The following is a 144,179-nucleotide window of genomic DNA, read 5'->3' as shown; positions in this document are numbered from 1 at the left end:
GGTATGGTTTGTGAAATTTCATACCAGACCGACGCCCAACCCAAGTTCTAATTAAGATCCTTAAATTTTCAATGTAAAAATGATAAAAAAATATTATTTTACCGGATACGATTCGGGTCTGATTCATGTAATCCTTATAAAATCTGGGTATTGTTTCTCTTATGGTGGGTCCGATTGGACACGGGTTCAGATCTGATACCATCATCTCAAATCAGGTTTGGGTCTGGTTCTACCTGTGTCTGAACCAAATCCGACCGTTGACACCCCTAGTTATAACCATACCCACAGCAAAAGTCCCTTTCAAAATTGCTGCTAAGAATAAAATGGCCCCTCAGGAATTGCACTATCGAGCTGGAAATCCTAGGTCAAAGCTGTATTGAAGTTGATTTCAGCACATCAATTGTCCTGTCCATTTTGTTTGCTAAAAATCTCTCCTTACAATCTCTCCTTACATCATGATTTTTACTTAGTTTTTAGTTCCTCCTCCCTCTCTAGTTTTTTTTTTACCAAGCAAATACTTTGTATAAGAACCATATTTGCCACAGTGTTTATAGGTACAAATGCTTTTTTTTTTAGTTTGGTGTTTGTTTTTTATGAAACTAACCTCATAGATGGGAATCAGCTCTTAGAACAGGCTTGAAAAGACGATGGCCTACACTGTACAATACTTTTTAAAAAATACAATCAAAAGGTCTATCCCCATTATTTTGGACATGTTGAATTCATGTGTACGATCCGATTGAATTCATTTGTACTTATAAATGATTGTAATATATATATATATATATATATATATATATATATATATATATATATATATATATATATATATATATATATGGAGTAATGTGAAAGTTGTAGATCGTCGGACCTTTTAGAAAGCATACTTGCATGTGTTTAACTGAACAAGAAAAACATTTAAACCAATATATGTTTTCTACTAAATAAAGTATAGATATCCCATATACACATTTAGATTAAGTAAAAAACAAATGTAAATATGTTTTTAAAGGGATCTGAGACAATCTGTGAGATAAATTATTTGAAACTTACATATTATTCTATCTGAGAGACACTACAAGAAACTTGTGGATTAGCGACGACCTAAATTCATCGTTAATCCATCCCTAATCCGTCGCTAAACAGTTTAACGACGAATTAGCGACGGAAAACTTTTATCGCGATTTTTTCGACGCTAAGTAGTGCAAGAACTTATCCGCCGCTAATTTGCGACAGATTAGCGACGGATATGATCCATCGTGAGTCCTTCGCTATTTTAAATTTGCGATGGATAATATCCGTCGCTAATCCGTCGTTAAATTTTCAAAAAAAAATTAAAAAAAAATTGCTCGCTGCCAGCGCGTTCTCCGGCAAGGAGCAATTTTTTTTGCACAGAACCGGCGCGTTCCGGCAGGCTGCGACTCCACACTGATCCGGGGGGAGCTCATCTTCAAGTTCCAGGTCTGCCACGAGAACCAGCCAAAGAGCTTCACGACGGGGGCACGTTCCGGGCGGAGCTCCTCTTCAAGTTCCAGGTCTGCCATGAGAACCAGTGGAAGAGCTTCACGGCGGGGGCGCTCAGCTTCAGTTGCGACTCCGCGCGGATCTTCGCGAGCCGCAGGGGAAGAAGCAACGAGTACGACATCTTCGCGACTCTGGCAGGCTCTTCGCGACTCCGCGCGGATCTTCGCGACTCCGCGAGGATCTTCGCGACTCCGGCAGGCTCCAGTGGCTCCCCAACAGCAGCCTCCTCTTGGTCGCCACTCTCTTCGACTCCGGCAGGCTCCGGTGGCTCCCCAACAGTAGCCTCCTCTTTGTCGCCCCCTTGACGTCTCGGCTCCGGCGAAGCCACGGCGGCTCCATCTGCGACTTCTCCATAGGTGGGGATCGACCCTTTGTGCGCGTCGTCAAGTGGGGATGGTTTAAATCGAACGGGAGGGGAAAACAAAATGGAGGAAAATTTTTGAACAGAGGGAGGGAAAATTTCGCGCCTCAGGTGGGACGAAAATTTCGCTACTTAGCGACGAATTAGGGACGGAAAAATTCTCTCGCTAATTCTGTCGCTAATTAGCCTTTTTGTAGTGTTTTTGGCAACGAAAAAATGTTGTCGCTAATCCCTCGCTAATTAGCGACGGAGATATTTCCGTCGCGAATTTTGCAAATATTTCAAACGTTAGCGACAAATAGTTTTCACTCGCTAATCCGTCGCAAATTGACGATGGAAAAAATCCGTCGCAAATTGGCAACGGAAAAAATCCGTCGCAAATTTCCGTCGCTAAGTAGCATTTTTCTTGTAGTGAGAGGGAAGGTGGTAGATGCTAGCAAATTTTCTAGATAACCGCTGTACTAACCAAGATTTTGAAGGGTTTTTTCATGTTTTTCTTAAATATGACTGTTCAGATGCATTCTACATGCTTGATTTTATAGGAATGGAATATTGGATCACCTGATTCCGAGATACGTGTATAGATTTTTATAAGGTTTAAAAAAATTGATTGTTTTTAAAGATTTTCTTAAATATTCAAGGCTGTTTTAGTCCATTGTCCTGCCATTGATAGTTTGTAATCACCGGTAGCGACCACTAAAGGGTATTTTTTTGCCCAACTTATTAGTGGCGGTTCTAATGCACCCAGATTAATGTTGGGAACGAGTTCAACTGCACATTCAACGATTAGGGGTCGGGCACGGTATGGGATGAGAGTAATATCAAACCCCAAATCGTTGGATGTGCGGTCGATCTGAGTATATTAGGTCCATCACTAATAAGCTAGGCAGAAAAATACCTTAAGCGCCGCTAAAAGGTATTTTCCCCTTTAACGCATGCCTGCCACTGGTCACTTGCAATCAACGGCGAGCGCACATCCAAGTAACAGTGGATGAAAACCTTGTCCACTTTTACTCTCATCCTATATATATATATATATATATATATATATATATAAGAGAGAGAGAATCACTAGAAATATGAGAACTAATGGTGAACCGTTATTTTCATAGATTTTTTTGTCCTTATCTCTTGAATCTAACAGTACGGATAAATATGATGTTTTTAAGGTTTTAAAATCAATGACTCATAATCTTCCTAAATATTCCAGCATTCAAAAATAACATTTTTTTTACCTAAAATAATTTATCCAATGGTTGATTCCTAGCAAATTCTCCACATGGTGGCTGGATTTGCAAAAAACAATATTGGAAATGACCATACATTTAGTTTTAGTAATTTAGTTTTCATATTCTAGTTACTATATATATATATATATATATATATATATATATATATATATATATATATATATATATATATATATATATATATATATATATATATCATTTCATGGGCAGTTCAAGTAAGATGTTTTCCTGGGTAAATAAGTCATAATAAAAGTAGTCTCAGATCACCAAAAATGGTTTATGACAATCCATATCAAAGTGGTGGACAGAACTGTACTATACATAGACACGTGTTCAGCAAAAGGTAATCCGTAGGGTATTTAGGATTCTAGGGTCCCCTCAGTTGCAGCGGTGGACAGGACAGTCATGTTCTGGTGAAGGCCCATGTTTAACGTGTTGGATCATTGGAAGGTGCGCAAAAGACAAATCACACGATGGACACAACTAGAACCTCAATGGTGGGAAATATTCTCTCTCTCTCTCTCTCTCTCTATATATATATATATATATATATATATATAGCTTGATACTTAATTTTAGTTTGGTAAAAGATCAAAGTCTTTTTAACTAGGGATGTAAATGGTTTGGATTGGGGTTGGATTTAGGCATTAATTACCAAGTCCAATTCAGATGAAAAAACATAAAACCAACCCTTGATCTCACTAACTTAAAACATGGTATTTACATATAATCAGGTCAGTTTTTTGGTTGGATTCGGGTTGGGGTTTGAATGCAAAACTTAATATCAATAGATCCATATTTGGCTACCAAACCTGCTTAAAAGGAATTTCGATCGAGTATCGGGTGGTTGCACCTGAACCATTTACACCCTTATTTTTAACCTTAGAAGGTAATAACATATTTGAAAAATGCCACAAGGCCACAATGTTAAGTGTAATGACCTCAAATTGACCCTCGAGGAATGCAGATTTTTTTTAAACATTATAAAAAATATCTCAAGGACCTCAGAAATATTACAAATTTAATATACACAATCCCACAATAATTTCAGACAGAGACTAAAATCAAGTCATGAACTAAAAATGAATTTATTTAAATTAAGTTCCACAAAAACAAAAACTCTGGAATACGTTAGAACCCTAACCACCAAATCATAACCCTCAATCCCTCCATTAAGTAGAAAGTAGAAAGAAAGGTTCTTGGCCTTTGGTTCGGAGATTTCTTCGCCTGATCGCCGTCTGGAGCTGAGAGATCAGAACAATTTTTTCATCTTCTCTTTTTCCTTCTCCATCTCTTTCTTCTTCTTCTTCTTATTTCTCTCTTTCTTCCTTCTTTTCTTCCCTCTTCATCTTCTTTCACGGGTTTTTACTTTCAAGCAACTGTCATGTGACCATTCGACACACTTCCCGTGACCACTAGATGACTATCTTTTTTTATTGTCCCGGTCGGATGGCTAAGTTACTTTTAGCCATTCCATGTGGGGTACACACCAGTATTGCCCATGACCTAGTTTAGTTGTCCAAGCGCAGATTTTTTGTATCCAGGTTCAGTCATTCGTTCAGGTTTAGTTGTCTAACCAATTACAGTTTCCCTCATCTAGGACATCTTCGTCCCTTCTATTCTAACTGCGTGTGTTCCGCAGCTTATTTTTGTGAATTTTACCCATAATGAAAAAAGAGAAAAAAATTTGAAAAACCACAAATGGGGGCTTCAAATGATCTCTGCTAATAAAATGTAAATAAACTTTATTCCCAAAAGAATGAAATCTATACATGAGTCAAAAGAAAAGAATGAAATCTATACATGAGTCAAAAGAGGAACAAAAAAAAATAAATAAAACTAGTCTTCTTCCCGTGGTGCCTTCAGGATGAATGCTACACAAATATCTGATCACAAAGAATCATAAGCTGCAGTGATCATCTGATGGGTCCTGCAAACAAGGGCATCATGTCATTCCAGGAGCCACGAATGAACCTCATGTACAAATTTCATTGACTGCCAAAAGCGAACTCTATGAAAGGTCATTCAATCGCCTCACTGTGCAGAATATCCTGTCGGGCAGAAAATTGGCGAACGCAGCGACCTGAAAAATAAACTTCCTTAAAAAAAGGATCAGGAAGTACCAAGGGACGGTGGATCACCACAGACACAGTGTAATGGCCCAATATGTCCCATGCCACTGAATCAGTGGACAAGGGCTCCAGAAATCCTCTATAATAGCAAAGTGAGTCAGCCAACATGGTCCAGAATCAGACGATATCGGGTATCTACAGGGTCCGAGCAAAGAGTGGCAGAAGGTAGTTCACATCAAACATGCTCAAAGAACTGTAGTTGGATCAAAAGCTTAAAACCGATGAATTTTGGGCTAGAAATGGCAGAGAGAGCCGAATATTTGCTTATACCTCAGTAAGTTGCCTCTAGAACAGGGGAGTTAGCTACATCTCATGTTCGGGGGTCCCAAAGAGCACCATGTATTTAAGCATGTGCGTCTCGTATCCCCATGTTTGTCAGCATTAATTAGCGTTGGAGTTTGATGAGATTGCAAAGACTTAAGTACCCTCTCCTCCATTGGTGCAAAAAAAAATGACGATTCTTGAAAAAGAGTGGTTGTAAAGACTTAAGTGCCCCGAAGATGATTATTTAAGACTCAGTCTCTGCACTGTAGGATTATCCGAGAAAGAAATCTCCCCTGTAGGAGGCCATGAACATCAACCCTCTCATTCTCTCTCTCCCTTCTATTTCTGCTTCTATGCACATCCAGCAGAAGATCCTACATTGCTCCATCAAGCACCGACTGACCTGCACATTGACTGTTGTGGAGCCTGATTCAGAGTTTTTACCCTTACAGGAGGAGGGTTTGGGGGCTCATCCCAGTGTGGGTAGCATCATTCAACTAAATGAGTTGTAGATCAGGATTCAGAGTTTTTACCCTTACAGGAGAGGGGTCTGGGAGCTCCTCCCAGCGTGGGTAGCATCATTCAACTTGAAGAGTTGTGGAGTCTGATTTAGAGTTTTTACCCTTACAGAAAGGGGGGTTTGAGGGTTCCTCTCAGCGTGGGTAGCATCATTCAACTTGAAGAGTTATGGAGTCTGATCCAGAGTTTTTACTCTTACAGAAGGGGGGTCTGAGGGCTCCTCCCAACGTGGGTAGCATCATTCAACTTGATGAGTTGTGGAGCTTGATTTAGAGTTTTTGCCCTTATAGGAGGAGGGTTTGGGGGCTCCTCCCAACGTGGATAGCATCGTTCAACTTGATTCGTTGTAGAGCCTGATTCAGAGTTTTTGCACCAATGGAGGAGAGGATACTTAAGCCTAATTCACTCTCTCTCTCCCTTCTATTTCTGCTTCTATGCACATCCAGCAGAAGATCCTACATTGCTCCATCAAGCACCGACTGACCTGCACATTGACTGTTGTGAAGCCTGATTCATAGTTTTTACCCTTACAGGAGGAGGGTTTGGGGGCTCATCCCAGCGTGGGTAGCATCATTTAACTAATTGAGTTGTAGATCCTGATTCAGAGCTTTTACCCTTACAGGAGAGGGGTCTGGGGGCTCCTCCTAACGTGGGTAGCATCATTCAACTTGAAGAGTTGTGGAGTCTGATTTAGAGTTTTTACCCTTACAGAAAGGGGGGTCTGAGGGCTTATCTCAGCGTGGGTAGCATCATTCAACTTGATGAGTTGTGGAGCTTGATTTAGAGTTTTTGCCCTTATAGAAGGAGGGTTTGGGGGCTCCTCCCAGCGTGAGTAGCATCGTTCAACTTGATTTGTTGTGGAGCCTGATTTAGAGTTTTTGCCCTTATATGAGGGGGGTTCAGGGGCTCCCCCCCGGCACGGGTCCTGGGTGTCATGGTCAAAAAATGCACAGGGTGTCGTGGTGAGAAAGACATATGTTTGTTCCAAGCAAGGTTGGAAGAAAACAATGAAAAATCCAACATGGAGCATGCCAAAATCAAGATGTGGATGTCAAGCGAGAATGGTGTTGTGCAACTCAAATAACACAAAATAATAAGGGTCTGTTTTTTAGTTAAAATAGGGAATAAAATGACAATAGAAATCGCTTAAAATTTACAAGAATAAACTAGACTCAATAACGAAGACACCACTTTTTACGAATTTGGAATATGATCTCCGGTTAGGGAGATATGACCCTGACAAGTTGGTCCTAATTCGGGTAGCGATTTACATCGATTTGCTTACTGAATAACACTATAAATCACTATAGCGATTTTCGAAAGACACTACAAATCGCTATAGTAAGATCCAAAAACACTATAAATCGCTATAACGATTTGCAGAAGACACTACAAATCGCTGTTGAAAAGTCGGATAACACTATAAATCGTTGTGGGGCTCGTTGGAGACCCAAAAATACTACAAATCGTTGTAGGAAAGCCCGATAACACTACAAATCGCTGTTGGAAGGCCCAAAAAAAATTGTAGTATTGTTGGATCTGCGTCGGGGGGGACCCCTCGGACCCCCCTCCTGTAAGGGCAAAAACTCTAAATCAGGCTCCACAACGAATCAAGTTGAATGATGCTACACACGCTGGGAGGAGCCTATGACCCCCCTTCTGTAAGGGTAAAAACTCTGAATCAGACTCCATAACTCTTCAAGTTGAACGATGCTACAGTTAGTGTGTAGGTCAGTCGGTGTTTGATGGAACAATGTAGGATCGTCTGTTGGATGTGCACAGAAGTAGAGAGAGAAGGGAGAGAGAGTGAGAGGGTTGATGTTCATGGCCTTCTCCAGGGAGAACTCTTTGCCTCCCTTGATTTCTTCTCTAGAGAGAGAGAGAGAGGGTTTTACAGTGTTTTACTGAGAAAGAAGAAGAAGACTTTGAAGAGTCAACATCATCCTCGACTTTCTGGATGGGCATGTTTGTCTTTTTTTTGAACGGAGAAAGAAGAAGAAGACTTTGAAGAGTCAACATCATCCTCAACTTTCTGGATGGAGGACATGTTTGTCCTTTTTTTGAACAGAGAAAGAAGGAGAAGACTTTAAAGAGTCAACATCATCCTCGACTTTCTGAATGGAGGACATGTTTGTCCTTTTTTTGAACGGAGAAAGAAGAAGAAGACTTTGAAGAGCCAACATCATCCTCGACTTTCTGAATGGGGGACATGTTTGTCCTTTTTTTGAACTGTTTGTTTTTTCTTTTTTGAATGAAGGGCATTTTTGTCATTTTCTCAAACCATCACTTTATGAGAAGAATAGCAAGAAAGGGTACTTAAGTCTTTGCAACAACACCAGAGTCCGATGCAAAGTTATGTCAACATACACGGGAATACGAGCCCCATGTGCTTGTATACGTGGTGCTCATTCAAAGCCTCGAACACAGACGTGGGATTCAGTGAATCATCCGAGGGGAACATACACCACCCTTTCAGAGGCTCAAGAACAATATGAGGGTGCCGATTGTTCGTGTCCCAAGAAAGATGGATCAAATCTCAGTCTGCATCTCTGAGCATAGAAGATAACAATTTTTTAGTATTCATGGTATCCTGGCTCACTATGAAGCTATCTACAGGGTGTTCAGAAGGAGAATGAACCAACCCCAGCAGGCGAATTGTCTCATCAAGGGTGATGGCCATCTCCCCAAATTGAAGACAAAAAGCCAGGAAAAGAGGAATCAACAAAAACATCAAAAAGATTCTTACCAATTGCCCATGGCAGATATGGTGACGTGCATGAGCGTAATGGGGATTGAATGAAAAGACATTGCTCTTCTGAAGGGCGGCAATGGTTGCAGATGAGTCCATTGCAGAAACTGGGGCACCAAAGAGGCTACACAGGAAGCAGAAGACACAAGATTCAGGGTCATACAGGAAAAAGCTGAACGAACAGAACTTTTTATGAAAAAAAGAGGCACAGTTCTGTTGGGGGTCAAATTCTCCAAAATCCTGGTCTAGATGGCTAAACCAGTTTAGCCATTTGAGCAAAAAACATTCACCACCATTTTTGGCAAAAAATGGATCACATTCCTTTTGCCGAAAGTCACATGAGTAAATCCTCTGAGGATGCTGCCATCTTGCCAAACTGACATGTTTTCCAAAACTGGCCCAACCTCGTTCCTTGTTCAGAGAGATCATAAATGGTCTTTGCAGTCTAGTTTTCTCCATTTTTGAAATGTTGGCTCAACCTCGTTCCGTGAGACCAAAACAATCTCCACGACCCAATAGTTTTCAAAATTGGTTGAGGTTGTTTATGTCTTTGTCATAAATCGAGTTACTAATGACAAAATGGGGTACCGAATTTTTTCTAAGATGCTCAAAATACTAACATTTTTGGAAGAATCAAGTTGCAGGATTGAATTTCAGAAAAAGAACAACACGAGAAAACCCAAAAAAGTCACTCCTTGTCCCTTCGAAACACCTTAGATGGCTATCTCAGTTCAGTCATCCAACTTATCTAACATTTGCCTTGTCCCTTCTGGATGACTATCTCAATTATGTCGTGCGACCCTGGGCGACTACTCCAGTCCAGTTTATCAGATATTTGGTTTATCCTATCTCTAAAGAATGACCAAACCTGTTTAGTCATCCATCACAAGACAAACAAACCAGTTTAGTCGTACAATCAATTCGAGCAAAAGAGACACATTTGCCTCATCTCCAACTACTTTTGCATATTTTTGAGAGAATATTCTCTCTCGGATAAACTTTCTTTCGAAGAGGACTCATCCCAGTTAACCTCATATCTTATCCAAGATGAATAAAATCCATTTGGACCTGATCCAAACCCAAAAAGTCTCATGATTCTGATCTGCTCTGAATGCCTACATATAGAGACTCGCTCCTATGATCAACGATCCGAAATGGAGACGTTTGAGCGCTGAAACGATAGAGAATGAACACGATCTTTGCCATTCCCTTTCTCTATAAATATTCTACCTGTGTGGGACTATTGTCGGAACCATCATAAGAAGCTACCATATCCTAAAGGAGGTGCCATCGAACGAAGGAAAAAGAACTTAAAGCTAAACAAACTTCTCTATCCAAAAAAGGTACTTCCTAGTTTGGTTTATTTATATTTGTTCAGTCTTTACTAGCTTTGAATAGATACATACACATATTCTTTTGTTTTATTTGCATAACTCGGTCGTGCAATTCGTGCTACAAGTTCAAAAAACATGTCTTGGCTTTACCTTCCCTCTGAAGAAGGATGTCAGAGATTTGAACGACGTTCCCACATCTTTTAAAAAAAGTTTTTAACGATTAAAGGTGTAATAAGCAAAAAAAAAATTGGATCGGGTCGGATCCAGTTTTGGACCCGACCCGGATCCAAAGGGGGGACAGGCGGTCGGGCACCCCGACCGTCTCTCCCGTGCCTCTTAAGGTTGAGGGAAGGGAGGTGAGGGAGGTTCACGAACCCCCCCTCCTCACTGTCTCTCTCCCTCACCGCCTCTCGATCTCTCTCGTCTCTGCACCCTCTGGAGGCCCCTGTCGACCCGACGTCAACGCCGCCGCCACCTGCGACAGCCTCCGATGCCGACGCTGCCGCCGTCGACGACCACCAGGTACGCCCCCTTTTCCTCGCAGTCTCTTCTCTCTCCCTCACCTCTCTCTGTGGCCACGGGAGGGGTCGAATCCCCTCCTGTGCCCCCTTTTAGCAGGGGAGGGGCACAACACCCCTCCCTGCTCTCCGTTACGGCAGAGGAGGGGCTCGGCCCCCTCCTCTCTGCTGCTCTTCGTTACGGTAGAGGAGGGGTTCGGCCCCCTACTCTTTGCTGCTCTCCGTTAAGGCAGGGGAGGGGCCGAGCCCCTCCTCCCTGTCTTATGTTACGGCAGAGGAGGGGTTCGGCCCCCTCCTCTCTATGCCCTCTGTCAAGGCAGGGGAGGGGCCGAGCCCCTCCTCCCTGTCTCCTGTTACGGCAGAGGAGGGGCTCGGCCCCCTCCTCTCTGTCCCCTCTGTCATGGCAAGGGAGGGGCCGAGCCCCTCCTCCTTGCTCCCTTTTAGGCAGGGGAGGGGCTGAGCCCCCTCCTTGCTCTCTGTTATGGCAGGGGAGGGGCTGAGCCCCCTCCCTGCCCTTTCGTTTGATAGGGGAGGGGCTGAGCCCCCTCCTTGCTCCCTTTTAGGCAGGGGAGGGGCTGAGCCCCCTCCTTGCTCTCTGTTATGGCAGGGGAGGGGTTGAGCCCCCTCCCTGCCCTTTCGTTCGGCAGGGGACGGGCTGAGTCCCCTCCCTGCTTCATGATACGGTAGGGGAGGGGCTGAGCCCCCTCCCTGCTTTTTGTTTTGACAGGAGAGGGGGTTGCGCCCCTCTCTGCTCTTTGTTACGGCAAGGGAGGGGGTCGAGTCCTCCCTGTGCCTCTTTTCTCGTTAGGCAATGGCATCACCCATGCCTTCGCTGTTTTTTGGGAGGCTGGGGCAAGCCCCCTTGCCTCGCTTTTCATTAGCATCGGGCGGGCCTCCGTTCATTATTAAAAGGCAACGTGTGGCCTCCTGCTTCCCCCTTAGTGGCTCGCAGGGAAGGGCCTCGCTTCCTTGCTCTCTTGGCTGGCAGGGCGAAGCCTCCCTCGTTGTCTTCTTTGGGCAAGGGTGCGACCCCCTGCCTCCCCGTTGTTCGCTGACAGCATGTCAGTAGGGGCTCGTGGCCCTGCCCCTGCTTCTTGCGCTTATAGCAGGTGCACATGTGCACAATGCCCCTGCCTTTGCTTCTCTTACGTCAGGACGGTGATAGTGCCCCTGACTTTCTATTTTGGTATTAGCTTGCTAAGATTATTACTTTTGCAGCTCGTACGACGGATCCTGCTCTCGCTCCGCGACCCGAGCCGCCAATCGCGTACATCCGCGGATGACAGCAAGCTTGCAACTCTCAAAGGTAGGGGAAGATTGCACAGAAGACTTGGACAACTGAATTGAGTTCAATTAACTAAAAAGGATAATTAAATAAATATATGTGCATATATATATCATATATATTTATACGAGTACACATTTAACTCAAGGACGCAGTTTCGCGATCCTTGTCCTTTACCTTGCCGTTGCGCATCGCGCACAGGTTTTGTGTTGCACTCCTGTTTACAGTTCCTTTACTTTGCCGTTGTGCATCGTGCAAAGGTTCTGCATTGCACTCCTGCTTACAGTCTTTACTTGCCGTCGCGCGTTGTGCGAGGGTTTCCGTTGCACTTCTGCTTACCGCCTTTACTTTGCCATTGCGCCTAGGCTCTTGCTTTTGCATATGTGTTGGTATTGCCTTGCTTTTGCAGATGACGTGCAGGTTCTTGCTCTTTGCGTATGCCTTAAAGGCATCCTCGTGGAGGATGCAAGAGACATCTATCACTCACTCTTGCGACAAGAGTTCAGTTGAGAGCTGGCGATACATCCTCGTCTAAGGAGAGTGATACCTCGCAAGGATCCTGGCTCTTCGTGCGTGCAGTCCTGCAGAGTCGACTTGAGGTTTCAGGGAGCTGCGCAAAAGCATCAAAGACTGCTTCAAATCGAAGCATTTGAAAGGATGTGATTGGCTGGTTCTGCTCGCCTTTTTGGCATATCTCGGGTGATCCCGAATTGGAGGTTCAAGCGAACTTCTTAGCGGGTGTTCTGTTGAGAGACCCGTATCCCGTCTATCGAGGCCGGTATCGAGTCATGCGAGACATGTAGATACCTCGATAGCGGATGTGATTCGAGATAATCACATGCATCATGTTGGCACAAGGTACTCTGTTTCAAAAGATAAAGGAAAGTTGATAAACTTTACATCTTTGTGAAACACTCCTGTTGAGGCTTCTATTGAGGAGCTATACCCCCTTCATCCTAGAGTACTTGTAGTCATGCACGACACGTCTAGTACTGCGATGATCGGATGAGACAGTTGTGCGACCTCGAACAACGCTAAATGCAAAATGCTGTAATCACATAAATGGCCTCACATTCGCCTTCACAGGCAAGATGCTCGAGTGGTTTAAATACCACAGCATAGAATGGGTCGTTAGTTAAGCAACCCCTAATGCACCCATTCGCTTCTGGTTGTCTGTCAAGGGAGAGGACAGATCGGTACAAAAACTCCAATGGACAGGTTGTTAACAACCACCCCACGGGCAAAGATCTGGCCTCCCCAGTCATTGGAGTTAGGGGATAGGGGCTACACAAGTTAGCTCAACACTTTTGCAGAAGTTGGATGCATCTGTGGCACTGCTTTTCAGCCTCTAGGGAATCCTCTCTCGGCTAATGTCGTCCCCTTTGGAGCGGACTCAACTAGCTATTCGGGTTATCAAAAATACATAGAATAACAGACGCCCGAACTAGTCTCAGTTGTTTCTATGTTTTGCCTGCGCGTACCCGCAGGCCAGTAATTATCAAAACATAAGGTTTGTTCACACTGGTCATGGGTCGTGAGATTCACTTGCACTACGGATTCGCTTGCACTACTAATTCGCTTGCTTGCTCGATAGTTCAGTATGCTACTCGTTGAACTGTGCACGCCTGTCAAGGCATTACTCTAGTTGGTTAAACTGCGTACGCAGTTCTTTGCGGAGTAATAAGGAGTTTCTCATGCTAGTCAAATGCTTATAATAATAGCATTATACCAGTTGCTACATATTAGCATGTGACTTGCTTTATCCCTTGGTCGAACTGTTTGGTGCTTATTATAGCGTAACACTTGTTGGCTTGCATCTCTTATGATTGATGTAATTGCATACAGCTCGTAATCTACGAACTGGTGGCAACTAGGATTGATGTGGCCGCTTGTCTTATAAGCTGCTTACATATTGTGATATAATTGTTGTTGTATGATTGCTTATGAATGGCTTGTGATGTAATGATTTATACCTTACGATTAATTTAATTACTTGTTCATGGACTGAGCCATTTTATGGTAATTATATGTTTTACGAGCATTGTTATGAGTGCTTGTCTTATTCAGTTGTTTTGTTTGGCTGACGGGTAGAGTTAGTTACCCTTCGCCCATAGAATCAACTGAATTGCCATATCTGCGCGTTCTCATGTGTCGTTTACACATGCTTTGAGGGCCTATTTGAGGATTGCAATATTCCTTGGGGCAATCATACGATGCGTAGGATTATATGCTTCTGCGCGGAGTGATACAATGCATATTGTTGATATACATGCTTGTGCCCATATTGTGGCTACTGACCTCGAGAGCAGTCAACTGTTCGGAGCAGTCGATTGTATAGATGCGTGTATCACCGAGTAGGGTGTCTGACGAGCACCTGATCTCCAAAGGATTATCTGCGAGGGCGTGTATGATCAAGACCAGGTACCCGGCTAGAGTGGTAGATTCTTTGTGAGGATGTACACTGTCCACGAACGGGTAGCCGCAAGGACGGTGAACTCCTGTGAGGAAGTGTATGGTCCAAGATCAGGTATACCATCTAGGGTGGAATTCCTTGTGAGGTTATACATTTCCCAGACCAGGTGATCCGGCGTTGATCTTGTTGTTTGTATTAGTAGCTATCGACCCCAAGAGCGGTCTTTTGTGTTGATGCGTGTATCGCAATGATTTTCATTTGATATGGCATATGTTGGGGATCAGTTTCCCAAAGGTTTCGCTGTGAGGTTATACATTTCCCAGATCGAGTGACCCGTCTAGAGTGGGAGATCTCTATGAGAATGTACACTGTCCACGAACGGGTAGCTGCAAAGACGGTGAACTCCTGTGAGGAAGTGTAGGGTCCAAGATCAGGTATACCCTCTAGGGCGGTAATTCCTTGTCCGGTCGTATATCTCTCGGACCGAACGATCCGACGTGGATCTTGTGTTTTCGCTTACCATAAAAAGTTATGGTTAGCTGTGACGATTTTCTGAGATTGTTTGTGATAGCCAACTATGAATTCATAGTTTCAGCTTTCTGTTTTAGCATGATTACGTGCATGACTCAGATGTGAGAATCAGATCGTTAGTGATTTGAGTTAGTGATCATGTTTTGGACCTTCTACAGATGGGTGAGCTTCTCTGAGAAAGTATGACACCTTAGTGCGTCATAACCGGTGACGGTTAGCCGCGTAAGACTTTGAGAGATGAGGATAGATTAAGGTTGTTCAGGACAATGCGTTTGTTAGAAATAGTGAGCGACAAACGATGTCCTGATGGTGATTAGATGCAGAGACCTCGTTCTAGGAACGAGGACAAGCTTGTTGCGTAGTAGTTCTCAACTTACGATCAAATGGATCGTATGCTGCGTTGGCCAGTTGCACTGCTTACTTGCTTTGAACTGCTTACTTGCGTTGAACTGCTTACTATTTGCACTACTTACGCATTTGCACTGCTTACTCGCTTGCACTACTTACTCGCTCGCAGGCCTTATTCGCTTGTACTGCTTACGTGTTTGCACTATTCACCTGCTTGCATTGCTTACCTGTTTAACTGCATATCTGCTTTAAACTGCATAGCCTACTGAATTAAATGTACTTAATTTAGTTCCTTGTAGTCTCTCTTGTGCACCTACTAGTTTTTCGCGAAACTAACCCATTCTATGGGTACAGGTGTTTATTAGGTACACTATGGGCGATGGCGCGATTGCAAGATGACTTCAAGACATCTTATTCCTGCTCTTAGCTCGCGTCCTGGACGCTTGGGGTTCGTATCGGATTTCCCTTAGGATATCTGAATCTTGTCAGTTTTGGTTCTTTTAGCTAACGTGCCCAAAGTTGTCAGCTTGCCTTATGATTTATCAAAGACAAATCTTCCGCTGATTTCATAAACAAACTCTGAAAGAAAGAGATATTTCTAGTCTCTTGCCTGTTTTTCTGAAAAGGGTTCGCAAGTTGAAATTTGGGGCGTTACAAAAGGTAAGTCTTAAAAAAATTTTATCAACAGTTTTTGGTGATCATGATGGGACGCTGTAGTTTTTTTCAAATTTCATAGTTAGAATTGTATTTTTATTTTTTTATTTTTGTTTTCTATATGTCCGGACGGCTAAACTAGGTTTGGTCATCTCTTATTTAGCCGTCTGCAGGCTCTGCAATTCCCAGAGTTTGCCTTCTAATTTTTTTGTATCTCTTTTTGCTTGTTGCAGGTTAAGTCGTCTTTGCCTCCGGCCTCTGTTTTTTTTAGGCTTAGTCGTCCGTGCCATAGAAACTTTCAGGTTTTGGAGCCATCTTCTATGATTTTTTCTCACAGGCCGTAATGAATCTATGTATTAAATATTTATTTAAATTTCATAAATATGTAATCTAATATACATAAGTTTTTTAGCCATAACCATGCAACAAATTTAGATAAATAAAATCAACAAGATAGTGCAGTTTAATACAGAATTTCAATCACGACAAAAATCATATTTCAACTTTCAGAGGTCGTATTTTTTAATTTGAACTCGAACAGTTCCAAATTTTCTTCTAAGACTTTCTCAATGAGTCTAAAATGCCAATCTAAAATTTGAAATTTTTTGTTATACCATTTGGGTGTACGATAAAGTTCGTGAAAAGTAACTAGGCTTTTGAAAACAAGACAACATATTATTTACACAAAAAAACATGTATAATCAATATTTTCTATAAAATAAAGCACATAAGCATGATTTTCATGGTTTGATTCATCATAATATGATCAATATCAGTTTTGACATGCATCAACATAATGATGCATACAAATTAATATAATACATGAAAACAAATATGAAACACACCAAAAATAATTTTATTCAAAACAAGCACTCATAAATCAAAATACGCATTATAAATATATATCAGATCTAACATAATGAACAAATCACAACCTGATATATATATATATATATATATATATATATATATATATATATATATGGAGAAAATTGAGACAGTGACTCCTCAGTTTTCTACTATGAACTTGATCAAATTTGGATCCAGTTGGACCAAACCAGAACCAGATCAAGTTTGGATTCAGTTACCAAGTCTATATCTAATTATCAGGACCAAACCAGAATGAGTCAGATTTGGGTTAAGTTCGGACCCAAACCCAAACTGGATCATTTTGATTCCATTTTGTACCAAACCTAAAATGAATTGAGTCTGGTTTAGTCATACTGAATCTGGATCCAGGGTGTAAAATAAAGACTGAATCTCTATCCAGTGAGGAATCCATACTAGAAAAGATTGGATTTGGATCTAGTATATGAAAACAGAGATTGAATCTATGTCCAGCTTGGGATCCATATTGGATTAGGTTTGGATCTAGATCCAGAACTGAATCAAGAAGGTCCAGTTTGGAATAAACTTAGACCAAGCTAAGTCTGGGTTAGGTTTAATGTGAGGTTATGACTGAACCAAGCCCAGGATGAGTTTGGGTTAGGTTTAGTGAAATGTTAGGTTTAGTTTGGGACTGAGCACAGATCAGGCTGGGTCTAGGTAGGCTCAATGAAATTCAGAATTATCGAAAAGAAGAAAAATAGTATGAGAAGGGGAGGTTAGGATTTAAACCCTCAACCTCTCATATGAAGGAAACTACCCCTTACTAGTAGACCAACCTGGCCTAATTGGTCAAAGAGAACAAATAAAATGTATATATACTTGAGTTGGGTATATATATAGGATTCAAATAGGGGTCGGATTTGACCCAAAATTTGAGAATCATATCATAAGGGATGGTTGGATCCCTCATGAATCCTAATATCCAGATCTAGACCCATTTGAGAGGTAAAAAGATTGTTTTACCCATTTAGTAAATCAAGCATAACTCTTCACCCCAATATCAGTTTTGGATGATTTTTGGACCTCTTAACTTTTCTTCTCGAGAGAGACCCATTGGTATGAGGTACGATGACAAACTATGTGAGTTTGAGATCAGAGTTTGACAAAGTGTCTTAGGAGTATTTTCATAATTTTATACAAACATGGACCTTAATGATATTTTTAGTGATTATTGGGAGTTTTTGCTCATTTTATATCAGGGTTTATAGAAAGAGTAAGGTTGTTCTTTAAGTTGAGATTTGGGCAATTCAAAGTAAATAAACATTTGCAAATAACTCCCTAGATAAATAAAATACATGTTTGTTCATAAATGCATCTTGTTTTGTGATTCCATGTGTTATAAATATGCTAATTATTTTATGTTATGAATAAATCAACGAAATTGTATGCTTAAGAATCTATGTTTTTAGTATCTTCAATAAGATGTATAAGGATTATGACACATATTACATATTATTTTCAGTACATGATCATGTCACGTAAATGTTAATATATGATAAGACTCATATCGTGAATGTGCTTGTGGTGAAAATAAGAATAATATTTTTGATATATATAATATGTTGCAGAAAGGAATGCTTGGCATTGTGAAAGGAAAGTAGAGTTCCAAGGATCTCAGAAAAATGATTTATTCTCAGAATATCAAACTTATACCTTGGGAGGGTATTGTAAGTGTTGTGTCGTGATAAATTGATAATATGCCTTTTTGATGGATTGTTATCTCTAGAACTAAGGTGTGTATTTGTGATTACATGCTGAACATTAGTTAGTGAACATGCATTTGATATTGTATAATATACTAATGCTAGAAAATGAAAGAAAATGAATAATGCATCTAGGGTAACAACACAGAGAATAATAAATAACTTTATTATGAATGACATGGTCTAGGGCTTTGTTTGATGTATGTGTACTTTGTTTGTGTCTGGAATTTTTTATAAATTCCTGGATAACCTTCAAGGGTTAAAATCATTGCCTATTAGATACATATAGGATATAGTATAAACTATAAACCTTGGGGGCAGGTATAGCCTCTCGGACTCTTCGATTAGCTATCGACAAATATTTTGGGCTCTCCGGCTTGCAACCTATGTGCAAAGCTGTAGCGATGAAAAGTCCATAGTCTAGGCTGATTTGGATTATGTTGTTGTGAGAGGTTAATATGACTGACCAATACTGTAAACTCTAAAATTGTTTGCATGGGTTGCTACACCCCAGGAGGCTATTTTTGAAATAGTTGATTAGTGTAAAGTACGACATTGAGAATGTTTACTTTGAGAATGAGGAAAGAAGAATGAAAAAGGAGGTTTAAATATATAAAAAAACATGTGTGCTTAGTCAGAGAACTAAAATAAGAACAAAAGCTTAGAGCACACTATAGTTGTAACGGTCATGTCTTATATTTGTAAATGCAATCTTATTGAGTTTTAGACTCACCTCCGTTTGGTTACAACTGTATGATCAGTAAGTGTTGCTGTGAGAAGGACTTGACTTGTGGACTCATACTCAACTGTTAGTGACCTGAAGTACTTCATTTTATTTACGCATTTCTTTTTAGCATGTATTTAACTTTTGATAAACTCGGATGGTCAATATATAATAATGAATTAATGTTTCAACAATGATATTGAAACCTTGCTATATAAAAAGTAATTTATGACATTGTTTTCGAGGTTGTTTGGCAATTTTTCTCTAAGAATTAACGTCCACGAACATGAGCTCGAAAACCCCCAGTTCTTGTAGTTACAATCTTCTCTCATTTTGTAGTCACCATGTCAAGTGACAAAGAATACCAACCTGCCCAACAAAGCAAGAAGAAAGGGTCGTCTAGCTCCTCCTCGAGTGACTTCTCAAAACCCTAAGCTCCCTCCAGTCTCTCTCATTGTGGTTCGTTCACGACGGAGAATTCTCTTGAAGGTCGACTAATATGAACCCTAAATTTTAGAAAAAGTGTTGCTATATTGTCCATCCTATAGATTAAATTGCCAAAATTTCATGATTAAGGAACAAACCATTTTTTTAAGGCGATATCTTCCACTTAGACTGTTAATTATGAATAATCTACCTTTAAAATGACAAGGTATGTACGCCATCCATTAAGGAGGTTCTTTCCTAGAAAGGGTTTAAATTGTCGACAGGAGCCTGTACCATACTTTTTTTCCTACAAAGGAAACCCCTCACCTAAAATTGGGTCACTTAATGGGCCCCCACCTCCCTGTGAGGTAAAACTCTAGGTTAAGGAGATGGCCACCCAGCCTTACGTGCCCCAACCATAATATACTATTTTTAATGCTTTGTGGAATTTTTCAAGTTATACTACATTTTTTTAATCCTGCTTCTTGTTACAACAGTGTTCCAAACTACATAACCAACATGATCTTTGTTGGAATACAACTTTTTGAAACAGAGATATGCTTCTATAAATAACAAGTTTTCTCTAGGTTGTTAATGTTGTGGGTGGTCCATTTCTGAGAACCTTAGTTAAACAAGGTTGCAGAGAAAAACAATATATACTTTTCAAAGTATTTGCATTTCAAGTCGTCCTGTAGCAAGATGTGATTAGGGGTGGCAAAATCTGACACAACCCGCCAAGCTGCTTCTTAGGCGGGTTTGGGCTTAGCTTATATGGGTTTGTGTCATAAACGGGCTGACCCGCCTAACCCGTTTATTAAACGGGTCGGGTTCGTGTTAAGGGTATGCCAACCCGACTGACCCGTTTAATAAACGGGTTAGGCAGGCAGGTCAACCAGTTTACCCGAACCCGACCCATCAACCCACCCGCCAACCCGCTCGCTAACCTGCCTGCTAACACGAACCCGACCCGCCAACCCGTTTACCTGACCCAACCCGTTTATTAAACGGGTTAACCGTTTCGTGTCAGGTTACCCATTTAATAAATGGGTCAGGTTCGTGTTGAGGTTTGCTGACCCGTCAACCCGTGTGATCATCGCAAAATTTTTTCTCTCGGTTTCTTTCTCTTCTTTTTGTTTCCTTCCTAACCTCTATTTTCCCTTTTTGAAGGGAAAATAAAAGATAGAAAAAGAAGCGAGAAGAGAAAAGAAAATAAGAGAGAGAGAAACTTTTTTGCGAAGGTCTCACTTGACCTTAATTTTGAAAAGATTTTGAAAGATTACTCACCTCCGTTTTGAAATATTTGCGAGAAAATTGGAAGATGGGATTTGTTTGTCGGTACGAGGTTCGACCATTCCTGGCGCCTTTACCAGAGGTAATCGAACCAAGGATCGAATTTATGCCTTTTGCTTTGCTAAATATTATCTAAGAATCTATTTTAAGTCTAAGAATGCACAAAGAATCATGCTTGTGTAAATGCAAAAGATGTATGCTCTTTAAGAAGAATCTTTTTTTAGAATTTTTGGGTTTATCCAAGTAGTTTTTAAAGATACTTGGAAAAATGGTTCAAAGGGTCAAAAAATTGATCTAGAAAAGTTGGATTTTGAATATAAACTCAAAGTTTAAAATAAACTTGAGTTTTGAGAAAGATAACTTGAAATCCTGAAGTTGGAATCATATCTGAGATCAAAGACTTGAAAAATTAGCTTTAGGCTTTTTTTTGAAGAAGGAAGATTCAAGGTTGAAGATAAAAATTGAAATAGAATTTTGAAGATGAGAATGGAATTTGAAATGGAGATTGAATTTGGAAATGGGATTGAATTTGGAATATGGATTTAAGAAATCCAAATGGAATTTGAAAATATAATTGGATTTAAGTAGTCTAGATGGGATCTGAAAACGGAATTGGATTTGAAACCTAGAACCCAAGATGAAGTTGAATCTGGAATCTGGAATCCTAAATGGAATTGGATCCGAAGTCTAGAACCCAGTATGAAATTAGAAAATGGATCTGGATTTTGGAAATCTAGATGAAATTTGAAGATGGATCTGGAAATTTCGAAATTCAGATAAGATCCAAACATGAGTCTGGGCTTTGGAAATGTAGATGGGATTTGGATTTTGGGAACCCAGATATAACTTGAAATTGGTTTTCAAGAAATCCTAGATCAATTTTTAAAATTTTGGGAAAAAGGATAGAGAATGAAAACTTGATTTTCAAACTTGAATTTTGAAATCAGGAGATGAATCTGGAAATTTCAAAGTTGAATTGAACTTTGAATTTGGATTTGAATTTGAAAATTGAAGTGAATTTGAAAATTCAAAATCAAATTGGACTTTGAAATTGAATTTTGAATCTTGAAATGAGATAGAATTGAGAACATGAATTTGAATTTTATAAATAAGAATTGATTTGAGAAATGAAGAAGGTATTTTGAAGAATTATCTCAAAATCACTTAGATTTTGAAAAAGAATTTTGAGAATATGATGTAATTCTATCATAAATGATGAATGAATTAAAAGAATTTGGATTTGGATTTTGAAAAGCATATTTCATTCTTTAAATGAATTTAAATAAGATTGAAGATATAATACATTTATGACTATGGTCATAAAATGTATTATATAACAATCATATTTAAATTCAAGTGAAGAATAAAACACATTTTTTGTGCCTTTATAGAGTTTAAAATGAAATTAACTCTCAATATATCCTGACCATGGCCATCGATATATATTTTAAGTTAATTTTAAGTTAAACTCTAATAAAGGAAGAAAAGTATTTAGAAAAATATGATGATTTTAAAAAAAAAAAGATCTAGTGTGGATCAATATTATTCCTTAAAAGATAAAGATCTTAAGCATTGTCCACATTTTGACTATGGCCATCAATGTGGGTCATTTGCTTAGGATCAAATACCTCTTATTAGAATGGTGCACGAGTCATTCGTGTTTCCATTTGTGAATTTTTACAATGAAAGAGAAAAATGATATGAAACAAGCATTTTTATGATATTTACAATACTCATTTATTCTATCTAAAGGCTGGAAATATAATATTCTCATTAATGATATAGCTATTACATTATGGAAATGGATTCTGAAAAGATGAGAAATATCTAACTTAAGAAAGGAAGATCTAAATTCTTCATATATCCTGCAAAAACAGAGTTAGCATGAGCAATACAAGAGAATGTCATATTAAATAACTAACATGCATGTATATATATATAAGAGCTAAATGAGAGTATGTACATCTATAATGCAAGGGTGACATCCTAAGTTTTTATGAAAAATTGAATGTGACAACGCATGTATAATATACTAGATTGATGGGAAAGTGTATGTACAACACCTAGATGTCATGCATTGGCTAATTAGGAGAATGCATAGGTAATATTTTGAACTGATGAGGATGCAAGACCTAAGACCCATTGCATGAATTGGGTGTACATACATATAGTTGTCTAAATATGATGCCCACATTGATGGAGGGACGTATGCTATGTAAATGTGGGCTGAAGAAGGTAGCAGTGGTAGATGGAAGGGCTAGCATGTAATGGACAGTGGCTGGAATGTAGGGAAGGTTGTGAAAAGATGGGGTTTTGCAACAAGTGATATAATCAATGATAAAGAAAGTGTAACAGTGAAGAATTCAACAAATGTAAGGTGTTGTATAACATTTAATGGCAAATGTGAAGGTGATGACATACTACTAGAGGTGTTATAGAGGGGGTGGATGCTTGTGGTAGATAGTAAAGGTTAGTGAAGATAGAATGAGTTGGGGTGCTACTGGAGACGTGCACAGGGGAACATGTTGCAAACATTATGGATACATTGTTGTGAGTGCATAGATGGACCATACGTAGGGAAGGCATGTGGCATTCTCTATAATGTTGGGATGAATGATATATTTAACAGAAAAATGCAAGGACGTGTACTGTGATGGTGGAGTGTTGGGAGTAGGTTGGGGGACTGATGGAGACATACAGATGGAACAGGATGTTACACGATATGCAGAAAACTATACTGGGATAGTACAGCAAAAAGAAAAAGGTTATATGCAGATAAAAAGGTGTGAATGCTAGAAGTAGTGAGAGGGTAGATAGCAGTGTTGTGAATGAAGTATTACAGTGGAGAATGGGTGTGATGAATGTGAAGATAACCTAAGTGAATGGGATAAAGTCTGTGATTGTAACATGGTGGTTGGAAGGTCGAGTAATATCAATGTAAGTGAAGCCATGCTGGCAGTGGTGTGAAGGTTGAATTGGTAGGGTGTGAGGTGCAACTGATGAAAATGTGAGAGTGCTCGGATGAGAAGAGGGACAAGTATTGTGATATCTATGCACAAGTGAAAGTATTGGTGTAATAAAGTGATACAGAGGATGTTGTAGGTAAAGGGAGTGAAGTAAGAAGGTGAGTGAGGTGTTGGAAGTAGCCGAGTTTGAGTGAAAGGATGTACTATTTTGGCAGGTAAAGACTGAACCCTACCTTTCCATAAAAGTTCAATTTTGACTAGGAAATGGAGAACATAGTGAAGTGTTTATAAAATGCAAACTTTGAATTTTTCGACTTTGGTTTTGTTAGCATATGAGATGAATATCAATTGCAGAGTTGGAGTCGCATAGTAAAATCCCACATCAGCACTGGTGTTAACTGTAAGCAACCTTCCTTTCTGATGTAAAAATCATTTCAGGGTATTGGACTGTATCTTTTCCAGCACCTTTGCCCAAAATCTCTTTAATATCTTCATGACTTGAATCTGGGATCTTCACCATAAGCATCACTTGCATTTGCAACATGGAGGTTGGCTTTTCTGTCATTAAGTAACTCATGATATACACCATTTTGAGGCCTTGAATTGTCTCTGATGACAAGTCTAACTCGGTTATGATTGAAACTAGTATTTGCAGAAGAACTAGGAACAAAGTAATGAAATGAGGTACCACAAACAACGAGGAATGTAATGAAATGGGAAAGAGATCTTTACAGGAAATCGAAGGAGGATGGAGGTGATCGCTTACCTCTAGCTGCATGGGGAGATCGATCGCCTTTGGATTGCTTGAAGCTTCAGAGTGGAGTTTCCTTTCAGGAAAAATGAAGAGGAAGAAGTCTGGGAAAAAGGAAGAAAATTATATGCGTAGAAGGGTGGAAGGGTGAATGCGATGATGGAGAAGAGGCTTGGATGCTTCTTCTTATAGGCAAAAAGGGAAGGATCGAGAGGGATCTGAAGAGCTCGAGGGAGAGAGAGAGAGAGAGAGAGAGCGGGAGGTCTCTGCGGCTTCCCTCGCAACGGAAGGCCGTTAGGATTTCTCAAAAGAAATCCTTTAAATTTTGGTAATTTTCAAGAAGGTGGCTCTTCTTTTACGAAATTTTTCAGAAACAACCTTTTTCTTTTTCTTTTTCTTTCTTTTATATTTTTAAAAGAGAAATTTAAGAAAAATACGAGGACAATCATGAAGAAATTTTAAGAAAATAGGAGATCCAAAATGAGGTTTTAAAAGGTTTTTGTAAAATATTTATTTTGGAATATTTAAGATTTTCTGAAAATGAGGTTTTTTGAGAAAAGTGAGGTTAATTTTGGAAATCGAGTTTCAAAAATGGATCTGGGTTCAGGAATTTTGATAAAACATTAGAATTCAGATCTCAAATTGAGATCGGACCCTGAATTGAGAAAAACCTTTGAGAAAATATAAAGAAACTGATTTTTTTTATTTTTTGAAGAATAGGAGATCCGAGATCAGAATTGGATCTGAATATCTGATTTGGAACAAAGATTGGGTCAGATAGGGAAATTGAATATGGATTCCAGTGAATCCGAGAAATGAATAGAAATTTTGATTAAAAATTAACCCGATTATTCAGAAGATGGGCCTAAGGGCAAAAGGAAATTTTTTTGAAAATCTAAGGCGTTCACAATCCGCCGACACGACCCGCCAACCCGACCCGATTGCCACCCCTAGATGTGATACAACACTGAAACTTTTGGCACCTTTATCATGTGTACCCTAAATCTGACAAATGATCCTTATGACAGTTGTGAGTAGGGCCACAGAACACATGTAACATGACAAAGTCAAGGTATCATAGGATTCTGGACAACTTGGGACACCAAAACAAGGGACGGTGACACATTGTCTTCTATTCTTTGCTGTCACTTGATCTATTGGGTTCTATGCAAGGAGCTCTGGCCGTACTGAAGGCAACTTCATGATTGCAATGTATGAGGTGCAAGAGAATGCCTTTCCTATTAAGTCGTTGATACTTTACAGTAAAGAACAAAGTTGGATGGGACTGCACCAAGGGCATAGGAAACACCATTATCGGTGAAGGGCAGGTTTCTATCTTGAATTATTATTTTTTTTTTTAGCTTTGCTTGCCAGATTTTTTAGGGCGCCCATGTGCAGACTCAGGGTGGACCAAGTTGTACCCAGGCCCAGTCCAATGCGTGGGACCCTTTGCCACTAGGGATGGTAAACGAGCCGAACAAGCGAAGAGCTTGGCTTGTTCTGCTCCGTACGAGCTCAAGCCTATGCCAAGTTTGAGCCGACTCGATCACTGCAAGCACGGGCTGAGCCTGAGCTAGCTCATTTGAAGGAATTACCAACTGGGGGCTTCTCTTGTCTGGTAGGAGCAGTTAGTGTAGGTCACCTTGTGTTGGGACGTTGCAGGTTCAAAACCCAATGGTATAGTTGTATAACTGGTAGGGGTCTGCCTAACCCCAGTTTGCCTTTCAAAAAAAAGAATTGTAAGGAAGGGCAAAGGGGAAAATTGAACTTTGAGAATTGTACAAATGATCTAACATAGGCTCATTGTATGATTGTATCCAACCTCCATCCTTCTTGGGGACTAGTTTAGTTTTTAAAGGATCAGGTTCGGATGGATTGGAGGAAGATATTTCTCCTGTCTTAATGTTAGATCATTACCTGATCTCAATTGGATCTCATAGTTGTGTTCAACATGGTGTATTTATTAGGAATTGCTTATTGGATCAAGTGGTTTTGATGCAAAAACATGAGATTTTCCAAGTTTCTTTCTTTCTCTCTCAAGCAATGAATACTGGCAGTCACCCGACATGGTTTCATGGATACCCCTGTGTGCAGGTACACATGGTTGGGCAAAGAGTTGTGCCTCAAATATCGCGCTCTCGACAAGATCACATTAATGATTAAACATTGACCTGGATTGGGTTTACCCGGTCCTAACCCATACCAAACCCTATAGGGTCCAGGTAGGGTGATAAATAAGAAGATCCGATTAAGAACTGGGTTCAGACCCAAAGGTCCGATTCATACATGGAGCCAGGTATAGTTTGTGAAATTTTATAGCCAACCCGAGTTCCAATTAAGACCCCCAATTTTTCAATGTAAAAATGATAAAAATTTATTATTTTACTGGGTCCAGTTCATGTAGTTCTTATCAGTACCGGGTATGGTTTCTCTTATGACAAGTCCAATTAGACCCAGATCCAGACCCAATACCATTCTCGAAAATTGGGGTCAGGTCTGGTTCCACCTGGGTCCGAACCAAACCCAATGCGTTGACACCCCTACTCACAGCCATGCTAGAGATTACAGTACCATTGAGTGCACCACATACAATCCATATATATTGTTATTTATCTTTGCCAATATCCGCTTATAGTTCTGAATTTACTGCCTTGTTGATTTGGGACACCAACCACACCGTCTCCTTTGCAGTCATTTGCAAAATCCATTGGTGTGGAGATGAAGGTGAAGGAACCCTCAAGGTAAACTTCCCTTGTCTTTTCCCCAGGAAGATGGCCTAATTAGAAGGTGATAAGGATGCACTCATGCGACCCGTCTCTTTCCTCTTTACTCCAATAACGCTCGTTGCTTCACTCTGTCCTCAAGTGAAGAGTGAGATCGGGTTAGGACGTCGCCTAGGGATGGCAGTGGGGTGGGGCGGGGCGGGAGACAAGGTCTCCACCCCCGCCCCGCCTCAAGATTTTATCCTCCACCCCCGCCTTCATCCCCGTTTCATGTCCTCCATCCCTGGCTTAAATGGGGATGAGGCGGGGCGGGGAAAAGTGGTCGGGGCAGGGATCATGCCGGGGACGGGGAAAAGTGCACGTCCATCCCCGCCTTCACCCCCGGACAGGGATGGATTTTAACCTTCATCCCCGCCTCCATCCCCGTTTCATACCCTTCATCCCCAGTCCAAACGGGGCGAGGTGGGGCGGGGCTCCGCTTCCCCCCGTCCACTGCCATCCCTAACGTCGCCATTCCAGCCTTGGGACCATTGTATCCAACCGGACATTTATTGTGTCAAAAACGATGATGGGAAAACTTCTTATAGACTGTTTACTCTTTGAATAGCAAGCAGAGAGATGTTGTAGCAAAGATAATTGGGAGTTTTATTTTTATTTTTTCATGAGAAACGGTAAAACAACCCATGTAGATTTAGTCATGTCATGTTTATGATCGCTGTTCATATGGCGTAAACCCCTTAGCTATAAAGAGACACCTATCCCGATAATGTAAACCCATGACACACAACTAGGGATGACAGTGAACCGGGGCGGGGGCATGGGTGGGGGATCGGGTCTCCACCCCCATTTCATGTCCTCCATCCCCGGTCCAAACAGGGGCAAGGCGGGGTAGAGCCTCGTTTCCCCTTGGTCTATAGTCATCCCTTAAAGGATTGGGGATGGGGCGGGGCTAGGCAGGGATTGAGACGGGGGCGGGGTGGGGCGGGAAAAAGCTTAAGTTCATCACTGCACGGGGATAGATTTTAACCTTCATCCCCGCCTCCATCCCCGCTTCATGCCCTTCATCCCCCGATTATGATTAGGGATGGCAGTGGGGCGGGGGACAAGGTTTCCACCCCCGCCCCGCCTCAAAATTTTATCCTCCACCCCCGCCTCCATCCCCGTTTCATACCCTTCATCCCCGGTCCAAACGGGGCGAGACGGGGCGGGGCCCGCTTTCCCCCCGTCCACTGCCATCCCTAATTATGATGCAGAAAGAATAAGAATAAAAATAAAAAAAAAACAATGACAACTGGAGACATCCATAAAACGTTAAAACGTGTACAAATGGCTCTTTGTGAGCCGTCCATACTGGACACCTCCCATGGATAGGAGGTCGGTGAAGCACATTCAAAGGGACCCGCATCCCACGCATGGTGATTTGGATGCCATTCATCTCGAGATGAACGGTATTTCAGGCAGGGTATCCCTGACCGTAAGACAGACAGGGGTGCCTCCGAGTCCCTGACCTGACCTTGTCTGTAACAATTGGACACATTATAAGCATATATGCATGTAGTACAAATCAACATAACTTGTTAGAAGCACCACAGGCCAGGGTACAAAAATAACCAGCCGTGGCATTCACCATCCCAAGGTATCCAAGGAGTGCAGTGCAGCCGAAAGGCCCTTGATATGCTAACGACACCAACCTTCTTTGAGGACAAAACCCTGAGGTTCACTCTCTGCACCTCATGGCCCACCCTCACCAACCAAGACCCCCACATCATCCCTGGCCCCACACACTTGAAGTTCATTGGCTCTTTTGTCCATGCACATCCATTCTCTCCCTGGGCCCACCATGCCATTACACCCACATGCAGGGGCTGCTTGCTGATCAAACCCAAGCGTCCCGTCTGTCCAATGGGACAACTGAATGAGAAGCCTCGCCAACCACGCCACTACTTAGCCTCTTCATTCTGTCTCCCTTGCATTGTACATCCTCCCATGTGCATTTTCCTACACCAGGATGCTTTGCCATGAAGACATCATCTCGGACAAGAACGGCATTGGTCGGTCCGGGCATCGCCAACCCCAATTTTTCAGCATGGCCAAACAGCCTGACTGTAAGAGACTCCAGAGCTTGGAGGCACCACAGCCATCTCACTCCACAAATGGACTGGATCTCAGCAGCTGCATAACATCGGTTCCTCGAACATAAACAAGCATATGTATATGAACCATTTCAGACAATTCTGCTCAAGAAGATTACACAGATATGTTTTATAATCCATCTGGACAGATTATTTAAATTAATCAAGGGGCCTGGTTTAAACATTGATTTTAGAGGGATCCACAACTCATGCTGCTTTTGGCATGATCCAGAGTTGTCGAGTAGAGATCAAGGATGAACTCCCAAGCTGTTTATACTTGGAAATTTAGAGTAATTAACCTTGCTTGCAATCAAAATCAATTAGGGATCAAACAGATACCATGGCACCACCTCACAGTTTCCACTGCAAGATGCAGGATATCAAGTCAACAAGATGCTTACAATCAAGCCAATGGGGCAAAGTATTAAGCATTGTTTTTTTTTTTCTTATAAATAAGAAGCCAATTTGTAAAACTATTGTCAAAACTTGAGATATGTTCACCTGCACCACAAATGAAGAAATGCTGAGTAGCCCAAATAGTTGAAATATCAAAGTGATTTAGAATGAAGAGCCATACTGGGCAGAACGCACTCATAAGTAAAATCAGAAATATAATGTCCATTTTCCTCAATCACAGGCATCAACTCTCTGAGCTCTGTCAAGTCACAACGACTGCCAATAGATATGACAAAACTAACTAAATCAATATGGATGGATTCGTAATAAAATTGCACAAATGTACTTGTATGTGAACATGTGCCTTCCAGCGCATCACGAGCCCATGAAATGCTTACTACTCGTGAATATGGGCCTACAAATTGACACGAAAGCTTATGAGGAATTGAGTACCTAATAAACCCTTACAAGTTTGACGAGACAGTAGGCACATGATATGCGAATGTAAAGTAGACAAGACAGTGAAATAATTTGTTGACTGCACCCACCTTAAAGGAGAAAAACAAAACAAAATTTTGTTGTCCAAAGATTCAAATCAAGGATTAGCCGCCAGTGTCAGAAGAGGATCACATTTGTCTGATGCACTGATGCTAGAAATTTGAAAGACAGTAAGAAAATGCATCATAGTTGAATGTTAAGAGGATCATACATTATGTATTAAAAATATATTTACACATTGAAAACAAATGATAAGCACCAGGCTTATTGCTTATTGTGTGTGTCAATTCAAACTTATAAAATAACATGAACACAGAAATAAAGTACTTTTATCCACATATATATTGTTGAAAGTATGAACGCAACAGCTTAGGAAAGGGACCAGGTGCAAGAGCAGCAGGGTAACCTGTTAAAGAAGTTTTGCTGCCGGAGGGCATTCCTCCTCTTCTTCAGTGCAAAGAAAAACCGTTTAAAGAAAGAGGAACTTACACAAGAAGCAAGCAGGTAACAGAGAGAAATCCTAGATAAGGGGAGCGTCTGACAGACACCCATCAGTCTAAGACATAGACCAAAATAATGCCAACTTGAATTGACAGAAGAGACACAAATATTGCTTCTTTCCACCTAAAGATTCCACAATCATTTCTAGCCAAGCTGTCCATCAGGCAGATGATGTTAATTCCATGGGAAATTGTCTCCGTCTAATACCATCTTTTGCATTTACATCTCGTCCATCTAATCAAAATTTTCAAAACAAGATCTCCACTAATGGCAAACCCCTAATGCGAGCTAAGAGAGGCTACCAAACGAGAGAAAATGTGCAAACATGGACAATTCTGCATGAGACAACAAACATATCAACTAAAACTGCTCCAATTTGGAGTTAAGTAGACAAAAGCGCTAGCTGGCACCCATCCCCTAAAAGGCCTAGGCTGCACTTTGATGGGACTAATTGGCCTGGTCGACACTAAAAAAAATAAAGATTACAATAGAAAATATATATTCAACACAATTTATGAAGCTCAACAACTGAAACTTAAAAAAAAATAATTCATGAACAAAGATAAACAATTAAAACATAAATACATTTCTTAAATTCAAATTCATCTAAACAAATATTTGTTTAGCCATGTCGCCTACAGCCCAACAAAAAATAAAATATAAAAAACAAAAAAAATAAGGGAAATACTAAAAATTTAACTATTTTAAAATACATGATTATAATGTTTTAAACATTATAAAAAACCAAATGTAAATTACCAACCATGGTTCCCCATCCACCCACCTAGGGGCCCCTAGGGGGTAGGTTTGTGCCTAGGTAGCCTATGCGGAAACCTAAGCGGGATTTTCACTACATAGATTTGGAGATGTTAATGGGAAGTGATTACGAGAAGAGACCAACGTAAAAAATTTCATTCCCGGGGATGGTTTGAAACACTTTCTTAAAAGAACAGGGCCACTTCGGCTCCAGCAAAGATGCTTAGCAACAAGGCTTGACAAAGAGGTCACCTAAGAATATAGTGCATTACATCATGAAAGACAACATAACCATCAGGCTGACGCCATCAGTTCTCATTCTCTAACCATCGTTCTATGTATCTGTCAAATATGATCCACCTTTGTTTTGCAACAGAATAACACTCTTCTGTTATGTCCCTAGCACGTGTAATGTAGCCACTAACACTGACGATCAGTGGCTCCCAAGAGCAAAAGAGTTCATCCAAAGAGAATATCTACTGCACCTGAAGAGATAAAAATGCCTAGATGGAAGAGGACAACCACATGCTTGCAAATATATCAGAGAATAGGATATCCACTACTTTAGCTTAATGTTGCTAACATTCAGCTAACTTATTCCTTTTATGTGCTGTGAACACGTATTTAGTTTTTCGAGGTCCGCCATGTCCAATATCAACACCTGTGTCAGTATCCAAGTAACATAGCTGTAAACAAAGATCATGGTGACCATTAGTAACAAAAAGGAATCTTTATCATGGCTTCAACCCCAACTCATACCTCTTGAAAATGCGATTTTTTTTTAAAGAGTTGCGGAAATCTTCCCAGGGATCTGGGATCCTTACAGTTTCAATTTCAGCTAGATAACCACACACCACAAGCGAACTTACATTTATCATCGACAACCAAAACAACCAAACTTTTTATTAATGAATCAATAGAAGTTTCATACTCAAGTCAAGAGTGAAATAACAACTGCAGAAAAATAAAAAGAGCTAAAAGAAACAAAAAGTAAATTCACTCTATCCGTAGGTGAAGCAGTCTAAAGCAAGTGTGACCCTCGTATACTCTCAGAAATTAGTCAACTTCATTGATCATTTGCGGCTGCGAAAAACCATAGAAGTAGGGTGTTAAAACCGAAATCTTGAGCACAGGTACTTCTAATGAAACAAGTGAGCTAAAGAATACAGATAAGACTTCATGCAATAATTTAGAGAAATGCAATGATGACAATTACATAATTCAATTTAAGCATTCATGCAACAGGAAATAATTTCTAAGCATGAAGAATCATTTAAGCAATAGCAGAGATCATAATTTAAGTAAGCAAGACATTAGAAATTAAACATCATGCATCTACCAGCATGTAACAATTAAGAGAACAGGTAAAATATGCATGTTCTAATGCTTAGCAGAAATATACATGATTTATGTGCAATGCATGAACATTTTATTATCTTTCATTAAAGTTTCTCTTTCCATATGCATGCCTTATTAAATACATACAATTTAAGTTTCTTTTTTTAGTTACTGTTGTCCGCGGACACACCAAACAGGTAAAATCTCCGAGGTGAAGTTAGGTTCCCAGGGTAGCTTAACACACAATTGTTATTTTATTACTGGGTTCCAAACTTAGCCCTCGACCGATATCAGGAAACAACACCATCCATCAGAACATTGGAAAACAACATCCAATGTCGGGGACATAATGAAAAACAACATCCACTGGCACCACTTTCTTGGTAAACCAAAACAACAACAGTTGTGTCAAACACACCACCCCCAGGCAAAATGGCGGACTCTTCCTAAAATCATGGTCAGAAGAAGAACCTTAATATCGGGTTCAGGGGCAACAACAATGCACACAGAGTTTTTGTATCTTTACGGTTTCTCCAGACCGTAACATCCAAGATTTTCACACAAAAGAAGAGACATCCAAGAAACATAAATTACATTGATCTTTACTTTCTTTTTATCTTGTTATTAACTCATCTCTTTTACATTTGCAAATCAACATACAAAATTAATAACATAAGTTTGTAATCAATATGCAATCATAAGCTCGCAAATCAGCATGCGTAGCTCTTCACGGTCTACCACCCATGGCAACAATAAAACATCATAATTAAAACCATAATATAAATGTGATTTTTATGATGCATTTAAACAATTAAAGAAAGAACAACCAAAGCTCAAAGCTCTCCAAGCCTGTGATGATTCATTTAGACCATCGATGCATCATATGCAAAAACCATAATAATCTGCAATGTATGCAATGAGATCAACACACTTCCAAATGCATATTTATATATGTCAATTTAACCATGTGCATGATATTTCACATTCATATGCATGTGTTCACCATTCATGTGCATGTGCCTTTACAAAATCATTCCACATACATGCATTCACTCATGAATCATCTCAATTGGGACAAGTGAACAACTCATGCATTTATGTACATGTGAAACACACATCAATACATGTATGCACATGCATTGGAAACAAACTTCATATAGTATAATGCTTAAGCACGTCACATCAAGTCAAAGCATATAAATAATCCTAAATCTTGACATGTCTCGAGAACCAAAATACATGCACGCCACACCTTCTTAAAATTTATATGCATATTCAGAAATCCAAACATGTATCATGTGTATGCCACAAAAATATTCGTAAGCATGTCTTTGTTCAATTTGGATGCATACTCAAGTCAAATGTGTACTTTTATTTATGAACCAGTTCCAATTAAAATATGTGAACACACACGCCATGAGGTACGTACAAAAAAAAATCAATTTTATAAGCATCGATCAAGTCATTCAAACTATATCCAGCATGAACCCAATTTAAGAACAAAAAATGCATATTAAGGTATATATATATATATATAAACATAAATCTTCATAAAAAAAATAGAAATAAATCTCGATCATAACCCAATATGAGTCTATTTTTATATAAAAACCCCATACACAGATATTTTTTTATGTGTAAAGAACTGAAAACACCCATATAAAAGAGGACCTATGAATCCTCATCCATGTAATCTAGAGTGAACACATAGAATCACTCTTTAACCATAGATTTGCACAAAATATTGCATGGAAATCGAATCGATATTCAATTTCTCACATGATTCAAAATAAAGAACCCGTACCTCAGAATCGATGCTTTGGACGGGTGGGATCCGTCGTGTGAACTTAGGGTTTTGAACTTGCAACATCCCAATACACGGTGACGTGCACTAACAGCTCCTACCAACAAGCGAAGCCCCCCCATTGGTGGTTCTACCAAAGAGGGGAAAAGTCAATACTTAAACAATTAAATATGCAAATCATGGTACAAGCAGCTCATGTTCAACTGCCTTTTATCATAGGCAACATGAAACATTCCTTGAATAGGATGGGCAGACCCTGGTCAAAACAAGGGAGTCTGCCCAAAAAGGTCTGGATAGACTTGTTTGCACCCCTAGAGCAAAGCATGTGAAAGGGCTGAGGTGCATAAACTCATCACACCCCTCCCAATAAGTAGTTTGTGGCCCCCGCAACAATAGTATTTTAGCCAACTGTGTGAGGCCTAACAACATACAATGTATATTAAATAAATTACACAGGATATGCGCATGATACAAAGGCAATTACTGTAACAGAATTATAAATCTCATTCAATCAAAGTTATAGACTAAAATATACATGTAACATACAACCACTACCAACTTACAGGTTTACATTCGAGCCTACACAAAATTTGATGTATTGAGGTGAGACACCCATCAATATGTGTGTGCCAGTGTGAACTTTTAAGAGAACAAACAAAATACAAATTCAGACTTTTAGCAATTCTGGTGTAACGAGACAGTAGAAGAATGTAACGTGTACAATCGAGTTTTTTTAGTAAAGTATGACTGATTACGAGTTGAAATCTAAAAGCATTCACGTATACTAAATTCATTTTTTTTATATATAGATATATGTATATACATATACATATATCGTGGTAGTCGTGAATCTAAAACCACACCCCTTACAAAACCTCCTTTTTATTACACAAATACCCCATAGCGTATATGGATTTTCACAGTAGCCGAAATCGAAAGGTACTCCCCCCTGTAATCGAAAAACTGAAAACCCCCACATCGGTGATTTGGGATTTTTCAGTAGCATCAGCCCCAAGATAAAATCCGAGGCACAGACACCCAGTTTGGGCTTCCCTAGTAGTCTAAACCCCCAAATCAACCGATTTAGGGTTTCGGACAACCCACACCCCACACGAGCCTCATGCTATACTCGAAAGGAAAGGTACAAGGTTCCTACCTGTCTGGTGAGATGGAGGAAGAGGCTGCCACAGTGGGAGGTCGCCGGCTCCGGTGATGGTGATGATGGCTGCCATCGTGAAGGGTTCGAGAGGGAGGGAGAAAAGATGGGAGAGACAAAGAGAAGGAGAACGAGGAGAGGAGAGTGGGAGAAAAGAGAGATTTGGGGGGGCTTTTTGTAGGAGGGCGGCCCCTGAAAAGGAAGGGTTGTTACCCCTCTCCCCGGCGGTTGCGCAATCCCACCCCCCATCGCTACCTCCTGTGTTAGGGTTCTGAGAGAACCCTAACACCCATCCTTATCGGGCAGCGGCCTTTAACATAATTTTTGTTTTATAAAACCAGAAAATGGGGCACGGACCGGGTCTGGGTCCTAGACCCGCGAGCCGGTCGCGGTCTGATGCTTATTAGGGTCTGAAATTTGGTCTCACGACCATTTTTGCGATGTGGATCCACAAGTTGGGTCCAAATGGATCCAACCGTGGATCCCTTACATATTTTCATTAATTTTATTTATTTATTATCTGAATTTATATATATATATATATATATATATATATTACAATATACAACAACAACTACGCCTTCATCCCAAAACAATTGGGGTCGGCAATATGAACCAACAAAGAAAATCATTTTGGGTCTTCCACATGAATCCTTCTCCTCCATTCATTTCTATCCAATGCCATGTCCTCGGTGAGGTTCAAAGCATTCATATCATTTCCTATCACCTCCATCCATGTCTTCCTAGGCCTACCCCGACCTCTTTTAACTAATATATTTTCTCATTTCTCCATCCTTCTAGCTGGAGCATCATTAGGCCTTCGTCGAATATGTCCAAACCACCGTAAACGATTCTCTCTCATCTTATTTTCAATGGGTGCAACGCCTACCTTCTTACGTATCTCCTTGTTCCGAATCTTATCTTTTATTGTATTTCCACATCCATCTCAGCATACGCATGTCAGCTACACTCATTATTACAATATATATGATATTATTTACACATGAATCCTGGATCCGGAGTATGGATCCCGGGCCCATTTATGTATTATTTTCAATAATTCTCACTTAAATAAATAGATAAATTAAGGTTATTACATCTATATATATATATATTACGATATTAAATATATATATATATAAAGACCCCTTGATGGGTCCTGGATCTGAAACTTGGATCCTAGGCCCAAATCCCATAATTTACTTGATTTATATATAAAACTCTTAAATAGATAAAAGAAATTGCGGTTATTAAAGCTTCACCATGACTTATCAGTTGTAATAGGAAATAACATAGCATGACGGTCCATACATTGGATAGTTTAGGTTGCTACTCAATAGAAGTGATCAATTAAATTATTTTGGACAGAAGAGGTAATAGGAAATAACATAGCATGTTATGGGCTTTCTTTTTGTTCACTTGCTTTGAATAATATATTATGACTATTTGGTTTGCATAGCAGGCTTCCCTTTATTTGGCAAATAGGGTGTGGTAACACAGGTGTAGACCTGGAGATTCAGAGCAAAAATAAGAGCTCAACTGCCAAAGAAGAGACTCTTCAGTCAGCGACTTTGGTGGCAGAATGGAAGGAAGCAGCAGGGGATGCATACACCAAAGGGTAATGGAGCACCCTAATTTTCTCTCATTGATTCTGCATTATTAAGAGAATGCATGTGCATCTCCATCACATGTAACACGCACGCACGCACACGCGATAGCATGAAAACGAAACAAATGAAAAACAAGTCCACTAAACTGTAAAAGAAGGGGACAGAATGCTTCTGGCATACAGAATCTTAGGAACTGTACATTGAATATTGATAAAAATGCATATACCCGCAATTTCTCATAGATGAAAGGTACTAATCTAATACAAACTATCAAATGAAGGACCAGATGGTTTAGAATGATAAGCAACATCAAGTTTCTTAAGGATATCCAACAACTTCCTAGATGAAAGTAAAATACTCAGTACCTCCACAGAGTAGAATTTTTTATAAGGTTAAGGAAATCATGAAATCTTTCACCTGACTACAATAAAGAACATCCACAACATCGCATTCCTGATTAAGATGATTCTTAGCCAATCTGTATCAGGAGGGATTCTAGATGGCCTTCTAACAATTTGCTAGTTAAATCAATGCATAATTGACATTCCCCACTAGCATGAAGCGTCATGGTTGCGAACAAGACATTTACCAATTCTTCAATTACTCACAAGAATAAGATAGAAACCAGTATTAGTGTTTCTCGTACGTTACACCAAGCTTATGAGATGATGTAATTTATTTTCCCCCAAAAAAAAAACTGCATCCAACTGCCTGCTTTAGTGATCCTTAGCTGTTATAGTAAGCATCTAAAAATAAGCCACTATTTCCGCTTCTGTGAGATTCTAATCACCTACTTCACTTAGATATTGCATTCTAGTATTGAGAAAAGAAGTTATGATCATCCATATCATAAACTTAGTTTCTAAGATAACGAGCCATATATATCCTTCATTCTGAACTTTATGAAGAAACCACTTTCTAAAGTAATGAATATTGTCATATTGAAACCTGTGATGAGAGGGACACTTTTATCCAAGCTGTTGTGAGCTAGTCTAGTCATGGGGTTTGATCAACAGATCTTGTATATGTGGAAACCATATAAGGGTATTCAAGATATTTTGTATGTGCATTCTTCAAAAACAATGGAAATGTGAGCGGCCAACTAGAGTAACCCCATTTTCCCTTCATTCCAACATCTTCACTTCTCCACTCTTTTCTCTTCTTTATCTCTTCAAGTCTCCACGCTTTCTTGCCTAAAACCACTTAAACTCATCAAGAAATCATTATACAGGCTTTTCCACACCATTTCAGAAAATATGTTATTTGTCGAATGCTTTCAAAGGAGTGCTACTATTTAATGGACATGAGCCACGTAAGTTTTTTTTGCTATTATTTTTTTTTTCAGAAATAAAACAGCTAAATCTGCAGGAATATTTTTTACATTAAGATTTTTTTTTACTAAAATTAGAAAGATGCCATTAAAATGGTCAAAACAGATCAGCACCTTCCAATACCATTTGAATTTGAATTAATCAAAATGGTAGAAGTCATGTCGTTTAAAAGAAAAGATTATAAACACAATGATTTTTTTTATCCCCTCTTATGCTTTTCTATACTGGATGAATAAAGAGGATATCTCTTCCGCAAGTTGTCATATCAATGCAATGAAAAATTCAAATGACAAGGTGGTGTGAGCCAAGTACGAGGAGTGAGGACAACCTGAATGGGTTCGTCCCGATGATGTAGTTGTTTTCCCGAGGGATATGGGTCATCTCATTTCAGGTGGGCCACAATAATATGAAAACTTGGTTATTCAAAGTGGTCCGGTTGACACATGCTCATTTGAGCATGAAGGTGGAAAGATCATAATAGGACCCTCTATAGACCTACTCATTTCATCGTCCACACCACAGCATAGCCTAGCAAACCCACCTCTTATGATTTTAGCTAGGCCCATATTGTTGAGTTTTTCATAATTGTTCATAGTTTCCTAGGTCTAACTTCATTTCATCATAAAGTTTTTTGTCATTCATCACATTGATTGCATCAAAGAAACATGTTTTCAATGGACACTAGAATTGAGTGGATTATTTTAACTGTTGAAGTTTAAATTGGGTGCTACCTTTGTTTTAGCACCTGTTAATCTTGATTTGATTATATGTTTGAATTCTCATTTAATGTTTGTAACAGAAAGTAGTATAACATGTTTATATTATAATATGTACTTTTTGTATTGTTGGCATAGCAACAAGAAGCTTGTAAGGTAAAAGCTCCCAATTGAAGGTGCGCTTCGATGGTTAAGTGGCTGAAACCATGGGAAAATACCAACATAAGGCAGAGATGAATACCTTGATCTGAATGTCACCACCACGTCAACATGAAGACAACCTAATGTTGGGAAATGATAGGCAGCCATGAATCGACAAAAAACAAAATAAATGGAAAGAAGAAAAAGAAGAAATCAAACCACACAAGGAACAAAGATATTGGTTCGGCAAGAATTGCCTATGACTACGGCAGCTTATTCGATTATGAGAAATGTTTTACAAAGGAGGGTGGATGACCCTCTCTAAATAAAGGAAGCCAAAAAGTGTTACAAGACTGGACTCTTGTAGTCTAACCCTATAAGTGTAGTTTGGATATTACAGAGACTCTTGTAATCAGACCCTACAAGGTAAAATTATAAAACTACTTTCTAAAAAAATTAAGCTTAAATATAGGATTCATATCGAAGTAGGGAAGAGGCTCCACACTCTTCCAACACCTACCGCATCTGGACCTCAATATCTTCCACACTGTTCACCTTTTCGTACATCCACAAATAGAAAGCTTCGGCAATGTTCCTAATAGAACTTTCCATAGGGAAAAAAACGAAAATATCTCAGTATGTACCGATACAAAGGTCGTTGCAGCAAGTTCCATGGATCTAAATGATGATTGTGCCTTGAAACTTCATCTGAGTTTCAAAACTTCAACCTTGATTCGGTTGCATCATTAGAGGTTACCTGAGACGTCATCGTCCTGGAAGCGGTCGATTCAGCTGAGCTGAAAAGGGCGATTTCTCGGAGGGGGAAGACGTCGAAGCCAAAGATTTTGCAGATGAGGACGGGGAAAGCTACGCAGAAGAAGGGGGCGGGATTGGTCTGGGAAGTGGCTGAGGAGGAAGGAACGGCCGGCGGAGATGGAGGCCAAGACGTCGGCGAGCGATGAGGGATGAGAGACGGTGGGCATTGTGGAGAGAGTCCATGGCCGGGGGAATGGGAAAAGGCGGTGTTGCAGGGGAATTAGGGTCTCTCTCTCTCGGTATTGAAGTTCAAATTTAACGGCTAGGTTTTGGCGCCAATACTGGTAGGCGGGAGCCACCGACCATCCTAGCTTTTTTTTTTTTTTTTACGAGGAGCATCAAAGACTTTCTACCAGTCATGATTAAGATCACTGTCTTGGCAGCATAAAATTCAGTGGGTGGGCTTACCCCTTACCCCAGAAATTAGACACATGAAGGGGTGGTGCTCATGAGATTTGAACCTAGACTGCATGCCTACTAGCATAGGCCTCATCCCCCAAACCCATTTGGGGCTCCTAGCTCTTTTTAAAATGAAAGTTTATGGGTAGGTTTAAGCTAGGGCAAATCATGGTTTATAAACAAAAACCCTATTTCCCGCACAGCTTGCTAAAAATCTCAAACATGAGAATTGTGAGCCATTTTGGGGCCTACAATTTTTTGAGAAATAAATTTCCCACATGCAGAAGATAATAACTCAAGTAGGGGTGGGCAATCAGACAGCCCAATGGGCCAAGCGGACCCGGTCAGCAATGGGCCATGATTTTAGGCCCCGGCCCGTTAGGCACTAGGCCGAAACCCCACCCATTATATATGTGGGCCGGGCTCGGACTGGCCCGTGGGCTACTGGGCTCGGATCAGCCTGCGGGCTACTGGGCCTGAGTTATTTATTAATTTTTTAATAATATTAAAATTTTAAAAATTAAATATTACATAGTAACTTGGATAGTTATTATTATTTACTTTATCAGTTGCATGGGAACTTGTTATTCTCATTAACCCATAAATTCAGTCAAGCATTTATGCATTTTAAGATTGAGCCAGGCTGAGTTGGACCCAGCCTTCTTCACATTGGCCCGTTGGGCCAATGGGCCGAGCCATGAGCTTATCTTCAAACCCGAGCTCGTTAAGAACTGGGTCATTGATCGGGCCGGCCTGGTCAATGGCCTGTCGAGCATTGCGTTAGCATGCCGGGTCAGTCCATTAGCAGGCCCGGCCGGCCAAATGCTCACCCCTAAACTCAAGGCACCATTGGAAGGCTTAGTTTTGTATTGTACTCTTTCATATTTTTCATATTAGATGTGTGTTTAAAATGTGATAATCACAAATTTTGTCACGAACTTGATGCAAATACGTTTAAAATGTGATATGGCAAAAGAAACACTTATTCTGAAAATATTGTGTTTTAACACATTCAGCTCATGTCTAAATTGCTTGGTGCAGTTTTATACTATTTGCATATAACTTTATTGTATTTTTATATTGTTTATTAGCCCATTCTGGAGTATTTTAAAAAAAAAAATCCTTTTTATATCTCATGCATGATGCATCCATCCCCCAAAATGCCCTCCATCAGCAACCACCTTTTTCATCCCATAACCATCAATTGAAATAATCGAGAGCTTCCTCACTCAATTGTCGTAAATGCTCTCAGAGTTTGCTTTTAATATCCAAACTCTTTCAACAAACGAGCAAGGAGTCGTCCGTAGATCTCCAACATATATCGGATCAATTATTGTTTGCCTGTAGTGATGAAAACCCTTTCAAGATCTGATCAACTGAGCGGTTGGATAGGGTCTGGAAGTTTCATAATTAAATCAGAAAGATTTTGATAATGGCCTGTTTTTTTTTTCTATGTGCAAAAGTCGAAACTAATTGGGGTAAACCGCTAATTGCATCCGAATCACTGTCACAAATATTGCCAATTTTTCGAAAATCTCTTGATCTTATCACGAGATTTTCAAAAACTAAAATAATCCCAGGAAAAAGATTGTCATTTTCAAAACAACTTTTTTTTTTGGACTTTCAAAATATCACCTGCATTGAAAACGTCTGGTGGTGCAATTGCCCCCCCACCCCGCTTTATGCACTTGAGCAAGAAGCATTTTTCCCACACACACCCTTTATAAATATAATTGCACCCCCATATCCATATCATCACCCATCCTAAACCCTGTCTCACACTCTCCCTCCCTCCCTTTCTCCACCTAGTTTACAAAGCTGGGGTGTTCTTCATCTCCATTCATGGGTTTGCTTCTCATTTGCATGCTCATAACCACCTCCATTGGTTTCTCTAATGGATCAGGAGACATTGCCATCTACTCGGGTCAGAGCGGTGTCGGTGGTCATTTCTATTAGAATCAATATCAGTATCATGATGTAAATCAGATTACAATACATGTAATACAATTGATACAAATCGTAACAGGGTTCAAGCATGTCATATTCGATTTTAAATCAAAATCCAAACGAAAATAGCAAATTAAACAGTGCATATAACAGAATAAGAATAACAACAAAATCATGTTAATATTATGTAATAGGCTAAGGTGTATAAAAATACTTTCCTTAGAGAAGATTCGCTCCCACATACGGTGCAAAAAGGGTCAAGCGTCCTTCTCCCAGGATACAATAGCCTCGACGATCTGGATTGGTGCATTCCGATGGTAGACCACCCTTTGAAGACAACCTACTGCTGCAAAACTCTCATTTTCGGAAAACACTCACACGACAGCAAGAGAGAGCAGGACAGGAAGAGAGAGAAAAACAAAAACTCGAGAGTCACTTGTGTTTGTATCTTTGTAACTGCAACCCTCTAACCATGTTTTATAACCCCTGAACGGGTACTAAAATGTGGAAGAGATCTGTTACTATTTACGAAGTAACGTGACCCGTCAACGGAATGATCCGTTATCCAAGCCCGAGCCCCACTCGGCACGGTGCGGCGGGCAGGCACGTGCGCGTGTGTGTGGTAGCCATCACATCCCTTTGTTCTTTGGAACAAGTGATAGAATCTCCATGTAGGTTATAAACCCCATAACCTTTTTGAGATTCTTCAATATGAGACTATTCCACATCATCTAAGTCCAAAAGAACTCCATAAATAAGTGGTCCTCAAATTGCTTTCTTCTTTGAATTAATATGCTCTCCTCTTCTTACATCCAATATTCTCTCACAAATTCAAAGAATGAAAACAGGAGAAAACAAAGATGCAAAATGGAGTAATCTACAGCAAGACATATCATGCTTTCAGTAATGGTACCTTCCGATTTAAACCGCTACCTTAGTTGGCTAACTTTACCCCCACAGCAACGAAGTGAACTAAAGTCTTAAACTTGAACCTTTGGTATAAGAGTATCCATTAGCAACAACATGATAAAGGTTTTGATTGTAATCTTTAGGAGCAGTGTGTTAAGGCCATGCGCCTGAATCCTGTTTCATGAGTGACTTCAAGAATAACCCAATTTCTTAAACTGCGACCACACAGTCACACTCACATAGGTGGGCTTCTCCAGAGATGCACTGCTAACATCTCGCCAAAAAGGCTTTAAACTCATTCAGAGTTTTCACTCTTTCTTTATTGGCAGCTGCAACACATTTTCAGAGTAATCGGGGGAAAAGACACAGATACATTGTATCACATTAAGAAGGTGTTATTCAGTTCACCCTACAGCTTGTTATTACTTCATTGAACCTACTTTGTGGGATCTCCACTCAGATAGGTTGGGTTGCCACTATAGATGAACTACTGATGGGTTTCATTCTCATCCCCTATATGGATTTCAAGACTAATGACTTATCTAGTCCTTTCGTTAATGGATCAGTTGTGTTCTCTTTGGATCCAACATAGTCCACAATAACTACTAACTGAGACATCAATTCTCTTACAGATTTTATTCTGACTTGGATGTGTCTTCTTAGTTTTTTATTATATTTTATGCTTTTGATCTTTATAATTGTGGTCATATTGTCACAATGCACAGATATTGCAGGAGTTGGTTTGCTCATTAAAGGAAGTTTCTCAAGAAGTCTCTTTATTCATTCAGCTTTCATTCCTGTAATATCTAAAGCACAGAACTCAGCCTCAAAAGTAGACTCTGATAAGATGATCTGCTTTACTGATCTCCTGGCGACTGCGCCGCCACCCAAGGTAAATATATATCATATTACGCCATAACTCACAGAGTTCATGGTTATCCAGCTTGCATCACTATATCTCTCAAGAATGGTAGGGAATCTCTTCTAATGCAAACTCAAAGAAATAGTTTTTTTCAAGTACTATATCCAATGAGTGCGATTTAGACAACTTGTGTATCTACTTAATTTTGTCACAGAGAACAAAATATCTGGTTTTGTGCAATTTACAAGATACATTAAACTTTCAATAATCTGGAAATACCTTAATTGAGACACGGGAACACTAGTCATATTCTTATAAAAAGGAGTAGAAAGGTTATATAGAGTTGCTATAGATCTTCCTTTGTCATAGCGAAATTTCTCAAGTACTTTCTCAACAAAGTGAAATTGAGAAATAGTTATTCCATCAGTTGAACGAATCAACTTTAAACATAAGATCACATTTGCAATTCTCATATTGGAACCAAACAATATAATATCATCTACATAAAGGCATAAAATGATACATGCATCACTTTTAACTTTGCAATAAACACATTTATCAAATTTATTGACAACAAAGTCAAATGATAAAATAATTTTATCAAATTTCTCATGTCATTGCTTAGGAGCTTGTTTCAGCCCATATAATGACTTAACAAGTATACAAACTTTATTTTCATTACCAAAAGTCACGAAACCTTCAAATTGATCCATATAAATCTTTTCTTCAAGATCACCATGCAAAAAAATAGTCTTTACGTCCATTTGATGGACTGAGAGATCATAAATGAAGGCTAGTGCAATACGCACCCTAATTATTGTCATCCAAGTAACCGTAGATATGCGGAAATGCATGGGGTTCCATGCATTTCCGCAAGGCCAACTGCAGCAACACAAACACGAGATCGTGAACAGAGGACCTCGTTTTCAACACCCCCCCCCCCTTTCTGCTGAAACACTTCTTGTGGAGGGGGTGGTCAGACTTGAGTTCCGCATAAGAGCAACTCCACAGCAGGTGGTACCATGGAGCTTTGTTTTGCACCACACAAACGTGCCCTCAAGGATTTCAAAGCCTCTTAGGCACGTTTGCGTTCCATAGAAAGGGGCTCCGCGAAGGCTAATGTGTGGAGCCTCTCTCTCTCTCTACGGAAACGAGGTCCAAACACCCCCCACCCACACCCGGCGGACTTCTTTTCCGCCCAAAAGGGGGGCTCCCGTGAAACATGGGGCTCTTTCCTCGTGGAAAGAGACTCCCGTGTTTCAACGATAGTTTGTGGGGCCCACGGAAGCGCATGGGGGCACCAAGCGTTTCGACAGATCCCTCGATTTTCTGTGGCACGCTAACGTGCCTTTAGCAACTTACAAAAGCTTAAAATTTCCATGTACATATACCACTAGAAAAGTCGTTAAAACTTATTTACAGAAGAAATAAGACTGAGCCAATTCGAATTGATTACGTAACTTCTCCCAAAAGAAACATGATCAATAACTTTTTTTTTCGAATGAAATATACAAGTGACCTCCCGTTAATTTAGACCAGCCTTTCTTAAAGCGGCAACTGTTGACATTGCATAGTCACTTCGTCATGTCAGAAGCCCATATAAAAAAGGCGATTGGAGCCTATAACAATTTACATTTTTTTGCATTGCATATCAAATAAAGGAATTCATCACAGTTCCTTCGAACACATCAAAACCAAGTCTGATGAATGTTATGTATAGAGAGGCTGAAAGAAGAGCGTCTTCCTCTGGCGAGGTACCGTTTGAAGCCAAGGAAGCAGCATGAAATCCTGTGAACCTGAAAGAGTAAAAAAATGAAGATAATATACAAATAAGCCCAACACAGATAACATATTACCATCAATAAGAAAGAACCTCAAAGCTACAGATCAACATTTTAGCACCTTCAAACCAGAGACCACAAGGCTCTGCTCATCAGGTAGGGACGATTTGTAAATGTCACCAAGTTGACAGGATGTCATTAGTTCGAAACCCACGGGTGGAGGGTGTACTCGCCGGTGGGCAGGGGGGACCTCAAAGGTTTTACCAACCAGAGGCCAGCCAATGTGAGGTCGGTGATTGGGGGGGCTGTTCCCCTTGGATTACCAAAAAAAAGTCAGTATCTGTACTCGACTCGTACTTGACTCTATCAAAATTTACATGATTTCGGAAGAGCAAACCTCAGGAACACGCCAAGTCAAAATCTATCTATTCAAAAGTGGTACGTGGTGAGCCCCTAAAAAGACTAGTCGGGGACTTAGCGAGAGTAGGCAGACTAGTCAGTACCCCAATTAAAAAATAAAAAAAATACACAAAATATGTAAACAGACTTGCTAAAATTAATAGCATGTATACAACATAAAATCAATCAATAATAAGCAATAGACAAAAAATAACATGTGGAACACTGTAAAGCGATGTGAATAATTGAATAAACAAACCATACAACTAACAATGTGAATATATTATGTTACTAACAGAAAATTTCATGTTTTTCAGAAACACAATATGTCATGCCTTAATCAAAATCTAGAATCATGTTTTTAACAAAACATGTACTCAGAGAACCATGATATATAAAAACAAAAAAAAAACAAAATATAGACATATGCCTACACAAAATTCATAAAATGCCATAACAGAATCATGTTTTTACAGTTTTACCTAAACATGCATTCAGATTTCAGAGAAACATGATCTATAAAAACAGAAAATTCAGAAATATAGTTATATATTAACACAAAAATTCTTTATATAGACGAGGAAAAAAAGAAGAAAATAAGAAAAGGGGGCAGAAAACGAGAGACGAGAAAAAAAGAATAGGAAAAAAAAGAAGAAAAGTGGGCAGAAGAGGGGAGATGGGAGAAAAAAAGAAGATGAAGAAGACAGAAGAAAAGGGGGCAGAAGATGGGAAACGGAGAAAAAAAAGAAGGGGTGAGTCGGGTGGTAGGTGAGGAAAAGAACAAGAGGAAGAAGAAGAAGAAGGAGAAGGGGTGAGCCGAGAGAGAGAGAAAGAGAGGTGTACCTGGCACCAGAGAGAGAGGATGGTGGCCGGTGTCACCTCCTCCGCCCTTGGCATGCACGCGCACGCAAGAGAGAGAGAGAGAGAGTAAAATGTGAAAAAGTAAAAGGGCGGTTTTTAATACATTTACTACATAAGTCATAATACAGAAAAATGTTTTTTACAAGACCATAATTTTTTTTAAGAACCAACATTTAACTTGACGTGCAAACTGCTTGCATAATGCACTGTTGTACCAATATAATGACAAACTTAAGTTTGCATGTTTGTCAACCTTAGGACATTGACAAGAGGTTTCCACGAAACTGGCTGGTGGAAATGAGAAACTCCAATGACAGACAGTAAAGCAAATGCAAAGAAATCCTCTCGTGAAAGAGGAACAAGCAGGTTAGAAGTGGGGACCTATCCACAGATGTTGATAGCCAAACTAGAGAACTTTCTTGGCCATAGACATTAACAGCTAAAAACAAATGCAAAGGATGCACACATGCTCATAACGTAAAACACTTTATAGAGAATTTGTTATAGAACCAGACGATCTGAAGGCACAGTGGTGAAGCAAAGGTACTGATGCATCAGCTACATGCGAGACAGAGATTTACAGGGAGAGAGAACAGGGCATGACTGTCTGTGGAACTGGGCATGAATGTCATGCAAACTTGGCAGCACTAGAAATGGTCCCCATGACATAAGGCTCTGGTTACCTCCTGCCTCAAGCTGGCTGCAGTATTCTTATTGACAATTCCACTACTTGACTAGAGACAATTTGTAGTTCTGCTTTCAATAAGAAAATCATCTCATTGTACAAGTCAATCCGTCATACAAGTCTAACACCTTGGCTTTGAGCACAACATATATTACAATAATCATACCATACTTAGGTATATGCCACAGTCAAGGCATCAATTGGAACAGTATTGTTACACCAATCTAATTACATTAGAACTGGCAAATGAGAAGAATACCCCTTATACAAATTTTTTTATGGAGATTTGATATTCTTCAGAACAAATAATGCAAAACTTTAAAAGATACAATAAAAGGGAAGAACCACACAACAGTTTACATCTAATGAGAAAGTCATATAGGTGTACAAAGTAAATAAAATTGTTTAAGCATCATTTGTATGCAAAGTTTTACACATATTGGCTTCATATTTTGTAAGAGTGCTCAAAATATTCAACCATGATCACAATTACCAGCCACAAAAAATTGAAAAAGAAACCTATTGACAAGGATTACCTCTTAATCATCAGTTGGCCTTTCCCATATCAAAGTCAATTGTGTAGTCATACTCAATGGTTGGGATCACAGAAGCCACAAACTTTAGAAATAAGAAAAGGTACCTGCAGAATTGTTGCTCAAGATTTGAGTCAAAGAACATTAAAGAGAAAAAGGATAAGGAAAGCCTTTCAGATAATATGATGATATGGAGAGAAGAAACAAACTTTCTCTGTGTATATGCATGTGTTTATGTGTGCATTCAGTAATTAAATAAGCAAAATAATACAAGAGAGTGCCTCTTATGGGCTTACAAGAACACAAAGCCCACTTATGGGTCAACACAAGATCACATGCACATAGGCCACTTAGGGGCCAAGAACACAAAAAAAAATATAGGATTTTATTGAGAGTAAAATGCTTGAGAAAGCATTAGAATACAAGAAGGGGAAAACCCTTATTTATACACAACTGAACCAACATAGAGCCATTGGGACCTTCCCCAATGGCTAGAAATAGAGCCGTTTGGGGGGGGGGGTTACCTAAATGCAACCAAGCTATAAATTAAATACTAAGTCATAAAAAATAAAGACAGAATATGAAAGACTATTGTGCCCTAATGGGCAGCCTATTACAATAATGTGAAAAGACTAAAATGCCCCTAATGGTATTTTCTATTGCAACAGTGTAAATACTATAACATATATATATATATATATATATATATATATATATATATATATATATATATATATATATATATATATATATATATAAGTCACAAGTACTCGGCAAAGCAGGTGCTGCACCCGCGTCGATGCGACGCAAGTGCGCGTGCGGCACCGGGTGCGGTCAACACGACCCTGGGTGTGGTCAACGCACCTAGGGTCATTTTGGTCCAATTTTTTGGACGTTAAAAAAAACAATGAAAAAGGAGGATTAGGGCAAAAAAATTGTCCTAATCTCCTCTACTCTCTTCTCCCGCGCAGCTCGAGTCCTCCCGACGCCACCTCCTCCTCTCCCTCATCGCAGGTACCCTCTAGCTCCCTCTCTCTCTCTCTCTTCTTGTGTCAGCAATGGAGGGGTTGATCTCCCCTGCTCCCTCTCGCTCTCATGTTGGGTCGGCAAGGGAGGGGTTGACCCCCCCCCCCCCTTCTCCCTCTGATTTTGGCAGGGGAGGGGCACGACCCCTCCATGTTTTCGACAGGGGAGGGGTTGAGCCCCCCCTCTCGCTCTCTTGTTGGGTCGGCAAGGGAGGGGTTGAACCCCCCCTGCTCCCTCTGTTTTCGGCAGGGGAGGGGGCCGAGCCCCCCCCCCCCCCCCCCCCTACTCCCTCTGTTTTCGACAGAGGAGAGGCCGAGCCGCCCCTCTCGCTCTCTTGTTGGGTCGGCAGGGGAGGGGTTGAGCCCCCCCTCGCTCCCTTGTTGGGTCGGCAGGGGAGGGGTCGAGCCCCCTTCCCTGCTCCCTCTTATTTCAGGGGAGGGGCAGAGTCCCTCCCTATTTTTGGCAGGGGATATGTGTGTGTGTGTGTGTATATATATATATATATATATATATATATATATATATATATATATATAATGTTTATATAATTGATTTAAAATTTTGAATGTATTTTTTTTGTGTTTTCAGGATAAAAATGACGGATAAAGGAAAAGGACTTGCGTCATCCTCATCCCAACTTTTGAGTTCTGCTGCTAGTTTTGCGGATAGTTGTAGTGTGACTGAAAAGGTGGGGCCACTATGGGTACATATAGATAAACTTGAAAAAACGGGAGAAAGATGTAGTGGAAACAAGAGATTTCGATGCAAACTCTATGAAAGAGATTTTATTGGGTCTTATACAAGAGTGAAAGCTCATTTATTGAAGATACCAGGACATGGCATTTCAGGATGTAAAAAAGTTGATAAAGCAATGCGAAGACAATATAAGAAAATACAAGAAGAATATGAGAAGAGAAAGACAATAATTGATTCTTGTGCAGTTAGAGTTGCATTTGCAAGCCACCAAGAAGATGCTGAAAAAAAAAAGTCAATGTAGAAAGTAGAGGAACGATACAAGCAGCATTTAATACATATAGAAGAGAAGAATTGGATAGAAAAGTTGGGAGGTATTTTTATTCTAGTTCACTCTCATTTAATGCAGCTAGAAATCATTATTGGAAGGATTTAGTAACATCCTTGGCAAATTGTAATTTGAGTGGCTATGTGCCTCCAAGCTTAAAAAAAATACTAATCACACTTCTTGCAGAAGAGAGGGCAAATGTGGAGAGGTTGTTGGAGATTAAAAAATATTCATGGAAGCAAAATGCAGTTTCTATTGTGTCTGATGGATGGACAGATATTTAAAAGCGTTCACTGATCAATTTCATTGCTTCTACGCTTAGTGGCTCAATATTCTTGAAAGCAATTGACGCATCTGGAGAATATAAAAATGAGGAGTATTTGAAGGGGTTGTTTATAGAAGTCATAAAAGAAGTGGGTGATCAGAATGTTGTACAAATTTTTACATACAACGTTCCAGTTTGTAAAAGTGCAGCCTTGAGTTTGAAGAGTGACTACCCTCATATTTTTTAGACTCCCTGTGTAGCACACAGCTTAAATCTGACCTTAAAAGAGCATATGCAACACCAAAAAAGAAGAAAATTCACAAGCATATGTTTTATGTTCATGGATTGAAGATTTAGAAAGAAATGTCAAAAGCATTAGAAATTTGGTTGTTAACCACCATCATGCTAATGTTATATTTAATAGGCATTTTGACTTGAAATTGTTGAAGGTCGCTGAAACACGTTTTGCGTCCATCATTGTGATAATGAAGAGGATTAAAAAAGTGAATAATGCTTTGGTTAGCTTGGTGATTGATGAAAATTGGACATTCTAGCGTGCTGATGATGGTGTCAAGGCTCAAGAAATTAAGAAATTCATTATTGATGATGAGTTTTGGGACAAAGTAGTATACTTTCTTCAATTTACCCAACCTATTTGGGAAATGTTGAGAGAAGTTGATAAGGATGAGCATATGCTTCACAGAGTTTAAGAAATGTGGGATATTATGATTGAAAAAATACAAGTTTTCAAGCATGAAGAAAAAAATCCTGCATTGGATGATTCAGAATTTTTTAACCATATTCATTCAATTTTAGTCAGAAGATGGGATAAGAGCAAACACTCCTTTGCATTGCATGGCACATTCTCTTAATCCAAAATATTATGCAAAAAAGTGGCAAGCAGATGGTATTGGTCGTGTCCCTCCAAATTTAGACTCAGAGCTATCAAGACATAGAAATATGTGCATGATAAAACTTTTTCCTGAAGCATATCTTCTAAATCAAGTCACACAAGAGTTTGAAAATTTTTCATCTTCGAGATTATATGGATCAGCATTATTCGCGAGAGAAGGGGATAATATAGATCCTATCACATGGTGATCAACATTTGGATCAGAAACACCTTTTCTCCAACGTCTTGCATTATGATTGTTATCGCAACCTGCTAGTTCATCTTGTTGTGAAAGAAATTGGAGCACATATTCTCAAATTCACAACGTGAAGAGAAACAAACTCACAAGCAAGCGTGCAGAGGATTTAATATATGTTCATTCAAATCTTCGACTACTTTCGCGAACTAATGATGAATACAGGTACTAATTTGCTCTCTTAGTTATTTGATTATTTATTTTTTCATTTTTCATTTAAATATACTTTTATTGTATTTAACATTTTCAAATTGGGTTTGTAACGCAGACAAGGAACATCCAAATTTTGGGATGTAAATCCAGAAGAGTGTGACTTCGAGGGAGACCATGATTTCAACATGACAAACATGGATTTATCTGAGCCCAATCTTCCTTCTAATGATGCATTTGATGATGAAGAAAATTATTAAGATCCATTACTTTTGGTATGTAATTTAGTTCTTTTCTGCTTTACTTATTTGATTGATATTTAGGTTGATTTATGTAATTGTTTTACTTATTTGATTGATATTTAGGTTGATATATTGTATGCATGATGAATGATATTATGACAATGTTAACTATTAAAACTTCAAAATTATATATGTATATAATATATATATATATATATATATATTTATATTTTTGCCATGTCGCACCCCCGCACCCTAGGTTTTTGAAAGTGCCGCACCCCCCCCCCCCGCCCCCGCACCCATGTGACTATATATATATATATATATATATATATATATATATATATATATATATATATATATATATATATAGAGAGAGAGAGAGAGAGAGAGAGTAATGGGTAGGTGCGAAATGATGTGTTAAATGAGTTTTTCAGGGTTTTTTTGTTTTATTTTTAAATTCTGACAGTACAGATGTGATCTATGTACTTGATTTTATAGGGAATCAGCTCTTGAAGTGTTTGATTCCAACACATGGGTGGGTTTTTATAAGGTTCGAAAAATCAACGGTCCAAAATCTTTGTAAATTTTTTAGGCTCCAAATATCATTTTTTCATCGAAAACACAAGATTCAAGTGTGGATTCCTCATAAATTGACCATGCCCAACACATTTATGGGGTCAGAACTGCGAAAAAAACACTGGAAGGGCAGAAAAACCCATTTAGCATGTATCATTTAGCACGTATCAATTTTGCACCTATATATATATATATATATATATATATATATATATATGTTACAACTTGGCACATTCATACATCTGTGTATGTGACAATATGGGTGAAAAAGAGTGATGAGTGAAGATTAGATGTCAGTTTAAAGCATAGAATTTGGAGTATAAATTGACTTCCAATCATGCTTTTTTTTTTGGAAGAACAAAAGTTGAACAAAAAAAAATATCACAGCCGCCTGGATAATGATCAATAAAGGTTGAAAAAGAAAACATAAAAAAGGCACAAAGTATCCAAGAGAAGAGGATCAAAAGAAAAGAAAAGAAAAATCGTTCCATAAATTCACCTAAAATTATGTTAGCAAGTAAAGGAAGATAATAGAGAAATCATGCACAATTCATAAAGATCAAAAACACAAACAAGATCCACATGGACTAAATGATAAACAGAAAAAAGCAACAAAATGGGACACGACATGTTTGGTGAACACTGAACGCCAAAAGCAAATTAAAAAGGGAATAGAAAAAAGCCTTGGAAGCCCATTTACTTTTGAAGGTACATTCTACCACAGGCATCATATTGTTGCTTACTCCGAGTTCTCCAAGGAACTTGCACTGCAGTGCAATTTCCATGGACAGCAATTCATAAATTTGATGAGACAAAGCAGAAGGAATAACTTGACATCATAGCAATGAGACACCAAAAGAAAAAGGGGGAAAAACATCATATTTCTAGCACCCAAATTTAGACCATTCTTAATCAAGAAAGTTTGCCCCAAAGGTCAATTTCATGTTGCTAAGTCAACCCAGAAAGCAGTCAAAGTAACAACAGCACTCTCCGGGACAGCTTTGACTCAAATAATTTTGACTGCTTTGTTGGCGACTTACCAATTGAAATTGGCTCTTGTAACCTTTCTTGATTAAAATTGGTTTAAATTAAGGTGTCTGCTTCTCAAAAACACTGCACGCTTCAAGTTATTTACTTGAGATTTAAAGTAGTCATAATTAATCATCACTTTCATCTCTAATTTACGTAGATGAGAGTACTAGAAAAATAATTACTTGTCAACTTCTGGTTCAACTCCATGTGACATTAGAACATCGATGATCTTTTTCATCACAGCACCGTGCCGACAAGGATGTACAGAAGCATGTTTTCCAGGCAAGTGAGGATGGTCCTCAATGGTGACCTATACAGAGCCATAACAGGGAGAAAGAGATAAGGCTATAAGCCACTAAAACCACAATGACAAACACCATACAAAAGCATCCAAAATTAAAAGCAAAAGCATGTAATGAACTCGAGGCACATTTCCAGCTTCAGCAGGTCATGTATGACAACCTAATTGTGTGTAATTGACTATGAAAAAGCAAAAAGTCAGAGATGGCTAGCTAGTGCATCCATGGGCACAGACACGCATACATGATGGGGCATGGTCATTATACAAAAGATATGCCTACAAAGAAATGGTGTTGTGCCTAAAGGGTCAAATAACATGTTCCACATTGAAGGAAACTATGTGAGCCTGCTTATTGTGAGAAGGCAGAAATTCAATAGAAACAATATCTAGTATTTGTTTATCAGAAAGCAAAGGAAAATAATAAACCAATACAAAAATGTACCGTTTTTCTAGCATGGTCTTGACTAACATCTTCCAATACAAGCTCTGGTTGCAAAAGCATCTTGGACTGCAGAAACATACAAATCGAACCAAAGACTTCAAATGTTGTATTAGGTTAGGAGGATAATACAAAGAAAACACAAACAGAACAATCATTTTTTCAAGAGGAACAGACAAAAAAAAAGTATGAGATGAAATATCATACTTTCTAGAGGAACAGAAACTATCATTACTGAAGGGTTCCAGATTCAAATCCTACCAGGGACTATCACCTAACTTAACAATTAGAAAAAGGAAATTCCAGAGTCCAACGACCTGTGGAACTGTCCAGGCGCATTTGGAAAAGATGGAAACAGGCAAAAACAAATGCCAGTGGTGCTTTAGATATAGCAGTGCAATACATAAGTGGCATTGCATATATTCACTATCTAGACACGGCGTGATGAAGAACATGAACATTATTTGCACGAGGTAATAATTTCACACATCCCACATCCTTCAACATGGACACAGATACAGAGGATGACATCAACAAAGATTTGGGGCAAATTTACAGGAATTATATGAGAAGGATGACATAAGTATGTGAGAATGTTTGTGGGTCTGCGCATTTGCAAGCACATATGTGTGACTTCAAATTCAAGAAGTGCAAGTATAAAATTATGTCTCAAATTTATCAAGGACTGTGACTAGAAGTGATGCCAATCATGAAGTATAAAAAAGAAAAGCAGAAAATAACACCAAAAGCACGATTCAGAGAGTAAAAGATAAGGTCATGGACACAACGTGACCATGTGTACCCAGCAATTGACTATAGCTGGTGCAGTTTTTCAATCTTGTGTTATGTACAGATATGCATGGCCAGTAAGGTGTCCCCATGTCATAAATCCCACCACTTCAAAGAAACGGCTGGGTTCATGCACTCCATAAGTGGTTGACCCACATTCACATTTGTGTATTCTCTTGTTTGGTTGTCATATTCTAACCCAGAGTAGCTTTCTTAGAAAGGCTCCTTATATAAGAGGAAAGCCATAGGATAGGAGACTCTTGGCAATTTTATTATCATAATATTGTCATGAAAGAGTGAAAAGTAGAATTAGTATGCATCGCAAAGCTCTTTTGAAAACCATTGTTTAATTTTTACAATGTAATTTTACCTTTCCTGCCCATCGCCTTGTAAATATGTTACACGGACATATAGGAACTTGAAATGTTGGTGTCAGACATGGTTAGACACGGACACATCTGGACACGCCATGGACATGCGATTTTTGCAAAAAAGTGTGAGTGTCCAAACTGGACACGTGTGTCATGTGTTGTACACGAGGACACACATACACGAAGTGTCCGACACTTGGACACAAAGTGTCCAGTTTGTAATACAGAGTGTGACACTTAGACACGAAGTGTACAGTTTGTGACATGGAGTGTCCAACACTGGGACACGAAATATTTTGTTTAACATATTTAAAACTTAGATACAAAGTGTCCAATACCTTAGACACAGTATCCAATTTAAGACACTTTTAGGTGTCATGAACACGAAGTGTTCAGCTTAAAACAATAATTAGGTGCCTCGGAGATGTAGTATCTAGTGTCATGGACATGAAGCATCCGAATAAGAGACTCTTAAATGTCTTGAATAAAAAGTACCTAGTTTAGGTACACCGATACATTTATATGTCTTGGGCACAAAGTATCCGACTTAGGACATATTCATGTTCATATAAATCATCAAAGATCAAAATTGAATAAAATGGATATAAATTTTTTGTTTGATTTAACACATTTTTTTATTATTTTTTGCTTTCTTATATATATTATTTATTTATTTATATTTATATATACAGCCATGTCCAAGTATCGAGTTTTCTAAGACTCGCCGTTTCCAACACTCTGTACCTGTGTCCGACATCAACACCCTCGTCAGTGTCCAAGTAACATTAATAGTCCAATGCTGAAGAAGTTTGTGGGTGTATAAGTGTAAATTTATCCCTTGCATTTAAAGAAAGATCAGAAACTTCAAAACATGAACAGAGGGAGAAAATGCTATCAAGAAGAAAACAAGCTAGATTCAGAGGCCTGCTTGTGAGAGGCATAAAACTAACTTCACAAAATCTCATTACTGTTGCATATAATACAAATTTAGACATGCGATTTTTTGCAAAAAAGTGTGAGTGTCCAAACTGGACACGTGTGTCAAGTTCATCAACCAATCAGCTCTTCCAGAACACAAAAGAGGGAAAATTCATGATTAAAATAACAAGCATGATGATGATACCATACATAATATCTTCTCACAATGCAAAGCATTTCACTCATCAATGTTTCTTGCATGCACATAATCTAATACAGAGTCATTCCTCTAGGAAATAAACAGTTAAGGTGAAAAGAAGTAACCTCATCATATCCTGTAAGCCATACCCGAGGAGTTTGATAATATTTATCATACCTACAGAGATTAATTAAACATGAAACGATGGATCAGTTTGAGTTACTTAACAATGGCAATGAGAGAAATGGACTAGTCCATGTTATTGGATCATGTAAATAGAAGAGAGAGAGAAATTCCACACCATATGCATGCTAAAGCATTAGTAATCAATTCGATTGTACTAAGTTGCAACCACAGGTTGCTAACTTTCAGCCAACTTCAAATACAGAAGTTTTTACTATATGCTAAACCATGCTTAGGGGCATATGGATTCACTCCATCAGCACAGACTGATGCTTTTCAACAAGTTAGAACACCACCAAATTTGTAGAAAAATTAAGTTTCTGTTAACAAATTGATTTTAAACTGTTTGTTTATCATGTAGCAGACATCTAAAATGTTCTACTGAGCAGCATTAACATCCTATCACCATGACCATCTTTCATTCTGCCTTGTACTAAAATTATTTTAGATTTCCTTGTTCCATTAAACAAAATAAAAACAGTGAAGTACTATGTTGCTACTCCTAGCATTATCAATAAGTAATTCCTAGTTTTTAATGGGAATGAAAAGGAAAAAAGAAGCAAGACTATGTAAACATAACCATAATAAAATATAGCCATATAGAGCACAACCGCATGCTAAATTTCCGGAACAGGATTCATCTTAGCAAAAATTAAACAGTTAAAAAATCCAAACTACTGGATGATCTAGCTGTTATAACATTCTTATTGTGACTGTGAACCAGAGTTGCAACTAGTAGCCATTAATCTTTCATAAAAAGAAAGCATGCATAGGAACATAGATAATGCCTTACGTGATACTAACGTCATATGTTCGGGTGCGTAAAATATTGTCATCATCTGGTTCATTTGCCACCAAATATGTAGAATCAAGTGTGGCCTGCATTGGGCAAATGATGCATGAGACTCCACAATCGTGATACTCAAGATTTCTACTAAATGTGTTTCAAATAAGAAGGCAAAATCATGTTTAGCAAGCATTAATAAAATGCCAAAATTGCATAATGCAGCTAAGGGTAACTATAGTCTATATGGAATCAAGTGTTCATCAGTCACCCACAAACCCATGCGCACGCACACCCATAACACACACTGGAACGTATCAACACTCACCACCCACAAAAATGGCCACACACACATATTTGCATTCCCAAAGATGGCCAGATACACATACACATAAAAACAGATGCATAGAACCACAGTAATATATGTGCACAACCCTCATAAACATCATAAAAAAAAAGAGAAAGAGAGAGAGAGAGGCACAACAAACACGCTTACACATGCACATGCACATACAACACATACACAGATGCATGCACCAACATATACAGCCCTAAAACCAGAAAGAGCTACACATAAGATCCGATGTATCTGATCCAGTTACAGAAAACATATGAGCATTTCTCTCTCGCTTCCTTTTCTTTTACTTATCTGTAACCCCTTACAGTATACATTCAATACTTAAATTTATCCATCTACCATTCTAACAATATTGTAGATCCAATGGTTGTTGAGTATATAGCATGCCACACCAAGGTAAAAACCACAAGGTTTATATCTGCCATTCCAACTGCACCCACCATTTGGCTCAAACAAGCATATTCACTGCATAAAATACAAATTGTGTCCACAGGGAGAAGAAACCCTCCCTACACCCAACACCAGGGAGAAAAAAAAGAAGGGAAAAGGATAAGGAGCGATATGAGCTCCATGAGGCCTTATAATGCGTACAGCATATCTTGTTTGCATAAAGTTCCAACTTTTTTCATTTGCATGACCATGGTACAAAGAGGACAACTCTATGCAAAAAGAAAAAAAACTGTTGAGTGAAAGCATTGCTGCCACACATGAAATAGCAGATTGCTGCTTGTGATACGAGAATCCGAACAGGGAAAAACAAGGGTCTGCTTTCATTTCACCCTTCAGGATGACAATAGACTACAGAGTGATGAGAAAGAATGGAATGAGAACAATTTCATTTCTGCAAAAAAATGTGTTCGAGTGTTGTGACTTTGCAACTGAAAGTAGGAAAAAGACTTCAATGCCATTAAGAATGTCCATTCACTGAAATCTACTAGAAGACAAAAAAACACTCCCTATCATCCTAGTATTTTCCCCATGTATGAGGCAACTCCTCCGAGTCAGCAAGCAAGCTAGTGGCAATGGGTAAGTCAGAGTCTGAACTACATTCAGGTGGCATCAGCATGATAGATATCCTGTACTATGTTGATGAAATTGAAAGCATATCAAACATGCTCCTTTCTACTATGGAACTATCAGAAAAAATATTTAGGAAAAAATCAGCATACTGCATCAGTTTCGTGAACGGATTCAGGATCTTCATATTCTTCCATGTCTGGAACATCTTGATCTTCAGCTGCAAAATAAGTGGAAATAGACTGAATAGTCCTTGACTTGCCAGTTTCAGATGTTTCCATTGAAGGCAAATTCTCTTCGCTATTTTTATTATCTACAACAGGAAGAAAAAAAAGATATTTATCAGTATTAAAATGCATACGCTGGAAATATCTGCATACAAGTTTGTATCTTCTGGAAGTTCAAGATTCCAAAATATGGTTTCACACACTACAATTTAATCAATATAATGAGCTTGAAATCTCTTATCCAAATTCATGGTTGCTGTACCTTTGGGCTGCCCATGTGTAAAAAGCCACCCATCAAAATCTTCATTTTCTGGGAGAGTGTCCTCCATTGCAGTTCCGTATTCGTCTTCAACAGACTGAACTCTACGAAGACATGGCACTGAAATAAAATTCAAACACACCAAATATCAACTTCGGCACTCCTCAATCACACTAAGAGAACATTAAAAAAGATATAGAAAAATTAATAAAAAGTGGATTAAAATAAGTCATGCAGATCTTATCATCACCTTCACTTGACAAATTCAAAAACAAAAATATGAGACAAATAGTCTAAACCATCAGAGAAGATGCACACAATGACAATAACATGAACATGCCATTTTTTGCAAGTTACACAAACTTATAGTGAAACTGCAGTTGTGATACTGAACACAATCTGGTGGAGTTGATGCAAGACACAGAAGATGCTTGCAGTAGCAATCCTCACCAAATCATCACGTTCCCAAAATTGTCGGAGACGGACACGAGCTGCTTCAATTTAGTAACTATGAAACCTAATTGCAAGAATAAGTGATGCCTAATCGGCTAGTATCAGTCAGCTAGGTGAAACTCAAGTTGTTAACCACCTGATGGGCATTCTTCAACTTGTAAAATCAATACACATATTATGTAATTTAAATGCAACATTAGACAATACATAGTCGACGAGGTTCCCTTTGAAAACTAATCAACCAACTGGATACTCGATGACACCCATAACACTTAGGTTGTAAACCCGACCATAGGGATATGTTTACAAAGTCAACTTCATTTTTCGGGCTGTGGTGAAAAACATTTGAAGTCCTAATGACCACTAGACACCTGTCATTGAAAATATCTCGAAACAAAACCCAAGTTCTAAAAAATTTTACCATTTTTACAGCTTTTCAACAAAACCCAATGTTTTGCTGCAATGTCTCTTTAAGATTATTTTATTGTTTGCAACTTTTCATGTTGCCTTAGAATCTCAGTGCATCTTTTTTTGTATATTTTCTACAATTCATTTAATCATAATCTAACCGTTATTGTGCTCTTAATAATAATTGCAATAAGAACAACAACAAGACATTATTATTTTTATTGCTATAAGATGAAAAGAAGAAATAGATATAGGTTAACAGGTTGCCGCACCATTTCGAGTAATTAAATACTGTTTCTCAGCAGGCAGGTAGGGTTTTCTCTTGCTCGGATCACCAGATTCCCTGTTCAAACAAATTACACAAGGTAAGATAATTTCAAAAATTAAACTAGAATTAAAGCAAGGGTGTTAAATGCAAAGGAACCATTGCAGTGGAAAGTCCCAGAACAAAGTCTAAGTTAAGCACTAAAGAAACTATGAATTTAGCAAAATATAAGACTACTGAACCAAGAAAATTAAGCGCTTAGGAAACTATGAATTTAGCAAAATATAAGTGATGGAGTGAGAGGGGTGTCGGCTGCGCAGCACCTGATGGCTGAATGAGATGAACCGATCCCCACGATCGGGCGATGTGCAACAATCAGGGAAACGCCACCAAAAATGATGGGCTGTGTTGTTTTCTTTTATTTCAATGGAATTCAAAATGAAAATGAGATGAATAATAAACTGAATATTGTAGAGAAAGGGGAATGAGAAACATTCAAAAGGAGAAAAGTGCATAAGGAAAAGACGGCCGATGCCAAATTCAATTTCTCTGCTCACGCAACCCTAGGAGAGGGTCTTTTAAAGTCTGCTGCTGGATCTGGGTCGTGGGTCCAGTCTGCGGCGCGAGCCGTGATTCGGGTCGTCTGCATGTTGTTGCAGGATTCGTGATGTTCGGACTGTTCCACGCCTAGAGTAGGTACGCAGGGGCACGTCCCTGCATCGCGGCACCGTACCTGTGATTGAATCGGACCCGTGGGTCCGATCGTCCATCCCCTGTGGTGGATCGGGTTTCCGAACCACACCTAGGTCATGTGGCATCGATCCAGTCGGGTCCTGCTCTGCATCATTCTCTCCTGGTTGGGAAGAAGTCGGCTCTGACGACTTGTTGTCTCCACAATAAGCATATAGATTAGACACGTTGAAAATAGGCGAAATGTGCCAATCGTCGGGCAGCTCAAGGAGGTAGGCATTCAGACCCAAGAGCGGAAGAATCTTAAAAGGACCATATTTCTTAGGACTCAACTTGTCATAGGTACCTACGGGGAACCGCTCGGGACGCAAGTAAACTCAAACTAACTGACCGACTTGAAACTGGATATCACGACGACTTTGATCTACGAAAGTTTTATAGGCCTCGTAGCTTTCAACAAGTTTGGCTCGGACCTGTATGTGGATAGCACGCATATACTCGACGACATCAAATGCGTCTGGGTCTGGGATATTGGACACAGGTGCAAGGTCAACGACATGGGTGGGTGACCGACCATAAACCACTTGGAACGGAGATTTGCCTGTAGACCGGTTGATGGAACTGTTATAGGCGAACTCGGCTTGAGGCAAAACGAGGTCCCAAGTTTTGACATTCTCCCCCACCAGACTCCGTAACAGGTTTCCTAAAGTGTGATTGACAACTTCGGTTTGGTCATCTGTTTGAGGGTGGTAAACACTACTGAACTAAAGTTTGGTCTTCAACAAGGCCCATAACGATTTCCAAAAATGGCTCATAAAACGCGTGTCACGATCTGAAGTGATCGTGTGAGGTAAACCATGAAAGTGAGCCACGTCCTTGAAATAATAGGAAGCTACTAAGGAGGCGTCAGTGGTACGCTTACACGGGACAAAAATAGCCATTTTGGAAAACCGGTCAACAACGACTAGAATTGAATCAAAACGACGCGGGGTTTTGGGGAGACCCACAATAAAATCCATGGACACATGCTCCCAGGGACGCTCCGGGATGGTTAACGGGGTATAAAGCAGGGTTACCGGAAGCGCCTAGCTAAAAGGGGAAGCGCGCTTCGGAAGCGCGAAATGTCGCGCTTCCGAAGCGTGGGGGGAAGCGTCCCCTTTTTTTGGGAAGCGTGTTTCCCTTTAATGGGAGACGCGCTTCCCTTTAATGGGAAGCGCGCTTCCCCCACGCTTCCTCCTCGCTTCCCATCACGCTTCCCCCCCCCCCCCCCCCCCACACACACACACACACGCTTCCCCTGTTTTTTTCAATTTTTTATTTTTTTCGCTTCCGAGACGCTTCCTAGGTCGCTTCCGAGACACTTCCCGAATCGGTCCTAAGTGGTCCCACGCTTCCCCGCTTCCTAAAATTTTGAAAGTGTCTCGCTTCCCGCTCCCGCTTCCCGTATCGCTTCCCGCTCCCGCTTCCTCAACTGGCAACCATGGTATAAAGACCACTATTCAGACGATGACCCTTAGACACTTGGCACACTCGACAGCTTTGAATAAACTTGACAACATCTTTGCGCATTTTGGGTCAAAAGTAGCGTTCATCTAATAGGGCGAACGTCTTATCGTGGCCAAAATGCCAAGCTAGTCCCCCTTCATGTAACTCGGAAATCAACTGAAGTCTTAGAGAGAAGTCAGGCACACATAATTTGTTACCGCGAAAGAGGTAACCGTTATGTATGCTAAATCGTGGGTCGACAGTGTGGTTGGAGGAGAGGCACCCTTCCCAGACTTGCTGGAAATCCGGATCCGTCGGGTACAACTCCTTACACTGTTCGAACCTAATGACCTGCACTGACATAGTCATCAGAAGGCTATTTTTCCTGCTAAGAGCGTCAGCTACCTTGTTCAAAGTACCAGATTGATGGCGAATCGTGAAGGTGTACTCTTGCAAGAAACTGACCCACTTGGCATGACGAGCACTCAACTTCTTCTGACTATTCAAATACTTTAACGCTTCATGATCCGTGTACAAGACAAACTCCTTATAAATAAGATAATGCCTTCAATAACGAAGGGCTTGTACAACGGCATAAAACTCAACATCATAAGTGAAATATTGGCACCTGGCTTGAGTAAGTTTTTCACTGAAGAAAGCAACGGGTTTGCGGTTCTGACTCAAGACTGCACCAATTCCCAATTTGAAGGCATCACATTCAACCTCAAAGACTGCATTAAAATCAGGAAAGGCTAAGACAGGGGGGGCACTAGTCATTTTCTCTTTGATGAGTGTGAAAGTTTTTCCCGCAGCAGATGTTCAATGGAAACTAGAACCCTTTAGGCACTCAGTGATGGGGGCCATGAGGGTGATGAAGTTCCTAACAAAACGATGGTAGAAAGTGGCTAACCCATGGAAACTACAGATTTCTCCGATAGTCTTTGGGGTATAAGCCACTCCACAATCGCACGGACTTTGGCGGGATCCGCCTTGACTGCATCAGAAGACACAATAAAACCCAAAAAACGACACTTGACATCAAAAACTCACACTTTTTTGCATTGACATACAATTTTTTCTTTCTTAAAATCTCCAAGACCTGATGCAAGTGACTCAAATGATCAGACAACGACGAGCTATAAATCAGAATGTCATCAAAGTAAACAACAACAAACTTCCCTATGCACGGATGCAACACTTGAGTCATCATATTCATGAAAGTACTCGGGGCATTTGATAACCCAAAGGGCACGACTAACCACTCAAACAACCCATCATGTGTGTTGAATGTTATTTTCTACTCATCTCCCTCTCGGATACGGATTTGGTGGTACCCACTTTTTAAATCAATTTTGGAAAAGATAGAGGCACCAGCCAACATGTCAAACATATCATCCAAGTGGGGAATGGGGAAACGGTATTTGACAGTGATGCGATTGATCGCACGACTATCGACACACATGTGCATTGTTAGAATATAGATCGGATATGGATCCAATAGAGATCCATATCCGATACAACCTCTTATACATATATGTAAAAGGGCAATTTTATACATATAAAGTTGTTTGTAACCCTATTAATGTTAACGAAGGATTAGGGGAGCATTAAGAAAACAGTGGTTGCCGATTCCAAGCAAGGACTCGAGTTCTCTCCTCTCTCCCTCTCCTTTTCCCTTTCTCGATTTATGAGACAGTTTATCATGGTATCAGAGCAGCGACAACTCTGGGTGTAACAGAGTCTTCCACGTAACGTGACAGGTTGAATCTTCCTCATCACTCTGGGCGTAACAGAGTTTTCCTTGCTGCTCCTCAGCTTCACGCCACCCTCCTGATCATTCAGACGAGTACTCTTCTGGCCATCCAATCTCGTCAGGCGCTGAGCCTTCCTCCTCGTCCTTCAGCCGAGTACATCTTCCTCCTCGTGACAAGCTAAACTCAAAGGTTGAGTTCTCCTCTAAGCAGGTCGATTTCTCGTCAGCCGTTGAGCCTTCCTCCTCGTCCTTCAGCCGAATACATCTTCCTCCACGTGACAGGCTGAACCCAAAGGCCGAGTTCTTCTCTAAGCAGGTTGATTCTTTCTTGTTTCTTGTTTCACGATTCAAGTTTCTTGTTTTCCCTTCATACACGATCTCCCAATTCTCCAATCTTGATTCCTCTTTAGCCGGGTCGAACCCAAAAAGGTTGAGTCCTCTTCGAAGGGCCAAGTTTTTCAGTCAAGGTCTGCTACTACTCCTTTTACTGGCCGCGTCCCTTGATCCACATTTTTCTAGCCTAATACCAGTCGAGTCCTTCTTGTTCGTGAATTTGCTCACGCCTCCTCCTTCCTTTAATACCAGCTGAGTCCTTCCTGTTCGCTTGCTCAAAGATTGCAAATGGATACTTCAGCTAATCAAGGTCTTTCCTCCAACTTCCCGGGGCAGCTAACTTCTGAAAAGCTAAACACAAACAATTATTTGACTTGGAAGAGACAGATTACTTCTTTCATTCGCAATCAAGACCTTTCAAGTCATTTGGATGGCTTCACTCCACCACCTGCAGAATTCATCACACAAGAAACAAAAGAAGATAGTGGTTTGTCCAACATCATTCGTAATCCTGCATTTGTTGGTTGGATGAAGCACGATCAAGCTCTCGTCGCGTACATCACTTCCACATTATCACAAGAAGTATTGATTTCTATTCCTGATGATTGCACAGCCAAGGTGTTATATCTTAAGCGTGAATTTCAACTTCTAAAAAGGGAGACAATGGCCATTATTGAATTTTTAAATCAAGTCAAGAGCATCACAAATCAATTATCCATTGTTGGATATCCAATATCAGATAAAAAAAAGTGTAGCAAACATTGAATGCCCTAGGACTAGAGTATCACGTTCTTGTGACTTCTTTATTGTGCTTGCTGACGTTACCTAGTTTTGAAGATTTACGTGTTAAACTGTTCCAGTACGAGATATCCTTGAAAAGCATCTTTGATACCCCAGCAGGGCAATCATTCATACATGATGTTCTTGCCACAGGGATAACTGTTGATCATATACAAGAAGGGTGTGGCAGAGGTAAGGGAGCACAAGTTCAGAGTGGTCGTGGTTTGTTACCTACACCAAATGTCACTCCCAGCCAGTCAAGGAATGTTCTCACGTGCTACCAGTGCAACAAGCGTGGCCAACTGCTGGTTCAATCCTCAAAATGCTCAAAACCGCAATAGAATACAAAATAATAGAAATGTTGCTACATCAGGATTTGCGGGTACCTTTCGGGTCAGTGATGATGCTAAGGATCTTCTCTTGTCTGTTATGGCTAACCTGAACTTGAAACAGAATGATGATGGAATATGGTATGTAGACTCAGGGGGAGCAGCTCATGTCGCTGGCAATGCAGGTAAGTTCTTTACTTTGATCCTCTATTTTGGTAAGTCTAATATTGTAACTGGAAACTCCGCATGTGTATAACTGTTTAGTTATACACTGTCGGTCCCAAGCCCGGATAAAGGAGGAGGGTTGCGGTAGGCCAGGGACAGCCAGCATAAAAATTTAGTCACACCCTATGAATTATGAACCAATATGAAAATTTAGTTGGGGCGTTCCCTACTGAGCGATGCGTTGTACTCTATAGGCCCGAAGGCAGTGATAAATGGGCAAGGGTTGCTAAGTCGTTGCCCAGAAGAGACGTGTCACACCGGCGCCCGGGTGTGGTGTCAAATAGGCAAGGGTTCCCTTAATTTATTGGACGGGTCGAGGTAAAGAAGATAGTTCAAGACCATAAAATTAGGTTAGTCAATTGGAATATAGGGTCTTTAACTGGTAAGTTGGTAGAGTTAGTAGATGTTATGTGTAGGAGAAAATTTGATATTTTATGTCTACAAGAGACCAAATGGGTAGGTGAAAAGCAAAAGTGATAGAACCTTGGGGATATAAGATTTGGTATACAGGAATAAATAGGAATAGGAATGGAGTAGGGATTGTTATTAGTCGTGAGTTTATAGATAATGTAGTTGAGGTCCGTAGAAAGGGTGATAGGATTTTACTTATTAAATTAGTATTAGGTACGGATATTATTAATATTATTAGTGTTTATGCACCTCAAGTAGGTTTAGATGATTCCATTAAGCGTCAATTTTGGAAAGATTTAGATGGAGTAGTACAAGAGATAGCTTATGGAGAAAAGCTTTTTTCATTGGCGGTGACCTGAATGGACATGTAGGCATTAGTAGGGATGGATTTGAGAGTATCCATAGAGGCTATGGTATAGGAAAACGAAAGTGGTGAAAGGATTTTAGATTTTGGTTTGTCCTATGATATGATCTTAGCAAACACTTGGTTTAGGAAGAGGGAGTCTCACCTAATAACATTTAAAAGTAGGGTTAATACGAGTCAGATAGATTTTTTCCTACTTAGAAAGAGAGATAGGGATTGTTGCATCGATTATAAGGTTATACCGGGAGAAAGTGTAGCTACACAACATAGAGTCTTAATTTTAGATCTTAGAATTAGAAAATGCCGCAAAAGAGATAGACATAGGATAGATCCTAGAATTAAGTGGTGGGCACTGAAAGGAGCTAAACAAGGAATGTTTGTAGAGCAGGTAGTTAAGGAAGCTGATTGGTGTTTCGAGGAGGATTCAGAATCAGTGTGGAATAAGATAGCGGGTGGCGTGAGAAAGGTGGCTAAGGAGGTATTGGGTGAGGCTAAAGGCGATGCACCGCTAGGTAAGGATACATCATGGTAGAACGGGGATGTCAAATTAGCTATTAAGGTTAAAAGAGTGTTATAAAAATCTAAGTAAGAGTCTTGATAATGAGATTTTGGAGAAGTATATGATAGCAAAGAAGGAAACTAAAAAAGTAGTTCGAAACGCGATGGATAAGGTATATAAGGAGGTTTATGACAAGTTAGATACCAAAGAGGGCGAGAAGGATATTTATAGGCTTGCAAAGATGAGAGATAGGAAATCGAGGGATCTGAGTATGGTTAGATGTATCAAAGATGAAACGCAAAGGGTTTTAGTCAAAGATGAGGAGATTAAAGAGAGATGGAAAGATTATTTTGATAAGCTATTTAATGGAAGTCATGCTCAGGATCTTGAAGACTTCTCCATTCTTTTTCATGAGATGAATCGTGACTTCATGAGCAAGATTCAAAAGAAAGAAATTGCAGAGGCTTTGAAGAAAATGAAATCAAGAAGGGCAGTTGGCCCAGATGGTGTACCTATCGAGGCTTGGAAATGCTTGGGTGAGAAAGGTTTAGAATGGTTGACAAATCTTTTTAACAAGATTTGGCAGACAAATAAGATGCCTAATGAGTGAAGGAAGAGTACTTTGGTGCCTCAATATAAGAATAAGGGTGATATACAAGATTGCACAAACTATCGTGGTATAAAACTCATGAATCATACTATGAAACTTTGGGAGAGGGTGATTGAGTATAGGTTGAGGAAGGTTGTCATGATATCGGAGAATCAATTTGGTTTTATGCCTGGAAGATCAACTATGGAAGCTATACATCTTTTTAGACAACTTATTGAGAGATATAGAGAGCGGAACAAAGATTTGCATATGGTTTTTATTGATTTGGAGAAGGCATACGATAGAGTACATAGGGATGTTCTCTGGTGGACAATGATGAAGAAAGGTGTTTCTCTCAAGTACATTAGTATAATTAAAGATACGTATGAAGGAGTAGTGACAACCAATTTTCCTATAACGGTTGGGTTACATCAAGGATATGCATTAAGCCATTTCCTATTTGCTATAGTGATGGATAAGCTTACGAGATCAATTCAAGAAAATGTGTCGTGGTGTATGTTGTTTGCTAATGATATTTTTTGATTCATGAGTCTAGAGTTGGGGTTAATGCTAAGTTAAAATTATGGAGACAGACATTGGAAGCAAGAGGTTTTAAGTTGAGTAAGAGTAAGACAGAATATATGGAATGTCGGTTTAGTAAGCAACGAAATAGTGATGGGAGTGTAGTGAAACTTGGTGAGCAAGAAATACCGGTGGATGACTGTTTCAAATATTTGGGATCTATCATTCAAAAGTATAGAGAAATTGATGGAGATGTAAATCACAGGATAAAGGTTGGGTGGATGAAATGGAAAAGTACAACTGGAGTGTTGTGCGATCATAGAATGCCATTGCGGTTGAAGGGAAAGTTTTATAGGACGACAATTAGGCCTGCTTTACTATATGGTACATAATGTTGGGCTGCCAAGAGACATCATATTCAAAAAATGAGTGTAGCTGAGATGTGTATGCTTAGATGGATGTGTGGAAATACAATAAAAGATAAGATTCGAAACGAGGAGATATGTAAGAAGGTAGGCGTTGCATCCATTGAAAATAAGATGAGAGATAATCGTTTACGGTGGTTTGGACATATTCGGTAAAGGCCTAATGATGCTCCAGTTAGAAGGATGGAGAAATGGGAAAATATATTAGTTAAAAGAGGTCGGGGTAGGCCTAAGAAGACTTGGATGGAGATGATAGGAAAGGATATGAATGCTTTGAACCTCACCGAGGACATGGCATTGGATAGAAATGATTGGAGGAGAAGGATTCATATGAAAGACCCAGAATGATTTTCTTTTTTGGTTTATATCGCCGACCCCAATTGTTTTGGGATGAAGGCGTAGTTGTTGTTGTAATATTGTAACCGGAGATGGGACTCACCACCCCATTTCAAACGTAGGCAACATTCTCATCCCTTTGTCTGAATCTTCATCCATTCCTCTATCCAACGTTGTTCATGCACCAAATATAAAGAAAAATATTGTCTCTGTTTTTAAGCTTATTGATTCTACCAATTCTTCTGTTGAACTCACTCCTACTTCTGTCTTTGTCAGTGACCTTCAAACGAAGAAGATGTTCGCTAAAGGAGAGCGACGTGGAAACATGTATATCTTCAATGAAGATCCTGCCTCCAGTGTTCTGAAGCCTCCCAAGTCCGATTACACTTCTAAAAGTATTCTAAGTATATCCCAATGTAATAAGCCAGAAATTTGGCATTCCCGTCTTGGTCATTGTAGTCAAGTCTTTATTGAAAAACTAGTGTCCAATAGATTTCTTCCAGAGTCTTTTTCTCCTTCATTGAAGAATAAAATGTATTCCAGTTGTCAGGTCTGCAAAAGTCATGTACTTCCTTTTCATCAAATAAATAAAAGAGCCTCCATGCCTTTCAAGATAATATGTTTTGATGTTTGGGGCCCAGCCCCCAATCCTTCTTCTTCTGGAAGTAAATATTATGTATCCTTTATTGACAGTTTTTCTCGTTTTACTTGGATATTCTTTATGAAACACAAATCAGAGGTTTTTCTCATCTTTCGTCGTTTTCATGCCTACGTTAAAACCCAATTCTCTCAAAACATCCAGATTCTCCAATGCGATGGAGGTGGTGAGTATTCTTCCAAAAAAAATAGATTTTCTCCAAGATAATGGGATACATCGTAGAGTTTCTTGTCTGTACACTCCACAACAAAATGGAATTGCTGAACATAAGCACAGACACATTGTAGAAAGTGCAATGAGCATGATGCATGGTTCTAATGTGCCTATTAGTCTTTGGACAGAAGCCTTTCATACTGCCACTCATGTGATAAATCGTCTTCCTATGCCTATTCTTGAAAATCAGTCTCCCTATTATGTTCTCTTTTGTGACCATCCTGATTATGATGAGTTACGAGTTTTTGGATGCATATGTTATGTTCACATTGATAGATCCATAAGAACTAAATTTCAAGACAAAACCTCTATATGCCAGTTTGTAGGTTATACAGATGAACACAAGGGTTACAGGTGCTATGATCCTACCAATAGAAAGATCAGAATTTTCAGAAATGTTATTTTTGATGAAAATAGTTTTTTGGGAAACAAAGCAGATCACAATCATGAACATATTGACACCAATGATAATTGGTATGATCCATGACTCAGTGTTGAACTTATTTCACAGGCTGGGGTTTATACCACTTTGACTCCTGAAAGCATCAATCATGAGACAGTTTCAGATGGGGCATCAAAGACAGAATGTCTGAGATACAAAGGAAATGTCTATACCAAGAGACCCAAAGAGCGAACGGATATGCCTACTGGAGAACATGTGGCATTTTCCAATGACAGAGAGGCATTAAGAAGATCAGGCAGGATAAGGCATCCTATTGAAAAGTGGGTGAGTTATGATAATTTTTCAATGGATTTTCAGATTTTTCTATCCAAGAAATGGATTGAAGCAATGAATGAGGAAATCAAGGCACTCCATGAGTGCCAAACATGGGAGATAGTTGGGCGTCCTTCAGATAAAAATGTTGTTGGCTCAAAATGAGTTTATAAGATTAAATATAAGCTGGATGGTAGCATTGACGTTACAAAGCACGTCTTGTTGCCAAAGGTTTTACACAAGAATACGGTCAAGATTATGAGGAGACTTTTAGCCCAGTGGTAAAAATGGAAACTATTCGTATCATTCTTGGTCTGGCAATTCAACATGGATGGACCCTTAGTCAGCTTGATGTTAAAAATGCATTCCTGCATGGGGATTTAAAGGAAGAAGTCTACATGGAGCAGCCTCAAGGTTATGCAGAGGGAGATCCAAAGGCATATGTATGCAAATTAACCAGAGCATTGTATGGCTTAAAGCAAGCCTCCAGATCATGGTTTGAAAGTTTCTCCTTAAAAATTCAGAACCACAGTTTCATCCATTCCCAACTAGATCATTCTCTATTCATATATAAGGATGATACCACTATGGTTTTCTTACTTATATATGTTGATGATATTGTGATCACTGGCAATGCTCCAGACCACATTCAGCAAATTAAGGTGCTTCTAAGTATGTGATTCAAGATGAAAGACCTTGGGGAACTGAGATATTTCCTTGGTGTAGAGGTGGCCAGGCAGGATGGAAAAATGTCATTAACCCAACACAAATACACCATTGATCTTCTAGCCAAAGCAGGAATGACAGATTGCAAACCTTTGCCTACACCCAGCATTGTCAATCAAAAGCTCAGCATTTGTGATGGAGAGTTGTATCATGATGCAAGCAAGTACCGCAGTACAGTGGGCATGTTACAGTACCTCACTTTTACCAAACCAAACATAGTATACTCTGTAAATCAAGTATCTCAGTTCATGCATGAACCGAAAACTGGTCACATGAATGTCGTCAAACGTATTCTTCGTTATCTAAAAGGCACGGTGGGTGATGGACTCACATATGTTCAGTCTTCATGGGGGACACCAAAACATGATATATTGGCATACACAGATGCAGACTGGGCAGGGAACCCAGATGAAAAGAGATTTGTTTAAGGTTACTGTGTTTTTATTGGAAAAAATTGTGTCTCATGGAGCAGCAGAAAACAGAAGGTTGTAGCAAGATCTAGCACCGAGGCATAGTATAGATCTATGGCAGTTGTTACAGCTGAAGTGACCTGGATTAGACATCTACTTACAGAAATGGGAGAGAGTGTCTCAAGTTTAACTCTTATGTGTGATAATAGAAGTGCCATACAAATTGCGATCAATCTTGTTCATCACAGTCGAACTAAACATATTGAGATCGACCAACATTTCATCAGACAAAAGATAGCAGACAAAGAGACTGAACCAGTTTATGTATCGTCAGAAGACCAAGTCGTTGATGCGTTCACAAAAGGTCTCACAAGTAACTATTTCTGGTATCTGAAGAACAAGTTGCACATGGTTTACTCCCATGCACAACTTGAGGGAGGGTATTAGAATATAAATAGGATATGGATCCAATAGAGATCCATATCCGATACAGCCTCTTATACATGTGTTTCTTGTAAAGGGCAATTTTGTACATATAAAGTTGTTTGTAACCCTATTAATGTTAGGGAAGGATTAGTGCAGCATTAAGAAAACAGTGGCTGCTGATTCCAAGCAAGGACTCGAGTTTTCTCCTCTCTCCCTCTCCTTTTCCCTTTCTCGATTTATGAGACAGTTTATCATGCATAGACCCATCTTTCTTAGGAGTGAGCAAGGCGGGTACGGCACAAGGGCTTACACTCTCACGAATAAAACCCTTTTGCAGTAATTCTTGAACCTGCCTCAACAACTCGGCATGTTCAGATGGGTTCATGCGATACGCAGGGAGGTTAGGGAGACTCGATCCCGGGACAAAATCAATGGCGTGCTGCACCGCCCTCATCGAAGGCAGACCCTCAGGAAGGTCATCTGGCATGATGTCGCGAAACTCCTCAACGAGGGGGCCGATGTCCGCGAGAACAGACAAAGACGTATTCATCAACGGCTTAGCCACCAAGGCATAATAATAGCCATCCTCCTGACACTGGCTAAAGAAAGACCGATAAGAGAGACCTGCGAGCCTGTGAACTCGCTCAGGCTTATCCACAGTGGGGAAACCGGTCTCCTTAATAAGGAGAAGGAGTATTTTATGACCCTTAAAAATAAAAGAGTATGTATTCCCACGGCCATCATGAATGGTCTTGCGATCAAACTGCCATAGACGACCCAGAAGGATGTGACACGCACTCATAGGGGCTACATCACACCACACCACACCTCATCGTGGTAATGCTCCCCCATAGAGAACCGAACTAGACAATGCTGGGTAATGGGAACCTCGTTTCCTCTCTTAAACCATGCTATTTTGTAAGGTTGGGACCATTTTTCCATGTTCAGGTTTAGGGTAGACACGACACTCTCGGACACCATATTCTCACATGCTCCGGTATCAATGATAACATCACATGCATGACCCTCACAGTTGCACTGGGTTATAAAAATGTTGTTCTGCAACCATTTTCCCGGGGTCGACTCTCGGGGTGCGGTCAAAATATGGCGAATGGACAATAAATGTTCGACGTTGCCGTCGAACTCTACGACTTCCCTCTCATCCTCTTCCTCAACCAATGACTCACCCTCACTCTCGCTATCAGATGTTGATTCAACAATACCCTCGACAAGATGGGCATTCTTGCTCATGGTGGGACACTTAGACGCGACATGTCCTAACTCCTGGCACCTAAAACAATGAAGGGTCGACTCACTAGGTTTGACTTTGGATCTGGTATTGTATGTAGGTCCGAACTGGTCGAGTTTACTAGGATCTACTCTAGGGGTGGGCTTTGAGTCTTCCTTTCTAGGAGAGCTCGCTCCCCGGGTTGAGAAACTCGACTTGGGTCGACTGGACTGGTCACTACGGGAATTCCTATATTTTTGCCTCCTCTTCAATTTTTCCTCGACATTCATGGCATAATTGCTTGCCTAATCTAATGTCTCGACTGTGACACAACTAAAATCGTCAAAAATAACAGGACGGAGACCAGAAATATACCTCGTGACCTGCTGGCTGGCAGTCTCCTCGATCTGCACTCGTAGGGAAAGACAATGGAACTCAACAGTGTACTCTGCCACGGTTCGGGTGCCTTAACGCAGGGTCAGGTACTCCTTGTAGGCTCGCTCGGCGTGGTCTGAAGGCACGAACTTTGACTGCATCTCCTCCCATGACTGTACGCGCTCTAGCCCCTGCCGCTCTCTCGACCTTTGCAGCTCAACCCACCATGTTTGTGCTAGGCCTCTCAGCTGAGTAGACACGACGGTGCTCAGCGACAGTGTGGTTGTCGAAGAAGAATTGTACGGCATAAGACCAGTCGAAGAACTGCTCCGCATCGAACTGTCCTGCGAATTCCGGAAGGTCCAGCTTCACTCCGTAGGTGGAGGGGTACTCTGGCGCTCTCTGTTGACGGGTCTCCGCCATTCCTACAGGATACTCGTTCCAGAATGCAACATCATCCATCACTGCTTCATCGCCCTCTTCTCGGTACTTCTCGCCTGGATGTTGGTGCTGACGAACTCCAATGGTGCGTGGTCGGCGCTTAGGTCGCGCCGGTCCCTGCTGGTTCTGTCTCGGTCTAGCTTGCCCGTGGGCAGGAGCCATCTGTGGCACCAGTATGACAGGAGGTCCTACAAAAGGTGGACGGACTTGCAGGGTATCGGGCTCTAGGTTATGGGTTGGATTAGGGTAGAGGTAGTGGATCGGGTATGATATGGGGCTCTGGATTGGGAATGGGTTAATTGGTTGGTTCAAGTTTGGGTTTTGATAAGGGTATTGGGTCTGGTTTGGATAGTATTGAGATGATTCACCCGATTGGATCTGGATCGGGCCAAGTCCTAAACTACTCGTCGGACCCAGAATGGGATAGGTAGAATCATGGATCGAGTGGTGATGTAAGGAGGCCTGGTTCGAACTCGATCCTTGATCCATAACAGGATGGGTCTGGTTTTGACCCAACTCAAATTCAAACTGGAGCTCCGTCCGAGTCCGATATGGGTTTGGGTCGATATGGGATCTATTTTGGGGTTCAAAAGTAGCGGGTTGGGTCGTATTCGGAGTGAACTGCGAACCGAACCCAACTAGGTAGGCTGGGTATGGGGTTGCTAGATTCGAACCCGCTCCCGGGAACCCAAAGGGTGGTCCTCGGTAGCCGGGTCTGGACCTGATTAATAAGGGTTCTTGACCGGACCCTGAGGGTTTAGGTCCGATCCATAGGGGATCAATCTCCTTAGCTTGCGGGTGGGTTGCGATTGAGCTCTCGCGCGCAGGTGCTGGGAGGTTCGACAGACCCACCTCGGCCCGGGCTGACGCTGGCGTGCCGATCGCTTGATTCGGCGTCCCGCTCAGGCCACGCAAGTCGTGCCCGGCCTGCAGCCCCTGCTGCATGGGTCGGTGCCAGGCCTGCGCACCCAGGCTGACGCTGGGGGGTCCTTCTCCTTCCACCCGAGTAGCAGTCACGCCCAGGGTCAACGTCGATACTCCCTGCTGGAGCATGACGTGGTTGGCTTCCCTGCACAGATCCCACCCAGTGTTTTTCGGTTGCACGGCAGGCTGACGGGCTTGTTGGGCTGGGTCGAATGTCGCAGCTTCGACGAGGACGACAGCACCGTCGCCCACTCCCGTATCCATTTGTTGTGTAGACGTCGTGTGCAGCTCCGCCGGCAACTCGATCTTCGCGACCCGATTCTCGATCCCATCTAGTCGTTTTGATATGCTTGCCACGTCACGGTTGATACGCAGCATGTTTGCTTGCATTTTTGTCATCATTTCCATCATCCACAACATCGGATCTTCGTTGTCGGCTTCCTCCCGCTCTTTTCCACTCGTCGGATCGTTCCTCGCCTCTTGAACCATGTCGCTGACGAAGGAGGGAACGCTGGGCTCTGATACCACTTTGATGCAGTGGGAGGGGTGTCAGTTGCGCAGCACCTGATGGTTGAATGAGATGAACCGATCCCCACGATCGGGCGATGTGCAACAATAGGGGAAACGCCACCCAAAATGATGGGATGTGTTGTTTTCTTTTATTTCAATGGAATTCAAAATGAACAATGAGATGAATAATAAACTGAATACTGTAGAGAAAGGGGAATGAGAAACATTCAAAAGGAGAAAACTGCTGAAGGAAAAGACGGCTGCTGCCAAATTCAATATTCTCTGCCCACGCAACCCTAGGAGAGGGTCTTTTAAAGTCTGCTGCTGGATCTGGGTTGCGGGTCCAGTCTCGGACCCGAGTCATGATCCGGGTCGTCTGCATGTTGCTGCAGGATCCGTGATGTCCCGACTGTTCTGCGCCTGGAGTAGGTATGCAGGGACATGTCCCTGCATCGCGGCACCGTACCTGTGATCGGATCGGACCCGTGTGTCCGATCGTCCATCCCCTGTGGTGGATCGGGTTTCCGGGCCACACCTGGGTCACGTGGCATCGATCCAGTCGGGTCCTGCTCTGCATCAATAAGACTACTGAACCAAGAAAATTTAGCAAATGACTCCTTACATCTAACAACACACCATGTCGCTAACAAGTCTTTTTTTGTCAAAGTGGAGTAACTGATCTTAACTTTGAGCTGAGGTTAATGTGGATGACATCCACATCACAACTATAATAAATAAATAAAAGTGTCAACAACACCAAAAGTCCAACCTACACAGCGTACACTTATGCATGAAATCATAAACAGGAATAATCATCACCATCACGAACCATCTACGCTATTTTCTATAACATCGCCTAATTTCATCTATGCACGAAAAAATCAACAGGAATTCACTTCAAATTGTAACAATACCAGCCCAAAGCATTAGATTTTCCGGTATTTAGCAGAAAAACTAAATAAACTACATAAATTAGTAAATCAATAGCCGAATAAACACCCCCGATCAATTCAAGCTCAACAAACTAACATCCAATAACAAAAACTCTCCATAAAAACACGATAATTAAATGAAAACAAGCACATCTATCCAGCAAAAAAATCAATACGAATTTCGAATTCTAATAATATAAACCCAAACAGATCAGAATTCCATCATTGAGGAGAATAAGCATCCTCGATCGATTCGAACTCGTAAACGAAACTCGCGAATCGAAAACGAAGAAGAATACAAACATCGAATGGCCAAACAACAGGAGAAACGAGGAGTACCACGACCAAGTGGGGCATTTCGAGACGAGATTGTCGCCGGCGACGACGAACTCCTCGACGCTGAGTACGCCCTTCTCTCTGAAGGCCGAGACCGTCCTCGGACCCGTGACCCTCTCCACCGCCCCCTTGAACGCCTCGTGGATCCTCTGGGACAGCACCATTCTTTCCCCTGAAAACCCGATAAAGAAAGAAACCCTAGAAATCCAGAAAAGATAGGAGAAAACAGGCCTCGATGAAGATGAACCAAGAACAAGCGAAACCCCCCAAAATAACGAAACGAGAACGGATTTCAAGGGGAAGAAACTCACGATGGGGCGGGGATGAGATCGTCGAGACTCTTCCTTTTCGTTGGGTTCGATTTCGATCCTCTCTTTTGGCTTCAACACGTAGGTTTAATAATTTAACCGGCGAGATCCGTCCCTTAGATGACACATCACAGAGACACGACATTTTAACTGCATGTTTTTTGAGACACGGTAGAAGACGTATAGATTACTTTCTATTAATTTCAACAATTTTCATATACGTGTCTATGTGGCGTTGATGGGTCGATTCGAGCGCTACGAGCACGTCAGGGAGATACCGGCTTTGGTATGCGAGTTTGGATTTGATCCATAACAGAAAGAACCATGCAGGCCCATATGAGATCCATGTTTATGCAGTAGCAACGGATCGAGTTTGTCTAAATATCCAATTAATCAGGTTTGATAAAGCAGGTGCCATCAGATTTAATACTCGTATTAGAATTCAGTATACAGCTTTTGCATGTCAATCAAAATCTTAGGGATATCAGACCCGAATAATTAATCAGATTTAGATTCAGTGTCACACCTTTTTGTTTTTCATCCAACTCCAAATCTGAATTCAAGCCCAATTAAGTTGTGTTTGGGAAGAGGGTTGGAGGATGCTTGGGAGATGGAATGCATGGGATCGTGAATTTAGGCTAGGATTCAGGAGATTACAAATTCTTACTTTTATCCTTTTTTTTAATTCCTTTCACAGTGAAGAGTATTTATAACTCCTTACTTTGAAAGGATTCCAGTGAGTAGATATCAAAAGACGTTCACCTCCGGTGAGTAGTTACCGAAAGACAGTCACCTCTCTCTCGTCTTAGTTGTTTCATATTCACTTGGATCTAGATAACCCAAATCCCACACAATGGTCGGGTAATGGATTTGGATCAGAAACAATATTGATTCCATAACATCAATGCATCCTATTTGGATTTGTTGTCATACATGGACTTAGAATCTGTATATAAAAATCCATACTTAGGTTTAATATCAATCAGATATTTTTTTTTGTCAAATTTAACTGAATAGACTCGTATTCATTTGGATATTTGACTTATATCTAAATTCTTTGGCAATTAGATATATTTTTTTCAAATATAATTGAATTAACTCTTTCAATTGAATATCTGACATATACTTAAATTTTTTGTGTTCTTAATACTGGGAGAAAAATGAATTGGACTTATTTAATTGGTTTGAACCTAAGTTTTGTTTTTTATATGGATTTAGATTTACATATTCAAAGTGTTTTGGATTAAAATCATTCTTTGGAATGAGATATATGGTTGGATTTATATCTAATCCTATTCATCACTAGCTTATAGATGCAAGTTTTATGGCCATTATTATTAGGAAGCTTGAGGTTGATGCTTGGGTGAGCCTAACAAATTAGATAGTTGATGGCAATGATAAACAATCTTTATGAAGATGTTGAAAATGGTCCATATTCACTCTCATCTACACTCCCAACACCATTCTCATCTTCCAAAACAGTGTTCCAAACACCTGTGGGTATTAATTACACTCTCATTGAATACCATCTTCACACCCATTTCCTCCCATCTCGGGCACCCGATTTGATCAAGAACCGATCCAGGTAATCTAAATACCATTTAGAATTATTTATTTTTGCACATTTATAAATTTTTAACTTAGCCGGGGAATGAGTCGGATATTTGAAAACAAAATTCTAAATGAGACTATAAATCTAAGGAAATTTCTCTCGTGCATCCGTGCTTAAAGGATAAAATACTCGAAAAAAAAAGAGTAGAGAGAGAGAGACACAAAGTCACATCATCATGATGATAACGATGGATCATGGATGGATGATCATGCTCATGATGAAAATGATGACGATGATCCATCATGAGCATTAGGGCCATAGAAGATGGACTTCCCAGCTGGGTCGGTGGTGATGCCGCAACCATCGATGAGTGAGGTGAGGAGGAAGGGAGGGGCTTCCAAGGAGAGCCACTGGTGGACGTAGAAGGTGGTCTGGCTGCAACCCAGGTGGGGCCCCGTGGACGTCACCTCCACGTACTCGCAGAACCAGCCGGGGCGCTGCCCCGTGCCGTCGGACGTGAGGTTGAGGTAGCAGATCGGACGGTCCAGGCACCTCCCCCTCCCGCTGAAGATGTCCAGATTGCCGCGCTCGAAGTAATCGTGGCCGTCCACCATACGCCCCCACGTCTCCATGTCCGCCACGTAGACTCCAAGGCCGTCGGATGAATCGGAGACGGTGAGGGATATCTTGGAGTCGGTATCCGCCTTCATTATGGACCCGGTTCTCATGTATACGGTATAGACACATTCGTCGTTCTGTCACAACCATACATACATATACTTTCATCGATGATGATGATGAAGAAAAATAACATTAAACATGATAAGCATACATACTGTTGTGATGATGATTGTAAAAGTGATGCTAGATGATGGGTAATTAGTGTTGTGTTGTCATGATCATCGGTGAAAGGACATGATGGCAAACAGGATGGATGGTAGCTAGGATTTGATGAGAATGCATGGCAGTCATGGTGCTGATTATGATTGTGTTTGTCACGGACATGGACAACGGTGATGATGGTGATGGTGATGATGATGATGATACTTACAGAGCCACCGGAAGCCGCATCCACAATGAGGATGAAGAGCAGAGCAGCCAAAAAGTAGCGAATCTGAGCCATTTATCTTTTCCCACTTTTTGATAATTGAGAGAGAGAGAGAGAGTGATGACAGTGTGGGATGGTGATACGGGCTTTTATAAAGGGTTGCTGTAAAAAAAAAACTATGAAATAATCAGCCAAATCTGAATCCAGATCCAACTTGCTTAAAATCTGACATTTATATTATTTGGATTTGGATTTTGGTGTGATTCAATTTTCTTCGAATTCAAACATATATAGATTCAAGCATGTAGCATTGGTCTCAGTGGAGAGGTCCTAGCCTCAAAGTTTTATGCTGTCATCAGGTATGACAGGCTGAGCCAGCGCGACCAGGAATTCGTGCCCGGTGCGGTTTCTTCGGGTTTTAAATCCAACAAAAACTTGGATTCGAAAGCAAAACATTCATGTACTGAATTCGGAGACAGATCTCATTTTGTTTAAGTAAAAGTTAGGTCTAAACCCGCTTGGTCAGGTTGGTTCGACTCACAAGCGATCCTAACGTTCAAGAACGGGTCAATTGTTTGTTTAGTTGACGTGCTTTTCTGCTTTGTTGAATGAGCAATTCACAAAAAGCTAATTAACTTATTAGCTATTTACAAAAAATTGCCTAATGTTTCAGCTATTGCTTTCAGCCGTCTTCTTTGAATTTCATTTAGGGGTCAACCTTTTGTCCGTAAATCTAAATATGTGCCTAGTATTTTTCAAATTCCAAATATGAGCCTTTATTTTACTGGAAACTGTCAAATAAAGGCCTGCATTTGTTTCTCTCCTTTAACTTAGCTAAAATCACAATCCAAATTACAATAGTGACCTTCAGCATTGAGAATTCAAACTGTTTCCTTTCTCTTTTCTTACAAGGATGAATGAATACTTTTCAATTTTCAAGGGACAACACAAGAAAACAAAAGGGAATCACGTTCTTCCAAGGTGATAGATATTGACCTGTCCTTATTTTGACTGTTTTCATCAAAAGTTTGACAGGTATTTGAAATTTCAGAAATGTGAGCTCATATTTGAAATTAAGGGCAAAAGGTTGTCCCTTAAATGGAAGTTTTCCTATAAGTTATGCTTGAAAGACGGGCATAAAAATCATTCAGCAGACCTTTATTCCCTTAAAAAAAAATGACTAAATTGTTTTTTATTATTCGTAATGAGCTGCTTAATTAAAAAATGGACAAACATGTTATTATACACCTCTAGGGGGTTTTATTTGAAATGTGTTCATATAAGTTGGTGGCTGTTGGTATAGCAAGCTGGAAACTATGATAAATCCAAAATATGACAAGCTATGATAATCTGAACTTGCATGGGATAGAGTCAGACGACCTAAAGAAGAAAGAGGGACTTGGAGTAAAACCTTTGAGAGAGGATAATTCGGCATGTTTAGCTAACCGAGGTTGGGATATCATTCAAAAATATCCAAACCCTTGGGTCCAGTTGATGTATGCAAAATACCTTCAGAGGACCTCATAGTGGTTTCCTAAATACAACAAAATAGGATCTCATGGCTGGCGAAGTTTCATTTTGGTGTGCAGTTTGTTCTGGCGATTAGGGGATGGTGAGGGTGTTGGTGTTCATAAAAACCAGAATCAGAATGTAAAAGCAAGAATACATACTGGTAAACACCATGAATGAAATGAGCATTGGCGCAGGTGCACGGCGTCTACCAGTATGTATTCTTGCTTTTACATTTTGGTTCTAGTTTCTATGAACGCCAACATTGGGTTATGAGCGCACGATGAGCGCAAACTGTCAAGTTGATGGTGAGCGGGACCCAAACTCAAATGAGAGATAGAGGACACCTTGGTTGTTCTCATCAAGCAACCATGCCTCAATTTATAGTGGGAGGTGAGTGGAGGTTACATACACGGCATTATGTGAACCCGTTACACGCCATATTAAATGTGAGCCCTTTATATTCACGTAACCCTCTCCCCACTAATTCTTCAATAATGCTCCACTAAAACTTTCATTAGTGTCTTGTGTCAAACCTGGTCACATTTAGAGCTGGACCCGATTTAAAATATCCAACACAGGGGACCTCATTCTGGCTGGATTCATGGCTTCACCACACATCATTGTTTGAGCATCTAAACATGCCAATCTCAAAAACATTAGTTATATATTTGCTCTCGATTACAATTGCTGATATGTTTTCTTCTTAACATGTTAATCAAGAAGATCTTCATGCACATATCTTGCATTTTATTGTGAATGTAAGGTTGTATTGCTATGGAGAGTATCAGTTCTCTTTGTGAAGAAGAAGGATGGATCTATGAGATTATGCATAGATTGTCGAATGCTGAATCAGGCAGCGGTTAAAATTAAGTATCCACTACCTCGCATCGAAGACTTGTTCGATCAAATGTAAAAGGCAAAAATATTCTAAAAAATTGACCTCAGATCTAGGTGTCACCAACTTAGAATTAAGGACGATGATATCTCAAAGACAACATTTTGAATAAGGTATGAACATTACGAGTTTGTAGTGATATCGTTCGAACTCATAAATACTCCCAACATATTTATGAATTTAATGAACTGGGTATTTAGACTATACTTGGATACTTTTGTGATCGGCTTCATTGACGATATACTAATATATTTAGAAAGCATGGAGCAACATCGGAACCATTTGAGAATTGTGTCGGAGACTCTTAAGAAACATTAGTTGTTCGCTAAATTCTCTACGTGTGAATTATAGTTTGAGAATGTCATATTCTTAGGCCATGTCATATCAAGAGATGGAGTATCGGTAGACTCAGCTAAGGTAACTACATTTTCATAGTTATGTCATGAATAATGTAGATAAAACAATAAAAGTATCATGATAATTGGTGTCAAATGTTAGGTTGAAGTTGTATTGAACTGGAAACAACCGAAAAATATGAGCGACATTAGTAGTTTTCTTGGTTTGGCAGGCTATTATCGAAGGTTCATTCAGGACTTTTTGTGGATCGCCCTGCCTATGACCAAACTTTTTAGAAAAAGGATAAACTTTGAATGGACCGATATGTGCGATGAGAGCTTCCAAACCCTGAAGAAGAGGCTTACAACTGCTCTCGTTCTGACCTTACCATCTGGTTAGGATGGTTTTGTGGTGTATTTAGATGCATCAGGTACAGGGTTAGGATGCATTTTAATGCAAAATGGCAAAGTTATAGCATATGCATCTCGTCAACTAAAGATCCATGAGCGGAATTATCCAACTCATGATCTGAAACTGACAGTCGTAGTATTTGCTCTAAAGATATGGCAACATTATTTGTATGAAGAACAATTCGAGGTATTTACAGATCATAAAAGTCTTAAATACCTATTATCACAGAAGGAGTTAAATATGCAACAACAGTGTTGGTTGGAGTTCCTAAAGGACTATGATTTTACTATTTCCTATCATCTGAAAAAAGCAAACGTCGTAATAGATTCTCTTAGCCCCAAAGCAGACTGCACTTTGTCCAGTTTAGTGGCAAATGGATGAAAATTGATCAAATAATTTACTGACTGACAGTCATTCGGAGACAAATTGGGAATCATCAAGCTATCTAATGTGGACTCGATGAACACCAATCCATGATCCAAGATCCAAACGGATCTTAACACGCGCAGAAGCTTTCACGAAGATGAGTTCAAATAGGATTCAAGGAAATAGGAATTTCGGGACATGTGCACTCTGTTTCGATAGAGGCGGTCCAAAAAAAAAATAGTGCATGATTCACACACCTTTTCAATGAATCTGAAATCACTGGATTCTGATCAGAGGTGTTTGTTCCATAGACTTGAGACTGGGACGGACAAACATATCTTTAATATACTTCCAGACTCCGTACATAGTTTGTTCGAAGGGGTTTTTTACCCTTCAAACACTAGAGTTTGTGAAAACTACCAACTGAGAAAATGTAGGCCAGATCCAGACCTTTTAAAGAACTAAGATTTGGATTTTTCTGAGTTTTCTATAAGTCACTACAAATTTTTGAATTTTTTAAATGGTAGGTGATAATGACAAACAAATTAAATTTCCAACTATTCAATAGTAGTAAAAAGATTGATATTTTGGCGATACCTAAATGAGGATTCAACTATAACTTTAAACACGAAAGTTTTAGATCTAAGTTTTAGCTTTTCACAGAATCAAACAAATTGAATTTTTATGCAGAGAATCCTCAGATAATTAAAAAATACTAAACACCTTCAAGTGTGTTATGAACTAAATAGGTGACAGTGAACTCCTATCAGACAAAAATCATATCAACACTTTTCAAGGATGCATAAGGTTGATTCATGCAATGACCTCAACTACAAAGTTGTAGATGATCGTCTTAGATTTCTGAGAAGCTAAAGAACGCCAGAAACCGACTAGTATCGAGACCAATACAATCATTTCTTTAGAGATGTCTCTCATAACTCAGAATTCGGGTTTGACAGAAAACCAAGTTATATAATAACGAAAAGGAAAGAACAAGTGAACCAACAAATTTTTTATCTGGATGAAGATGACCATGGAACGTCGTTGGGAAGCAACCGACACTGAACTAAATGTTTTTTAGGAACAGTAGAATCAATTCATAACATAAAATACCTCTAATCATTCAATCAAAAAAACACCAAATAACCTATTGCAACTTGCAAGCAATATGCTATGAGAGAAACAAAACACATATGATAAAATAACGAAAATGAAAGAACAAGTGGACCAACGATTTTTTTATCCGGATGAAGATGACCATGGGATGTCGTTGAGAAGCAACCGACACTGAACTAAAACACCATGAACTGCAGCTTGAACACCCAACAATGACGAACCCAAGTGATTACACAGCAACACGTCAAGGTCGATTTTCATCAAAGGAATTCTAAAAAAAACTCACAAACTCGAGCTTTCCACCAGCAAAAGGGCTCGATGTTGTCAACGAGAAACTTGTTAGGGATTTTAGCAGCTTAGCCGAGCTGAATCACACAAAATGGTAAACAACAAACTTATAAGGCAATATCTTAGCTTTTCAACAAGTTAAACATCATGTAATTTGGAATGGTATATAAGAAGATACAGCCACAATACTGAAACTGTCTTCACCCTTCAAACACTTCTTCTCCACCAAGAAAATTTTGAAATTTCCATAACTAAAGTCACCCCTTGGTTGACCTCCCTTCATTAATAGACTTGGATCTTAGAGAAGAGCCACATTAAAGCGGAAAATGGCATTTCTAAGAATAGTACAACCCACAATTTTGACTAGGTTATTTTTAGCCAAGGTTCATTAAGTGACCAACAACCATATTGACTTGGACTAGTCAAGATTAAAATTTGAATGGAGACCAAAATGGTCCACTCTAAATGATGCCAACTAGGGTTCCATTGAAATGGATCGAGATTCGGATCCAGATTGAGCAACAAATTGGATCCTGCAAAAAAAAACAATTACGAAGAATAAAGAACTACCTATGATCCTCATACACCATATGTTGCCAAAAAAGAATACTATAGGGCACCAGAACTATCTGGATTCATAGAATTTGGCTCAAAAAAATAAATAAAAAAAGATTACATGAAATAAAGATTGCCGACAAAATATCGAAAAATATGATTCCATGAAGACGCAATGGAATCGAAGCATAAAAGTACAATCTTTGAGAAAGATATAAAATATCTCAGATATTACAACACGATATTAAAAATGGATCTAGGTACGCAGCGATCCAATTGGACCCAAATGGTCATGCTTAATTGGATCTGCCATGGATCACATGTTGGATTGAATCATGGGAATTGGATTTGGATCCAATTCGTCTTCAAAGCTTGAATCTTCAGGATGCTCTGCATCATTCCCCTTGGGTCGAAAGGCTTCATCCTCAGAGCCTTGATCTTCTCATGCGAAGCTCCATAATCCTTGTAAATATTCAAAATAAAAATCAACGCAGAGTCTGTCCACAGGAAAAATAAATGTACTATGCAATATAGACAACATCAGATATATACTTAAACCATTATGCATGCTCGACAAATATTATAAATTACTATCAGATAATAACACATTAACATTTTTATCATGCAAGACAAACATACTTGGGTTTTTACTCAAATATTTACATAGATTCTCACAATTTTTTATAGTTTAACTAAAAACATGCAAATTAACATTCCTTGCACAATCTAATTCAGACAAATTAGATTTAAACACAAATATTTCCAGGACTTGATATTTAATAATTTGACAATGTATTAGGGCCCTAACGATTACAACAACATTCAGATCAGTCATAGATAAAAATTATTTATGTATCATGCTAATCACAATATCAAACTTCACACACAGGGTTTTGCAATCATAAGACAATTCATTTTAAAAATAAGCAATAAAATATACTAATAGAGCAAAATTACTATCTAAATTTATCAAAGATACAGAAGCACGATTATCAATAAAATCCTGATGGTAAAAAAAAAATAGAGTTTTCATGATTGCCATTTTTAAAGTATTCATCTCAGAATTTTCGAACAACTCAACAAGCAACATTTCATTTTGAACTTCTAAATTTTCAATTTCTAAAAGCTCCTTATCACACATCTCGATCGAATTTTCAGTACTATAATAGGGCTTTATAATCTTGACATTCTTATCGAAGATGAATTCACTAATAAGGACTGAGAAGTTATTGTTGACAATAATGTCAGTCGCATCTTGAAGGAAACTATTTCTTCTATGTGCTCATAAAATTTCTCGAAGACTGGTTCATCAAGATTGACACCAGACTTGTCTTCTATAGGTTTAATTTCCTAAAATGAAGAGATGTGGGACATCTCCTTATACATTTTCTTAAAAATTGGTTCATCAAGAATTTCACACATAAGAACATCCTCAATTTTAGGTGAGGGTTCCTTCCCGATTTCCTTATTGAATATCGGTCCACCATTCATTTCATGAAATGGCTCCTCGGGATGCTCCTTTGTGAAAATAATAAGTGTGTGATTAATTTCTTTATACTGAGACTCTTCTTTGCTATCTCAATCATCATTTTTCAATATGACTTCTTCAAATTGTTGAGATCCTAAGTCAGAAGAAATATAACTTCCTTCGTTCTGGCCACTTACACATGAGATTTTCTCAAACCTAACCATGGAATTATCATATTTAAATGAAGTGGGGTTGGGATGGGGACTAAAGGATAAGACATACATACGAGAGTTCTACCTCAATTCTCTTTATAAAAAATTCATATAATGGACCTTCAGATTTGAAGCACTAGACTCCCGACTGGATCTCCTAGGTGGATCCATCTTTCTACACGCATACGAGTACTGATGTGGGTCGGACCACCCACACGCCCTCAAGGATCGACGCAGATCTGATTTATGATGAAGCTCTTCTTCTAATTCTAATTCACAAAGTCTAGATTTTATCTTTGTCATCTGAGTTTGTTCAGCGAGCAATTGACTTTGCAAAAACCTCATTTTCTTATCTCGTTCTCACTCAAATTCATCATCATAGTCATAAGAAAGTGTTCTACGCATTCCTTGAGAAACGACTGACTGTTTAAAGGTATCGCGGCATTCATGCTTGACGATTTAAAGGTACCAGAGCACTTTTAGTGGGTTTGCTCAAGTAAGTTGATAAAATGGGTAGCATATCTAGTTAAGGTATGCATGGTTGAAAATCTACTACTACAGTGTTAGAATTCAAAAAATTTGAAGAACTCTAGTATCTTTGAGTGACTAGGTTCAGGTCAGGGGAAACTCTGATAAGTCGGGTAATAAACTTAATAAGATAAGCAACCCAATCAGATTCGAGCTTACCTTGTAGATGGTAGGTAGTACACCACTCCGGGGATACATATTTTTAGCTTTAAGCGGCAATGGCTCATTGGTTCCTAGTCCTTAGAGTTAGGGGACCCAGACTACCAATTTTTGTCCTAGACAGTAGCCCCACGTTCCTCTGCAGAAGTTAGGGATGCACCATACTATTTTAGGCCTTTGGGAGGTTCTCTCGGTTACTCAACCACTTTCTTAGGATTTCAGTTTTAGTTAGACATTCGGGTTAATAAAACACCAATGCATAATAAACCCCCGAATGTTCTCTTCTGTTATGGTTGTCTTGGCCTGCGAGTACATGCAGAATAATTTAAGAGAAACATTAAATTTAATTTCTTATCACTTAGACAAAAGAATGTGAGCTTTATTAATGAACATGTTAACTTGTGATTAGTTAATTGAGCATGTGATTAATTATTTAAACATGTGAATATTTATTTGATTAGGTGATGATTCATGATATGCTTCTTTGTGAGTTGGAATTGTGATATGCAATAAATTAGTTTCTTGTTACTTATTCCTTCATGTCATGCTTAGTATCGTGCTTTATTGTGTATAGTTATTCAATCACATTGCATACTTATTACACTGTACATCTGAGAAATTATTGTATTCTTCTATGCAAATTGATTCTAGTCTGACACAAATTATTTTACCATTTTTTAAAGTGAAGAGTAAAAGGTCAAGAGTGGTTGCAGGATGATATACAGATCATGACATATGATTTTTATTATGTTTTCGAGATGTTTAAATTTAATTTGGTTATTGTTAATTATGTCATTTAGTTATCCGGAACTCTAAACTTATGGTTTAACTTTTATTATAAATGAAATGAATGTTAGTTGCTTTGATGATTTTTGTGACGTGCCTGAAATGTTTAACCTTGTTAACTTGAATAATTTTACAGTTAAAAAAAAATTATAGCAAGTCTGATTAACAATATTGAATCTAAAGAACTTGAATCATGAACATAATTTGACGAGCACAACACCCAATCATATGCATAATACTTAAATCAGGGTACATGCTCATACTCAGGGACTTATATATATATATATATATATATATATATATATATATATATATATATATATATATATATATATATATATATATATATATATATATATATATATATATATTCGAAAAATATGCAGGTAAATATGCAGTTTGTATACTCAGGTAATAAAGGAAATCAGCTCATCCCAAAAAAAAAACTCTCATTCATGTCATTAGATACATAGAACACAGAAAAACCGACATTGCATTTTTTTTTGGGGGGGGGTACGGTGAGACATTTCATGCTTGAAACAGGGTATGTAAGCAATAAGTATAGTGAATCCTACTTGTGATTTGTGATTCCTGGTTTTTTTTGTTGATTTCCCCCTTCCAGCTGTCATGACTCCGTGAACTAACTTCTTTTTGCATTGTGTAAGAGAGAGGAAGAAGAAGGAGGAGCCTTCTTCTCAAGCCATCCAATTCTTTTCACCATTATTTCTTGTTCTTTCTTCGATCTACGGTTAAAGGTACATGTTCCCTCTCTTAAACCAAGTGAGAAACTGAATGTAGATGGGTTTTCCATGCATTATTTTGACAAAAATCTATGAGAAGAGTAGATCTATATGTTTACTCTAAAATATATGAAAGAGGATTTATGGATCCGCTTCCATGGATTCGTTTTCAATTTTATTCACATTTTCAAAAATAAATTTCTATGTATGCTCATTTTCATGCTAAAACAAAATTTATTTCATGATAAAAATAGTTTGTTATGTGTTTGCATTTTGATATTATAGATTTTCATCGATGATCCATGTTATGGATCATTAGATGTATGTAAGCACGCGATGAAATATTTTATATGCATATGTTCTTCATTAAAGGTATGCATAATGGTGGGTTATTAGCTTATGAATTTACGCAAATCTGAATATGCATGTGTACTTGAATAGGTATATGCATGTAAGTTGAATGTTCATGTTGTGTTTTTTGTACCTGCATACTTTACTGAATGAAAGTATGCATATTCATGCACATGTGAGCAATGAATGTCCATGCAACCTAAATTTGGATATTCATGTGCAGGCATCACTGGACCTATATACGTGTGTGTCTATGCATATTAAATGCATACCTTATTTTTGTTTCCTTTCAATATATATATATATATATATATATATATATATATATATATATATATATATATATATATAAAACATAGGGATATTTCAAGGTTTAAAAAAAAATGACTTAATATTTTCGGATGGCCTGACTTGCCAGGCCTTATTGGTGTCTCAGTTAGGGTCTAAGTGGCAGACCAACCAAACTTCATGTAATACCCATGAATTTTATCAGATAAATAAACTTGAAATTTATGTCCTTAAGCTGGTACAAGGTTGTTTTATGATTTTATTTGTTTATCTGTATTTGGATCTCAGATATCCTGTTTGAATCTTTGATATTTTATTTGGATCTTAGATATTGAATCTCAAACATTTTAATTGGATATTTAATACTAGATATCGGTTTAATGGATCAGATCTCTAGCATTGGACCCTCCATATCATGGTCAGATTTGATTTTGGATCCAGAATAAAGGAGTGGATCCACGAAGTTTAAATCGAAATTCTAATGAGAAAATTTCTATATTGGACCTATAACACTTTAGAGGGATTCGTAATGGCACATGCGATGGTTGGATCCACATTTCTTTATTTGGATCTTGGACATTGGAGAGGTAAATAGGGTAGTATTCAATTGAAATTTTACAACAAGTCACTTAGAATCCAAGATAACGTAATTGGATCCATAGAAATTTAATTTGGGTTCATAATCGAAAAATTTAGTACTTTAAAATTTGAAAGAGTCAGATCCTCAGATGGATCTGAATGGCCCAAAATGTGAACCCAACTATAAGTGGGTCGCGGGTCACGAGCTCGGTCGATCCAAACTCGCATACATGTTAAAAAGGTAATAAGTAGAAAAAAAAGTAAAGTGTATTAAAAGAGTGAATACGTAAACCCTAAGTAGGGTTTAAGTTTCTTTTTGTTAAGGATGTGAAGGGGCGACAACTGCGTAAAAATGCCTTTCACACAGCTGAGAAGGGGGTAACCGACCCACCTTCCCACCCCGCCACCCACGATCTCCACATCCTCCTCCATCTTCCCCCCTCACGTGTTTCTTAAACCCAATTCTCTCTCCCTCACGTTATCTTTCTCTCTGTTTTCTTTTTTCCTTTTCTCTTTTCTTTCTTTCCTTTCTTTCTTTTATCTTAAATAGACCAAGAGGAGGGTGATGCCCCCCCCCCTCTCCAGCCCTTTCTAGATGGGCTGAAGATGGGGAGTTTCCTCTCGTTCTCTCTCTCTCTCTCTCTCTCTCTCTCTCTCTCTCTCTCTCTCTCTCTCTCTCTCTCTCTCTCTCCCTTGCACGGTGCGGAAAGAAGACAGTTTACGGAGTCATGACAGTTGGAAGGGAGAAATCAACAAAATTTTTTAGGATTCACGATTCATAAGTAGGATTCATTGTGCTTGTTGCTTACGTACACTGTTTCAAGCATGAAATGTCTCACTGTAAACCCCCAAAAAAAGGAAAAATCCTTGCACTGACGTTTTTTTGTGTTCTATTTATCTAATGATGTGAATGACAATTTTTTTTGTGTGTGGGGGGGGGGGGGGGGTATAGCTGATTTTTTTTGCATTGCCTGAGTATACAACCTACATATTTACCTGCATGTTTTTTTAACATATATATATAAGTCCCTGAGTATGAGCAGGTACCCTGATTTAAGTATTGTGCATATGATTGGGTATTATGCTCATCAAATTCTGTTCATGATTCGAGTTCTTTAGATTCAATATTGTTAATCAGACTTGATATCATTTTTTTATCATAACTTAAATTTGTGAGTCTTGTATCTCTGTCAGTCATGTTATTGTTTGTCATAAAATGAATTTTTAGATGTAGGATTTTGATTCTTGTTACACCTTCTAAATGCTCAAGGTTGTAGTACTATGCATAGATAAATAAGTAAAGTCAATTAAACGAATAAGATATTCTGAATAAAATTGACGATTTGGTAGAACCTTATTGTTGGTACAAGGGCAATATTAATATTTGTGTTTCAGAATTTTTTTTACAAGAAAATATATGAACTGTTTTGTGAATAATTTGAATTCTTGAACATGCAGTCTGCAAAAAAATTTAGGCTTGTCCAACCCTAAGTTATGTTTGATCTTGGCATAAAACGATCAGACCTCTGATCATTTTGTATGCATGGTAGTTTGATCTTGTAGTTTTGTCCATTATCAGGTACTGTGTGTGGGAGTTAATTTTACACAAAGATATAGATTCCATTTTATGTTAAACAGCCCTGGGATATTGCCAAAAAGGATATTATACAATGTTATGCATAATCCTCATGTCCTTGGTTTATGCATGAATCACAGAAGTTTTACTGGGCTTTGCAGCTACTCTTACTCAAGCATTAAATGGTCTTTTATTCATACGACTATGAAAGTTCTATACCTTTTCTAGTTTCACTTATTCAATTGAAGTGTCTCATGTTTCTAATGGTAATCTCATTAAAACAAGGATGAAACAAACAACTCAACGGATTGCTTGTTAGGTACATAGCATAGGTTAACCACTGTTTATATTGTAAGGACATTGAAAATGTTAGAAATTTTGTTTTGAATGTATTTCAATTGTATCATGTAGTTGTCGACTGATATATAATGAAAGTTTGTATCTTATTTAAACAACCATGACAGTGACTAATATAGGTATTTATTTTGTGGAATCGGCCTTTTTGGTTACCATATGGTAATTTATGATTTCTAGTTCAGGATATTAAGCTGCATATAAAGTTGATGTTCAACGGCATATTTAGTTGTATATTAAGTGATACTCAAATGCATGTATAGTTGCATATTCAGTTGATATGCAAATGCCTAATTAATTGCATGTTAAGTTGATGTTCAATTTCATATGAAGTTGCATAATAAGTTGATGTTCAATGACTATTTAGTGCAAATTAAGTTGATGTTCAACTTCATATTTAGTAGCATATTCAGTTGTTGATTGAATGCCTATTTAGCTATATCCTTAGTTGATACTCGATGAATGTATAGTCGTATATTCAAGTGAGATTCAAATGCATATCCAGCTGCATACTAAGTTGATGCTCAAATGCATAATTAACTGCATATTAAGTCGATATTCAATTTCATGAGGCTACATAATAAGTTGATGCTTCATGTATATTTAGTTGCATATTAAGATGATGCTCAATCACATATTTAGCGGCATATTAAATTGATTTTCACATGCATATAAGGTTATATATTTATTGAGACGTTTAAATGTCATTAAGTTGTATATCATCTGGAATGATCGAACGCAAAGATGATTGAGAATAGATGTATATAAATGTACTACAAAAACTTTGAGATTACATAGCATGATCTCTAAATGAATCAAATGGGTCTCTGCTTGTTTGGCAAAGGTTGTCAGCGCACGTCACCATGTGTGAGACATGAAGTATAAAACTTAATGGTAGGTTGTGGCAATTTGTCATTGGTAAAAAGAAATGGTGATCTCTTAACCACGCCAGCAGGTCAGTTTACTGTGGGCATATAAGTGACAAGCGTGTATGTTGAGGGTCACACACTAGCCCTCAAAATTAGAAAATGAAAACACATGTAGATTCAAATATATATGTATATATGTGCATGACAGGTTTAAAGATACCAGGGCACTCGTGCTTGATGGTTTAAAGGTACTAGAGCACTCTGGGTGGGTCTGCAAAAGTAAATGGATAAAGGTCAGTTAACATACCTATTTCAGGTATGAATGGTTGAGGATCTACTACTACTGTGGTATGATTTAATGTTTTTGAAAACTCCAGTGTCTTTGAGGTACTGAGTTCAGATCAGGGAGACCCCGACAAATCAGGTAATACAAATTAATAATATTGTAACTCACTTAGATTCAGGCTTACCTTAAAGATGGTAGGAGGTACACAACTCCAAGAACATGTGTTTCTTGCTTCGAGCGACAATGGCTCGTTGGTTCCCAATCCTTAGAGTTAGGGAACCCAGTCTACCAAATTTTATTCTAGGCGGTAGCTCCATGTTCTTCTGCAAAAGTTAATGATGCATTATGTTATTTGGGCCTTTGGGAGGTTCTCTCGGTTATTCAACCGCTCTCTTAAGATTTTAGTTTCAGTTAGACGCTCAGGTTAATCAAACACCAAGCATAATAAACCCCTAAATGTTCTCTTATGTTACGGTTACCTTGGCTTGTGAGTACCCACGGGATAATTCAAGCAAAACTTAAATTAAACATTTTGTGTGTATCATTCAAACATAAGACTATAAAATTTTATATTTGTACATGTGATTAGTTATTTGACCATGTTATTAGTTACTTGAGCATGTTATTAATAATTGAGCATGTGATTAGTGATTTAAAAATGTGATTATTTACTTGAATATGTGATGATTCATTTCATGCTAGTTCGTGAAATATAACTGTGTTATATGTTTGATTAGTTCATGTTAATTGTGTAAATATGATATGCTTAGTCTCATGCTTTATTGTTCATATTTATTCAATTACATTACATACTTATTACATAGTATATTTGCAAAATCATAGCATTCTCCTACGCAGACTAGTTGTAGTCTGACATAAATTATTTTATTATTTTTTAAGAGAAGAGTAAAATATCAAGAAAGGTTGCAGGATGGTGTGCGGACCAAGATATATGATCTATTGTGTTCTCGAGATGTTATGTTTCATTTTAGTTATTGTTAAATATGTTATTCAGTTATTTTGAACTCTGATCTTATATTTTAAACTTTTATTAAAAATGAAATGAATATTAATTGCTCTGATAATTCTTGTGATGCACCTGAAATGCTTAGCCTGGTTAAATTGAATATTTTCGTTGTTTAAAAAAAAATTGGGTTAAATTTTGGGGCGTTATAGTTATGATATCAGTGCTAGGTATTGATCCTGGGACCTGTGGGTTATTGGCTCACCATGCTCTGTTGCTCATTGACACAAACATGCTTTATACAAGCTGTTTGCATCCTCACACCATGTTGAATGTTTATTCTTCACAAAAATTATGGTCTCCAAAAACTTAGATCTTCCTGTATTATGGCTTGGTATACTCGCGATGTATGCTCCTCACAAACCATATAAATTTTGCTTTTGAATACCGTCTCATTCAGGAATAGACATGGACTAGGGATGGCAGTGGAATGGGGTGGGGGACAAGGTCTCCACCCCGCCCCATTTCAAAATCCTGCCCTCCATCCCTGCATGGGTTTTGATTTTAACCTCTATTTCCACCTCAATCCCCATTTCATGTCCTCCATCCCCGATCCAAACGGGGGCGAGGCAAGGCGGGGCCCCATTTTCCCTAGGCCGATTGCCATCCCTAAAGAAGGATTGGGGGCAGGGCAGGGTGGGGCAAAGCATGGATCAGGGCGGAGACAGGTGAGGCAGGGGAAAGCGTAAATCCATCCCTGCCTCCATCCCTGCACGAGTTTTGATTTTAATCTCCATTCTTGTTTCATGTCCTCCATCCCCTGTCCAAACAAGGCAAGGTAGTGTGGGGCCCCATTTCTCCCTGGTCCACTGCCATCTCTAACACGACTTTCAAATCCAAGTTGTTTGTGTCTTATGGCGGGTGGACTTTTTTTGTCATTCTTTGTCATAACCTCGAGCTAGGTCATGAGAAAATCTACTGCTATCAACTACTCCTACACAATTAAATTAAAAAAAAAAACTCAAATTTAACATAAAATAAGCAATTAGACTGAAAAAAATACTTGTAATTCATTTATCAACCATCTTACAAAATCCCTGAGCATTTACAAGAAACATAAGAAAACCTAATTCTAAATTGAATATAAGATAGATGCATTACATAATAAAATTCCAAATATAAATAAAAACCTAAACTAAAAATTAAATCCAAATGAATCTCTTAGATCTATATTGCACACTGCTCTACTCTTGCATCAAAACTGCTCCACGATCCAGTCTTTCTTGCCTTAAAATCGTACATCATCATGTTCCCCGAAATAAGACGTTCTTCTTTGGGCCTCTCCAAGCACTTACCAGATAGGTTTCATTGGAGTTCTAATTGATATGCAATGCAAAATGTGGAATTGTCATAGGCTCCAATTGCCTCTTGTACATGTGGTTCTGAACCTTTTTTTTTATATATTTACACGGATAAACCACCACAGGATTAGAAACATAGCTGCACTAGCTTTGTCTCTCGTACTTACGATCGTTGTCCTGACAGTGTAAAACTTCACGGGCTTACCCTTTGCCTTCAAGGAGCACCCAACCTTTGGCTTGCACAAGAGGTGACACCCATGGGATTTGAACCTAGACCGCCTACCTAGCGGCCTAGGCCTCATCCCAGTATGCCAAACCCCTTTGGGGCATGTGGTTCCAAACTTGATGAAGCAATGTTAAACGTTGCCACTTTAGGACAAAGCTGATTTTAATTAACACAAGTACACTTGTTGATTTCAATAAAAAAAAAAAGGCTTATAGCTGAACAAGTAACATAATGCATTTTAAATTTGATACAGCCTCACCAAGAGGGGTTGGCTTAGTGGGGTGGGGCCTTGGCTGATTGATCAAGGTTTGATTCTCATGGGTGGGGTGGGGTGGGGTGGGCCCTGGGGGCAGGGGTTCTAGCCTAAGAGTTTTAAGCTTGGCAGGCGGTGAGCAAGCGCGATCAGGTCTTCATGCCGGGTGCAGTTTCTTCCAGTTGTAAATTAAAAGAAAATCGAAACAGTCATTCAAAATCTTACTTTTCATGTAATAATTAACGATAATTGTTTGTGGTGGTATATGTATATAAAGTTTTCATGCCTTTATAAGCTGCTAGGAGGCTTCTAAGTCCTTGAAGGGACATTTGTTCTCTTATTTTGAAGGATATCATATGAAAAATTCTCTCATTTGGAAGAGTTGGAAGACTATACCTTGTTTTTTCACTCACATTTTCCTTATGACATTCTCACTTGCAAACTTGCCTTAGGGTGTGTATGATTGCTTGTCTGATATTGGATGAAACAGCAGGCAACAGCCAGAACTTGTTTTTGTAACAACTATACTGCGCCCAATGTTTGTTTTGACTGGACAAAAAAAAAAGTTATTCTTTGTATTTTGGTGTATGGTTTTTATGTTGTATGGGATAACTTTGTTTTGGATCGCATGACTTGATCCGCCTCACCATATAAGTGTTTTAACGTGTTTATTATGGATTTTAGCCCGGACATGAATCTTAGATTTTTTAAAGCGGTGTTCCAGTAAAAGGGTATCAATGTTGATGAGCGCGACTTACTTCCGGGACACGCCATCAAACATGCTTTTATAGGGCACTGTAAAGGGAGAGCGGAGTTTCTAAGCTGCTGAAAGACAGCACTTGAAAAAAGAGGAAAACTAAGTGATGTTGATGATGATGACGATCATGCTGTTGATGATGATGCCACTGATGATGATGATCCATAATGGGCATTAGCGCCATAGAAGACGGACCTTCCAGCTGGATTGGTGGTGGTAGTACTAAGGACGGCACAGCCATCGATGAGAGAGGTGAGGAGGTAGGGTGGGACGTCCAAGGACAGCCACTGACGGACGTAGAAGGTGGTCTGGCTGCACCCCAGGAACGGTCCCGTCGCCGTCACCTCCACGTACTCACAGTACCAGCCAGGATGCGTCCCCCTACCGTCGGATGTGAGGTTTAGGTAGCAGATTGAACGGTCCAGGCACCTCCCACGCCCGCTGAAGATGTCGAGGTTGCCACGCTCGAAGTAATCGTGGCCGTCCATCATAAGCCCCCATAACTCCAAGTCCGCCACATGGACTCCCCGACTGTTAGAAGAATCGGAGACGGTGAGGGAGATCTTGGAGTCGGTTCCGCCCTTGATTATAGACCCGGTCCGGACGTAGACGGTGTAGACGCAGTCGTCGTCGCTCTGTCATGACATGCATCCACACATCCATACATTCACGATCATGATTATGATAAAAATGACGCCTACATTCAATGTTGTCAGTATCTGTATCAGCCCTGAATCGTTTGGCCAACGATTCAGTTGTATCTGCCTATACCGATACTCAGGTGATGAATCTTTCTGTATCGGCCATAAAATAAATAAAACATTACGTATCAATCAGGACGTGACACGTGTTAAAATAATTAAAATAATATTACAAATTGTTTTTAGTATTTTTTATAATTATTAAAAATAGCCGATTCAGGAATGATGCGTATCAATTTTCTGCTGATACACACAATATGTATTGGCCCATAAGAACTAGAGAGGAAGGAAGATACATTTCCTTGAAAGAGATGCCCATAAGGGAAAGTGGTTCCCCGTGTGGAAGGGAAGTGTAACCCCATTTTGATAGGAAAGACAATCTTTTTGTATTTATTATGCCCATTCCACCACGTATTTCTTGTGAAAATGTTTGTTTTACCCCACTTAGGAAATAGGCCCTCTTTCATAGGAAAGGGGCCTCTTTCCTTGGAAAGGTTACGAAACAAGCACATCATTGGTCTCGACATGATTCTGATTCGGCCTACCATTAACCATGATCATCACAGTCATGCATGATGCTGATGCTGATGATAATTATGATTATCATGATAACGACAATAATGATGATGGTGATGATGGTACTTACAGGGTCACTGGTAGCGACGTGGAGAATGAGGATGAAGAAGAGGAGAGCAGGCAAGAAGTGGCGAAACGGACCCATATATTTTCTTTCCTCCACTCTTTTGATAATTTGAGAGAGTGATCGACGATGGGCGGGGGAGGGGCTTTTATAAAGGGGTGGCTGACAAAAAAAAGCCTCTTGCTTCTGAAATATTTATCAAGGGTCAAAACGTCTTTTCCTAGGGTGCTGGACTTGTTCATTGCGCTACTACTGCGCTCTGAATATTTGACTTTGACCAACGGTGGCTGCGCTTATCTGGCAGGAGCAGTTAGTGCACGTTACCTTGTGTTGGGACGTTGCAAGTTCAAATCCCAATGGTATAGTTGTATAACTGGTAAGCGTCTGCCTAACCCCAGCTTTCTCTGTATAAAAAAAAAATTATTTGATTTTGAATGTGGCTGGTGCATCACTCGTCAATTGACCAAGATAGGCTTAAAATTTTGGGGGATGTAAACGGTTAGGATTCACATGGGATGTAGTCAATATCATATTCAACTAATTGGATGTTAGCTAAACGGATTCAAATTTGATGGTTACAAGCTTATACCGGATCCGGCTTTATGAATTTGGATATCTGGCAAATTTGGAAATTGATCCAATTCGGTAGCAAAAACATCAAAACCACATCCACATCCGATTATAATCTGATATTGTTTTGGCTTACCAAATGCAGCTAAATAAAATCAAATCCAGTCAGATGTATAAAATCCGGTTCATAATTGACATCCCTAACCACGGCTTGTCGTGCCATTATAATCCATTTTTTTTTTACTTGTTACTAGTCTTCAAATAGGTCCAATAAATGGGGACAATTTAGGTTGGGATCGTGGGCTTGCCGCTCATAGGTTGGAAGAGATCTAAGCAGATACGATTTGTCATTGCATTTTAATCGGCAATAATTTGTTTTTTTTTTACGTGTGTGTTTTTTGGGCGAGAAATTCAATCTATCGGCGATATTTGTGACTATGAATGCAATCAGCTTTTTACCTAATTGGTTTCGATTTTTTTGGATCCCAAACCAGATCCAACCATTCAGTTGATCAGATTAGGAAGGTTTTTATTAAAGGTGTCAATGGTCGGGCTTGGTTCGGACTCAGGTGAAACCAGACCAGGACCCAATTTTTGGGTATGGTATCGGGTCGGGACTGATAATTGGGTCCACTATAAGAAAAAACATACCCAGACTAGCTAAAAACTACATGAACCAAACCCAGACCATACCTGGTAAAATAATATTGTTTATCATTTTTACATTTAAAAATTGCGGCTCTTAATCGAAACTTTGGTGGGGCCAGGGACTTGTATAAAATTTCACAAACTATACCCAGATTCATGTACAGCTCCGAATTATCACCATACATGAGCAGTGTTGTGAGAGGCGTTTGGTCCGGGTCGGTACAGGTAAACCCGACCCGTTGACACCCTTTTGCAGGAAACTCTGAGAGCATTTATGACAATTGAAAAAGGGGGCTCACATTATTTACCATTCATGAGCAGTGTTGTGAGAGGCGTACGCCTCACATGCGAGGAGCACGCTCAAGGTACTGAGGCGCACCCTCAGTACCTGAAGCGTTCTGGAATTGCTTTGAATACATAATTATCTAAAATAATTTCAAATATAACACTGTTTGGATTTCCCTCACTATGATTTCAGCTAAATGTTTGATGCAAGTTTCAATAGCATTAATAGCTCCCGATTAATTGCGTGGTGGCAAACCACTAAAAATCTTGCATTAGTATAACTAACTTAAATTTACATATACCTGTATATAAGTAAGAGATGTGCGCAAATTAAAGTGCATTGCTGAAAAACTATAGTTTCATGATAGTTCTATTGCATGTATGCATTTGATATGTCAAAGAAAAAAAAAACATATGCATCACTAAGATTTTTTTTTTTGTTTAGGCCGTTTTTGATGGAAACAAATTCAAGGTTATAATTTCAAAAATTGGGAGCTATTTATTTTTCAAGTCCTTCAAAAACCTTATATTTACTAAATCAATCATCAAACAAACTCATATATGTATATAACAAACTCATATATGTATATTTATATTAAAAAACCATTTACCAGTGCTATTTTATTAATATTATATATTTTATTATTTTGATCATGAAGCTTACGCTTCAACGCCTCGAGGCTTACGCCTCGCTTCATAACATGCTCAACGCCTCGCTTTGCCTTATTGCATTTAACAACCTTGTTCATGAGGATCCAACAATAGGGGTGGTTGTTGAAGAGCGGCATTTTGGAGAATACCTGAAAAACCAGACCAAGTTCAAGAAAACCTTCGATGGGGGCAGATCAGGTGCAATCACATTGCACATTGAAAGTGTGCCGCTGCACCTGACCACCCTTCATCTGTGGGATACCGCCCGTCAGCTCAGCTGTGGGGCCCAACAATGAGATGGGATGCAGACATGTGCAGGTGCAGCGATACATTTTTGGTGTGTAGTGTGATTGCACCTGATCTTCAGTCCCATGTGGCAGTGTGGATGGTATTGGTCGTTAAGGGTGGTCAGGGCAGCCCATGGGCCGGCTGGCTCAAACCAGGCCTAGGTCCAGCCCGGCTCAGCCCGATTATAAATGTAAGTCTAGGTGCATGTGCGTGTGTGCATATATAGAAAGTGGTGTATATATAGAGAGGAGGGATATGGTCCACTGTTGTACTCCCCATCAAAATTGGCATGTTAGATACGTTCTTTGTTAAATTTGACAGTATTGATGTGATTTCCATGGTTGAAAACATATGAATAGACCCTAAGGCACACCTTTTTTTAGTTAGGGTTTTACTAGGAAAAAAATCAACTCCAAAATTTCTAAAACTTTTTATGTTATAAAATCTTACCTCAAAAAACTTAATTCAAGAGTCTAATGAAAATCACATCTATAAAGTCAGATTTGCCAAAAAAACATATCTAAAATAAAGATTTTGAAGGAGTAAACCATATATATAGGTGATGGTAGCTGCCTAACACTTTTTGGCCTACCGCCATTCTATTAGACTGTAGAAGGGCTTTTTTTCTAATTTTTCTAAAACCTGTGTGATCTTATGGCAATCGACTCTTGGATCGTTGGATTCCAACACACAGATAGGTTTTATAAGATTTAAAAATCAATGGTCTACAATTTAAAAAAATATTTAATACTTAAAAAATATATTTTTATAAAAAAATATGATCCAAGTGTCACTTCCTATTAAGTCTACCATGCCAAACACATATGAAGGGTCATATTTGCAAAAAAATAACTTGAAAAACCCTATTCGCTAGTGGTAGGCTGGCGATAAGACCAAAAAGTGTTAGACAATGACCATTTTTCACACACACATGTATATATATATATATATATATATATATATATAATGAGAAATAAGGAGCATGGATTTTTTGTTCTTATCTTGAATCTAACTCTACAGATGTTATCTACATGCCTTGTTTTATAAGAAACTGCTTTTGAATCATCCAATTTTGATGCATAAACAAGATTTTTTTAAGGCTTTAAAATCAATGGCTCATAATCTTCATAAATATTCAAGTAGTCAAAATTTGCATTTTTCATTGAAAACACGATTCAATGGTTGATTCCTAGCAAATTCACCATGCCAAGCGCTTCCACATGGTTGGATTTGCAAAAAAAAAAAACATTAGAAACACCCATATTTGTAGTTCTCATATTTTAATGATTATATATATATATATATATAGGAAAATTGAAATATGTAAAATGGTATGAGAAAATATTTTTATAGTTTTTTTTTTGCAAATCTAACCCTGCAGATGCATTCAATGTGGTTCATTTGCTTGGAATTGTTTATTGGATCATCGTAATAGGATCAAGAAAAATGTTTTTTTTATGCTTGCATATTTATGAAAATTATGAGTCATTGATTTTCAAGCCTTAAAAGATCTTTTTATACATAGTAATAGGATGATCCAAGAGTCTATTTCTATAAAACCATGCATCTAGATAACATCTGTACGGGAAAATTTAAGAAAAAAAAGCCTATGAAAATCTGAGTGCCAGTTTACATATTTTAGTTACTATATATATATATATATAGGTTAAATGTGTGTTTGATTTGGACATGCTTTTCTACATTTAATAAGGGTTTTATTTTGGGTTGATTAATACTTGCTACATTCAACTTAGCAAAACACTTCTTTTGGGGGGGTTTCTTCGTTACATCCAACATTATAGATGTCATTTACATGCCTTTGATTTATAGGAACCTGTTTTTTAATCACTGGATTTTGACATGAATGTTTGTTTTTCATCAATGCAAAATTCAATTGTTATGAATGCACTGATTTCTTTTTTACTAAAAAAGTATGGTTTTCATTGAAAAGAAGTTATCCAAAAATCGGTTCTTACTAAATCAACCATGCGAAATGCATCAATGACTTTACATTGAGGCAGCTTGCACCATGAGATTCCAACTAGATTATAAGTTCAAGCAATTGTAGCGACATATATGCCTCTCTTTTTTTAAACCTTGATTGCTCCCATTGAAATCCGCCAATAAGCTTTAATATTAAAAAGAGCAAAACCCATACGTTGACAAGAAAGGGAAACATAGAAGAGAAACTTATAAAATTAAAAAGAAAAGAAACAGATGAGTTTCTCCTTAAAAGAGAGGGAAAATGGGAAAATAAAGAAATAACATTTTAGTTGGGTTGACATTAAATGTCACATCGATCATATGGGCTCGAGTAATTTTTGTAAGCAAATTTTTTTCTTTTTTGAGTCAAGGTGGTGGATAACCCTTATAGGATTCGAACCCAAGTCTCTTAGGAGGCATTTGATTCGACAATGACATGGTGTCATGTCCTCTCAACCAAGCAGTTATTCAACCACTCATACAAGTGGGATTTGAACTTACAACGTCTGGTCACATGGTGACTTGCACAAACTGCTCCTAACAAACAGCAGCTGGAGTGTTGGTGAGAAACTATGCCACATGAATATGGTTGTTGATGAAAATACGGCCATAAAGTTTTTCAGATATTACCATGTAATAAGATGAATAAAAGTCAAAATGAAGTATTAGTGTGACATAGGAGAAAAGCAGTTGGTCGTTACTAACTAGAGTGTCAATGGGCCTGGTTTACCGGCACCCGACCCAAACCAAACCCTATAGGGTCCGGGTACGGTGATAAATAAGAAGACCCGATTAAGACCTGGGTCTGGACTCCAAGGTCCGATTAATACATGGACCCGAGTATAGTTTGTGAAATTTTAGACCAGATTCAGGCCCATCCCGAGTTCCGATTAAGACCCATAAATTTTTAATATAAAAATGATAAAAAAAATATGGCTTTACCAGGTATGGTCCGGGGTTGGTTCATGTAGTTATTATCGAATCCAAGTATGTTTTTTCTTATAGTGGATCATATTAGACTCGGGTCTGGACCGGATACCATACCTAAAAATCTGGTCTTAAGTCTGGTTTTACCTGAATCTGAACCAAACCCGACTCGTTGACACCCCTATTCCTAAACTTCTACTTTTTTGCAAGAAGTGCCCATCCTTAATTATTACTTGAACCTACGCCTTCACGCCCAACTGTTATAATTGTACCCAAGCAATGTTAAAGCCATTTCTAAAATTCTCCAAGCACGTTTGAGCAGAAATCGTGCAACATGCACCAAGCCCACAGGATTTGATAGCCAATCAATTATTAAAATAAAAATAACTAAGAAAACCATGAAAATATCTGAAAATAAAAAATAATTAAATTTCATATCACAACTTTACTTTTTTGACTTTTTTTATTGTTCATTGAGATTCCCTAATCTAATAACCCTCTGAAAGATAAAACTTATGATAATCTAATAAAATCTAGGTATTGAATATAATACACAATCTAATATTTATTATAAATGAATTAAATACTAAAATAATCCACATAATAACAAAATTCAAAATATAAATTGAATCCTTAACTCCTGCATGGCAATGACTTAGATGCATGGGGCTGATCAAGTCCTCAACTAGGAGTTTTACCTATCCGGAACGCGGGCCGATTAAATGACCCGATTCTTGGTGAGGGTTCTGCTCTTCAAACCAAAAAAAAAAAAAACAGATACTCATGGCAGCATAAGTTTATATTAAATATAAAATAGATAGTGGGAATTGGGCAAAGAATTTCCCATTATACAAAGTGACCAATCACGAAGAACCCGTCATTAGTTTTCTTTTCCTTTCCATCCTTTGAAGGAAATCCAACGAGTACCAAACAAGAGAAGATCAATATGCAACCCATTCTTCATAACCCTTTGCTTTGATGGTGGTTTTTTTTTCCGATAGGAGCTCCGATTAAAACCATCCAATTCCAAGCAAAAAATGATGATTCTGCGGCGCCTTTAAATCGACCGACAAACGAATAGATACAAACAACCCAACAATAGTTTTTATTCGTTTTTTTCTCCTTTTAATTCCGGATAGAAAGAAAAGCATATGAGCAGGCAGAAGCTGCAAAGCAATGGATTCTACCACTTGAGAAAACCTAACGATTTTCAAGTGGGGGGCAACATATAACACCTCTTTGATGCTGTATCATCAATACCCACAAACATAAACTTGACAACAACAATAATGAGAAGAGGAAGAAGAAGAAGAGAATCAATAATCCAGAGAAGGATAAGACTAGCAACCATGAATGAGGCCGGAGCACTTTTCCTTGATCCACCGGATGCCCTTGCTAAAGGAAGCCTTCACCTTCCCCTCCACGGCGTACGCCTTGTAACTGGCGACGCGTCTCCTGCGCTTCATCTCCGGGTCGTTCCATGACTTGCTAATGGAGATGCCCTTCTTCCTCTTGGCCTTGTTGCTGTTGGAAGCGGCGGCGATTGGTGGTGGTGGAGAGGTTCGAGGCTCCAGCCGGGTCTGGTTTACACTGAACGTCTTCCCTCTCACAATCTCAATCCTTCTGTCTCCATACGTTCTGTTATGGCCGTAATCAGCCATGGAGATAGAAAGAGAGAGGAGGGAGATGGAGAGATCGTGAAGCAGAAGCCAGACCAAGAAAAAACTAAAAAAGAGACAGGATGGCAAATGAGAATTTATAAATAGAGAGAGAGATGGTTGTTTCTCTGAGTAGTTTGACTTGGCCGTTGGGGTCACAAGGAGGATATACAGCCAATTCTTGGGGAACAAATAGTTGTATTTGGAAGACATGGTTAACAATGAGGGTCTTTTTTTAACAGAAAAGAAAAACAAAAAAAATCTAGCCCACTCGATTCCTCTCCATATTTTATATGGTCAATTTACCCAATGCTCTCAGATCCGGAGGCTGAATCGATTTTTAAATGACTGAGAGAATCGGCAGGTTTTGATTCTGAACGGAATCCAGCTAATCAGCCCATCTTTAACCAATCGTAAGACTTGTGTCATTGAAATACTAAAATGATATTCAAAATATTTTTAAATATTAAAATAAACTAATACCTATTTTGGAATTGATTTTTCACCGATACAATATGAATTGGTCTATTTGCAACAATAATGATAAGGCAATGAGATGATGGTCATTGTGCACTGCTTCAAGACTTGACAACATTATCTTATTGGTGCCTAGTTCTTCATCAAGACAGACAATATCGTCATGAGCTATTTTCAAACACATAAGAAGTTGACGCCAAAGCAACCTTGTTGAGAGATGTTTTGGCTGAATTTGACTTTGCCTTAGAGTACAAGGTTGGGAAGACCAATGTAGTTGTGGACGATTTGAGCTGCAAGGCTAAACTGACTATTGCGCGTGCAAAGCCTTTCGAAGTGCATTTTGAAGGCATTTTGCTAAGCCGCATCCGTAAAGGTACGCAACAAGATCCGACAATGCAATATCTTGTTTCTCTGACACAGGCATGTAAGACCCAACGATTTTGGCTACAGGATGGCCTCCTCGTGACAAATGAACAACCCATCTTCGTGCCACTATATGGAAGCCTCCACTAAGAGTTGCTTAAAGAGTGTCATGATACATTATGGGTCGGTCATCCTGGTCAGGAGCGAACCTTAACCCTTCTTGAGCGTGGCTACTATTGACCGCAGATGAGAGACGACGTGGAGAGGTATGCATGAGCGTGCCTTGTCTGCCAGCAAGACAAGGAGACCAACCAGAAGACAGTCGATCTCCTTGAGCCTCTATCGATTCCAAAACGTTCTTGGAAAAGTATTTTCATGGACTTCATTGTTAGTCTGTCAAATATAGATGGCACCAACTCTATCCTTGTGGTGGTTGATCATTTTTCAAAGTATGTCACCTTCATCCCAACTTCTAAGGAGTGCCTTTCAGAAAATACTGTTGAGTTATTTGTAAAGCATGTGGTGAAGTACTAGGGCATACCAAAGATCATTGTGAGTGATCGTGATGCTCGTTTCACGGATAAGTTTTGGCGTGAAGTATTTCAGCTACTTGACTCTGATTTATTATTTTCAACAAGCTTTCATCCACAGACCGATGGGCAAACAACGCGTATCAACGAGATACTTGAGCAGTACCTTAAGCACTTTGTTAGTGCCAACCAGAAAAATTGGGTAAAGCTCTTTGACGTAGCATAATTTTGTTACAATCTACACAAGAGCGAGTCTTCAGGCCACAACTCGTTTAAAATAGCCACAGGGCAGCAGTCGCTGACCCCTCATACTCTTGTCGCACAATAAAATGAAAGGTCATCCATCGCCTATCAGTTTGTTTGAGACTGACATAAGCAGAATGAGTTGGCGAAGACATTCCTACATAAGGCGACAAAGAGAATGAAGAAGTGGGTGGACAAGCATCATCGGCCCGTTGGGTTCCAAGTTAGGGACCAAGTGTTGATGAAGCTTTATCCTGGTCGCATAAGCATCTTTCGAGGATAGCACCACGGACTGATCAGAAAGTATGAAGGACCATCCACCATCACAATGAAGGTGGGCAAACTGACGTACAAGCTGAAGTTGCCCCAAATTTCAAGGTGCACCCGGTGTTCCAGGTGTGCAACCTTAAACAGTTTCATACAGATGGTGGAGATTCAGAACGTAGTATGTCACAATGTGCTCCATCATGCAGAGGGCCTCAGTAATACAATGAGCCGATAAGCACCTCAGTTAGATCCTTCACCCCAAGGTCAACTACTTGGGAGGATCGAAAAAATACCTAGTGCAGTGTGACGAAACAACAAAACTTACATGGGAGCTAGCTTTCCGGATGAACAATCGCTACCCGACTGAAATCAGGGCTTACCATGAAACAGATGACGTCGAGGACAACGCATGATTTGAAGAGGGGATCATGTTCCCTTGTGACTTACATTGTAAAGTTGTGTCTAGAGTCTATTTTGCTTTCGTTGAGTTTGATGTAAGCTACTTGGTTCAAATTAATCAGTACCCTGAATGAGCAACTCATATACTTTAACTGCAAGAGGTCTACAGGCTAAATTATGAATGTATTAAATGCGTTGAGCTTTCTTTTGTTCACCCTCATTGTGATTGCAATTCTTCTCACTTTATTCTCTCTTGCACTCTAATTACAAGCTTCTGTGACTGGCAAGCAAGCGACAATAAGACTTGTGGCAGTAAGGAAGGTCCATCGCGTCGCACTGGCCTATTGAAGGAAATAGGTCTGTGACACATACCTTAGCTCATCTAAAAATTTTTGCTCTCTCTTCTTTGGATATTCTTGCCTTGAAACTTTCTGCATTGAAAATATAAGATTGTTAGCACCGAATTTAAATTTGTAAAATATTTTAATATGAAACTTAACTCCCAAAGCAACATAAACATTGTAATTGAGATGCTAAGGGTGAAACCTTAAGCTTGAAATATCCACTCACTCCTTCGATCTTTGATGTTTTCGTGTGTCCATTATCTATGATAAGCTATATAAAAGTCATGCATTTTGCATGAATTTTCACCAAATATAAAGATGACAAATAGCTCATAAGTAAATTTGCATAGTTTTTTCTAGTTGGCAGTCCCCTAAACAGACTAATATCACAGACCAGGCAAGACTAGCAAGACTAATTGTTACCCAGTTTAAAAAATGGAAAAATAAAAAATTATAAATGAATTGGTAAAATGAATAGAAAACGTGTAAAATTGATCAGCAATAATCATATAGAAAAAATATAACATGTGCACAAATGTAAAGAAACAAGAATAAAAAAGTGCCTTTTATGGGCTTACAAAAAGACCATATTCAAAAGCACAAAGACCACTTATGGGTCAATCACATAGACCACTTAGGGGCCAAGAACACAATAAAAATATAAAGATTTGTATAACTAAATTCTTGAGAAATCATTAGATTTTACAGGAGGAAAATGCCCTATTTATACACACTATGGCCCTTGAGAGCCCTTGGAGGTCCCAATGACTCTATGGGATGATGACTATAATGCCCTTAAAACAAAACTAAAAGTCCTACAAATAAAAATAAAAGATTGTTGTGCCCCTAATGGACACAACCTATTACAAGACTGAGAAAAGACTAAGCTATTACAATGATAAATATATATATATATATAATGTATATACATTATATATATATTTATATTTATATTTAATTATAATATATATATATATAATGTATATATACATTATATATTTATATACATATCTTATCACCCTCCTCAAATTCACAGTGCCACAACTAAGAGTTTGCCAAGGAGAAATTGAAATATTGGTGACACAAGTGTTTTGGTAAAAAAGGTCTCACAATTGATACTCCGATGATACATATGGCAATGTAATGTTCTTTTTCAAGAATTCTTCTTTGACATAATGACAATCCATTTTGATGTGTTTACTCCGCTCATAAAATGTGTGATTGTCGATGATGTAAACTGCACTTTTGTTGACACAACACAATCTGAAGGGTTCTGCTACATGAACTCCCAAGTCTTTTAACAATTGTTTCAACCATACCAACTCATAAGTAGTGGTTGTCATAGCTTGGCACTCTGCTTCTATAGAAGATAAATATATTTTTTGTTGCTTCTTGCATTTTCATAAAATCAACAAATCTCTTACAAAAATACAAAAAACTGTAGTTGAGTGACGATCATTCACATCTCTTTTACAATCAAAGTCTAAATATGCAACAAATTTTAATAGAAAAGAATATGACAAAAATAAACCATAACTAATACTAGATGAATCTATGTCATGATTTTGGGAATATCTTTTTAGGAAACATAGTGGATGATCTTTGGTACGTCGAGTATAAGTTTCAACTTCATTATGTGAATGGTCTATGTTATCAAGACCTTCATTCTCATGTGCATCATGAATGTCCTCATTGTCACTTTCATGCACATCATGATATCATTACTATCATAATCAACACCTTTATTATGTTCGTTAGCAAGATAAAAATGAAACAATTTGGTCTTATCTTTATCAAACCCATTTTCATTTTCAAGAAATGTGACATTTCTCGAAACATATATCTTGTCATTTCTTATTTCATAACATCTACAATGGTAGATGATGGCTCTCTTTGCTCGTAGAAAACCCTAAAGGTGCACAAATGCATAAACTCATAAAATAAGTGAATTTAATAAGAAAACCCTAAAAAAACATTTATAGGACTTTGTTATAAATGGATCAGGTTCACACAATAGGGGCTTCATGATGTGGAGTCAACGACGAAGATGATCCACAGTCTGAGATCCCAATGGATCTCCACGCGCATAAGCTCAATTTTTTATTTTAACAGTAGAGTCTGAACATGACTCAAACGATCTTCGATTAGAGGTAGGGGCAGTCTATTTTGACAGTTGGTGCGAACACAAAAGAGATGTAAAATAAGCACACCTTTTCAACGGTTCTGAGAACATAGATTTTGAATCTGTGATGACTGAGATATGATAAATTCACTGAACTGAACAAACAAATTGCTATGGTCTAGCCGAGGGGCAAGCTATCGACTTCAAGAGGGTTTTCGGACCCTCAGACGGCTGAGTTTGGAAAAACTCAAAACAAACGAGTTATGCATATTTTTCTTATCTTTCCAACCAGCCCAATTTTGTAATTTTTGAATTAAAACATAGAAAGTTATGATAAAAAAACGTTGATTTATTTTAGAGCCAAACTGCTCGAGAAAACGATTTGGGATTTAAGCATGCAAGAAACAAGCTAACTTTTCAGACAGTAGACACTTGACTCATCAAATTTTTATAATATGAAAATTGTTAATCAAGGTGTTATCAGTTCAAAACATCAATTAGATTGACAAACAAGGCAATATTAAGCAAGTTATGACTCAAATACAAAACTCTTTTAGGAAATGGAATAAATAAGCATGCAGGTCACATTCAAACAACAAAATTTGCCAAACTTTTTAGACGTTTCGCGAAATAGATTTAGACAAAATGCTAAACATGAAAGTTGATAGGTTGAATGTCGGATTTTCAACAAGCCAAAGTTCGTAATTTTTTGTTCATCCGTTTAGGAGAACCAAATAAATTACCAAACTCTATCAGAGGATTTTAATCACTTGCATCCGACTAAAACACAAACCCGAATCTTGAAAATACATTTTTAGATTTGGTAAAAATGCAATTCTAACAAGTGAAATAACAAGAAACCTCTATTCCAACTTAATCACAATCAATAGTTGTTCAACAAGTTCAACACAGTCCAAAATAACAAGAAGTCATAACAGTTGATTAAGTCATTCTGACTCAATATTGCGTTGTAGATATGTTAAGTGCTAGAAAGGTGTACAGTGGAATAAACACTATTGAGAGAGAGAGAGAAGAAAACAAGCACACACTATTTACGTGGTTCGAAGCCTACATCCATGGGCAGCAAAGGAGCAACTTTTTCACTGTCAAAAAGGAGAATTACAAAGGTAGATGATGGCTCTCTTCTCTCGTAGAAAACCCTAAAGCTGCACAAATGCCTAAACTCAGAAAATAAGTGAATTCAATAAGAAAACCCTAAAAAAAATATTTATAGGACCTTGTTATAAATGGACCAGGTCCATACCATAGGGGCTTTGTGTTGTGGAGTCGGCAACGAAGTTGATGCACAGTATGAGATCCCAATGGATCTCCACGCTCGAAAGCTCAATGTTTATGTTTTAACAGTAGAGTCAGAACATTACTCAAACAATATTCGATTAGAGGCAAGGGCACTTTGTTTCGACAGTTAGTACAAACACGGAAGGGATGTGCAATGAGCAGACCTTTTCAATGGATTTGAGAACGCAAATTTTGGATATGTGATGATCGAGATTTGATAAATTCACTAGACCGAACAGACAAATTGCTATGGTCTAGCTGATGGACAAACTATCAACTTCAGAAGGGTTTTCAAATACTCAGACAATTGAGTTTGGAAAAACTCATAATAGACGAGTTATGCAGAGTTTTCTTATCTTTCCTACCAGCTAAAATTTGTAGTTTTTAGATTAAAACACAATGAGTTATGATGAAAATACATTGATATATTTTTAGAGCCAAACTACTCGAGAAAATGATTTGGGATTTAAGCATACAGGAAACAAGCTAACTTTCGAGGTAGTAGACGATTGATTCATCAAATTTTTATAACATAAAAATTGTTAATCAAGGTGTTATTAGTTCAGAACAATCAGATTGACAAACACGGTAATATTAAGCAAGTTATGACTCAAATACAAAACTCTGCCAGGAAATGGAATAAACAAACAATCATGCAGGTCACATTCAAACAACATAATTTTCTAGACTTTTAGACGCTTCATGAAATAGATTTAGACAAAACAATAAACATGAAAGTTGACAGGTTGCATGTAAGCTTTCCAACATGCCAAATTTCACAATTTTTTGTTCAGCTGTTTTGGAGAACCGAACAAATTATCGCACTCTGATAGAGGATTTTAATCACTTGCATCCGACTAAAACATAAACCCAAATCTTGAAAACGCATTTTTAGATTTGGTAAAAATGCAACTATAGCAAGTGAAATAATAAGTTAAGAAACCTCTATTCCAACTTAATCACAATCAACAGTTGTTCAACAAGTTCAACACAGTTCAAAATATCAAGAAATCACAAATCATAAAATCTCTATCATGAAATTTCAAGAAATGCTAAACAAGATAACAGAAAATGCTATATGTTTTTTAAGCCACAAGAACTCAATCTTCATCATCCACACAGGTTGTCCACGACGTGCTGGGGCTGATGAAACCATGAACACCACCATCGAGGACACTTGAACACACGCAACACTTTCACACATTCAATCACACACTCATACTCACAATCCTTCACGCCCAAAGTTAACTCTTAGCACCACAACACAAGGTCTTCTCCCTTGTGAACTAGCAGACTCCCACGCCTAGCACCTTCACCTCCTTTTCAGATTTATTTCTTCTCAAAATAAAAAGAGCCACCACCTGGTCGACCCCCCCTAGGGAAGATACCTCATAATGGAGGTGGAGCTTTCCCAAGGTTGCCACCCAAAAATGGCCACTCACAAAGCTAAATTTGAAATGAGCATTTTAAACCTCTCAACAACTATCTGGACTTTCAAAGTCAAGGCTGAATTCAAATGAAGGCCATGGCTGTCCACTTGAAGTGGCACCACCTAGGGTTCAAGTGGTTTGGATCTTGGATAAGATTCAAACAACTATATACATTGAAACCCTGCACAAAATTAATTGCAAATAAAATTTTCATAAAAAAAAAGAAAACTACCATGAAACCCCATACACCCTCTAGTGCCACAAAAACATCTTACATGACATTAGAACTATCCGGATCCGTAGAATCCAACACCTATAAAAAAATAAAATAAAATAAAATAAAATAAAAAGAAATATCTAATATAATTCCTTAATTTGACAAAATAAATTTGAAAAAAAATATAATTTCTGAAAAGGTAAAAGCATAAATCTCAGAAATTGAAATATGATAATTATAATGGATTTTGTTTCTCGAAGATCCAATTGGACTCGAATAGTCCTACATGTAATTGGATTTGCAAGGTATCATATCTCGGATCGGGTCTGATTAATTAGATTTGAATCCAACTCATCTTTACTACCACCATGGACTTATAAAATTTATCTCAATATGGGTTTCTTACTTCAATGTATTTGAATGTAACTAAATAAAAATGCAAGTTTTATCAACTTTATTTTGTGCAATGTTACACCTTGTTTCAATTATAACTTGGTTCTTCTCATTCATCACGAATGCATCGATTAGGAACTTAGTTGGTTTAGTCTCAAGGAAAAAAAAAACTTAGTAAGTTGAATTCCTATATGACCCCCATGGTTATAAATACCACTAAATTATGAAAATCTTGAGATATAATCACAAGCCATGATTATTTTGTGAAGTTTACAAAATCTTACATGTCTTAAGGGCACATTTGTGTGTCATGGAAAATGGGTGTTTTCCGTGAAAACACATTGACGAGCATACGTTTTCGCAGAGCCCACTGTGGCAATACAAACAGCGAAAGCAACCATTTCTGTGAAAAACCTTAGATGGGCGTGCTAAAATACACACTCGAGATGGCTTTTTTGCGAAAATGATTCCCGTGAGGGAGGTCTGATTCCATTTTTTGCCGCAAGGGTTTCCACGGAAGGGGCTGCCGTGACAGGCAAACGCCCCTAAATATCTCGTGATATTATCACAATTTTATTGTGACAATATCGCAACCTCAAAACCGTCAAACAAGAAGCGGGAATTTCTAATCCCCGACTAACGAAACAAAAAAAAAAAATCATTAAAGGTTTTTTTGCAAATTAGTCCGTCTCTTACACGGATTTGCAAATCGGTCTCTACTATTTCATTTACCCTTGCAAATTAGTCCTTGAGATACATGAAAATGACTGTTTTGCCCTTATAGGAGGACTATTTTGCAAAGTAAGGATATGGTAAGGACCGATTTACAAAGCACGAAGAAAGTGACCCTTCTACCTTCATCAAATGACCATTTCACACCAACGGGGCTCTGCTTGTCTGGCAGGAGCAGTTAGTGCATGTTACCTTGTGTTGGACGTTGCAAGTTCAAACCCCAAATGATATGGTAGTATAACTGATAGGGGTCTGCCTAACCCTAGCTTTCTCTGTCGAAAAAAATGACCATTTGGCAAAAAAAACATAAGGACACTGAATCACAACCAAAATATTAATGCCAACCTAGGATCAAGAACAAAAATGATTTGCTAAACTGGAGATTATATTTCTTATCTTTCTTTTCTATAGGGAAGTGTCGAATTATCAGTTTTTACTCAACAAATTTCTCCTTCCATCTATTATTTTTGTTTTGGAAAGATCCCATTTGATCACTCAATCGGGTTTCATGTTTATTTGTTTATTTTCACGTAAGTTGTCAGTGGATGGGTTTAGAGCAGATATGATTATCTCCTTTTTTTTTTTAGATAAGCAAGAGGGCCTATTCTATTCAACATAAGTGGTCTTGTTATTGTTGCATGGAGCAATTTATTATCCAACAATTTCTTCAGAAAAATTTACTTCATCTTTGTGTTTTAGTCCATTCTCACACTGGTTTTTCTTATTTGTTTTGTACATAACATAATGATCTTCTTTGGACTATAAAAAAAAAACTTTAATCGGTTCGGGTAAAAGACCCAAACGGACCGAACCACTTCTCTCTCTCTCTCTCTCTCTACAAAACAGTTTGAGCGCGGGCATTTTTTTCCATAATTTTTTCCCTCTCTCTCTCTCTCAGAAGTCAGAAGTGTGGGTTCAGGATGGACTACGAACGCAGGCTACAGGTGGCCGCCCGGATAATTCGTTCCAGCGACGAGAATCCGTCGGAAGATGAGGCGGTGGATGTTGGGGCGTGGGGTATCTCCGCCACTCTCAAGCCCCACCAGGTGGACGGCGTCTCCTGGCTCATCCACAGATACAAGACGGGCGTCAACGTTATCCTTGGTAGTACTAGTACCTTCTAAAAACCCTCTCTCCCCCACAAACTCTGCTTCCTATAGCGCCTCCCCACCATCACCCTACTTAATCTCTTCCTCTCTTTTCCTTTTGCAGGAGACGAGGTCGATTCTCTCTCTCTCTCTCTCTAATATTCTTTTCGTTTCTGCAACTTAATTGGTAGCATCGCGTAGTTTGTCGGTTGAACGATAGAGATTCATCGGGGGATGGCAAATTTCACGCGAAATCGACCGCTCATGCTTCCATCAGAAGTTTCTTGCCTCCGTCCTTTTTCTGCGGTTGTTGGGTTTAGGGTTTCGATGGAAGTATGCATTCGTAATATCGCAATTGAGTTTTGTTCTGCTTCGCAAGAAATCTTGATCGAATCTCCTACGGATAAATTTGTTGTTGGATTTTTTCCCGTGCCGATAGAAAGATGGTTTTTACATGACCACGTAGTAATCTGTAGTATGCATCTGCTTCTGACCGTTGATTTGGAAGATCGAGGTTTGGAATTTGGCGGGGAAAGGCATGGTTAACAGCGGAGGTTGGTTCATTGATACCCATCTTTTACAAATGTGTTTTGCTACATCACTGTCGGTAACTCACTGCCATTTGGTTGGAAGATCGATGGCTGGGGTTAGGCTACGTTTCGTTTTCTTGAGCATGGTTTGGTTCCTTTTGCTTGTTAGTCGGTATATTATTTAGGTCAAATATCCTGCCAACTACAGTTTTACGGATGACCCAGGCTGTGTTTCTCCAAAGTGTAATGCTATATTGAAACGTAGATACTTATGTAATTTCATTCGATTGGCGATGATTTTTCTTTATGACATTTGAATGGTAAACGGGAAACTGTTTTTCCATTATGATATTTAAACTATTTATTGTGATTTTGTTTTTGATGATGTGAGGTGATGTGGTATGATCTTCATGTACATTAGATCCTTTTGGTTTCCAATGCAACTCGACATTTGCATTTTTTATTTTAATTGTCATACAGAGATATTATACAAATACTCTAATGTTAGCAGAGTTAACAAATGCAGCAATCAAATCTTATGGACGTTTGTCACTCTACTCGTACATTGGTGACCATCTTCTTATCATAAAACCGTTAAGTTTGAACTAATGCTGATCACTGCAAGACTTGTATGACAGATACCATATCGTTGATATGTCTAAAATGCAACAAAAAATCTTGTTTTCACTTGCCTCTTACTACAAGAAATGTGTTGTTGAAGCAAAGAACAAGACACTTCCAATTGTTTCTTATGTCTTCTTCATTTGTTTGCACTGGTTCTTGTATTTCTCCCAAGATTACTGCTTTTTGCATGCTTATCTGTTGGAGTTCATTTTTACAATCAACATATCTGAAGTTGATTTAATTGCTTCACAGATGGGCCTTGGAAAAACATTGCAAGCTATTTGTTTCTTGAGCTATTTGAAGTTCCAGCAGAAGGTCCTTGGGCCTTTTTGTGAGTTTTAAACTCTTCTTTTGCTTGCTTTATTTGCACATTGTGAAGTGTATTTTTAATCAGATTCTCAAACATGGCTACTTGTTGATAATTGCGTTAATTAATTTCTGCAGTGGTATTATGTCCTCTAAGTGTGACAGATGGTTGGATGTCAGAATTTGGTAGTTTTTCACCAAATCTTAGGGTTAATAGGTACATTGGCGATAAAGTATCACGCTGTGGTCTACGAAAGATGATGCTAGAGCATGTTGTCCAGCAATCTTCCAAAGTAGATGTAAGTCTTATATTGGCTTATAAATCTTGATGTTCCCAAAGTCTGATTTTATTAGATTTCATCTATTTGATTTTGAGCATTTGACTGGTAATGACAGTGAATATACAGTTACCAAGTGACCCCCTTCATGATATGCTATAGTAAAATTTAGTTTTTTTTTTAAAATTCTCCCCTGCCTTATAAGCTAATCCCACATTCATCCTTCTGTTATACCTAATCCCAAAAGAGTCCCCACCTTTTAAACCATTAGGACAAAATCATCCTTCTGTTAAGAACTATGATGTTAACCAAGGTTGTAAGTATCACATCATAACCTGTATCAGTCGGGTCCAAAATAAGATATTCTATACGAATGAGAGTTTCGACCCTCAAAAGCTCTTTAAAACCCAAAAACATAAAAGCACAGTTTTGCCCATTTTTAAGTCCGCATGCATCGTATCATACGTACTATACAATACGGTATACATTACATGTGATACACCTACTGGTGTTTATCGTACGATACGATGCGGTACAATACAAACAACATTTGTTAACTCTGGTTAAGAGTTTACCATGTTCAAATGGACTTCTCAAATCACTAAAAGGTCATTTTTGGGCTGTGTTCTACATGATGCCCTTCTTTTTGAAGAGATCATAAATGCCTCTACCTTTCTCCACTGCGCATCGTTTATGCTTCTTTCTCCACATATTTCCAGCATATACAAGGGCTTCTACGGCATATACAGGGTTATGCGGGTTTGTTCTCTAATGATGGAGGTTTTGTTCGCAAATAACCTTGGTCTAACGTGGTGAGATGCCTGCATGTTCAAGATTCTCTTCAACGTGTGGAAGCTCTCAAACTCAGTCCATTTGTGTGCAAAGTTTGTTTCAACTTATGCAACATTATCTTTGGCTTATGCAAAGTTATTTATAGCCTTTTAATTTGATTTGGGATTCTTCATGGAGGGCTTTGATGGAGCTTTTCTTAATTAAGGTTTTTGATTTCGGGTTTTGGGACTAATGTAAAAGGTTTTGGTCCAACAATGGACCAGTTAGGTTAGATGGGTCTGGTAAATTGTGATGGAGGTTCATGATGGAAAGGTCTGGGACTCAAGGCTGGTTTGCAAAACTGAGTTTTTGCTGCAGTGGTAACACTAATGAAAATTGCAGCAAGAAGGATCAAGGTTAGCTGATAGGGTTAAAATGATTATTTCATGGGCAAAAACAACATTTCACAGGTCCTAACGGTTTCTGTCACATACTCTGGCGGGAGTTCACCTGAAAGGACGAATTTGGAATAGTTGTGAAAAAGGTCAGGACTATTTTGCATAGTTGGCAAACCCAGCGAGTCGACTCGGGAATCACCCGAGTCAACCTGGATCGGACCCTAGCTGGGTCACGATTCAGGACTGCCGATCCAACCCATGATATAATTTTTTAATCATGTATTTTATTATTTTAATGCACAATTCTTATATAAAGTTACTTGTTATAAAGAATCTAATATTGTTCAATGAAAAAAGTTAATAATAATTATAATTATATGTTTTTGTAACTTAGCTATTGACTTGTTAGCTTGAAATTTAGTTATTTTCATGTCTTATTCATGTACTTACACTGTAAAATATAGAGTCCTGACTCATCCGAGTCACTGAGTCAACATGCTGACTCAGTGACCCAGTAGGGGTCCGATCCGAGCCTGAGTCACGAGTTTGCCACCTATGCTATTTTGGGATTATGGATAAGGCAGGGATGGATTTGGCCCTTTTGCAATTTGTTTTCCTACTATTCTATTTTGCTAGTGTAATTTTTGTAAGTAGCAGTGGAACCATGGACATAAAGAGAGAAGCGTTTGATCATGTGCACTTTTCCTCTTCTTATTCATTAATGAATTTAGTTGTTTTTCGGGTCAGATGCTGATTCATTTGTATTTCCAATTGCAGCCAACTTTACCATTTGATGTCTTGTTGACTACGTATGACATAGCAATGCTGGACCAAGAATTTCTTTCTCAAGTTCCCTGGTGCTATACAGTAATTGATGAAGCTCAGCGGATTAAGAACGCATCCAGTGTCAGTACATTGCTGCATCAGATTTTGGGACTACGTTAAGCTTGACATTTTTAGTTTTATAGCTTCTTTCTCTACGAAGCATTGCCATTCTTTGTTTCTTCTGTTAAAAAGTGTACATATATATATTTATATATATGATATATTATATATATATATATATATATTATGTGTACATACCAATGTATATACATGTAGTATATATGTATATTATATATATATATATTTATATAATATATATAATTTTTATGTTTTCATAATTTTTTTTTAGTATCTAGTTCCATTTGAACTAGACTTAAACTAGTGAGCATATTGTTGACTAGTTTGAGAGTCCAACGGGTACAAATAGAGTTGTTGGACTAGCTCCAACGACTCTCTTGTGCTTCTCTTAGCTCTATTTCAAGAGCTCATCCATGCATATAATTAGGGGTCATCCCCCTCAAATTGTATTAATGCTTTTAAAGCATTTTATGTGAAGTTAAATAAAGATTATTCATTTTATTCTTGTGCCTTCTTATTTGTACCCTTTTGTGGGTTTTGGTTAATGTGTCTTTTATACACTTGTTGTCAACATTTGTGTTCTTGTTGAAGGCTGATATTTCATTACATGGTATTAGAGCTCGGAAGCTCTTGGAGTTTTGTTAAAGTTGCTGCCTTGTTTTGCGTGCCTTTCAAGCAAGAAGAAGACTCTTCCTCCGTTCGTGATTCAAGTGTTCCTATGCTTGCATAGCTGGAGAAAAGAGTGGTTTGTTAGCTCATGTGATTGTTGAATCATCTCAAAGATCGTGAAACCGTGCTTGTGCTATTGTTCTTTCTCTGTCATTTCTTTTTTTCTTTCTTTGTCTCTCACCTTCTTTTTTCTCTTTTTTCACCCTTGTAAGAATGGATGATAATGATAAAGTTACCATCATGCCCATAAAAATAATTGATACCAATTATGTAATGTGGGCTTCAATTATGAAATATCACATTTGGGGAAAGGGGTTGTGGGGGTTAGTAGATGGTTCCGATCCGGAACCAAAACAAATCCTCACCAAAATAGAAAATGAGAAAGAAGTACCTCTCACGGAAGGAGAGAAGACTAAGGCCTTAGTCACATATGAAAAGATTGGAGAATGGGGCATGCCAAGATCATGTCTTGGCTAATTAATAGTGTAGATAAAAAATACTCAAGTCTTGCAAAATTTGATCATGTCGTTAAAGCTTGTGAATACCTTAAAAATATGTATTCCCTTAAAGATATTGCACATGCGTGCAATTTGCAAGACAAGGTACAAACTATGACCCAAGGTGATGAGTATTAAAGAATATTAGAACGAGTTGTTCGAACATTGAGAAAAGTTGGCTCTTCGTGAGCCAAAATGACATTGCCTCGAAGTTATTGGGCTTCGCCAAAAACAACTTGATATAGCGCACTCTTACCAATTTGTGAATGGTTTGAGGCCGAAATTCAAAACCACCAAATCAACTCTTCTATATAGAGGAAAAGTTCTTTCTATTATTGATACTATGGAGGAGAATAGGCTAAAGAAACATAGTTAAAAAAATGAAGATGATTTCGTTCTAGCCGTATCTAGACCGGAGAATTACATGCGTACCTACAGACTACCTCATTTTGGAAGACAAAGCAATGATTATGACAAAAAGAAAATGATTTGCCACCATTGTCATGAACCGAGACATTATAAGCCTCAATGCCCTAAATTAAGAAGAGATGAAAAGAAAGTGGCTTCAGTTGACTCATCACAAGAGTCAAAAGATCTAAGTAATCGAGATGCTCCTATATCTATGGCATAACTAATGAAAATACTTCAACCTCTTCTCAAAGGAGCATCTTTATCTTCATTAATTATAGCCTCAACTTGAGCCACAATTTCATCTTTTTTCGATCCTAGTAAATTTTCTTGGCTTCTTGACTCTGGTGCTTCTTTTCATATGACCCCAAATAGTGATATTTTGACCGAATGTCATAATAACTTAAGTGTGCTAAATGTTTTCACGACCGAATGATCATTTATCCGAAATCCAACATTTTTCAAGTTTAGAAAAATTTTGTAATTTTAAAAATTTTGCATGTAAAGATTATATTCTTGGTAAAATGAAGAGATTACCATTTTATGAGAGAACTTTTATTTCCTGTAGGCCACTTGAGTTAATACATTCAGATGTTTGGGGTTGTTCACTAGTTATATCAAAAGGTGGATACACATGTTATATGATTTTTGTTGATGATTTCTATAGGCATACTTGGATTTACTTCCTTAAACATAAATCTTAAGTTTTCTTACACTTTCAAACATTTTACAAAATGGTCAAAAATAAATTTCAAAATGATATTTTTATTTTTTTTATCGATTCAGGAAGAAAATTTTTATCAAAAGAATTTAAGGATTATCTTAATTTACATGGCATCACACATCAAATATCTTGTCCTCACACGCCACAACAAAATGGTTTGGCCGAACGAAAACACAAACACATTATAAAACTATTAGGACCTTATTAATAGCAAACCAATTGGGCTGAAAGAGCCTTAACTGCCACCTATCTTATTAACAAAATGCTATCTTCCTTATTAAAAATATAACTCCAATCAAAAACTTGTTTACTCCAGATTAAGAGTTTTTTGATGCAAATGTTTTGATTTTACTAAAAAATATGATAAACTTTCTTTTTGTGCTATCCTTTGTGTTTTTTTAAGTTATGGAAATAATAAAAAAGGCTATAGATGTTTTGACTATCAAAATAAAAAATTATATATTTCAAGAAATGTGTTCTTTTTGGAAAAAGAAAGTTTTATTGATTTTGAAAATGCTAAGAAAGTATCTAAGTATTTCTTTCTGTTAGATTTAACTTCAAAGCATGATAGTTGTGATTATGAATGTGACCCCGATGATGGTCAAGATATGGCAGATTAGAACAAAACCTTGACAATGTATTTAATGAGGAGCAAACCTAGAAGGATACCAATTATTTACAATACTTCATGCGTAAGGATCCCAATCTTCCATGTGCACTAGAAAAATATTCTGAAGTGCAAACTAGCGAGTCATCTAAAATTTTTAAACCTCCTGCTAAATTTGTATCCTGCAAATCTTTTTCCCAAAACTATAGGGCATTTATTGCATTACTACACTCATACATAGAACATTCAACCTATGCTCAAGCCAAAGAACATTTTGAATGGGTAGAAGCCATGAAATTAGAATTAGAAGCCTTAGAAAAATCTAACACTTGGATTAACTCAATTAAGAAAGACATTTTTAACATCCATTTGAAATACATGTCATTTTCTAGTAGAGGATAAGACTACTAAAGTCCTAATTGTTGTTATCTTGGCAACCAAAGCTAAAATTTCTTCGTAATCTATACCATACTCTTGAGAGTACCTTCTGACAACTAATCTGGCTTTATATCTTTCAAGAGTTTCATCACTCTTGGTTTTAGCCTTGGATACCCACTTACATCCTATGGGTTTCTTTCCTTGTGGAATGATTTAAATAGTCTAAGTCTATTTTGACAGATTTAGTCATGTTATGATCAATATTGGATTCATATCTTGTTTGATTGATCCTGCTTTGTTTGTTAAGATTTCTGATGCAGATATTATTATTTTCCTTTATTTAGATGACATGATTATTACCGGAGGAGACAAACGGGGAGTTAAAAACATTAAAAGGCTTCTTAAAAATCATTTTGAAATGATTGATCTGAGTTAGTTGAGATATTTTTTAGGAATTAAAGTTGATTACTCTCCTAGAAGGTACTTATTATCTCAATCTAAATTTGCTTTCGATATTGTTTTCAGGTTTGACATAAATGATGATAAGAGAGTTGATACTCCTGAGGTTGTTAACAAAAAAATGCAAATTGATGATAGAGAACCTCTTGAAGACCCCACTTTTTATAGACAACTTATTGGAGCACTTTCCTACCTCTCAATCACTCGACTTGATATAGCACACACTGTACACACAATTAGTCAATTTCTGCACGCTCTTACTTCTATTCACTTCAGAGCAGTTTTGTGTATTATTAAATACATTAAATCTTTTCTTTCTCGAGGCCTTTTCTTCTTTGCTTTATTTTCATTAGATTTAATTGCTTTTACTGATGTTGACTGGGGAGGTGATTCTAATAAAAGACACTCAACCATTGGTTTTTATGTTTTCTTAGGAGAATCCTTTATTTCGTGGCGGTATAATAAACAACAAAAGGTCTTTCTTTTGTTGTTTATTATACAAAAGAAAGACCTTTTGTTGTTTATTAATAAAAATGGTAGTCTGGCTCAGAAGACTGCTGGCTAATATGAGAGTTAAAGTGATAAAAGCATTACGCATATGCTATAACAACAAAAGTGCGATATATATAGCCAACAACCGAACATTTAATGAATGATGCAATTTTTTCTTAAAAGTATTTTTCAAAATGTATTTTCAATAAAAATGGTCAGTGTAAACCATGCATCAAATTATAAATAACCGGTTCACACTAATGGTGAAGTCCGGGTCAAACTTAGGGAACGGGTTTAAACCTTATACTCCAAACAAAACAATCTTTGTTGCTTTAAAAGTAAACAAAACGCAATTAAACCTATTATAAGTGTCCGAGCAAAAATAAAATTATTACAACCCAGATTAATTAAATGGCCTAATGGCCAAGAAAATACGAAAATGAAAATCGCAGGTCCTTGTTTGCTCGCAATCTAGCTCCTGTTATCCGTGCATGTACGTCCCTGGTATGCTTATCACTGTCGCATTCCAATAGAAATCAAGAAGCTCACGCCCACCTGCAAAACTCAAAACCACACAAGAACAAAAGCAACTAGACTACCTATTCTGGTTACGGTTAGTTGCAACATACTAATAATTGAATTGAATCTAAAAACAAAAATCTATATGTATCTAAATCTAAGGAAAGTAAAGGTCTAAACTAAAAAAAAAATTATTTAGCACCTGGTTTGCCAAATTGCGATTTTCAAAACCAGTTTTTTTTTTTAACTCAATATGCAGTAAAACCGTGAGCTACTATGCTAATCTAATACCAAAAAAATAATAAACTACTAATCTATCACTAACTAACACAAATAAAAAAAATTAAAGCACACAAATCAGTTTCAGATGTTGCCCTGCTAAAGGATGATCTGCAGATCAGTCGACAAATCAGAATGGCCGATCAGGCTGGTAGATCTGCTTTCAATCAGGCCAGTAGATCAGTCAACTGATCAAGCTGCAGATCGGCTGCCTGATCAGGCTGGACGTCGGCTGGCCTGGTCTGCTGACAAATCTAGTTGCCAGATCTGGGCTGGCCTGATCGATGGCAGACCTGTTGGCCTGATCTGGTCAGCAGATCTGATATAAAAAGAACAACCCCTTTTTTTTGTTGTTTTCTGTTTAAACAAGTAAAAAAAAAACTAAACTATAATGTGGAAATAATCTAGTCAGAAAAACTAACCTATGCAGTAAACTAACAAAAAAAAAGATCAACAAATGCGTGCAGAAATTAAAGAAGACTAATATATGCAGCAAACTACAATAAATAAAAATATAAAGAAAAGGGGGAGAAGAGACTCACCTTGGGTTCGCCTCCAACGGAGTGGGGAGAGAAAGATCGGCCTTCCCTCTTCTCTAAAATGTGTCACGCACCTCCCTCCGGAGATGGGCTTCAATCTAAGAGAAGAGAAGGAAGAAGAAGAAGAAAGGAAGAGAGAGAGAGAGCGAGAGAGAGAGAGCTTGAATTCCAAGGAGGGAAACCCCCCCCCCCCCCCTCTCTTGTAAAATCCCTTTTTATAATATGGGTTAGGGTTAGAAGGGTTTTTTAGAAATTTTCTCAAAAAGACTCTTAATTTCAACGATTTTCAAAATGCCTCAATTTAAGATATTATTTCTAAAAACATGTTAAAAACTAAGATATTTCTCAAACACAAGTGGGTCAAATCTGGAGTTTTAAAATTTTACCCGATCCGTTTATCGGGCTCGATCCAAAAGTCTTCCATTTGCTACAATTTGCTCGTTTTCACTCCAAATTCGATGGAATTCGACACAAAACTCTCTTGTACGATAACACATCAAAATCAACTAAATACGGGCTTTTAAAACTTGAATATGAGCAAGATCATGCATAAAAATATGAATAAAATATGCATGATCAATGAACATACCGAACATATTGAAATGGATTGTCACTACGTCAGAGATGAGTATCTACATGAGACTATTGATCTGCCTTATGTTACTTCATAATATCAATTAGCAGATTTCTTCACCAAACCCTTCGTTACTCCTATATTTCATTTTTTCTTAGACAAACTTTTGGTCATTGTACCATAAGTTTGAGGGAGAGTGTTAATATATATATATATTATTTATTTATTTTTCTTTTTAGTATCTAGTTCCATTTGAACTAGACTTAAACTAGTCAACATATTGTTGACTAGTTTGAGAGCCCTTGGAGCTAGTCCAACGGCTACAAATAGAGCCGTTGGACTAGCTCCAATGACTCTCTTGTGCTTATCTTAGCTCTATTCTAAGAGCTCATTCATGTGTATAAATAAGGGTCAACCCCTACAATTGTATTAATGCTTTTTAAGCATTTTATGTGAAGTTAAATAAAGATTATTCATTTTATTCTTGTGGCTTTTTATTTGTACCTTTTGTGGGTTTTGGTTAAGTGTGTCTTTTATAGTCACTTGTTGTCAACATGTCTTTTTGTTGAAGGCTGGTATTTCATTACATCTTCAACTATCAATGTTTACTTGGTTAAGGATAAACATACGGGAAAAATTTGATCTGCTCATATTTTAGTCTGCATTTACATAAGGTTAACCCTCTTAGATTTGGTATTAGAACTTGGGAAGTTTTGGATTTGGAATGAGATTTTTCATTTCTTCAATAGTACCTACTCTCTCTCTCTTGGTTGTGTGTGTTTTGCATGCCTTTCCAGATGTTAAAAGCTTTTCCCCCTTATTTTGTGAAGACAAAAAACTGATAAAACTTTGTTGAAGATCTGTTCTCTATGTGAAAAATAGCATGAAAAAAAGATGCCAAAGAAACTTGTTTGTTTTTTCTTAAAACCCAGACTTTTGACTTTAAATATTTGAAGAAATAACTACAAAGAAGGGAAGGGAGGGCTTTAAAGCTAAGTACCAATGGTTTTTGTCAAAAACCAAGTTTAATTGAGGGTTTAAAAAAATAACAGATTTCAAAATTATTTGTGTGTGTGTATACATTACTTACACTGATTTTATCTCACACACATATATGTATGTATGTATAAATGTGTGTGTTTGTCTATGTCACATGGATTTGGCTAGCAGGGTGCCGCACCCGCGTCGACGCGACGCGGGTTCGGGTTCGGGTGTGGGTGCGGGTGCGGCATCGGGTGTGGTCAACCCGACCCTGGGTGCGTTGACCGCACCTAGGGTCATTTTGGTCCATTCTTGGCGGAAGCGGGTGGCAAGCTGGGCACACCGAGGACGATGTCGACGCAGAGGTTCCCAAGTGTCGCGATGTCGACGTTCTTTGCCTCGATGTCGCTGGCTTCGCAAGCTCCCGTCGATTGCTGGCGGTCGGAGTCGATCCTCTTCGTGGTGGCGGAGCCGAGATCTTCGCAGTTCCTGATCGCGGGAAGCCCATGCTTGATGCATGGGAAACCGGGGGATTTCGCGAAATCGGTCCTGAAAAAACCGGGAAAAACGCGAAATTGGGAAGATGGGTAGAAGCGGAGATGATTGTCGATCGGAATGGGGCTCTCCGCGATCGGAAATCTTAGGGTTTGGGGATGCATCGATGAGAGAGAGAGAGAGAGAGAGAGAGAGAGAGAGAGAGAGAGAGAGAGAGAGAGAGTTGCGGGAAGACGGGAGCGGATATTTCGTTCTTTATTTATTCCAGTTTTATTTTTTTCAGTAAATTTATCGGGTTTTTTCTAAAGTAAATTCAATAAACCCAAAACTTATCTAACATTTACAAAAGCAGCTTAAACTTTAATTATTTGCATTTAACTGCGATTGAGTAGATCATTGATTTGCCAAATCGGTGTTATGAGATCATCACCCGTTCGTTCTCTTCATCTAGGGCTGTCAACGGGTCTAGTACACGACCCATTAGGGTATATCTGACCCCCCCCCCCCCAAATAACAAATCACAGGCTCGAGTTCAGGTTCGGGTTTTATCGGGTTACAAAAGTGAAATTCCAGATTCAGACCTGCATAATTTCAGATTTTTTATTATAAATAATGCATTTTATACTTGGATCGGGTCAGGTACATGACAAAAATCATGACCCAAATCCCGCCTGCATATTACTCCCCTTAACAGCCCTAATCACCACCATTTATTATGCAAATGACCCAAGCTGATAGCCCACATAACGTCACTATTATCAGCAACCAGTGTTCATAAACAATCCAGCTTGGGGTGTTCAAACTCGGCTTATAACTCCAGCAATCCGATCAAGATTGAGCTCATGACAAGCATGAGTTGAATGAACCACACTCAGCTGGCTCAATTGCAAACTGCTTTGTTTTTTCAAAATTGGATGCAATAGGATAACCCCCGGACCCCCCTTATATATATATTTACATTTTTACCCCTGCCGCACCCCCGCACCCGGGTTTTTTGGAAGTGCCGAATCCCCGCACCCGCACCCATGTGACATAGGTGTTTGTGTATGTGTATGCATGTGCATGGGCATAGACATGTGTGCACGTGTGCATGCATATTTGTGTGTGTGTGTGCATACCTGCATGTGTCTGTATGTGCGCATGAGCCTGTGTGTGTGTGCGTGTGTGAATTTCAAATTACATAATAAGTTCCTTGCAAGTCCACCTTGTTGGTGGTTTATTTCCATTGGCATAAATCTTTGTGGATTACTTGAATTAGTTGTGGTTCACATCATCCTAAAGATGGTGGTTTATTTCCATTTATGTCAATCTTCGTGGATTACTTGACTTGGTTGTGGTTTACATCATCCTGCTCATATTGGTTGTGGTCATCATTCATCACCCGTACAACGGTTGGTGATTATTTTGTTACCTTATCCTGATTGAGTGCATGATTCATTTCTGTACTTATTGCTGGAAACAAAGAAACATTAGTGGTAATTGTCATGAACTTATGAGAGCTCACAAGCTGGAAGCTTTGAAGCTATTGACATTGTAATCATATGGTTGCTTGGTTTTTCTTATTCTAGATGGCAACTTTTGGCCATTGATCACCTATTGCGTTGTCTCATTGCGTTTCTTCAGTTGGCAGTCTAACTGTGGATGCTGATTGTTATCATGCTGCCACTTTGTCCTTCACATTGATTGTAGAGTTGTTTCTTCTTGCATGATTTCCTGTCTTAAACTATATGATCTCATCCCCAGTATCCATGTCTTCCAGGTGTTGTACACTGTTCTCAAGCAACGATTTGTTCTCCCAAGAAGGTTGTTGATGACAGGAACACCAATTCAAAACAATATTTCTGAGCTTTGGGCTTTGTTGCATTTCTGTATGCCGCTTCTATTTGGATCGCTGGACGAGTTTCTTGAGGCATTTAAGGAAGCTGGAGTTTCTTTCTCAGGTTCTATAAATTTGTTCATTTCATTTAACAATTTCAATCTTTGTCATTACTCTGTTATTGGCATATGATGCATTCTTTTCGTATCAACAAAGTGTAACTTGCTGTTTGTATCCGCCTTGCCTGGATTTTCTTGCTTAAGATGCAGATTTTGGATCATACTGTGTTTTGATAAGCTATTGGCACATAAGCCATGAGGGTTTACTATTGATAAAGTTGATATACCTGCAAATATTTATATGCTTATTTATTCTGTTGATACCTTGCTGTATTTTTTCAAGTGTGTGATCTGCCACTTATCTATGTGACTAGGTGATGTGTCTTGTGCAGAGGTCAAGGCTTAGTTGAAGACACTTTTAAATCCATGTGAGTAGGAGTGAGGTGAATCATTCAGCATGGGAAACAATTTCAGAAGTGTTTTAGATTTTAGTGGTAAAAAGAATCGAACTCATCATGCTATATGGAATTGCTATTACCATTTGACTAACTAAAATCTTGACCTACAAGAAAAAAGAAAAATCTAATGTAACACATGCATGCATGTACATTCGCACATGCCTGAATGCACATGCTCCAGATAAAACATACCATTCACCAATAATAGGTGAAACCAAGTACTACAAATTCTACCAATTAAAGTAAAAGCTGCAACTTACTGCAGACACACACACATATATATATATATATGTATGTATGTATGTATGTGTGTGTGTATGTAATCTGCAATTTATTGCGTCAACAGGTACTAACTAGCCAGGTGAACCCGCAGATCTGGGTGAAGTGTGCTAGGTTAAGCCTGCCATTGTCTCAGGTTAGGTTAGGTTGCATTCAGGCTCAACAAGTGGAGGTAGTTAATGCTGCACAAAGAAAAATATGTATCACATACTGTTCATGTGTGCCTCATGAACCATCTTGTTAGAAATGGCCCCCCAACAAGGTGTAGATCTGTGTAGAAGTTTAGCTTTTATCTACCCAAATGAAAAGGTTATTAAACATAGTTGAGTGGTTCAAATGTAATCAGGTTGTGAATCTTACCTAATCCAACCAGATAAGCCTTCAGACTCGCTTGAATGATCCTGGTGGAGGTCTTGCTTGGTGAGGCTTTAGTACTGCATTTGACAAGTCGTGCCCCTATTTTGCATCTTGTTGCTTTCTTTTCACGTTGAGAAATTTGGCATGCATGTTCACGCAGGTGTTTAACAAGCCCCAGATGTTATTGAAGTTCAGTTGTTTATTGCATTATCTCCTGGTCTGATGTATGTTCATTTCTTTATGAACTACAAGGGAATTAAGTTCCAGCTTGATTGAATGCTTGAAATAGAAAGTTATTCTTATCCTTTGATGTAGAAATGCATTTCCATATCGTTCAGCTCTGTCTCACGAAATCTTATTATGTTCTCATATAACTATAATCTTACTCCTTTTAACCCTTTAAGGCACTTAAATGACTTCGATATTTCTTTTATAAAAAATGTTCATATATTCTAAATATTTCAAACAATTTTCTTCAAATTTTTGTGATTACCAAGTGACCTTAACATGCATCTCTCTCTTTCTCTCTCTCATACGTGCATTGCATGTGAACTTGACTGATTTGTGTGCATGTGTGTCATGCTCACAAATATTTTCAGCATTTAGAATTTCTCCACCAAAAAAAAAATCTTGATAAGATTGTAGGATTTCAAAATCTTGCTTGTTTTCAATATATTGTAATACTATATCATTTTTAATGTTTTTCAGATTTTTTTTTTATCATTTTGAATACAAATGCTCTGAGATCAATATTTTCATTAAGAGAGCAAATTTTTAATTCATGAAATTTTCCTTGCTGAGGAGTTCCTAAAATTAAGATTTGTGACTGATATGCATATCCCCCCTACCCCTCAACACACACACACATGCAGACACATTCAAATGATTTTACTCGTGAATCTGAATGCATTTGACATCTGTCTTGCAGATAAAACTGCAGGTAAAAGAACTGGACAAATTAAAGCATTAAAATATATCTTGAAAGCATTTTTGTTGCGGAGGACAAAATCAATGCTTGTTGAAAGTGGCACTCTGATGCTGCCACCTCTGACTGAGATCACTGTGTTAGTTTTCGACCTTTGCATTCACAGCTTTAGATTTACTGCATTGAATGCCAGCTTGTTGATTTTGTGTCTACAGGTTGGCACCTCTTGTACAACTACAAAAGAAGGTTTATGTGTCAATTCTGAGGAGGGAACTTCATCTTGCATCCTCATTGGCGACGTCTAGTCAACACGCTTTACATAATATTGTATTTTCTAACTCTTTAACCTTCAATTGCAGAAGTCAATTTTTTATTAGGTTGGTGGATATTATTGTTCATGTAGTTCCAGTGTTCGTTATGTGTGGGCTGACTGGAATGTGGATGTGATGGCTGTTTGAAGCAACTTGTTTAGTTTGTTAGGGTGTGTTTGATTGCTTGTCCAAGATTGAATGGAACAACAAAACATAACAGACAGAACACATGTTCTGTAACAACTGTACTACAGTGTTTGTTTCAACTGGCCAAGAAGTTGTGTTCCTTGTGTCCAGCATTTGATTTTTACGCTGTGCGGACAACGGGACGCATATGGATAATTGGTGGGATAACTTCGTTTTAGACTGTACGACTCAATATGCCCCACCATATGCGTGTTTTAACATGTTTATTAATGATTTTAGCCCTGGATTGGATTGAATCTAAATACCAAAAAATGTTTAAAATTTGGGTAATTTGATAAAAAATAAGAATTGATATTTTTTGATATATAAATGCTTTAATTGGTGTCATATTGGATCTAATTATGAAAGTTTATAAAATAATTATGGATTTTAGCCCCGAATATGGATTTCCAACCGGATCCAAGTACCTAAAAATGTTTAAATTTTGGGTAAATTGAGAAAAATAAAAATTCATATTTTTTATATACAAATGCAAAAACCATAAATAAAACATAAAACCCTAAAATGCAAGAAAATAGATCATAAATAAACTATAAATAAACCAAAAACCCCTAAACTACAAGAAAAATACACCATAAGATCAAAGAAACCATAAAATTAAATATAAAAAGCCCTAATTCAAGCCCTAATCAAAGAAAATCAAAGAAAAAGCAGCCCTAATCAAATACAAGACAAGCCCTAATTAAATAAATTTGATTCAAAACCCTAATAAAATATAATAAAAAAGCCCTAATTAAATCGAAGAAAAACCCTAATCAAATTAAATATCAAAATCCCTAATTAAAGGTATTTGATTCAAAGCCTTAATCAAAGAAGATCAAAGAAAAAAATTCCTAATCAAATTAAATATCAAAATCCCTAATTAAAGATATTTGATTCAGAGCCCTAATAAAAGAAAATCAAAGAAAAAAACCCTAATCAATTAAAAAAAACCATAATTAAAGAAATTTGATTCAAAGCCTTAATAAAAGAAATTTCTTATTCAGAGCCCTAATCAGAAAAGAAGAAGGGGAAGAAAGAGAGAAGGAAAGAAGCAAGAGAGAGAGCTGGCATCTAGCTGCCCGGCTGTTGCACAGGAGAGATAGAGAGACTCCCCTCCACCCGATTATTTTTTTTAAAGCAGTACCCCGCATCCTTGATGCAGCGGACACCCGTTCCGTGTGTCCATGGTTTGATGGCGGCACCATTTCGCGGCATCCCGCACGACGCACGGAACACACTATCACACACTCCCTTAAAGATGACCAAATACATGATGGTCATATGCCATAGCTGGCAAACATTGTGATCATATGCCATGGCTGACCAAATACATGATAATCATATACCATGGCTGACAACCATTCTTCTTGAAGTCAGATTCAGTTGCCACATGAATTGCATTGTATATGGCTGTCAAATCAAATGCTAATCTACTGCAGCAAGAATATAATTATCCAAATGAGAAATGACTGGGCAACTAGATGAAACAGTGGGCTTATCCAGAAGCATCTTGTGAAACACAGTCCTTTAGAAAAATTGCATTAGACAATGCTTAGAGACAAACTTCTTAAAAATTAGACAACTGTTGGTCAAGCTTGGGTTTTCAACTTTCTTTCTTTTCTGTTAATTTTTTCTAACAGCAAAAGTTGCTGGACTGAGTTATCTGATGTCAGTGTACATGAGACGGTTTCTGATTATCAACGGAAGATGGTCAAGAAACTTACTGGAGACCAGAGTTCTCAACTGTAACAGGGCTAAACATTATGTTGCTTAAGACTGTAAAATTTAAGCACGAACAAGATACTGGAATAAGGATTAAGTCCATTCATTAACCTGAAAATGATATGGAATGGTCATTATTTTCAACAATAGCTAAGGCATGGGAAAAGGATGAAATTCTCCTGATAGCAGAAACTAATACTCTGTAGAACTTGACACCTTACTACCAAGTGATTTGTTACATAAAGGTTTCAAACAAATATAATCTGGAGGCTTTTGGTGACTCCTTTGGATTGACACAGGCAAAATGAGTGGCTTTAATAAGTATATAGTAGAGTTTTCTGATATGAAAATATGGAATTTTGGTAAGTGGTTACCTAATTGGTCACTTACAATGTTTGACCTAATTGTCAGACTATTTATCTCTCTGCTTGCATGCATGCGCACACACATGTGTGTGCATGTGCCTGTGCGTGTGTATACACGTGCATGTGTATACATGCATGTGTGTGTGCACGTGCTGGTGGGTAGGCCATGGGTGTTGGTGTGCGTGTGACTGTGTGCATGCATGTGTGCTCGCTCATGCACACGTGTGTGCGTGCAGGTGCACACTCATTTATCCTCTATGAAGTTAGAATGGTTAAAATTACTTGATGTTATTTCCTCTTCGAAACTATGTAAAGTTCCTTTCATTATTTTCTGTCATCTTCTCACGTTTCTCATATATTGATGGCACGAAATTTGCATGGTCATTTTTCATTTTTATGTCATGCTGATGAAATGATACAAAGCCACTAGTACAAGAAGTCTGTGGCGCACGATATTTATGTTTCATTTTTTCTTTTAGAAAGAAACCAGATCTATTGGGTTGTTACTTAGATGCTTCTGCTATTTTTTAGGTCATTCAGCTTCGAAAAGCTTGCAGCCATCCATATCTCTTCAGTGGAATTGAGCCTGAACCATTTTCTGAAGGTGAACATCTAGTGCAGGTAAGAATTTCTATTCTATAATAAACTTATCTCATTTATTCTTTTTGTTTTGTTTGATCATGTCCATTAATATGCTTGCCCTTTTTTTTAGATTTATTTTTAATCATATGCTTTATATTTGGTTCTTTTGTTGTATAATGGCCAGGCTAGCGGTAAACTTATTATTTTAGACAAGCTACTTCAGAAGCTCCATGCTGCAAAGCATCGTGTCCTACTGTTTGCTCAGATGACTCAAACACTCGATATTCTTCAGGTTAGATGGAAATTTTCTGGCTCAGATGCAATTTATGTAGGGCCATAGTTGCTTGCTTATGCAAAGTCTATCTAACACTTTAGAATCATATCATGTGCTTTGTTGGTCTATATGTGATATAGGACTTTTTGGAGTTGAGGAGGTACACCTATGAACGTCTGGATGGATCTGTTCGTGCAGAGGAGCGGTTTGCTGCAATAAGAAGCTTCAATCAGCAACCAGTAAATGGGGCTTTCCATTCACATCCTGGTCAAGATGATGCATTTGTATTTATGATCTCCACTAGAGCAGGGGGTGTTGGCTTAAATCTTGTTGGAGCTGATACTGTGAGTTGCTTGTAAATTCCCACAGCATGAACGTTTATTGACTGAGTTGGTGTTTTGCAAAAGTATGAGGTTGCTTCTTCTGACTTATGGATGTGTATTTTTTTTGCTTTTTAACAATCTAAAATATCTTTTTGTAGATGTCCAATTTACTGGATCCCAGTTTTTTTTTTAAATTTTTGTTTTCCGGTTATGTTATAATCAGAAGTTAAAATTTTTTCAGATAACTTTACTATGTTCTTTGAATCTAATGAAGATGAGATTCTTTGAATCTAGGGAGATGAGGTTCTTTGAATCTGGGGAGACTTTACTATGTTTTACCCATTCATCCATTGAGGTGGTGAATGAATTTTCATTCATTTCGATGAGAATAGCAGTCACATCATTTGCAAGGATCCATTAGTGTATTGACACGACAAATAAAAGCTAAAAGATCTCTTAAAGCACCACATCTATTGGTGATTTTTATTGCATTTGCAGCCTGCTATATTTAAGACAATAGAAGAAACTTTCAAGGAATTAAAATTCTTATAGTGGAACTGTGAAGATAAAAGACTGTCTGAGCAAACCATCCAGTTTTCCTTTTCTTTTCTGTGGTTTTTCTTAATATTCATGCAATAGAGTCTAAGGGAAATAAAAATAAGTTTGAACTGCCATATAGTATCTGTAAGTATATTTGTTGATTTCAGATGTATTTAGTATTCGGTTGTTAGTGTGTAAGGATTATTTTGACTACCCACTGCTCTGTATCGTATTCTGAGTGATAATATTTCTGTATAGGTTATATTCTATGAGCAGGATTGGAACCCACAGGTGGATAAGCAAGCTTTGCAGCGAGCTCATCGCATTGGTCAGATCAACCATGTTTTGTCAGTTAATTTAGTGATTTCTGGCACAGTTGAGGAGGTGAGCAGTTAATATTATATGGTACAGGCAACGGAAAAATCATTTTTGAAGTTTTCCTTTGTAATCGTGAAACACCAAGCAGGTAATTATGAGAAGAGCATCAAGTAAATTGCAACTCAGCCACAGTGTGATTGGTGGAGATGATGTTGCTTACAATGATGTGAAAGAAACAAAGATTGAAAATGGGGACCTCAAATCTAGTGTAATTTATGGCTTAGATAAGTTTGACCCTGCAGACTTACTTGAGGAGAGCCTCAACGATAGAAATATGATTGAAGTAGATGCCTTGGCTGAAAAGGTCTTACAAGCACGCATGTATGATCCAACAGATAGGGATGACAGGAGATATGAGATTAACCCATTGGATGTACTTAATGAAGATGGGTTACATCTCAAAAGAAATTATACATCTGCAAGTTTGGAGCCTGGATTTGATGAGGCTTCTTATTTGTCATGGCTTGAGAAGTGTAAAGATGTCCGCCTACCTATCGAGAGTTCCTTTTCTGCTGTAGACTTAAAGAAACAGTTATCAGAAGAAAAACGTGCAGAACTTGAAGCAGATAAGCAGAAGAAGGCAGAGGAGAAAAGATTAAGAAAATGGGAAGCCCTTGGTTATCACTCTCTATCTGTGAACGAACCTACTCAAAGCACAAATGAGAATGTGTTGTCAGATTCTGGATGTGTTGAATTTGTCTTTGGAGATTGTACACGGCCAGCAAAGAGTCGCCTATCTGAGCCTACTGTTATATTCAGGTAAGCAAAGTGTCTAGAGTCAGCAGCTGTGGATTTGTTATTTTGACTTTTGATATTAGATTGACAGGAAAGTCCAAACTTATTAACGTTTTCTCCTTGAACTTATTTTTCCATGGTCGATTAGTCTACAAGATTCCTTAACTTGGCATTTGTCTGTGATGGAACTTATGTATTTGGATTCTTGCTTTTAGTGCTTTCTCCATTAATTAGAAAAAAAATTCTGACTTGAGTAATGAGAAAATAAGGAGTTCATCAATGTATGTTTAAATTTACAAAGTTCTTATCTTCTTTCGGGTGATAAATGTATGCATGCCTTTTAGACAAAATCACATTAATGTTAACTGCTACTTAACTTGTATGACTGAAGTACCTGTAACAATGTATACTGTTTCTGGCTATTTTTTGAAAAAACAAATCTGAATAGCTGTAGTCTTTATTGCTGTTCAGCTTAAGGTTGATCATTTGGTCCTCCAGTATGTACTATACTAATATTTTTCCAGTTAAAATTGATTGTAAGTTCGTTAGCTTCCATACAATGCAGCTAGAACTGTTGCTGGGCTGCTTGCCAGCATCCTGAGTCTTCCTCTGCCACCAACAGTCATCGCACCTAGAGTTCTATTGTTCTTTAGTATTTCTAACTGAATGCCTTATCATTAGAATTGTGATATTTCTACTGATCTTTTCTCATGTTTTCACTGTGGCAGTTGTGTGGATAACTCTGGGATTTGGGGCAGCGGTGGAATGCTTGATGCACTGTCCAATCTCTCTTCCATTGTCCCAAATGCATATAGAAGAGCTTTTGAATGTTCAGACCTTCATTTGGGTGATCTACATTTTATCAGAATCAATGGTGAGCTTCTTGTCTTTTTCCATTGATATTTGTGTCTCATAATCATTGAATGCTGCTTTTATTCTGAAGTTTGGAAAGAAACATCTCTTTTACCTTATCTTTGTTTGTGCGTTGCAGTATATTATTTTTTAGGATTCTATGAGTTTGAAATCCTGCAGTCAGTGGTCACCCTATCATTGTGTAAAAGATTTTGTACATGCTATTATTGAACCACGACCACATCTGTGCTAATTGTGGGAATTGAAGAAAATGATAACCCTGGATTTATATATAACATGTAGTTCACCACTCTGTGTGGCTCGCTCTTTGTTTACCATGGATATCCTCCTCTTATCATATGCATTCATGCATTTAACCTTAAAGATCTTATGTTTCAGGAACAAATGAACAAGAGAAACCTGATGCTGCTGATGGCGGTCTGCAGTGGGTTGCTCTTGCTGTTGTACAGTCTTACAACCCTCGGCGTAAAGTACCTCGCAGCAATATATCTATGACTGATCTGGAAAAATGCATTGCTAAAGCTTGTTTCTCAGCTGCTCAGCATTCAGGTACTATTCCCACATTGAAAAAAAAAAAACTGAGAGATTAAAATTTATACATAACTAGCTGATTTGCTTCTGTCTATTGTGAAAGCATCAATTCATATGCCACGCATAGGGTACCAAGACGGATCAGGACGTTCAGAGTGGTACACTGTTGAGCGCCTCCTACGCAAATATGCTTCTGCTTATGGTGTAAATATTCTTGTGTGAGTTCCTTTCCTGAGAGAAATGACCTGACATGCATCTGCATATTTTCTACTTTTAAACAGATCAAAGCTTGAGACCTAAGGACACTTGATCAAAGATACACTTTCATCTTTTTTATTTTCTTTGGTTCAGATCCATTTTTCGCTTTTGTTAGGGAATCTATTTTCTGAGATCTCTTGCGATGACAGTCATATCACTGATGTTCTTGCAGGTACTACTTCCGTCGTGCTGCTTGAGAATTGGAGGCCATGGATGCAGTGTGTAAAAGTTTTAAGCATAAAAGAGACGACAACTAAACAGGTTTTAAATGGGTGTCAAATAAGTTTGTTGGATGGGTTTTTTTTCCTCACCAAGATAAGCTGGGAGATAGCTAGATTGTTAGATCATACTATCATAACGGAGCGGTCTCATGTTCGCATCCCATGGGGGTTATCCCTCATCTTGCCCTATAAAAACTTGTGGCACGTCCCTGCTGTTATGTCGACTGCTGCAATATGTTGAGTTGTTTATCTTAGGATTCCATAGAAGCTAGTTTAACAAAATTATGCATTTTGATCTTCGTGATTCCAGGATCCAGAGAAACAAAAGGCGTCTGAGGGGGGTGGCGATTTGGTAAAGAGCTTTTCATTAACGCTTCACGTGGCTGCATTTAACTGCAATGCTTGTTTCTTTCAAATACATGAGAAGAAACTTTCCCTCGTGTTTGAGTGGCAACCTGATTTCATGTGGGCCCCGTCTGTTAAGGCGGTGTTGTGAATAGGGCTGGGTCGCCTAATCAAAGTGGACTCATCCATTTGCCCCTCCCCTCGTACCCAATTTCCCTAAACCTTATTCAGACTTTTCTCCATTCTCAGGGTGCGTCATGGAGTGATGAGTACTTCAGATTGGAGTATTTCTCTGTTAGATATGTGTGATTCATATGATTCTTTTAAAGGCACGATGGATGGTTATGGTTGGTTTGGTAAGAATATACTTGGGTTAAGTGGGTTGTGCTTGGTATCTCCATTCCTAAGAACACAACATTGTTCACATTGTATATTTGTGCATGCATGACTCAAACAATAGAGCAAAATTACAAAAAGGGCAAGCTGGATCCAGCTTTGAGCTTTGAGGTCTAATCATTTCCAACTTAGGGAAAGTAATGAAGATTCATCCTTAGTGTTCATTTGGATTCATCTTAATTGTTTGTATTTTTTTAATTATGTAAGTTGGATATCGGGTTTTGGATCTTGTTCAGATCTTAGTTGAGTTTTAGATTTATCTCATATCCAATGTAGTATATGAGTTTTCATCTCTTCATTATAAATATACGAGTGATTTTTGTTCATTTTCCTTCAATTTTGTATTTTTTTTTGTTTTTCTTATTTTTTTAGTTTTGTATCTGCACTAAGGTATCTACTCCTATGGGTTCATAAGCGATCTTCCTATCCACTGCATCAAGGTGTAAACCAGACTCAAGTTTGGATGGTAAATAGTGTCCAAAAATAGTTTGGGTCGAGATTGAAACGAGCTTGGGTACAATCTTAGTTCATGTTCGATCGAGTCAAGATGTATGGATTGCATAAAACCATATGGTTTGTCCAAAAAAAAAAGATTGGGTATAAACCGTTCTAGATTTTAGATCTGACAGGAACCTACAGTTTCATCAATAACAAGTTAATATGGGGTCTAATTTGTTTGGGTCGGTTATGCTCTGTGCAACCCAATTACGCCCCCACCGTAGAAGCTATGCACCTCAATAACGCTGAATAGTATGAGTACAATCTAACTTCCTAAAGTGCTTGGCTAAGTGGGTTGTTTCAACGAAGTATTGTTTTGCATCTGTGACGATCTGAAGGGTGAGCCAAAGCCTCCCATATGTAACTTTAAAAAGGTCTATTATGGATGTGTTAACTAGGGATTCAAACGGATCTGATCTAGAATAACTAAATACACTAAGAGTTGGATTTGGATCAGATCTAGAATAGCCAAAAGTTGCAAAACCTCCATCTTGAATCCAGCCAAAAGTTGCAAAACCTCCATCTTGAATCCAATCCAATTTGCAACCCTAGCATTAATCAATAAGAGAACCTGCTGTCAGGGGTGGAGTCAAGAATTTAAACTAAGGTGGGCACAAATATACATGAAAAAATACTAATAAACCATACTAATAATATGTTTAAAAAACCAATGGGGGCTCGGCTTGTCTGGCAGGATCTGTTGGTGCATGTCACCTTATGTTGGGACGTCGAACCCCAAATGGTATGGTTGTATAACTGGTAGGGGTCTGCCTAACCCCAGCTTTCTCTGTCAAAAAAAATGTTTAAAAATTTTAATAATTATTATAAAGCTTACTTTTACAATTGATATCGTCAAATTTTTATATTTGAAAAACAATCCATAATTGATAAAAAATTAGCAATTGATAAAAATCATGGATCTCCCATTTATGATAATTGATAAAAAAAATCTCTAATAGTCTAGCCAAAATCAAGCATTCATTACTCATAAATGTTTGATGCTAATTGAAAAAAAATACATAAAAACTAAAACCAGTACTAAATGGTCATGTCAATTTAGAAAACAAATCAAAACCCTAATTCCTACAAACATTATAAATTATGCATTTTTCATGAAACTCCATGTACCAACCATCATACAAACTGCCTGCCAAACAAAAAAAAATAAAAGAAACGACACATGGGCACGTAAGCAAACACAAAAAAATAAAAAAAAATCATTATATACCATCAGACAGTTGAAGAATTCTTCACTTTTCTCTTGCCCAACAGCCTTAAGAGAACGTTTGGAAACGAGCAAAACTCTCGTAGAAAAAGAAAGTTTTGCCTACGAGAAGTTTTGATATGACAACTTTTCTACATGAAAAGTTTTCTCTTGTTTGTATAGCATAAGAGATTTTTTCCCTTCTCTCCCTCTCCCTCACGGCGATCACTGGCCGCATAGTGGCCAGATCAAATGAAAGAGGAGGCCGGTGGCATAGTGATTGGATCACCGACAGGGATATCTCTAACGGAAAGCTCAGTTGGGGGCGGAGGTCAAGGAGGGAGGAGGTTTGCCTCAGGTGGGTGTCGTCAGATGAGATGAAGAGGAGGTCAAGCGGGTGCCACTAGATCAGACGGGAAAACGAGAAATGAGTCACCGTGTTGTTGACGGTGCTGCCGGAGGTGGTGATGGCAATCACCGTGCTGTTGACATTGCTGCTCGATGCAGATGCTAAAGATAGAGCCTTTTGTTCATCTGGTAGTTTTCAATCACCCAAGTACAAGAATATGATCCTCAAGTTTGGGGAGGGTTGGATCAAGGGGTGGACCCAGTGGCGAGGCCACGTTATGGCCATGGTGGGCACTTGCTGACTCGAAAAAGTCCCCCAAGGGATATCAGGTTTGGTAGGTTGTGCTCACCCTAACCCAGAGCACACATTAGAGGGGACCTAGGTCGGCACCACCCGGGCTGGACCAAAGGCTAGGGCACGATGTGTGCCCCACCCCGACCCCACCTTTCACTCCCTCTATTGTATTGCGACTCATCCCTCTAGAGTCTCGACTTTGATCTCTCTCTCTCTCTCTCTCTCTCTCTCTCTCTCTCTCTCTATATATATATATATATATATATATATATATATATATATATATATATCCCAATCTCACCTATCTCTCATAACGCCACTAGACAAGAGGATGGTACCAGACATTCGCCTTTCATAGATGCCACTATACAAGTCCCCTCTCTCTCTAAATTCATGCTCAGGTCATGGTCAAGGTTGCTGCCTATGCCGGTGGCCTGCGTGTGTGGTTGAGTCTAGTAGTCTAGGTCTTACTGTCTTTCTGGCACGGTGAACGACCAAACTTCTTTTTCTTGTGCCTTCTTTAGAGTTAGGGATTTTTGTAAATTTTTTTAATTAGCATTTGATTAAGTTTTTATTTTATTTTTTAATTAACATATAAAATTAATAATGATGTTTTTTAAGAAGGATTTATGTTTTTTATTTACTTTTTCTTAAATAGTTGCATATCAATAATTATGTTTTAGGGTTTTTTATATTTTTTTAATTAGCATTTAGATTTTTTTTAATAAGATATATATTTATTAGTTATTTTTGCATTTTTTTATCAACATTAGACACAATACCACATGCTTGATTTTAGTCAAAATTTGTGAGGTTTTGTTATTTTTTTGTTCAATTAGCCTATGTATGAAACTATGAATGATATTATTAGGATTGAAGGGTTTTATTTAGTTTTTTTGAATAGTATGAATATTTAATTAGGTTTTAAGTGTTTTTTCAATTAGCACACACACACACATATATATGTGTGTGTGTGTGTGTGTGTGCGTAAATAGTGTTTGTTTAGGTTTTAGTTTTTTTATTTACTTTTTATTTTTTAAATAGTATGAACAAAGAATATTTTATAAAGTTTTAAAGTTTTTTATGCTTTTCTCTTTCTAATCAGCATTTATGTATTTATGTGTCTTTTCATTTCAATCAACATTAAACTTGATTTCACATGTTTGGTTTTAGTTATAAACTTAAAATTTTAGGGGTTTTGTTTTTTTAATTAAATGATATTTTTTAGGATTTAGGTTTGATATTTATTTATTTTAATGACATAAATATTTAATTAGGTTTTAAGCTTTTTGTGTTTTTTCAGTTAGCATTTAAGTTTTTTATTTTGATTTTTTAAATGAGATGAATATTTAGTTAGATATTTTTGTATTTTTATTTTTAATTAACATTAAGCATGATTCTACATGCTTAATTTTAGTTAGAAACATAGAATTTTAGTTTTTTTTTTTAATTAGCATATGCATGTGAATGATGTTTGTTTACTATTTAAGGTTTTTATTTAGTTTTTTTTTTAAATAGCACGAACCATGAATATTTTATTAGGTTTTAGGGTTTATATTTTTTTTAATTAACATTTAGTTATTTCTTTATTTTTTTCAATCAATATTAAACTTGATTTCACATGCTTGATTTTAGTTATAACTCTAGAGTTCTTAAAATTAGCATATATATGAATGATGTATGTTAGGATTTAAGTTTTATATTTATTTATTTTAAATATCATGAATATTTAATTAGATTTTAGAGTTTTTTACATTTTTTTATTGTCATTTTCCACCCTAGATTAGATTCTTAGCATGGTGGGCCAGCATGTATGCACTTCTCCTAAAAGATTCGTAATATTTAGGATTTGTTTGGAAGCCTATGTTGGGGAGGAGATGAAATGTAATGGAGTGGAGAAGAAAATGGATGATGAGGTTGTAGCTGTCAACTATATGCTGTTGAGGATGTAGATGAAAATTGCCTATCTCCACTCTCAACACCATTTTGATCTTTTATATCGGGGTTCCCAAATGCTTGTGGGGGTAGGTGATATTAATTAAATCCTCATTAAATTTCTTTTCTCCTTGCATCA

The 144,179-nt window shown here is 38.4% G+C and overlaps 3 protein-coding genes and 2 pseudogenes across 4 annotated transcripts; 1 reads left to right on the top strand and 4 right to left on the bottom strand.

Moving 5' to 3' along the window:
* Positions 1-46,099: 46,099 nt before the first annotated feature.
* LOC149813886 (autophagy-related protein 3-like) lies at positions 46,100-78,365 on the bottom strand. Of its 2 annotated transcripts, none has more exons than XM_089990713.1 (11): positions 78,305-78,365; positions 77,997-78,165; positions 61,366-61,436; positions 60,236-60,352; positions 59,899-60,059; positions 58,381-58,466; positions 57,530-57,581; positions 55,131-55,196; positions 54,570-54,697; positions 48,928-49,031; positions 46,100-46,461 (listed from the first exon to the last, which is right to left on the bottom strand). In XM_089990713.1, the coding sequence occupies exons 2-10, from the start codon at positions 78,155-78,157 to the stop codon at positions 48,938-48,940; spliced, it is 936 nt and encodes a 311-aa protein (XP_089846839.1). In that variant the 5' UTR covers positions 78,158-78,165; positions 78,305-78,365; the 3' UTR covers positions 46,100-46,461; positions 48,928-48,937. The 2 variants fall into 2 exon arrangements, with proteins under 2 accessions (XP_089846839.1, XP_089846840.1); XM_089990714.1 differs by having other exon boundaries at positions 77,997-78,191; positions 78,305-78,353.
* Positions 78,366-80,125: 1,760 nt separating this feature from the next.
* LOC149813885 (PLAT domain-containing protein 3 pseudogene) lies at positions 80,126-80,581 on the bottom strand (annotated as a pseudogene).
* A 17,681-nt stretch (positions 80,582-98,262) lies between these two features.
* LOC149813884 (PLAT domain-containing protein 3 pseudogene) lies at positions 98,263-99,200 on the bottom strand (annotated as a pseudogene).
* Positions 99,201-106,170: 6,970 nt separating this feature from the next.
* On the bottom strand, positions 106,171-106,491 carry LOC149813883 (uncharacterized). Its single transcript, XM_089991219.1, has one exon. It carries the CDS (start codon positions 106,489-106,491, stop codon positions 106,171-106,173), a length of 321 nt encoding a protein of 106 aa, XP_089847345.1.
* A 9,733-nt stretch (positions 106,492-116,224) lies between these two features.
* Positions 116,225-138,762, top strand: ASG3 (SNF2 domain-containing protein / helicase domain-containing protein). Its single transcript, XM_089991366.1, has 16 exons — positions 116,225-116,408; positions 116,517-116,524; positions 117,799-117,877; positions 117,991-118,151; positions 120,077-120,205; positions 129,583-129,763; positions 131,721-131,856; positions 131,933-132,044; positions 134,836-134,925; positions 135,071-135,178; positions 135,301-135,504; positions 136,282-136,407; positions 136,490-137,160; positions 137,865-138,010; positions 138,388-138,558; positions 138,644-138,762. Exons 1-16 carry the CDS (start codon positions 116,225-116,227, stop codon positions 138,760-138,762), a joined length of 2,625 nt encoding a protein of 874 aa, XP_089847492.1.
* Positions 138,763-144,179: the final 5,417 nt, after the last annotated feature.

This window comes from Nuphar pumila, chromosome 16, assembly GCF_984573655.1.
Source record: "Nuphar pumila chromosome 16, dmNupPumi1.hap1.1, whole genome shotgun sequence".
Classification (NCBI taxonomy): Eukaryota; Viridiplantae; Streptophyta; class Magnoliopsida; order Nymphaeales; family Nymphaeaceae; genus Nuphar; species Nuphar pumila.
The sequence above is the reverse complement of the archived record's forward strand: the minus strand, read 5'-3'. Positions and strand labels throughout refer to the sequence as shown.

What these genes read in the sequence shown, in the direction of transcription:
- LOC149813886 (XM_089990713.1), bottom strand. Translation starts at nt 78,157, where the DNA reads ATGGTGCTGTCCCAGAGGATCCACGAGGCGTTCAAGGGGGCGGTGGAG. An exon ending in GTATTTAATTACTCGAAATG is followed by an intron (nt 60,353 to 61,365) that starts GTGCGGCAACCT and finishes ATTTTATTTCAG; the next exon opens with TGCCATGTCTTCGTAGAGTT. An exon ending in CCGTTCACGAAACTGATGCA is followed by an intron (nt 58,467 to 59,898) that starts GTATGCTGATTT and finishes TGCCCAATGCAG; the next exon opens with GCCACACTTGATTCTACATA.
- LOC149813883 (XM_089991219.1), bottom strand. Translation starts at nt 106,491, where the DNA reads ATGGCTGATTACGGCCATAACAGAACGTATGGAGACAGAAGGATTGAG.
- ASG3 (XM_089991366.1), top strand. Translation starts at nt 116,225, where the DNA reads ATGGACTACGAACGCAGGCTACAGGTGGCCGCCCGGATAATTCGTTCC. An exon ending in TTTCTGGCACAGTTGAGGAG is followed by an intron (nt 136,408 to 136,489) that starts GTGAGCAGTTAA and finishes AACACCAAGCAG; the next exon opens with GTAATTATGAGAAGAGCATC. An exon ending in ACATTTTATCAGAATCAATG is followed by an intron (nt 138,011 to 138,387) that starts GTGAGCTTCTTG and finishes CTTATGTTTCAG; the next exon opens with GAACAAATGAACAAGAGAAA.